The 113,667-nt window shown below is 41.3% G+C and overlaps 4 protein-coding genes across 9 annotated transcripts; 2 read left to right on the forward strand and 2 right to left on the reverse strand.

The window, feature by feature from the left end:
* Nucleotides 1-670: 670 nt before the first annotated feature.
* Nucleotides 671-23,350, reverse strand: LOC134542824 (uncharacterized). Its single transcript, XM_063387372.1, has 8 exons — nucleotides 22,846-23,350; nucleotides 21,369-21,432; nucleotides 20,378-20,512; nucleotides 19,105-19,353; nucleotides 16,991-17,323; nucleotides 16,775-16,882; nucleotides 14,424-14,575; nucleotides 671-12,434 (listed from the first exon to the last, which is right to left on the reverse strand). The coding sequence occupies exons 1-8, from the start codon at nucleotides 22,963-22,965 to the stop codon at nucleotides 11,781-11,783; spliced, it is 1,815 nt and encodes a 604-aa protein (XP_063243442.1). The 5' UTR covers nucleotides 22,966-23,350; the 3' UTR covers nucleotides 671-11,780.
* Nucleotides 23,351-29,417: 6,067 nt separating this feature from the next.
* LOC134543342 (disks large homolog 5) lies at nucleotides 29,418-73,380 on the forward strand. Of its 6 annotated transcripts, none has more exons than XM_063388305.1 (28): nucleotides 29,418-29,521; nucleotides 29,964-30,090; nucleotides 35,138-35,264; nucleotides 36,634-36,844; nucleotides 37,719-37,886; nucleotides 38,436-38,597; nucleotides 42,042-42,284; nucleotides 43,183-43,370; nucleotides 43,998-44,152; nucleotides 45,606-45,822; nucleotides 46,209-46,344; nucleotides 47,404-47,534; nucleotides 50,113-50,263; nucleotides 51,367-51,489; nucleotides 52,435-53,265; nucleotides 54,449-54,760; nucleotides 55,551-55,720; nucleotides 56,073-56,255; nucleotides 56,332-56,500; nucleotides 58,627-58,750; nucleotides 60,713-60,929; nucleotides 61,832-61,996; nucleotides 62,918-63,042; nucleotides 65,181-65,403; nucleotides 66,529-66,767; nucleotides 67,264-67,490; nucleotides 68,180-68,399; nucleotides 70,293-73,380. In XM_063388305.1, exons 2-28 carry the CDS (start codon nucleotides 30,048-30,050, stop codon nucleotides 70,397-70,399), a joined length of 5,367 nt encoding a protein of 1,788 aa, XP_063244375.1. In that variant the 5' UTR covers nucleotides 29,418-29,521; nucleotides 29,964-30,047; the 3' UTR covers nucleotides 70,400-73,380. The 6 variants fall into 6 exon arrangements, with proteins under 6 accessions (XP_063244375.1, XP_063244379.1, XP_063244378.1 ...); XM_063388309.1 differs by having other exon boundaries at nucleotides 56,359-56,500; XM_063388308.1 differs by having other exon boundaries at nucleotides 36,637-36,844.
* On the reverse strand, nucleotides 73,380-80,494 carry LOC134543215 (protein spaetzle 4). Its single transcript, XM_063388117.1, has 5 exons — nucleotides 80,459-80,494; nucleotides 77,868-78,019; nucleotides 77,375-77,791; nucleotides 77,177-77,299; nucleotides 73,380-76,079 (listed from the first exon to the last, which is right to left on the reverse strand). Exons 1-5 carry the CDS (start codon nucleotides 80,492-80,494, stop codon nucleotides 75,839-75,841), a joined length of 969 nt encoding a protein of 322 aa, XP_063244187.1. The 3' UTR covers nucleotides 73,380-75,838.
* Nucleotides 80,495-96,875: 16,381 nt separating this feature from the next.
* LOC134542777 (ATP-dependent DNA helicase PIF1-like) lies at nucleotides 96,876-108,683 on the forward strand. The gene is given in 11 exon segments (XM_063387291.1): nucleotides 96,876-97,013; nucleotides 97,625-98,167; nucleotides 98,899-99,004; nucleotides 99,502-99,587; nucleotides 99,589-99,637; nucleotides 99,719-99,852; nucleotides 100,214-100,455; nucleotides 101,114-101,253; nucleotides 103,108-103,296; nucleotides 104,384-104,529; nucleotides 106,874-108,683. Coding segments are annotated over 10 exon segments (1,848 nt in total). The 5' UTR covers nucleotides 96,876-97,013; nucleotides 97,625-97,636; the 3' UTR covers nucleotides 107,099-108,683.
* The last annotated feature ends 4,984 nt before the right edge of the window (nucleotides 108,684-113,667 follow it).

Here is a 113,667-nt window from a genome sequence, read left to right on the forward strand (position 1 = left end):
GATATTGGTATCGAGTTGAGACCCACAAAACTACACAACGTACGTGAGTGCAAAATGCCAAAGTCAAAATATGAAATACAGTAATTACTACTAAAAGCAGGCATGTAATATGAACAGCTCACTATAAAAGCCAGATCAATCTAAGAAGTATTGAATAAATGGCACTCCTAAATATTCAAGTACATATATATGCCTATTTAATTAGAATGGCAAAATAAAAATGAAGTCCATTGAAACATGTTAAAATATGAAAATTACCCATGTGACAAATTGTACAGTCAACAGCTTTGCAAAATAACAACTCTGGGTCTACTGTCGACAATACTCGAGACATGTCGGCTGTAGGGACCTTCCTCCGAGCAACATTAAAAGACGGAACACTCACATGAAAGATTATCGGAGATGTTGTATCATTGGATACTAAGTTCGAAGTTTGGCAAGAGGTCCCAGAATATTAGTCACATTACATCACAACAAGGATAGTTTCAACACAGTATATTTTGTTTTAATAGTTGTTAGTCACACTTTTAAGACGGCTGCAACAACACAAGCTGAAACATCAAGTACACACTGATTTTCACCAGGGACGTAAGTAACTAGACTAGTTTCCACATGGAGCAAGAACTCATATAAGAACACCCCCCCCCCCCCCACCCATTTTTTTTCCTTCAAACCAATCAAACTAAATCCTATCTCGCAAAAAACCTCATATCGCCAACACACACACACACACATTAATATATAGGTATATTCCCAGATTCCAAATATTTTTTAATCAACTTAGATGGTAAATAAATAGATTTATTTGCAGTCATTTCATTTTTAAAAAATCTCAAGTTGGATAGTACGCGAAAAATACCAGCTCTTAAAGTTTTGACAAATTACATGTATGTATCTTTCAATACAAATAATTCAGTTCATGTGCCCTCCAACATTTGTGTGTTCAAACACTACGCTATTCAAGTATATATCTATAGTAGAAATGTCTACTACTCAAACTGCAGGTATCTGCTACAAATGTTGCATCCCGATATTCTAACTCAACAAAAAAACCATGTGTACATACATCCACTTAACATACCTCTGGTAACTTGAGGGTTAAATCCCTAGCCCATTTTATTACATACATAGTTCATGATGGCTTTGGTGTGTAACTACTGTCTTGTTAATACACAGAATAAAAATAAAAAAAACTATTTTTTTTTAGTTTTAGTTGTGTTTGAAAGCGGGTTTAGGAAAAATTAATTTTTACCAGGGACAAACCACACGGAGGTCATTGCAGCATGAGAATCGAAGACATTTGAAATGCTTAGAGGAAGACGCTTCTCCAGAAGAAATATGTTAGCAGGAAGGGCTTGTATAGCCACTCAGCAGTCTATTACTTGATTTAAATACCACTGTACTGTATATTCATGTTTTTGGTATTCCCGTTACAAATACACTGAGGTTACATAGTCTTGCATGACCTTGGTCCCAAACGTACCGCATCAAAATGGTTATATTTGAAGTGGTACTCATGCTGGTTATTTACAAGCTTACCCTCATTACTAATTTTTTTTTAATAATTCACTTATTTATGCAAAATAACAACAGCTTGATGCAAGAGTAACACGATCATTGACCCTCTGTATTCCCCGCAGCTGCGGAGGTGTGGTTCTGTGACGGCCGTAGTGAAGCGACAGCGCACGGAACAAGATGGACAAGTGTTCACGCCGGCAACAACCAACCTCACAGACTGGAGCAAGCCTTAACGCCTCGCTCGGTCATGCCAACAGACTGGAGAAGAATGAACTGCCAGAGATGACAGATGTGAAGACAACTGGAATAAGGTGGTGGGGAAGAAACAGCAGGAAGACAGAAGATGCTGCGAGCTGGAGAGACCTGTGTTTCCGGTGGACCGGATAAGAACCGTGGGTTACGGCTGGACAATTGGATGCACAAATGAATTCACAAATGATGACAAAGATGACAAAAGGCAAAATAACAACGATGTACAACAATTAAGAGTGGAAAGGATGAGGAAAGAACCATCCACAGTTAAAACTAATTAAAAATTAACAAAAAAATATTTGATCGAATCTGCAGAAGTATAAATAACATAAAATTGGAACAATAATTTTGTATTACTATAAAAATTAAAATGACTTAAAAAGATAGTGCAACATAATTTAACATGTATTAACTATTTTCCCACTTCACATTATAAAATAACAACGGATGTTTTATAGTTTTATAAAGAAATTTTGTTAAGTAATACACCTCAGTAAACAATCATAATTTCTAATCAATTTTTTAAAAAGTTCTCTAACCACATTAGATTTGTTTTTGATTCATTAAAGACTAGCCGCACAGTTAAGGAAAATAAAAATACATACATTCATTTATCACTTACAACTAAAAGTTTTCAACCAGCTTGCCATGATTCGGCAGGTTTCCGTGACGCGGCTCGCGTACAGGTGCTTCCGCGCGGATTCCAGCACTGCGCTGCGCTGCGGGCGCTTATAGTTCACTCAGTTTATCCGTGCAGTCCGTTTACATTTCAGTGGCGTTTCCCGTTTTATAGCTACGTGGCACGACAGCGGGCCCATGTGTACTGGATTCAAAATCGAAACCTGACCTTGATAATGATGCAACAAACAACCAAAATATTACTTCTGCAATATTTTAGTTAATAATTTTCAAAAAGGTTGCAATCAAAATACATGCTAAGGTATAAAATTTCAACATTAAAATATATGAACTAGCTTCATTCCTTTTAAATACTATTTTTAATGATGCTTACAATCTAGATAATTAAATCAAAAATTTTTTTAACATACGTTTTTAAAACTAAAACGTATAAAATAATTTCTCCTACTCCGATAATGATTGTCATGAAAATTTGTGATTGTAAATTTTTAATAGCTATGAAACTGGTACTTAAAGAAAAAAATAAAAAAAAAGTAAAAAAAAGTAAGGGACACTTTAAAAACATGGCTTGCTAAAATAAAATTTTTCTTTCAATTTAATTATTTTCTGCTTTTAGTCCATAAATCGATGACTTTCCACCAAGAAGTTATACAGTATGCGAGTTTCCTTCAGGCTGACGAGAGAACATCAAACTTTGACTCACTGGTTCAGTTTGTACAAAAAATATATATTTCACAGTTAAAGCAAATTAAAGGCCGATTTTCCTTCCAAAGAAATTTATAAATTATTTTTAAAAAGCTGTATGTATTTGCCCTCATGTTTGTTTAATTTTTTTTATTTAAAGGTATATCATTATATCAATAATTAAAAATATTAACTCTAAAAAGTCTGAGAATTTTTATTTTACATTCTAAAAAAATTAAAACAAAGAGAAAATATACCGATTGTATTTTCTCAGGCTGTGAAATTTAGGGTTAAATGTGATAATGAAATTGTATGGAGCATCAAATGTCATAGCTGAAGAATTTACTAAATATTTAGGATAATGTTACATTATGTTTATGAAGTTATTGAAATAACTAAGAGCAGTACATGATGCAGGCACCGCCTGCGAAGTGCAGCATCATGCATCATGCATCCTGCAACAATGTGCCGTTCTGCTCGTAGCCTGATGCGACAATATCGGAGCAAGGACAAACAAAACAAAAAAAAATTGTACTGAAAAGACAAACAGACAACACAGAAACTTAATAATAATGTGGTAAAATAGAAGTACTAATTCTTGATAAAGATAACTTAGTAGTTATTACACTAAATGCATTTAAAATTTTTTAAAACTTTGCTTGATGTAAATGGATTATTAAAAAACATTCATTACACATTGGAAAACAATGTACAAAACAACACACTTTCACATAAAGAGATTGTCTAAAAAAAGTATTTTACTCATGTAAAAAATCAACTTATAGGAGCAGAGGTAGCATACAGCACAACATCAAATAAATTAAGAAATCATACTTATTTAAAAAAAATTCACTAGTACTTTTCTACTTGGCAAATTTTTTTTTAAATAAAGAAAAGATTCTCCATATCACCAACACAAAAAAATTTCTCCCACACTTTGACAATACAAACTTTACATTTTCAAAAATGACTTAACATGATTGAATAGACTTGCAAATATGTATTATTGTGTGAATATTTGTAATTTAAAATACCAAGTTAAATAGTTTATCATCATCATCATTCCATTCAGTTAAAAATATGAAATCGTGCTTAAAAAAATTTAACAGTTGTTTATGAATTGCAGTGACACTGTTGTATATAAACTCATTTGAAAATCAACATTTAAGTTGAAGGGTTAATTTTGTTTGAAAATTGCTGGGCATAACCCAAACCTTTGTCAAGATATAATATGTCTTTAAACCTTGTTATTTAAAATCAGTAAATATTTTGATGAAATATCCTTGTGCACAGCTTTTTTTTTATGTATGCACCAACCAGTACAATACCTTAGTATTAATTAACCAAGCATAATGAGATTAAATTAATATTCAGAAGATCAATTAAATCAGTATTCAGATATTTCACGCATCACACAAAACCACTTGTTAGTTTATCACCATATCTAATTATTGCCAAATTTACAAACCCCACAATACTGCAAATAAACCTCAAGACACTGATCATGCATCGAAGAAACCATCATGAGCAAGTAGTTTCACTGATTGCCTCTAAAATAAAAACTATATACATATACATAATAAAAACATTCAAAGGTCAAGTGGCTAGTTTTGCACTAAACAGGAATTACTATAAACTACCCAAAAATACACGAGATTAGGTTAACAAAGTAAACGTGCCCAATTTTTTTATCTCCTTGTTTACAAATTTAAAAAGTAGAGAGCCAGATAAAGCATGTTACTGACTATACCTTTGCAGTCTGGGAAAATGCACGCATGCATGTATGTATATAAACATAAAAGTTCAAATCTACAAAACTGTTGTCCAGTGCAAAGGCAGCAGTAACATGCAGAGCAAAGAAAATGTCGACTCGTGCAGATACATAACGGTATCTAAGGGCGGGATTCATAGTCGAAGGCTTGTTTGGCGAATAAGTAATACTTTATAAAGTAGTGCTTATTCTTCAAGTAGTACTTATTCCAGCAATGAATTCATAAACCTATACTTGACGAAGTAATACTTGAACAAGCACTACTTATATTGGCCATGCTGTACTTGATGAAGTATCTCAAAAAGTAAAGGATTAATTTTGTGCCAACGTAACGCAAGCAAATATACCGCTGTAAATACATAGTTTACCTGTTTGAAAATAAAAATGACCACGTTTCAAACCATATATGCGATTAAAATAATGAAATTAATACGTAAGATGATATTTATACTTTATTTGATAGTGAACTTGAATAAAATAAATATGAACATGTATTAAAAACAAATTTACAACTACATAAATATGTTTTTAATGTTTGTGTTGTTAAATTATGTTGGCCATCTTGTGTCTGTGAACTATATAGAGGTGTAAAAGTAACGAAAAAAAGTGTACCTGTATGTATTCGTTACTATAACAATTTATACTCGTTATTATCGTATCGTTACGTTACTCGTTACTTCTGATACTGCATATGCTATGATATGTTGCAACAACGAATTGAGTTGTATTGCGTACGCGTACAGTATGACGTCGAGTAAATAATAATAAATAGAATATAAACAATTAACAATATTTGATAATTAACTGTTTTTGTTAACCTAGAAACAATACAATCTCATTAGAGCGGCTTTTTTTATATTATCTCTTTTACACTAAGAACAAAAAAAAAGTGAAAATTCGCGATGATAAAAAACAAAAACATACATATTTCTAATTTGTAAAAAATACTTTCTTACGTTGTTTCTGTTCCAATCTCAAACTTTGTCTACACACACAATACCATTAATAAACAGTAAAAAACTTGGACGACGAATTTCCAAATTATACTTTACTTAATAAACAAACATCGTTCTTTGTAACGTAAATTCATCAAATATGCGCGCGCATGCGTAAAACATACGAAAAATGCGAGTAACGAGATGCAGCCGTGTGTAACGTTTCGTTACTCGTTACTAGATGGCGCACCCGTTACTCAGTACCGAATACATACGGTTTGCTACAGCTCTAGATCTATAAGCGGGTGAAGTTAACCACGTGGTAGCGAAACAACACACTAGCTGCAGAAGAGGTTATGTACGTAACCTGTATTGTTTACAAAACTAAGCTGCAACTATTTGTTTCGTTTCTTTTCCCCAAATTGAATTTGTTTACTCTCTCAATTTTAATTTAATATATGGAAAAATTAACGGGAATTAATACCTTACATAACCTATTCTTACAACAAACAAATCCGTACCAGTATTTGAGTCACCTAGATAGCCGATTTCATGAAGTATTACTTATATCAATGAATAAGCATGGCTTATTTGATTATGAATACTTGCGAAACAAGGCAAACTTATTTCATGACTGTGAATTCGTATTGAGCAGTACTTATTTGATGCAGTGCTTCGTGAAGTATTACTTGAAGTAGTCCTAATAAGCAGTGCTCTTTTTGTTCGCTATGAATTTAATCCCATACTTAAGCATGCATATAAGCAGTACTTTTTTCAAGTATTGCTTATATCACCACTATGAATTCCGCCCTAAGAGTACAGACCTCGACAGGCAGACACACACACATGCACACCTCAACTTTACACACAAATATTTTTAAAAATCAAACAGCAAGAATATTAGAGCATAAACATATTCGGTTTTCATAAAAAAAATCTGAACACAATCAATAAATATCACCTGATTGTAAAATCAGCTCCATACTTACACATTTAAAACATTTCTCAATTGAGACTATAAATAATGTCTAGCGGCTAGTCAAAGGCTGTGTTCAAATATGCAAATTTCTTAAACACAATGGTCAGGTAACCCAGATTATAAATGAAAATACATAGTATTATGTACTTTTTATTTGTATTAAGTTCTTAAACTGCACAAGCTGACCAAATAGTAAATTACTTATTCCACAAGTTTGATTTAGTCACTATATAACACCTGTTATTGGTTTCTTTTGAACTTGCAAATTATGCATAATGATCTAAACAAAAATTGTATTTTAAACCAGTTGATAATGGAAGTTATTAATTTTTTTTTACAATTATTTTGGTGAAATGTACTAATTTACGACTGATGAAATAAATTCTAGTTAGTAACATTGAAGGCATTTAAGAAGGTTGAAGGTGGGGAGGAACGGAGTGGGGGTGTGGAAGTGAGAGAGAGAGACATTGCAAGTAGCAAGTCCCTGGGAACAGGGTCATCGCTAGCACGGTGCCTGGCTGCCTGCTGCGGTACAGGAGCGGAGGTGTGTGATGTGGAAACTCCTCCCAGTTGTGTGGAGTGTACTCACGCCAGCCATGGCGGTACCACGCACATCACGCAAACAGAATAGCAATGCACAATGCCAGAATAAGTGCAACAAAGTCACTTTTAAGCCAATTTCAGAATACTCCACAAACATTTTCTTACGGTTCCCATGAAAAGAATTGTTATTTTTAGAGGGTTACTGTCCGGGGATCAAAGAATCGTAAATTCAGAATCAATTACTTCCGAGCATTCTAATGAGTGTAAAACAAATGAACACCATACAAATCACAAATATTTAAAAGTTATGAACGAACCAATGTGAACACAGCCTCAACTGCGAATACCTAACCAATAACAGTGTCTAGCAATGACCGCTCATTAGCTTATCCCAGCACCAAGCCTGCGGCTGGACTCAAACCCGCTACACAACACTAGCTACATTTGCAACTAGCAAGACTAGATACTATTAAAGTTTCTTTCCTGGTATGTTACATAATTTTTAATGTCTTGATCACACATTTCTGTATTAAGTTAACGTCTAACATAACAATGGAGAGTCATTAACATTATATCATGCATTCTGAAAATAGTCATCATCATAACAGCTTTCATAAAACATTTTGTTGACCTTTAAGAGCACACACTATACATAATTCTGCACGACTTTCCATAAAATTGAGAAATAATTCCAACATGCACATAAATTATCTATCTAAAAACATAATAAAACTATTCATTAACTATGGTATAAAAAAATTTAATAATAAAATAAACAAATATTGTTTTCTTAGATATATCACAAGTTTAAAATCATGTTGCACACCTGTGTTATAGCAATCGGCAGGAAAAAAATTCAATTACAGTAAGAAAATAACCCATGAAATCAATAGCAGACATCAAACACGTGAGATGCAGAGTAACACTGCATTTTCACAAAACAGCAAGAAGCATAGTGATAATGTGTGCTGGCAATTAATTACTAGTCTTCAGATATTGTTTGGATTACTAGAATACAGAGCACAGCTGCACAACAGCAGATACCAAATATGTACTTTCTGAAGGAAAAAAAGTTCTGGATAAAACACTAACATCAGTAAACTTCTAATTAAGTGTTGACGTCGTCCGGGCCTGGGGCCCCCCTTTGAGCCCGATATGCCACCGCCCAAACGCCACCATCTGTTCAAACCTCCCGCTTGTGCTTGTGTTGCTAGCCTGGCAAGAGGGCGCTTAGCTGCAGTGCGCCGCACCCCTAATTGGTATTAATAAATATTGTAATCCTTTTCTTTTCGTCCCCAAAATAGTGTCACGACGGCTATGCATGTGAGTGTCTTTTATTTAACTAATTCATGATGTTTTGTTATTTAATAAGTGCAAGCACGAACAAGGACGCTCCCTAGCGGGCGACGGAGGAACTAGCATGCAACTTCATTTAAACCATTTTCTATCATATAAGTAATTATTACAGACGGTCTGGGTATGGATGTAATGTACTAATTTTTGTAAAAGGATTTATGTATTTTTCAATAGTAACCCGGGGCACGCCTTAGCTAAGTTGTAACGGTAATTGTGTTCGGCGCGAAGGGCGCCATGTTGCCTCCCGCAAGCCATGAGCTCAGCCCAGTCTCTCTCTCCCGCCGGCCGAGGGCGGACGTGTCTGTACCTTGAGGCGGCCACGTGCGTGGTTCGCCTCCTCACCTAATTCGATTCGTGCCTCGGACGTTTTCTAACTGTATCAATGGAGGATCGTGTAAGGACGTGTACCGTGAGTAAATAAAAACCATTTAACTGAGTCTCGTGTTTTGTGTTCGGGGGGCCACGTGGGTCCCTAACCTGGTCAGCGGCGTGTGGGACGCCCTAAGAGCCCACTGCGATAATTAGGAGCGTGCCCGACGCTGAGAGCGGGCTTAGTTAGGGACAGGTGCTGCGTAAAAAAATCAGGAGGGCTAATATCTCGCCGCACACGGGCCACGTAACGCCCTGAGTTAGAGTTATCCAGCCGGGTCTACGTGCCCACTCACGTGGTGGCGCCCATTAATTTCCACCGATATTCCAACCTCAACACCGGTACGCCCTCAGTGTGTTATCAAGCCTTGTCAAAAATGGTGCCTACCCAAACAGAACCAAGAAAAATTCTTCCAGCCTTAACAGAGAAACTTATTTCCATATCTCTACCAAATACTGTAGCAGGGTCGTAGCTTTACAATAATTGCACGTTATTTCTCAGTTTAAATTTCTTGGTTTCAAAGGTTTCAGCACAAAATCGTTTCATTGTTGAGTTCTGTGTACTACATCACGAAGCTACATTAACGAGTTACCGTATTTACCAACAGAGGTGTCACGGAGGGCATCTAACTTTTGTAATCGCTACCTGAAAATTTGATTCTAAGGTTCACAACATACATTTGTTTGTATAGATTCTGTGCACTTCTCAGCTCCGCTAAAGAATACAGCACTGGCATCACCGCCCTTCTGCGATCACTCAACACACTACTATGTGCAACAAGTCCAAGGAGATAACCAAAATGTTTTTACACATGTTTCCCCCTTCCTGACAATTGTACTTTAATAATGTTCGCAGGCTTTCACGGCCATTGTCTGAAGTAGCTTGGCGAATAATTCACCTCAGTAGGTAACTGCTCCCTGGTGACGGCGACTGCAATGTCGACCGAAACGTCAGTGAATTATTCGCCAAGGACGCCGCTACAACCCAGAAGCCAAGCTACTATTGCTCTTCAATTTTCTACCAGTCGCTTTCCCCGAGAGAGGAAAGCTGCTCTAGGGTAGAGGGCAGGTGCACTTGCCACCGCCCACACAGCCTGCTGGCCGGGCGGTGAGGTAAGGGGCAGGAGCTTCACACGCAAGGCTGACACTCCATCGAGTGACCCACACGCAGACTAATACGGTATCCATGTGGGCGGGTACCAGGGGAACCTGGCAAACAGCATGACCGAGTGACCTCGGCAAACGGCAACTGCAAGGTTACCAGTCAACTCTCGTACACAATTAGCTGTGATGCAGGCATCCAGAGAGCAATATAAAACCACAAAAGAGGCTTAGAGCCAATGGGGAAAATTATAGCGTAGAAACATTAGAATTAGAGCTGTTCCGATAAGGATACTGGTGTAGGATATCAGCAGAAATCATCATTGGCCAATACAGTAAAACCCAGTTGTAACGACCCCCCAATGTTTTCAGCGAATAGGACTGTAATAGATGGGGCATAGTATTGAAAATTCTGGACCGAAAAGCCCTCCCCCCTTTCCAAACCGTTACGTCAAAATATGCCATTTTTTCACACCAATTCCGTGTTCAGTTTCCCTGGCACAAAATTTACAAGTTTTAAACTCAATATAAATTTATTTTAATAGCAGATGGCTTCCGAAAAGGAAAGACACAAAAGAAAAGCATTTTGGAACACATACCGTGACCAAAAAAAAACATAACACGATACAACATGTGACACCTGTATCTTTTAACGAGCACAGTCAATTTGACACAGATTTATCAAGGAAAATAAAAGTAATTTTCACTAAAATGTAAATCCGCTAGATGTGGGCTGTTACTACATAGCGTGCTCACGCGAGCGGGCGAGACGAGTAATGTGTGGAAGTACGACGGCGGGAATGCAGTGGAGGCAATTGGCAGCCAGTGTGTTTTTTTTGCTTGGGGAAAATAGGTGAGGTTTTTAATTACACTGTGAAGCAAACTTTTTTTTTGACAATGCATGGGAAAAGATAATTGCTTGAGCTGTCAAAATAAGTATTGCCGGTGGAAGTTAGTCATGGGGCGAATGGGCGGGAATGCAACCTGTCGGTGCGTTGTGTAATATCTTCTCAAGAAACATGCCATAGCATTTCAGGATAATAGTGTGTTTATGTCTTGTACAAAAATTATGTTTTAAATAGGTACTTATAAAACGTGGACAGAAATGATAAATGTTTACAGTAGTATCAGGTATTGGTACTGGAAAAGGCGGTGTCGGAACAGCCCCAATTTGAAAACAGCAGATAAAGAGGGTCTTCTACAAGTACATGACAAACTGAACACCACCACCGACTACTGGACGAGATGACACCACAAGTCCGTCACAGCAAGTGTTCCGTGGTCTGGAACGTGTGGATTTACTCACATGGCAGAGAAAGATATTTCTACTTTGAAAGGTTTAGGACCAGTATTCATTTTATAATTAGCATTAGTACTATGTTATTTATAAGAACACTAGTGTAAGTAGAACAACTTGTTAAGCTAGAATCTTGTTACAAGCTGGTTTAGAGACGGTTAATAAACAATACCCCACCCACCCACCAATTCAAGATTTTTACCTCCAAAAATGACTTGCCCCTCAAATCATTAACTTACTCTAGGCGTAAAACACGTGATGGTCATGCAGAAACATGACATTGTCACAAACAATATAAAAATAGTGCTTGTATGAAGAGCTGTGTGACAGTTGCTATCACAGCTTCATGCTGTCGAAGCGACTGTGGGCCGGCCTCTTGGGGGGCGTGCGACCCTCTTCGACACGGGCCACCTCGCGGACGTTGTCCGGGAAGAAGGGGCTGTGCACGGGGGCCCGGGGCTCCGCCTGCAGCAGGCGGTCCCGGGACGTCTGCGCCTCGTCGCACACCTCGGAGGCCGAGCTCTGGGGGCACAGCGTGCTGTCCGTGTGCTCGCCGGGGGAGCAGCCCACGGTGCTGACCCCCGCCGTCGCCTCGGCGATGGCCGCGGCCAGCCGCCCGCCGTACACTTTGTAGTGGGCGGGGCCTCCCGGGACCTCGGGCCGGGGCAGGGGCAGCACCTTGGCCCGCAGACCGCTGCTGCCGCGACGCAGGTACCGCAGCATGTCGTCCAGCTCGCCCAGCAGGAAGAACCTGCGGAAGGCGACGGCCTCCGGCGGGATGTCGCGCTCGTCGCAGTACGGCAGCACCGCGTTGAAGAACTTCCACGAGGGCACGTCGGGCGACGCAAACTTCTCCTTCAGGAAGTTGAACGCGATGTTCTCCACGTTGCTGTAGATGGTGTCTCGCAGGGTGGTGTGCTGGAGCGGTGACGACACCACCATCACGAAGTCTGCGCGGTTGTAGGCCTTGTTGTACCACGTGAACGACTCCTGAGAACACACCTCAGCTCTAGTACCACACAACAACCTTTTAGAAATTTTAAGTTAAGAAGTTTTACTTATCATAAGGCAAATAATTCTTGACTAACAAATAAGTTTTCTTAGCTTGTAACTCTAAATGGCCCCTTCAAATCTTATCAGATGTTTTTTGTAAACGAAATAACTTAAATGCAACGTTTCAAATATCTGGTCTTTTGTTAGAGGTATTTGTCTAATTTTGAAAATAGGATTACATTTTTTTTTAACCAAAAACAGAGTATTTACGTCACTGTTGCTGTTTTTATGGCGCTATATTTTTAGAACACACAACCATCACTGGGATGCATGGGTAGTCTAGGCTTGTAGTCACCATAGCAAGGTAACTCGCAATTCACAATACTTAGTCCAAGAAATAAATAGTACTATAAGTAACCACATAGTGTCTCTTGGAGTCAAATAAATTCAGGGTATAATACAACAAAACAAATGTGTAATATCGGCGAAACAAAATGATGCAACAGCACTAAACAGAGGGGAGGAAGGGACGAGGGGGAAAATGGAATAGGAGGAGGGGAGGAGTGGAGGGAGAGTGGAAGGAGTGGAGGGAGGAAGGAGTGGAGGGGGAGGAGGGGGAGGAAGGAGTGGAGGGAGGGACAAAGGACTGGAGGAAGGGAGGAGTGGAGGAAGGGTGAAGGGAAGGGGGGGAGGGGAGAAGGGAGGAGTGGAGGAAGGGAGGAAGATGTGGAGGGAGGGAGGAGAGGAGGGAGGGAGGAGGGGAGGGAGGGAGGAGGGGAGGAAGGGTGAAGGGAAGGGGGGGAGGGGAGAAGGGAGGAGTGGAGGAAGGGAGGAAGATGTGGAGGGAGGGAGGAGAGGAGGGAGGGAGGAGGGGAGGGAGGAAGGAGTGGAAGGGGAGGAGGGGGAGGAAGGAGTGGAGGGAGGGACAAAGGAGTGGAGGAAGGGAGGAGTGGAGGAAGGGTGAAGGGAAGGGGGGGAGGGGAGAAGGGAGGAGTGGAGGAAGGGAGGAAGATGTGGAGGGAGGGAGGAGAGGAGGGAGGGAGGAGGGGAGGGAGGGAGGAGGGGAGGAAGGGAGGAGGGGAGGAGGGGAGGAAGGGAGGAGGGGAGGAAGATGTGGTGGGAGGGAGGAGTGGAGGGAGGAAGGAGTGGAAGGGGAGGATAGAGTGGAAGGAGTGGAGGGAGGAAGGAAGGGAGGAAGGGAATGGGGGAGGGGAGAAGGGAGGAGTGGAGGGATGAGTGTAGGGAGGGATGAAGGGAGGGGAGAAGGGAGGAGGGGAGGAAGGGAGGATTGGAGGGAGGAAGGGAGGAAGGAGTGGAGGGAGGAAGGGGAGGAAGGGAGGAGGGGAGGTGAGGAGGAGGGGATGGAGGGAGGAAGGGAGGAGGGGAGGAAGGGAGGAGGGGAGGAAGATGTGGAGGGAGGAGTGGAGGGAGGAAGGGGAGGAAGGAGTGGAAGGGGAGGATAGAGTGGAAGGAGTGAAGGGAGGAAGGGAATGGGGGAGGGGAGAAGGGAGGATTAGAGGGAGGAAGGGAGGAAGGAGTGGAGGGAGGAAGGGGAGGAAGGGAGGAAGGGAGGAGGGGAGGTGAGGAGGAGGGGATGGAGGGAGGAAGGGAGGAGGGGAGGAGGGGAGGAAGGGAGGAGGGGAGGAAGATGTGGAGGGAGGAGTGGAGGGAGGAAGGGGAGGAAGGAGTGGAAGGGGAGGATAGAGTGGAAGGAGTGAAGGGAGGAAGGGAATGGGGGAGGGGAGAAGGGAGGAGTGGAGGGAGGGAGGGAGGAGTGGAGGGAGGAAGGAGTGGAAGGGGAGGATAGAGTGGAAGGAGTGGAGGGAGGAAGGAAGGGAGGAAGGGAATGGGGGAGGGGAGAAGGGAGGAGTGGAGGGAGGGAGGATTGGAGGGAGGAAGGGAGGAAGGAGTGGAGGGAGGAAGGGGAGGAAGGGAGGAAGGGAGGAGGGGAGGAGAGGAGGAGGGGAGAAAGGGAGGAAGACTCGCCTTGGCGTCGTCGTTGGGAATGTCGATGTCATGCAGCAGCGCCTCCACCTCGCAGAAGGTGCGCAGATACACGGCCAGCTCCTTCACCACACGCACGTGAGCCTTGTGCGTGGGCACGTACACCATCAGCACGATGGGCGGCGGCTTCACATCTGCCACACACGCACGCCCACAGCTCCAGTCTCCAGTTTGTAAACACCGAGTCCCAAATACAATTGTGCCCGTTCACTTCAAAGTTTAATTTGTTTCAAACTTCCAATCCATTAATCTACAAGTTTTAATTTCTATTCAGACTTACAGCGGTAACATATACACACAGCCAAAATTGGTGAATTAACTAGTAGGAATTATGGAAGGTTGTTTTTAAGGGTAAATAGAGGAACACCTGAAGTTTTCAGAAACACAATATTTGGAATTTCATAATTTTTTTAAAAGGGAAAGCTGTGACCCTTACAATTTAAATTAGTAAAATTTAATGCAATATAATGTATTATTTTCATTTTGAAGGATATAATTTTGTCCCAAACTAGCAGTAAGAACTACATTACTGTACATATGTATTAACAGATCTCTGTTATCCATGGATTCAGTCATTGATTATGCATGTCCCTATTTATAAATATTGATAGTTAGGGACACCTGAAAATTGTGAATAAAAATGAGGTATTTCGTCATTATAAACAGGTAAAAGCGGTATAAAAATTCGTTAAAAAAACTGAAAAGCGGTGTTAAAAATCGGCAAAAAAAATTACCGGCAAATAATATTATTTTTTAAAATTATTTTTCCATTGAATTTCCTATACAAATATGCATATATACACTTTATTAACTTTAGAATAGCATATTAAAACTAATTACCTTAGCATATAATATATAATGCATTTATATGCAAGCCACTTAATGCATATACCTTGCAATAAATTTTAAAAATATATATCTATAGATATATTTATATTGATAATTTATTTAAAATGTACAACAATGTTGTATGCTTGAAATGGTTGGCCTGAAGTATCAGACTGCAGTTACAGGAATCAAGTCTTTTCGCAGCCACTCCACACTATATACAATACTTGTGCAATACTTGCACATCATAATTTTATTTCCTTCATCAAAAATAATAAAGCCATCACTTTTAAATTCCTTTACACGTTTTTGGCATGTTGAACTAACCAACAATTAATTACTTCTAAGAAAATTTTTTTTTTAATTTCAGGACTTAATGTATTCCATTCATTGTAAATACTGAACATTTTCAGAATGGCGCCATTTTGGAATAGTGGCGATATTGCCTTTAAAAAACATTGTGCTGTATTGGATGGATAACTTACAGTTCAAATAGAAACCACAAGCACAACCTGAAATCTTCCGAAGTTAAACGTTATCTTAGGTTAGGTTGGCGTTATTTAAAATACTTAATGACCGTAAAATAAAAATTTTTTAATCCTATAATTATGGTGCTTTTTTACTTGCGATCGGAAAACTTCGGAACTGTTCGGGTGAGCGGCTTTCTACATTTGGATAAACACATCTATGCATAGAAAGAGTCTGTGACTCTTTGGTCAAATTTGCAGTATCAACAAAGATGATGATGCGTGACTTCGTTAATAAAATATATTACCACGATCGTTTCTACGGATGGTTCTATTTAATTTTTTTCCGACAGCTTTATATATACGACAAGTTATCTGAGGTTAGAAAAAATTTATATTATAAATTGGTAACGTTGCTGCGGGAAAAAAAAATACCGTTTGGATTCCAATCCACATCCCTTACAGCATGAATTAATGAGAATACAAGTTTAATACTCTACTCACGTCAGATTTTTAAGGATTGTTGAAATTTCTTGCCGTGTTTACAGTTATAAAACGTATTGCATATTATTTTCGTAGTAAGGTGGTACAAGTTGGCACTGTCTATGTTGTATTGAACAAAGGAGTTAAAAAAATATTTTTTTTGCGTTTTTCGCGTGTTTTATCGTGAATTGTCAAAAAAGGCGAATTTCGTGGGAAAATCAGATTTAATGAATATTTCGCGTTTTTCGTCATTTTTTCGCGATCGCGAAAATTGCATGGCCCTATTGATAGTACATATCTGTCTAACACATATTTATATTAGTGAAGAGCAAAATTTGTGATTTAAAAATAAACAAACATAATCCCCGCAGATTGAAAGGAATTACTTTATCAAGATAAAGATGACTAAGGTTACATTCTAAAACGACAATAAAATTCAACTGGAATAAATATGTTGAATCTCTAATTTTTATAGGTGTTGAAGTCAGAGATAATCTGTAGACTCCAATCCGCTGCGAATGCACAGGGCACAGCCAGAAGGATCACGGGACACACCTGTAGTCGGCCGATCCAGCCACTTCTTCAGCACGTGCAGGGCACACAGCACCATGGGGATCAGCACGGAGCAGCCCACCACGGCTATCAGGAACAAGCGCGAGTTCCCTGCGGGCAGAAACCGCGCTTACAGCCGTCCCCTGGTCACTCAGTTCGTACTGCTGCGAGAAGCATGCCTTCGCAATACTAACATCTCCTGCCGGAGTGCGGCCGTACCTTTGATCTTGATGGTGGGGGAGAAGGAGAGGCGACAGCCGGCGCGGCCGCACGCCGGGTGGATGGCCCTCACGCCGAAGCGGTAGGCCCCCGGCGCGGAGCCCACGTCGCGCTGCAGCTGCAGGGGCTGGCCGGCCGCCACCTGCCCCAGGGGGAGCACCTCTTCGGGCCCGCCGGAGCTGGCGTTGAAGTGCAGCGCCAGCTCGTAGCCGCTCACGAGGCGGGCGGCTCCCAGCTCGGGGGGCGGCGCCGTCCAGTGCACCACCAGGCGCGGCGCCTCCGTCACGTCCACGTACACGAACAGCGGCCACTCCGCCAGCTTCACGAACTCCGCTGCCAACACCACACTCGCTGCTGCGCTTACACACCTCGCCATTGTCACCATGCAGGAAAACACATACATCTATCATACAATGTTCTGGACAAAACTGTACTTTCAAATGAACGCAGTAAAAAAACACATTTATAATTATAAATTGCGTAAAGACAATAACGTCTCTAAATTAAAAAGTAAAATGTTTGTACCAGCACACTCCCGATTATCCGCGAAATCAAGTGGCAGGGCCCCCTGCGGAAAGCAAAAATCTCGGATAATCTGCAAAAGAGCCGAAAATGGGAAACGAAAAAGGAAACATTAATTTCAACTTGAAAATCTAAAAATTTATGTACAGTAAAAGTTACAATTAACAGCACAAATTTTTAAATAATGCTAAAATTTTAGTATTTTACTGAATAATTAACATACAATACATTTCAGTAATGTAAACATAAAAGTGCTCAACCATACGACTAGAAACAAAGCGCGACAGAGACAAAAATAGCAATGCATGCCAGCCTACTGAGTGAGTTCCGAGAAGGCCTGTGGCGTTTTACTGTATACTGCACACAATACACTCGTCAGTAAAGTTCAAATTTGCTCACTTATAATAAAATACAGATTTACATAAGTGCTGTATTTTTTCATAGCATGCGCTGATAATAGGGAGTTTACTGTACCTAAAAACCTACTACATTTCGTATCGTATCTGAGTGTATAGCACAGTGAATTTTATGTAAAGTATAAACATAGAGGTTTCATCATGTAGGTAGCATAAGTTTGGAAGAAAAGTTACAAAGGGCAGGCCACAAAGACAGCGTGTGTAGGAATGGATACAAATGCTATTTAAATTTCTATATCTACCTACAATTCATCCCAACTCCGCGAGTTATTGACAATGATCATGTCACAAGTGGGCACGGTCCTTATGGAAATTGTGACGGTAATGAAACACAAAGAAAAATGCATTTACTTTCCTTGTTCGAGATGGAAGTGAGATGGCAACAAGATTTACAATCCAAAAATTACATAACTATTATTTTGCACACAACATGAACAAAGGATGCTGAATGGAACTATAATAATAATAAAAAAAAAACATTTAATATTATTGAGGTATCACAGATTCACACAGCACATCAAATAAATCAGCAATGTAGCTGACACTGATCTCCCTGCCAGACTACTACCTTCCACCACCGCTGTCACGGCCAAGCTTCTCATCTACCATCTAAATGTGAAACAAAAATATTTCCATAGCTCTAATTCTTTACTTGTATTAACATAACTAACCTAAATATTTTACAAAATACCCTTGAAACCTGTAAATGCAATATGAACTTTAATTAGATATACATTATTACTTTACTTCAAGTTAGCACTCTGTTCGAGTGTGTTAAGGTCCCCGCCCGCCCACCCGGGCACACACGCGGTGCGCAGAGCTTCAGGAAAAACAACGCGATTCCAAAACTACTCAAGATATGAGAGTAGGGTCTGCTTATGAAAAGCATTCAAGAGTTCGCTTACGGCCGAAAAGTACTTTTGATTCCGGATTAAGTTTTTAAACTGTATTTTTATAAGAGTTAAAAGGGCTAAAACGCATGTTTTCAGAGTAATTTTTAGGCATAAAACAACCATTAGGTACAGAGTTTTCAATGCACTTAAGGGACTTGTATTACACCCTTATCTTCATCTCTCGGCCATATAACGTTACAGTCACTGCTCAAGAAGACGGCGCGCCAGTCCAGGGGAGAGAGCGCCGCTTGCCGACACATGCACAGCCGGGCGGAGGACTCACGCCGCGTCACGTAGCGGGGCACCTCCAGCAGGAACTGGCGGTGCTCGCGAAGGCCCCCCGCGTCGCTCGCCTCGTACTCGAAGCCGTAGTACTGGTCCTCATAGTCCTCCTCCTCCGCCACGGCCCAGGGGCAGTCGTAGTACAGTCGCTGCCCCTCCGGCACCTCCCCCCGCAGGTCGAACTGCCGGCACAGGTTCTTGTGCTGCTGCGAGTCGTTGCGCTTGCTCAGCTTGAACCTCATGCGCAGCGCTGCACGGCACACACACAGGGGCACGTGCCATCCGCTTCACATCGTGCCGACTTACGACTTACGAGTACACAACACTTAAAAACAGTACAGCCTGGCTCTCAATGCTGTCTTAGATCGCACAGATACAATTCCAAGAAAAAAATTTTTTACAACCATATTTTAAATGAAATCTCTCAATATTCGCTACATCTGTACCACATACATACTACGTAACATTAATTAAAGCAACTTATCAAGACGAGAAAATGCTTTCATTAGTTGAAAGTAATTTCAAATGTTGGCATGTGCTTCACCCCAACTGTATCTTTGCATTTTCGAGTTTTTAAAGATTTTTTTCTATACACATATATTTTTTTTTTTTACAAAATAAAATTTTTTACACTTGATGATATCAATTATTTCCTATACACACAGAATAAGAAGATACTGTATATCATTGTAGTATAAGTAGATTTGTCGGTTTTCCAATAATGGTTAGTTCTGATTTAGCAAAAAAATAATAATGTCTTACTGGAAGTAGGCCTACTATTTTTTGGCAGCTATAGCGGGAGAGCTCTACCACAAACTGGGTCACTCTGGACCAAGCAACCCCCTGCACATAAGGGAATACTTATTCTAAAAATAGACAAGGATTTTCTTGTTGACTTAAGTCTCCCGGTTCAAAAATCTGATTCAGTACTACCTTTAAGAACAAAATATATATATTTTTTTATTACATTTTTTTTCTTCTGCAACCAAGTCCAACATTACTCCTCATTTTCACCAAAATTTTCTATTAAAACACCTAGTTTAAAATTAGGATCAGTAAAAAATCAGATGAAAATACTAAGAAATACTATAATCACAAAATTATAATTATAATGACTAAACAAATAGTCATGAAAGTTGTGGAAAAGTAAATGAAATTTTTTTTTAGTCAAGTCATCATCTAGTCAATTGTGAAGACAAAAAAATGAAATAATTGGAGGTGTTGAACGTAGTCCCAGTTGCTCGGACGGGCGGGTCGCGGGGCGCGGCACTCACTGTTCCACTTGATGCGCAGGAAGGACACGTTGAACGCGGCCCAGACGTAGGTGGCGCGAGTGCGCACGTACGTCTCCAGCTGCACCGTGCCCAGCTGCCGGTCCGGGGCGCCAGAGAACACCCACTCCTCGCAGTCTGCACAACACCACGTGGCCGCTTCTTCAACCAGGTCGCCAGTGGCCGGTTTACACATTTACAAGGTACAGGCTGTTAAGTTCTTGCCGCCCTTGCCTCTACAATTTTCATGTCCCAGATTATTTTTACAATCCAACAATTCCGTTGAAATTGCACGTAAAATAATAACTAATTTAAACGCAGAGGCAGATTACTGGTTTGGGGGGGGGGGGGGGGGGGTCGAAGAAGCTGTTTTACTCCAGAAAATGGAAGTTTGCTACACGGATTCACGGAATGTACAATGACAAGGGAGAGGGGAAAGTCATCGGCAAAATTTGTTGCAGACATCTGTAAAACATCAGAAAACAGAAAACAGTCATGCAGAAATCTTTTTGATTTCTATGAGGTAAAAAAATTTGCCGCCCCAAAAATCTGCCGCCCTAGGCTCAAGCCTACTCAGCCTGCTGGTAAATCCGCCACTGTAGGTGGCAGTGTTTCATACAGAGACAATCCACCACTTTCACTCCAACGCTCGCCAAACTCCCACTTGCCTCAACCCTGGCTCAGCTGGGACTCCTGACGGTGCATTTTAACAGAGGCCCTCTTGGCAAAATGAAAATCTCTTTCCTTGCACCCAATTTCTCTTTAATCAATATGAAATACCTTTTTTTTAAATGTTAAAATGATTTCAATATAGTGCAAAAACATTTTATGTAGACCAGACTTCTGGTAAACACTCTTTTTTATCACAACAAATTACAAGAGATTGATATAATCTAAATAAATGTTGTTAGTAATGTGTACCACTGAGCATTAGCTGTTACCACCCGTGCAGTTATTTGCAACACGTCTACATGAGCGACGAGGCAACACTCACCCTCCGTGTGGCTGGGGAAGTACTTCACCAGGCAGTCGGCCTCCGCGGCGCTGGCGCTGACCAGCTGCGGAACCAGTCACAACTGACAACTGACACACACGGCCCCCGGCCAACACACACGCACGCTCAGTTCACTGCATCGGTACAACCACGGCAAACTAGGTTTTCATGTTTTAACAATTTACTAACAGATCATCCAGAAAAAAATTTCAAAAAAATATCTGATAATGTATTTCTTACTTTGACATTTCTAATCTTGCAACATCATTATTTTCCAGTAGAGTGTTCTCAATAGGTAATGATATCCCCCATAGTGAATAAATTAAACAAGAAGTTTGCATGTTTTGAGCAGCTGTGTTGTTGCAAAGGTGACGAATTACACGTTTCTTGTATTTCTTTAAATTGTGGATTGTTTTATTTCATTAATATATTTTTACAAAGTTAGATTTGCATGTGCGTTGCCAATTAGTAATACCGCTGATTTCCCCACAAACCCCCCCCCCCCCCCCCCCCCCCCTTTAACTTAATATTCACAATAATTCTTGAACTAGTGGGGAATTAAGACATTGCTATCATTGCTATATGTTTTTTCTGCTGTTAATTTTTAAACTTAAGACATTCTTTACTGTTTACAAGGCACAAATCCTTAAAACTTGGTAGAAAAACTGTCAACTAAATGAATGTGGATTTAAATATTTTATCAAATATTTTTAATTTGGGTGATTGAATCCAACCAAACATTTACTTCCGTTACAATCACCTAAATGTGTTTGTACGTAAAAATTAAATTTTATATTTATATTTTTTCTAAACCATCTAACATTTAATTTTATTCCTTACTGTACCTAGTTTAAATATTTGTTTACTAATTTAGATGGTGACAATTACTCAAATTTTATCCACTGTTTAATATTACATTATCCTATTCTCTATTATTACGGAATCTTTCTTCTGTCACCCAAATTATTAAAGTAGTTTTAATGTACAACTCAAAGCAAACAAAATTTAGCCGCCTGTTGACTGCACCAAAGATGAAAGTTGGCCATTGCAACCGTAGCGTCACAGCACGTAGCATCATGGCAGGCCAGAGTAGCGACATCGCGTCCAATCAGCTTCCAGAACTGGGAGCAGCAGGTAGCGTAGTGTCCGAGAACCTTCCAATTGGAGCGGGCCTTTAACCAAGCTCATTTCTGGATAGTAGCTTAAAATATACCAATTTTATTGAGATGCTGAATGGTTGGTAATGTGAATTAATCAGTGACCAATAAATACTGCATTACATCATTCTTTAAATTACTATGCTCTAAGTACACCCATAACATTGTGTTTCTAGTATAAGATAATCTAATTTTAAAAAAAAGGAAATCAGTTTTTGTTTCGCACTAGATGTTGTTTAAAACGTTAAACACACTGCACCAAAGACAAAGAATAGCGCAACGAACACATAATACAATTAAATATGGTATGAGAAACAAACCTGAGATCGACAGGATACATCACTGTCTTCGCACAAACCACTGGAGTGATTCCTGCTTAGGCTGTACCGCACCAGATTCAAACACAAAAAGATAGTCAACACCCGTAAAAGGTAATTCATTATATCAATCAACTTAAGAAGGTGAATCGAAAAGTTGTCACGCTGTTACATTGCTCACACTTAGCCTCACATTAAACACCATTTACCATAAAATATGCTATAAAAATAATATGGCAACAACAAAGGCTGGGAACACTGACTTTCCATTTAAACAATCGTTCTACATTGCACCCTAAATACGAGCAACTCTTGAAGGAACCCTCGTTGCAGCAATATATTCCCCGAAAACTGTCAACATTTATTCATCTTCTATCATATGGATCATGCTATATATTAGAGCATATGATCGACGGATCATTGATCACATCAAATAAGCATATTGAAATATATAAACAAACGATCAAAGTATACACAACCATAGTGTACAACACTTCAAACATCCTTTCTTATCCCCAAACCATAAAAGATGGAATCTTTCGGAAACGGCAGAATAAACAACCATAATCACTTTTTAACGTCGCCATTGCCATATTGTTCCACCCAAATAATTTGCTGATATGGTGCTTGATTGTGTTTGATACTCTGTAGTTAAAAACAGTTTCTTTTGCATATATATTTTTTTAATTTAACACAAACGCAAAATTTTTTTAGCAGTTCATCTAATCACTTTAATGTAAATGCGAAAATATAATGTAAACAATTTAAACATTCTAAATATTTATGAATAAGAACATAAAAAATAACTTAGGGAAACAAAAATAAGTTTCTGCAAAATCGAAAGTTTAAAAAAGGACTTAATTGAAATACAAATTAATTATATCATTATTACAGAATATATATATTGACGTCGACCCAAGTGTCTCCCCGGCTCCTTCAGGCTGTTATGCCTCGCCAGCGCCATCTCTTGAGTGTGTTGTGCGATGCAAGTAAGAGTGACGTGCGACGTTTTGTTTCCATACAGGATTTGACATATTATTTAATTGTAAATATATTTTTGTTTTACGTTTTTTGTATATATTTTGCTTATATTTTATTATAATTAATTTTGTATTGAAGGGTTATGTATTTGTATAAGTTTTAATTGTTCACGGGGCGCCAAGGCCGTAGCTTCCGCCTGTGACCAATCAGCGTGTTCCGTGGGCTCGCGGAGAAGGGGGGTGATGCGGGCGCTCAGGCGCGGCAGGGCAGTGGGAGGGCAGTCGTGGACCCGGCAAGAGAGGCGACAGACGTGTTGGTGATGCCACTCCGGGACGGTGAGAAAAACGGGCGCAGTATTAACAGTGGTTCTAGACTTTGCCGTGCGGAGACGTTTTTTTAACTTTGCAGTCACGCTTGTTAATTTGCTATTCAGTCGCGAGTTCACATCGTATTATTTTCACGTATGTGTGTTCTGCTCGCAATTCTGGCGAGTCGCGGTTCATTTTTGCAAACTGGTCATTCGCCGTCATAAATTCTGTGCTTCTCATCTCTTCCTGGCCAGGGTGGTGTACAGTCAGACAGACATCCTATCGCGCGCGGGTCATAAGAATTCTTTTCCTTACTGTGGAAGTGATAGTCGTCACGGGCGGGACGTTCCGTAATTTTCTTAACCAGATTAGTGCGCAGAACCGGGTTTCGACCCACATAGAAATAGTCACAGGCAGAAACGCGGCAGCACCATGTAAAGTGTTCAGCGTCTTGAGTATAAAGGACCATCAAACTTTATTCGAGTTGTTCTCATTTCATCTCTGGAGACTAAGTTCCTCGGCCACGCGGCCCGAACCCCCCTCTACCGAACCCTGAGTAGCCGGCAGAACAGAAGCACTGTCAGGGACTAGTCGACCAGCCCTCGACAATATATATATATATATATATAAATAATTATATATATATATAAGTAAAAAAATTAAAAAAATATTATTTAAATGAAAAGTAAAACTACATTTAGTTAATATTGAAAAAAAATTTCTTAAAATTATTAAATAAATCTCATCAGTTAAATTATTCAGACTAAAATTTTATTTTTTTTTAATTTGGAAATAATTTTTTGTCTAATTTTTCAGGAAGAATAACTACAATAATTGAAAGCAAAAAATTTTAAGTAATCTGTAAAATTATCTTAGGAAATATGGGAATAGGTAAATATTTGTTCTGTCTGTGCCATGTAGAATAATTATGAGATAAAATTTTTAAAGGATTTTCCTTATCGTACATACTTATATCAGCTCTAATATACAATCTTTTAATATCAAATTAACATAGAAGGTTTAAAAAAAATTCCTTAGGTGATTATGTATAGTTTTGTTTTTAAAAGGCTATTAAAATTAGTTTTGAATTTTGACAAGTGTTTTATTTGATGTTTTTCTAATTCCTCCCCAGGCCATTAATACTAAGCTAAGCAGACTAGAAAATGGCAGATTAAACATTACAATTCTTTTAACAGATAGTATAGATCATTTTTTAACAAATTTATCCACATTTTTTCGAAATTTGTTTGTAATATAAGAAACATGTTTGTCCATTCTAGAAAAAGTCGAAAACTTGTCGTCGTCGTCCCTCCGAAGGCCTAAGCCCGGCCTCCACCCGCCAGTATTAAACCCTGCTGACGGAAAGCACCCCTAGCATATTTCACGTGAGTCAAGCGAGCCGTCGACGCTGGTGAGTGCCTTCCCAGATACGTCCATATGCCAACACCACCAAACAGTTATCACACATCATAAATTGCTGTGATTAATCAAGTGATTTTTTTAATGCGCTGAACAATACTTAATAGTGAAAGTGCGTCGTAGGGGTGCAGCTGTTTTCCCCGTAGGAAACCGCAATTAATAAACGTCCGGAACGTCCCTTGCGGCCTTCCGCCCATAATTAACCACAGTGTTAACCAAACTAATTGTCTTCCCTGTTTTTACTTGCAGATAGCCACTGGAGGAGTCAACAAGTGATAGACAGTCTCCAGCTTGACTTTTATTTATCAAATATAATTAATCTAAATTTTATTTTGTCGTCGTCCGTCCGAAGGCCATAAAGTCCGGCCTCCACCCGCCAGTATTAAACCCCGCTAACGGAACGCAACCCTAGCCCAGGTCACGTGAGTCAAGCGAGCCGTCGACGTCAGTGAGTGTTTAAATAGATTGCGCCCATATGCCAATTCCACCAAACAGCTCTTATGCTTCATTAATTACTGGAAGTAATTAAGTGATTTTTAATTATCAAAACAACCCTCAAGAGTGAAATTGCGTCGTAGGGGTGCAGCGGTTTCCCCCGTGGGAAACCGCAATTAATAAACGTTCGGAACATCCCTTGCGGCCTTCCACCAATAATTAACAGCATACATCAACCTAATTAACCTCCCCGTTTTAACCTGCAAATAGCCACTGGAGTAGTCAACAAGTGACAGACAGTCTCCAGCTTGACTTTCTATTTTCAAATATTATTAATCTCAATTTTATTATGTATTATTATTATAGGCCTTCCGCCAACTAATTTAGACAGATGTCATTAAGTTACGAGGGTTCTAGAAATAATAATGTCTAGTTATAATTATAAATTTGGAATAACGGCACATTAGAAAGTTGGGCGCGTCATGATGCTTCCTCCCCCCCCCCCCCCCCTCAAGCAGGCAAAAAGCGGCAGTAGAGTTTTACTCACGGACCGGGGCGGACACGTGATCCCGCTGGGAGACTTCAACTTTTGTGCTCCTGATTTCTTCATACTGGTAAATATTATAATTCATTAAATCCTCTTTTCCCTATCCCCGCGTGCCCCCGTGCCCTTTTCCCGTGCAGGGCTTAACCTGGCCGCGTTAATTTTTGCTCGTCGCGCAACAACGGTTCGCGACGCAGTCACCTTACGGTCTGGGCCGACTCCCACGAACAGAACTTAATATAATTCGTCGAGCAGACGCCTGCCGACTACAAACGTAAAGACTTTTCTCTTAATATTACCTTCGTGGGCCCGCGACTCACACAGGTGAGCCCGGGCACGAAGCTAGTTACAGTTTATCACGGGAGTGGCCGTTAACCCACTCAAACTCTTCGACGACCCCCAAGCCCATGTAGGGATCTTATTTGCAAGTGCTGCAACGTAACACGTAATTAATTATTCAGTGCGAGTGTGTGTAGTGTCAGCGTGTTTGTCAAGTGTAATTGTATAACTTGTGCCCATCCACACTTTGTGAGATGTGGGATTAAAAACCAGCACCTAAATAACGTTTTCTTATTTCATATACGCCCCCTGAACAGTTAGGAAACAGTCCTCTACACTGTTTAGGGCCAGTGCGTATTAAAAGCAGGGACTCCCTTCCACCATCAACAGCCGCCGATCCTAGTGGAACACGCAGGGGCAAAAACCCACGACCATCTCGGTTAATACTCAAATTAACCTGGCGCCCGCCGGAGATTTCATTAAGGGCCACTTAAACCACTAGGACCACCCCGGGTCTCGATCACGAGACCGCGGGTGACGGCAATGTATTATTATTATTATAGGCCTTCTGCCACCTAATTCAGACAGATGTCATTAAGATACGAGTGTCCTATAAATAATAATGACTAATTATGATTATAAAATTGGAATAACGGCACATTAGAAAGTTTGGCGCGTCATGACGCTTCCTCCCCTCCCAAGCCGGGACAAAGCGGCAGTAGAGTTTTACTCACGGGCCGGGGCGGACGTGTGATCCGGCAGGGAAACTTCAACTTTTGTGCTTCTGATTCGTCATTCTGGTAACTATTATAATTCGCCAATAAAATCTTTTTCCTCCTTGCTCTCCCCTCATGCCCCCGTGCCCTTTTCCGGTGCTGGGCTTATCCCGGCCGCTTTAATTTTTGCTGGTTGCGGAACAAAGTTTCACGACGCAGTCACCTTACGGTCCGGGCCGAATCACGCGAACAGAACATCATGTAATTCGTCGAGCATACGCGTGCCGACTGCAATCTTAAATACTTTGCCATTAAATATTATCTTCGTCGTCCCGTGACTCACATAGGTGAGCCCGGGCACGAATCTATCTACAGCTTATCACGGGAGTGGCAGTTAATCCACCCAAACTCTTTGTCGACCCGCAAATCAATGTAGGGACCTTGTTTGCTAGTGCCACAACATAACATCCATGTAATATGTAATAAACTATCAGTGCGAGTGTATGTAGTGCCAAAGTATTTTTTTGTCCAGTGTAATTATGCAACTTGTGGCTCCATCCACACTATGCGAGATGCGAGATTAAAAAACCAGCACCTAAATACCATTTCTTTATTTCGCAAACACCTCCTGAACAACTAGGAAACAGTCCTCTATACTGCTTAGGGCCAGTGCTTATTAGAAGTAGTGACTCCCTCTCACCACCGTCGGTCCTAGTGGAACACGCAGGGGCAAAAACCCACGACCACCTCGGTTAATCCTCATATTAACCTGGCGCCCGCCGGAGATTTCCTTTAGAGCCACCAAAAACCACTAGGACCGTCCCCGAAAGCGGGGGTGACGGCAAACTATTTCAAAGTCTTTCACATACTGTACTCTATGACACATTTTTCGTAGTTAATGTGACATCCCCCCACCATACCTAATTTGTTAATAATAGTTTGCAGCTTGTCCAGCTGCCTCTGTGGGAAATTAAGGTGTAAAGCATAAGGTATTTTGGCATCGGCACCGACTATGTAGCTGAGGACAATGGTGTGTTGGTGGTAGAGCATCCTGAACTATTATAACCAATCAGGATGCCTTAGTTTATGGAATACCATTGGCATCAATTTTAAAACCATAAAATATATACGGTACCTGTTCATCTTTTTCGTGGCAGTCGTTAAAATATTATTAAATCTTTTGGAAGAATACCTCTGATCTTGCGTTTTCTGGAAATGACCTTTTATACTCTCAACATTTTACAGCTACTCAGTGGCTTATGTAGAAGAGATTTCGTTCTCAACTACTTTGCCAACAATTTTAGGTTGAATGTGTATTATGTGAACCTGCAAGCAAAAAATGAAAATGTTTTCTTGTAGTTCAGAGTCCAGTGTAACGGCGCCTTTAGATGTGTAATAAATTGTTGTCTATTAAGTTTTTGCCTTATTTGTCTAGTTCTAACATATTGAGCAATTCATTCTTAACACCCCACTGCCGACCTCCGTAGCGTAGTCGGATGCACACCGGCCTATGGTGCGAGGGGTCCTGGGTTCGAGTCCCGGGTAAGGCATGGGTGTACCATACATATTCTGATATTTGAAAACGAGTTGAAATTGAGATTCTCACTGAAAATAATGACCCTTTGGCTTTTGGCGAAAAGTTGTAGGCCACAAAATAGAAGAAAAAAAAAATTAACACCCCCACCTGCAGTGTTGCTGACGATAGGTCATAATTTCCATTTGTCCTAACTTTTGACATATTTTATAATAATGATCCTTCACTTTTAAGAGACATCAAAATAATATGATTAGCTTTTAGAAATATATTAATTTGTATGCAAGTGAATTTTAATTTGGAATCAATTATAGAAAGATATCTAAATGTCATTTTTTTTAAATCCGTGGCAACACCATTAATGAATGTTTTATTTATTTCAAAACAGATGTTTTTTGATAATAGTTTGTTCGCAATTGAAGAGGATTATACTATTGAAAATGTTTAATTTTTAATAATTCGTGTAAGTTTCTTTTGTTAAGTGATATATAAACAATACACTTTTGTTATTATAGAACGTAGCGTGTTTGGTGTTGTAATAATCACTACAGGAAACACGAATGGTTTTTGCTTGATCGACCAAGTGAATCGTAAGGTACTTTGAAAGTTTCAAAAGTCAGCTGACTAATGATAATACAATGTATAATGTGGCTTGAGTAAGTAAATCTAATGACTTTTAATCCGTATCTTCATAATGCTTTAGATCTGCAAAAATTTGTTAGAATTCTTTTTTAAGATTTAATTAGGATACACATTAAAGAGCTGTTACGTTTTCGTAATTAAGATGCTGCCAACAAATGCGTCTGAAGTGTACGCTAATATCTTTTATTTAGTAATTTTAGTTATATTTTTGGTCAAGCTGTGTCAACAATTTCATTCTGCATTTAATTTTTGTTTTCTTTTAGGGTTAAGACATGAACTGCAGACGATTTTATCACCAGTCATCTGGCAGCTGATCGCAGTCACAGGACTGCTGCAGTTCTGGAAGAATGGCATCAGGTTCTTCATCGCTGGACAGTAATGGCAGCAATGGTAATATTTTTAATTATTTCAGAAATTGTTACAAAACACACACTCTCTTTGCCTGTAGAATTGTAAAACTTCCTATACAAAAAAAATATTTATAGGTCATAACAGTTGTGGATGTTGCAGTAATGTTTCTTGTGGATTACCATGATTCTACACGTTATGTTTGTAAAGGACTGGACACAATCAACAAGAGAATTTCACTGACAGAACACATAGTATTATATATACCGGGTGAGATTCATGTAATTCAATTAGCCTAGCTACAATCTTATATTGCAATAAACATTTACAAGTGAGCATTAGTACTAAGTAGTTATTTCTAGGTTAAATTTTTTCTTAAATCTGTTATTGCATAGCTAAAACCTCTATACATTTTCAGCAAAGCATAATTTCTGAACATATTACGTGTCATTTTGAGAACTTTATGAAATAAGTAAGATATTATATATGTGCAAACTAGAGAATAATGTGTTATTACTTTCTTTTCTTTATTATGTCCGCACTATTGAGTTATGCTGTTCACATCATGGCCCAATTTCTGAAGGGGAAAAAAAAAATTTTGGATGCAATTTTGCAATTCCAGAGTTATTTTGGATTTTGTTCTATTACATCACAAACTATAGCAGCATTAATTTTTTGAAGTTTAAAACAACTGAAATAAACAAAACTGGGGTTGGGTTAATGTCTTTTAGCCTGGCCACTATGCTTGTTTTGAGTTTGTCCATATTGCTGTAACTATCCATGTGTTAATACAACGTTTATTGTGTCTGGTCCAAGTCTAGCTATATAGTCATACATTTTATTTATTTATTTATTTGTAATATGCCTACCAACAGTTTTAAAACAAAGATGTAGTCACAACAAAGACAAAAACACAACATAAATAAAATTACAATGCACAAAAGACACAAACACAACATACACTAATATAGATAATCTATAAGATTAAAGCAGTAACATTTGCCAATACAACATGCAGAGTTGTTGACTACAAAAAAAAAAGAAACTAATGTATGAATAAATAAATATGAGTAAATAAAGTAAAATTTAGAACTAATAACAGTTCAAAGTTATTGGAAAATTAAAGAATAGGGCCTGCTATGTTATTAAAGACTAAGTGTAAAGTAAGATGACTTATACAGATTGAAAGTAAAATTGGATATTAATGTTTAATAGATTGAACATGCAATTTAGTTAAAGTTTTAAATTAATCTATAAATAAGATCGTTCTTGTGTATGGTATATTAAAGATAACAGGTGACTATTAAATTGGGGGACTCAAACCAGTTTACATAGGGACATTTTTGCATTTGATTAATGTGTTATAACATTATGGAACAAAAACAACTTGTTGAATTCTAAGATCAGAAAGAGGGGTAAGTGTTGTTTGTGAAATATTCTTTAAATTAATTAATTACATTTTGATTTGAATAATTTATATTTTATTACAATCTGTTTTATTAATATTATCCCAAATAATAGAGCAATATTCTAATTTGATTCTGATTAAAGCAAAATAAAGAGATGGAATTGAATCAGAATTATTAGCATAAAAAGTAATATATTTGATAAGCTTTTCATAAGTGGGGTATTATGATTGGGAAAACAGGTTCGGAAAGGATTGCCTAGATAATCAAACACAGTTTTATTTACTATTAATATTTACACAATTAAATTAAACACCAAAATTGGCTGTCCACAAATGAATCACTCCTTCGTTCAGCTCACAGTTTACTCTCTCTACTGCTCGTCTCATACCTCGTTCTTCCGTCCCAACACTTACTGGCACAACTCACTGGTCTGCGCTGCGACAGAGTCTCGACCAGTCTCCACACGCGAAGCCAGTCGCTTGTCGCTCACTCGCCCTCTTCACTTCACTCTTGAGGCTGGCGTTGCCGTTGTAACACCCTTCAGCCACCTTCTGAAATGGTCTTTCACCCCTTTGAAGTGTTCATCACCAGGATTGACCTAACGCCCAAACAATGACATCCTATTCATGCCAAATTTAGTCGAATGGTGCATGTGCATCGTAAAAATTGATACATTTTGTCATAATGTGCAGAAAATAGTTTAACTCCAAAAATTTTCCCAAACCTGACATTTTGTTTGACCAGAAGCTTAAAATGAATAAATTTAAACAGCAACCGTCATGTTTTACAAGATCAGTGTATATACCACCAGGATCAAGGTATAAAATTTACTTACGTAATGCAAAAATTTACCAAATTTAGTTCCCTTGGGAGCTGGTCCAAAGTGCTTATTTTTGTGTTGTTAAGTACTTATCACTATAAGTATCCAGACTTAAATGTTTGTGCTCAGTCCATCCCAGTCGTAGGTCTTTATAACAGCTTAATAGCAAACTAGAAATTACTAAAGATGGTAACAGTGTTCCAACCCAACCACAGCAATTTCTGCAAAACACACCTAATCCTTGCTGCCGATGATTTAGCAAGAGTGAAAGATATTCAAAAGTAGGAAAATGTAATGGCAATGGAGTTTCTGTGGAAACAAAAATCTTGTTTACATTAACTAATAATATTTATTCTTATTTGTCTCAGAAATAATATAAACACCACTAAGATTACATTCCACCATAAACCAGCAAATGTACCTATATTTTCCCAAACCAGATTACCTTCAGTGCTTATCTGAGCACAAAAATAAGTAATACCCTGATTATATAACAATATGTATTACCTACATTACAGAACATACTACTTCACCTTAAATAATGTAAAAGCCTAAGTGCCCAAAAAAACATAGCAAAACCATTATTACAAGAAGTTAAAAAAATTAATAACCTAAACCCAGTGTTTCTATTCAGGTTATAACAAAACATCTTGCTCCTTTCTAAAGCCTGAAAATGTTAGTTTGTATCACCCAGAAAAACATCAGTCATCATCCATTTATCACTGCAAACGGACACATAAATTTGCTCACAACTCCCTTGGGATCATTTAGTTTCGTGATAAAGTCGGTAATATGTCCCAACAGACACAAGAAATAATGCCACTCAAGCTAATATGCTGCTTGTGGTAACTTTGCCGTTGGATACTGCCCCCAAAAACATTGGTTAACCACTGCAATTGTTTAAAATTTCAAGACACTTCAACTGACCAGTTTCGCTGCAAGTGTAAGCGCGCCGATAATTCCCACTTGAATGTAGTAGTCACACAGTCAAATAGGCCGGGGCCGTTACTGCGTCGTAGCTACTCCGGGAAAATACACTTCACTAAGTAGCAACCACTGATAACACTTTACCGCATTAAGTTCTCCAACCCTTTACTGTTATTGCATATTCGCGGGCCACGACTACCCAAAAGGACTGGACCAAATGACTTACTAAATGGCACGGCGCGTCAGGATCTCTGGCAGTTGGACGCAGCAGACGCATGCTGTTCCGAGCAGCCAACCTAGTGCTCGTTAGCTTGTTTCATTGCCTCTCGTGCCAGCTGCGACACTCCCTTCGTCGCCGGCCCGTCGCTGAGTGTCCGACCCTTCGCTTCCGCGCTCCCAGCGCCGCTAGCGGCCACCTCACGCAACACCGAACAGGAGAACCAACAGTCCGAGCGCGCATTTCCCTCGTGCGCACATTGCACAACTAAAATCCCTATTCATTTCACACTGGGCTGGCAGATAACTATTGTGTATAAATAAAATAGAAATAAACTATGTATTTAAATTAATAAAGTAACAAGTAACCATAAACAAAATATTAAAATAAAGCTAATTTTATGAATAAAATTAAAGCAAAAAATAAGTAAGTGCAGGAAAATGAGGTACCAAGTATATCAGATGGGAAAACTATATTTTTCACAGATTTTTCAAATTTTTTTGTCTTAGAAAATTATGGGAACAACTCAGTTTTAGTAGATTCTGCTGTTTTTACTTCATCTAGAGTCATATCAATGGGAGGTGTCATAGGCAGGGACCTTGGGTGATCATAGTGCGACCCTGTAGACCACTTGACGCCCTCTAGTACGACCTAAAACCTTTGTGGAGCGAGCTCAAGTGTGCTGCTTACGGGAAATACATTCAGTAGTTGTCTTTGTAAAAACAGCTCATGTCAATGTGTGCACGGCTACAAGTGTTGGGAACAAGTGTGTTCCTGGTAGAAGTGACTGCAGGTGGACATGGGGACCCCGATGGAGGATACTCTGAAGTGCCACCTCACTTGGTTGTAATGTCGTGACAGTATAATCTAACATTATTTTTATTTATTTGAAGTTGTAACATACGCACCAGCAGCTTAAAAGCCACAGGTAGTAAGTAGGCACCATACCAAAAAAAAAACATATGAAGAAAACTATTACAACACACACATACAAAGACATAATGCAGTTTTAACATTGACAGTTACAAATACAAGTTTTAAGATGCACTACTACTACACAGTACAAGGGCCATCAAGATTGGGGGGGGGGGGGGGGGGGGGTGGTGTCTCCGTGGCCCGGGAAATGGAGGTGCCCAGTTACATCCAAGACATTTTAATGGGTGGACCCACCCTAATAGCAGGACAAAAATTACAATTTGATAACTTTAAGATATCACATTTACAGTTATGGCCACGTCTGCAAACTGGAGTCCAGCAGAATGGTTTAATACTTTTATAATATCATCAATAAAATTTTGAATAGTAGAGGTGATGACGTACCTCCTTGCGCAACACCAGAACTAGTTACTCGAATGTCAGCATCTATTTTATTTATTGAAATAAGAAAACCTTGTTTGCTTAGGTAGCTAGAAAACCAATTTAAGTATTTACTTGATAAACCCTGTATTTGAAAGTTTTTTCAAGCGATTTATTATGATCAACTGTGTCAAAATCTTTTGCTGTATCAAAGTAACAGGTGCCTACTGGACCTTGCAGGCTTAACATATTTCATGAGCTTCTATTCTTTTCTACCTGGGAAACGGGTTTCCGTGTTTCACTTTCCCACTTGGCAAACTCTTTCGGTGCAGACACTGGTTGTTAAGTTGCGTTGGATACGGAGCATGCAGTTGCACTTGTGTCAGCGCCTGGTGTGAAGCGGTTGGCGGGCGTGTGCAGGGACCCTGTCTCACGGCTGCGCGGTGTCCAGCAGCGACCGGAGTCTGTCATCCGGGTCGGCGCGCGACTACGACGGCCTGAAGCAGCAGTGCGACAAGGCCATGCACGAAGTGCAGCTACTGCGCAGGTTACCACCGCACCCTCCACTGTGCATTCCCCGCCACCAGTGTCCAACACAACCTGGTTGGAACATACAGTAGAACCCTGGTCATAATGTTTTTCAAGGGGGCATAAGGAAAAAAAAATTATAAACGGGAAATATCAATATAGCACTTGTTGGTGTTTTAACCAGTGGACTCACCAAGATACGTAAACAATTTTAAATTTAAAACCACTGATGGGCACACTCGATGCTCAAATTTGCTTAACCAAGCTAAAAAAATTTCAACTTCATTGGGCTTCTAGATTCTATTTTATTTGTCTGTAAAGAAACAATGCCACATTTCTGTAAAATTCTCTCACGATTTGTGGCAGTGACGATGAAAAAAATTAAACTACCAGAAATAGAAAACAGTTCAGTTTTTTTTATTATTTTAGTTGCGGAATAGTTGGCAGACTAAAATGTATTACTACGTATGTACATCTGAAAAAACACTAGAATGGCAAGGAATGAAAGGATTTTGAATTTTTTTTTTACCTTCAAGACAAGGGTGCCAACAGACACGTAACTGCTAGCATTCTGTGTCTTTGATATATTGAATACACAGCGTTAGCTAGCAGTAACATTTAGAGCTAGTGTTCTGGCACACTTAACATTTTAGTTTTCCATACAATCCTATTTGAACAATCTGCATCTATGGCCCCGGTCTCAGACCAACCAGAGTGTCCCTAGTGTGGCCATCATTTACCAGATAAACATACAGGCCTTGGCTGTTAGAGGATATCTGCCTCGCCTAGGGTGTATCTGTGTTAGTTAGGCTCGCTTGTGCCTCTAGCGCGGTGTCGCCTCTGAGCACTGGTGCACAGTCTTCTCATGCTTACAGCAACTGTGAGGTTTGGTTGGTGACCATGACATATATGGCGGATAAATGAAGATATAGGTGTAATGCAAGTTCTTTTTAAGCATTGGTACCGTGTGTTTCATGTGTTCAAGTTATTCTGAAAAGATGCATTTAGCCATTCTCACTCTTATAAAAACGGAGTTTTAAAAAAACCAAAATACAAAAACAGAAGTACTCTGCATGCCCTCAGCATGTTCTACATATTCTTAAATGCTTTTCGTGAACAGACCTCGCTCAGTTATCTCGAGCAGTTTTCAAATTGCGTGGTTTTACCGATCCCTGCACACATTTTGTGTGCCAAGGCAGGCTATGTAACTTTGAGGCACACGTGTGCACGGTAATAGTTTGGTTGTCTATGAAGGGTTTATTTCGTCCACCAAGTTGGTGTTTCTGTAGTAGCTTGCTTGGTTGGCCGAGGAAACGGGGCGCGTGGCGAGGACCCGGGCGGGGAAGCAGGGGTGCGGGCAGGGGGTGATGGCTGGTCGCCGGTTGCAGCAGGCAGCACAGCGAGTCGGTGCGACGCTGCGACCACACCATGAAGGAGCTGGAGTACTACCGGGGCCAGCACCGCGCCGCCATGAACCAGCTGGAGGCGGCCGCCCAGGAGTCGTCCGCTCTGCGGGCCAAGTACGCCGACCTGGCCGTCGAGAGGCAGCGTCTGGACCGCGAGGTGCACAGCCTGTCCGACTGCCGCTGCCAGGCGCAGGTCAGTGACCGCTCTCACCATCTGTGATCCCACCTCGAAGTCACGCCTGGTGGTTGTGTGTGGTGCTGCTGCTCAACTCCCGCAGGCTAGTTCCCGTGCCTATCCTAACAGATGAGCATTTAGATTTGGAAAGTATTGAGCTCGTTATATTTCAAAGCTTTTTTTTTATTTGTAGCTATTCCGATAAAATAAATTTTTCTAGCATCAGGTTTTGTGGGAAGTAATATTGTACACGCATAAACATGCTTATTATTTCTGTATAAACTATTTTGTGTAAGCTACCTTAAATTTGTGATGGGATAAAAAAAAAATAATTTTTTTGAAAATAAGATTTGAAAATTTTAGTATAACGATAAAATCGATAATCCATTCTAAAATTATAAACGTGAAAGTTTGCTTGTTGGTTTGTCCTTTCATGCAGCAAAAGGAGCAACGGATCAACATGATTTTTTGCATAGAGATAGTTAGTGGGCCGGAGAGTCGAATTGGGGACGTGAAGGGACAGTGCGCTGGACGACAAATTCATGTGAAATTTAAAACCCACCTTTTTCACGTGAATAAACTTTGTATTGATTTAGTGATTTAAAGGATAATAAAATGTAGATTGTCATTCACCTGGTTGCAATCAGAATTGTACTTTTTCAAAGTTTTATCATATATTATGGTTTTATTTTGCAGACTGGCAGCATATATCGCATAGCATTGATGGAAATGATGGCAATGCAAACTGTTCATGGTGCGGGAAATGCCTAGTGGCCATTTTGACGCGTCAGGTGCCGTTGAAACGTGTATCGATGAGTTTTGTAGTTTGAACACGTGTACGCTGTGTTGCAAGAGTGATGGAGGAGACAGAGGAGTCGGGGAACTGTCGCAGGAGGCGGGCGGGAGCGAGGGGTCCGGGCCGGACGCCATGAACCAGCACTACATGAACGCACTGCGCAAGTACGACGCCATCAAGGAGGAGTACGACACGCTGAGGAAGCGCTACGACGACATCATCACCTCCCACACGTCGGCAGTCAACAAGCTGGAGCTGTCCCAGGTGATTCGCTGTCGTCCGTGTCAAACACCTTACTGTAGCCACAATGCCTTTATGAGGCAGAGCTTGTGGACAGGCATTTTTCTCCATGATCACAATGAATTTTTTCTAATAGGTTTGATAATATGTTAAAAATATACATTAAATGTAACTCTGGTGCAATACTATATATTCGGTCACTATTAAGTCCCCATGTTTTAGTTAGTTATAAGTGCATTAAGGAAATAATTGCTAGTAGACATACATTTTTCCTGAAACCTGTAAGCTTTGTATTTCAATTGACTAACCTTTTGCTATTTTTTTTAAGCTAATGAGGTTTATTTTTAGTTGGAAAATAATTTTTTTTGATTGGTCTACAGTTTTTATGTACATCTTGCACCAAAATGTAATTGCAGAAACATGTGATTATGCCGGATTGTGTATGTGCCACACAGTTTAAGAACAGGCAGGTGGTCGGCAGAAGGAAGCTGAGACGGTGAGTTGTCGTGGGGGGCGTGGGGGGGCGACGGTGGACGGAGAGTGACGTGCGGGCGTGTGTGTGTGTGTGTGCAGGAGGAAGTGAGTCGTCTGAAGAAGCAGTGCGAGGAAGTAGCGCAGGAGCGCAACGTGGCTATCCGGGAGCGCAATGGCCTGAAGCAGCAGTGCACGTCTGCCATCCGGCAGTGGGACATTGCCCTGCGCGAGCGCAACGAGTACCGCGAGGCCCTGGTGAAGGTGAGGCCTCCCGGCCCCGCGGTGGCCAACAGAGCTGGTCAACGTCTTTCATTTTAAAGAAGTAGCTTGGCTTCTGGGTTGTAGCCGCGTCCTTGGTAAATATTTCACCGACGTTTCGGTCGACATTGCAGTCGCCGTCATCAGGGAGCAGTTACCTTCAGAAGGTAACTAACTGCTCCCTGATGATGGCTACTGCAATGTCGACCGAAACGTCGGTGAATTATTCGCCAAGGACACGGCTACAACCCAGAAGCCAAGCTACTTCAGACAATGGCCGTGAAAGCCTGCAAACATTATTAACTTTCATTTTGGAGTTTAGAGTGGTTTTAAACTTACAACAAGACACACAGTTACTGTTAGTGACAAGCTGTTTTCTTAGTGTAATTGAAGGATATCATTGATTGTTCACTAAATGTGCAGACACGTTTGTTCCACTGGGTTAATCAGTAAATAAAGTACTAAACTTCAAATACTCTTGATGAGACAAGATGCCATGAATTATGTCAAAAACCTTTTGTTAATAATGAATTTGCGATGTTTATTGATGAAACAAGTCGATACTCTCGCTCCCGTACAAAACTTGCTTCAGTGTCAGGTAGTTGCAGTGTTTCCTATGTCAGTTTCCAAGCACGACAGTTAGACAGATGTTACTGGTGCTCTTATTCCTTAGTGTGGTTCCTGTTTGGCATGAACTGGTGTCTGGTTAGCATGCAACACATTGCTGCTTTACTCAGCTACAAGCAGTAATGTTTAGAACCTTAGAGGGGAAATATTTTAAGACTTATTTTACTATTTTTTTGTACTTATTTATTATAATTTTTTATAAAAAATTTTATGTGGTAAATAATTTTAAGGGCTATGTATTTGAAATGTTTGTTTGCTTGTTTTTGATTTGGTTGCATTAGGTTGGTAATAATCGCCTTGATCAGAGATAATCAGTGAGTAAATTAATTTTTATAATGTACTGATTAGATAGTGAGATAGGCTGCAGTGCAGGAAGACCACGGATATGTGACAGTTAAATGTGAGTATTAAATGCTGATTGGCTGGCAAGTTGTCCTCATTTTGAGAAGTTGAGTTGTTCAACTAGGTTAGTGATTATCAGGAACCCTTTCAGAATCATGGAATTTCAGGAACATTTTCTCATTGGTATGACATAGGTGATGACAGCAGTATTTTTTTCAGGTTAAGTGCACTTTATACTGTGTATATTTTGGCGTGTGCTGTAGTTTATAAAATTTATTTGTGTTTTTTATTGCATACTTTCATTCTGTGCAAACCCTAGCATTAAAATAATGTGGAAAATAGAGTAACAGAACCTGGTATCATGAAATTTGATAGTGTAATTTATCGTATACACAGTTCTTGCTTAATCTCAGTTGATAAGCACGAAGGGAAGTAACACAGCTCAAGTACTCATAGGTTAGTACCAGTAACTCCTTTTTAAAATTTTACATTGATTAGCCAGGATAAACTACTAAGAGTTCAGTTACATTATGTACTTTTGTTGACACTGGCGTCCGGTGAACTGCCCACGATGCGCAGCAGCAAGCACAAAAGCGTAGCACGCATCCATGTTCACGTCTTGTGAGAACTCTGCTCTTAGTTTCTTATTACAAGTACCAAACTTTGGATATTTATGTTACTGTTCATTTAGTAGCTCTGAAGTCACTTGTATCCTTTGTTCTGCTCATTGCAAGTGAACCGTTCAAGAAAAACTGGAATGCACTGCCGTTGTTCATGTCCTCTCTCCAGACGTGCTCGGCCCGCGGCCACTAACACACTCGGTGGAGAGGCTGTGGGCTCTATTCCGTTCGTCTGCACTGCGGGTGATTGTCCCATGAAGTGGTTTTCTGTCACAGTGCAAGGCGAAAGCCGGTGCACCTCCCAGATGTAAACCTTTCTGCATATTTCCTCCTGACAAATTTCCAACTAACACATAAAATTAACGAGTCAACTTATGAGCACTAGGTTGGTTCAGAGTTCAGTGCAGTCGTGGCGGCAAAGCACTGAATGTCCCTCGATGACTGTGATTGCTGAGGCATCGTGTGATGAGGCTCCTTGGTTCGATCCCCGCTTGTGTGCAGTCGGTTTGAAAGTGATTCCGAGCCCAGTAGAAGTTTGGAGTTCGCTTGTATGTGAAATGTGCAGTCTGGATTCCTGGCAAGGTCGACTATACATTTTTTTAAAGTGAGACTGTAGGTTTCCCACAGGTGCTCCTGTTTCTCCCGACCATTCAGTCCTTCGTTGCTTCCTTCCCGTATTGTTTCCTTCCATCGTGTCGAGCATACCAATTACCGAAACCTTAATCCATCCGTCCAGTTCTCTCACTTTTATCACACGAGGCAGTGTGAGGTAGTAGGAACTGTACACTGCATTTGTTACAAAAAATTTAATGGATGAATAGTGTATTTTCAGTAGAGGACTGCCGTGCTCCCTCAACCTCTCTGTTCTTGTTTCTTTCAAGCATCGAGGTGTTCTTTGGTAATTACAGGTGTTTTTTAATATGTATACGTATATATATAAATTTATTTTTTTTAGAAAATGGGACCAGAGAAGTAAATTATTATGCATTTCCCACCTTCGGAAAAACTCTAAATTAACTTCTTGTGAGTTGTTTTGGGGCATTTAGTCAGACAAAAAGTTTTAACTATGAAAACTTTCCTGTATTTAACAAACACATTAAAAGGTCTTCTGTCTGGAATTTTGTGGTTTGGCACATTCTTTGATCCGCACCAGTAGAGCTGATGGCATTCGGGTGTTTTTTTCGGGTGGATTCCGGCTGTAGACAGGTAGCATCACTGCACTGCCAGGGTTTTTTTGTTTTTGCTTAAGAGTTTATCGTTACTGTCGGTTTTCGTTTCTAGCCGGGTTATATGGTTCATGTTTCACGGGTACATTTCTGAAATGGTGTTTTGAAGAAGACCAATGCTCATCTTTGTTTTTTCTTTCTAAGTTTTCACAACTTTTTTTTTTCCGTTTCTCTTTTGTTTTTTGGAAAACTTTATTTTTTTCGTCTTTTCGTTTGGCTGTGTTTTTGTCTCGTTTCAACTGTTGTGCTGAATTTTTTTCTGTTTGGTATTTTTGTGCTGTCATCATTTGTGTTTTTTTTTTCGTTCTGTTAGTCCATTTTTCTTTGTTTTTCTATTTTTGTTGACCATATTCCTGTTGTGGAGTACTGTGTGGCATTAAATCCTGACAACAACAATTTTTTTGCTTATTTTTTGTGTTTTTTGTCATTTGTGTTTTTTTTTTTGTAGTTCTCTTCTGCAGACGTACATGTGCTAAGCAATTCGCGTATGTCCGAAAGCTTACATCGAGTCATGCACTCCCATTGCACAAATCTTTCAAAGATAACCGTTGCACTGTATGCTAACTCGCAAGCGCGTCGGCGCGGGAAGCGGGCAGAGCGAGCGGGAAGAGCGGGAAGTGGGGTCCGCGCAGGTGCAGCAGCAGCACGAGGAGGCGGTGAAGGAGATCAACCAGGCCATGGCGGTGCGCATGAAGGCCAGCAAGGACCTGAAGCGCCTCACGGAGGAGCGCAACGCGGCCATGCAGGAGTACTCCCTCATCATGAGCGAGCGAGACACCGTGCACAAGGAGATGGAGAAGCTGTCCGACGACCTCACCCAGGCCTTCAAGAAGAACAAGGCGCTCGAGTCGGAGAACAAGGACTTCCAGGAGGAGGTGCGTGCCCACACAGTAACACTTCCATAGCTGACTATCAGTTATAACTTTGAATATATATACTGTATGGAAGTCGCCAGCCCAGGTTAAAATTTCTGATACGGTTTTGAGGTAGTTGGTTAATTCACCGCCGCAATCGCCACCATCTCTAGGGCATCGACTTGTGGCGGTCCCTAGCGGACAAGTGTCGAACTCTTCAAACACCCCTTCCCCCTCCCGTTGAACGTCCTCGAGCTGCAGTGAATGATTGGTGGGGGGTGCGGGGAATGACAGCGGGTGACAGTGCTGCGCTCTGACGTTTGAATAACAACTAAGACGATACAGGGCGTTACGGCAGCGCACTGCAGCGGTGAAGTTCCCAAGCTGCTTATCATACGCTTCTGAAAAACGTAGAGTAAATCCTATCCACTCACAACTTCTATACAGTATATATATTCAAAGGTTATAACATGCCCTAACTCCTCTAAATTAATTAACAAAGACATTTCTTTACCTCTCGGTATCACCCCCACGTACGGGTAGCACAATTTATGGCGATTTTTTGTTTAATAACATGTAGTGTAGTTCTTATGCGAGTTTTTCATTTTGGGTGGAAAAAAAAATTAATTAATTAACATTTCACTGTGTGGTTGAATATGCGCTTGAATGACGAGCCTGTGTTAGTTTTTAATACATAATTATGTTAAGAGTTAAGTATGAATCGTTAAATTAAAATATCGTGAAGCTGATTCACGGACCATTCTACTGGAGACGAATATATGTGGTGCGATCCATGCACAAGGGGCAACATTTCCGCAGGTAAATAGGGTAAAATTTGGATTAAAAAATTTAATTCCTTGATAAAAACTGCTTGGCTTCCTCCTGAGTTGCTGAGCGAGGGGTGATGCGTGTGCCGCAGAGGAAGACGCTGTCGTACCAGATAGAGACGCTGAAGCGAGAGATCGCGTCGGCGCTGCACGACCGCGACAAGGCCCTGAAGGAGTGCAACGACCTGCGCGAGCGGTTCGGCGAGTACACCGCCAAGGAGGAGTCGAGCCGCGACGGCTACAAGAGCCGCCTCGAGTACAACCACAGCAGCCGCGAGAGGTCTGCCTCGCTGGACATTGCTAGTGTGCATTGGCTGTCTTGTTCTGTTGGTGACACTTTCTTGGATTCAAATCATTAAGAGTACCTCGAATCTGCCTCTCAAATCCTCTTCTAGGCTTCAAAGGTCAAATTCAATTCAATAAAAGAAATTTTATTTATATACATATATATATATATAATGTATGTGTGTATATATTTAACTAGCGACCCGCCCCGACTTCACACGGGTGCAATGCTGATATAAAGTATACTACAGAACGTCTTTATTTACAACATTCACAGCTTTTTTGTCAATACAAAAATAATATAGATCAGTTAAATGCACAATGTATTTAGGGTCGTTAATTGGATAAGGATTAATGCAGTATTCTTCATGATGTGGTTTAAATTTCTGTAGAAGAAATTTATGCAACTTTGTTTAAATTTTAAAATGAGATACACTCAACTGAAATAAATAATAATTGTGTAGCCTATAACACTGACATATTGAACACGAAAGTTTCAGTTCAGTGACCCAGAGTGCTTTTCTTTTGGGCAATCTGACTTGTAGTTGAAAAGGAAACATTGACGGAGCAATGATGTGAGGTGCAGGTGTTACGGGAGGTGAGGTGTGACCGCGTGCCTCAGGGACAGCCTGCACGAGAGCCAGGCGGAGGCCTCCAAGAGCACGCGCGACATGTACGGCAAGTCCCAGAAGGAGCGCATGGACAACCTGGACCAGGCCAACCAGGAGATCGACCGGCTGCGCAAGCAGATGGACAAGCTTCAGGTGGAGCTGCAAGGTGCGTGTCTCGTCGCTATCTCGCGTTACGGGGGGGTCGTCTGTGAAGTCGGTTTACGTGATAACGTCATAAGAAAACATTGATGAAAATTTGCATACTTTTTAATTTTCAAGTATTATTTACATTTTTTTTGCAAATTTAATTTAAATAATTTGTTTAAATTAAATCACTAACAATTAGTTCAAAAGCCCGCCTTTGACCTGTTTGATACTAAAGATTTTCTCGCACTGTGTTTGGCCGGTTCTTGCACGCTCGGCTCAGGCGGAACGTGACAATTTTTCGTGCGTGCGGCCGGCGTTCCATCGATTTATAAGACGTTATCGCGTCAAAGAAATAACAGTCAAACATTTTCGAACATAGGTTTTGTTCTACTCGCCGTCTCTTTTGCTCCTGATGAGTTGTAAGAGTTAGGAGCAAAAGAACCTTGGTAAAAAAGATTTGGTAACTCTCATATAGGCGAAATACGGACCCACACGGACGCTCAGCTCCTCCATTTACATTACTTAGTGTGACCAGTAGAAGCCAAGTATTTTGCCATGTTGTTAGCCATGTTTGTTTACCTTTCAGATACTGTCATGGGGAAAAACTGGTTTGAAAAGGATTGTCCGGTTAATTAAATAGAGTTTTATTTATTAACTGCTATTTTCACTAATTAAATAACAATACTTAAAATGTCTGTCCACAAATGTATCACTTTAGTCCACAGTTGACTCTCCCCGCTGGAGCTGGACTCGACAGTGGCTCTCCCTACCGCTCGTATCCCACCGCGCACCTCTGTCCCGTCACACTGCCTGGCACTGCTCACTCGTCCGTCGCACACAGCACAGTCCCGATGCACCAGTCCTCACACGTGAAGCCCGTCGCTCGCCCTTCACTTCACTACCTCGGAGGCTCAAGTCGCCAGTCTTATACCCTTCAGCCCCCTCCTGGAATGGTCTCGCGCCCGTTTGAAGTGTCGCGTCATCAGGGCCAACTTGGCACCGGAAGCTCCCAGAAAAATTATGTCCGAGTTGATGCCGCTTCACGCAGCCGGGGCTCTGGGAACATGCAGAACATACCAGGCGGACATCGACATGCCGAGACTAATTGCAAAGGTGCAGCTGGAGGGGGCACGCTGCTCCAGAGAGTTCTCTTATATATAAGAATTTTTAAATTTAATTAATTATTTAAAAATCCATTAAATTTAATCTCATTGGTTGCCATTTGTTATGTTTTCATGCTTTGTGGAAGCTGCAGACGGATAGTGAAACGCAAATATCTTGCGGGCCCGGATCCATTTTTTGGGTTTTTACGTTTCATTGTCTGTGTGGAACAAGGCCAACTGGGTGTATACCAGAGAGTGATGTTCAGTGAATGAGCAGTAACTAAGGGTTGAGACTGTGTCTTTGCTGCCGTCGGGAAACGCGTGCGGGAATGAGTGGTGGCTAGCTGGTGTGTGTGTGCGGGCGTGCAGAGGCGATCCAGGAGGCGGAGGTGTCGAAGCGACGCAGGGACTGGGCCTTCAGCGAGCGCGACAAGATCGTGCTGGAGCGGGAGAGCATCAGGACTCTGTGCGACCGGCTGCGCAAGGAGCGCGACCGTGCCGTCTCCGACCTGGCCGAGGCCCTGCGCGACTCGGACGACATCAAGAAGCAGCGCAACGAGGCGTCCAAGGAGCTCAAGGACCTCAAGTGAGTGCTGCCTCCCATCTCAGTCGTGTTTCTTCATTCCTTATCTGTTTTTACTTTCAAGTTGACACAATGCTACAATGCTAAAACACCTCAGTTTGAGCTGTACATTTGTAATCAAAAGTAGCCTTACAGTGTTTTTTTTTTTTTTTTAAATGTTAAGTAAATGACATAGAAAAATTACATTTCCCTCAAATTATTTGGGATTAACAATCGTCAATAATATTTTACCTGCAAGCACAGGGTTAGGTTAAGTTAGGCTACTCCTTCGTGAACTACTCGTGTCAAACATTTGGGTTTAACTCTTTTTTTAAGGTAATTTTTTTTTTCTTTCAAATTTACGCTCCAGCGTCGGCTCAGATGATGAGTGTGTGGTGACGTGTGTCCAGGGAGAAGATGGAGGCGGAGCAGGAGAAGGAGACGCGCATGCAGCAGTTCCGAGCGGACGGCCACAACCACAGCCACGACTCGGCCATCGACGCAGACCTGCAGGAGTGGGAGACCGAGATCCTTGACATCGACCTGGTGAGCACGCTGTTCCTCCCCTTCCACGCCACATCTTCATTTACATGAACACTGCATTAAAACTCCACTTGCAAAAACATATTTTCAGGGAAGCCGTTTTGACTGTGGACTGATAACACCATCTTCCTGACGGAACGACTTACCGCGGCGGCGCGATAACAAAGACTGACTAGTTGCTGGCACTGCCAGCTAGTGGCGCTACCGCGGCCAGTAGCGCGGGAAGTTCAAACACAGTCTTGATATAAGGAATGTCTCAAAGTCCCAACATATTTACACAAATTTAAAAAACATCACAAGTCCAATCATGCACAAGTCCAAACAGAAGCTATTTTTAATACTTCTTTAATAAAAGTGAATAGATAGTTACATCCATGAAGGTTTAATCGAAATCACCATGAAAACTGAAGAATTTAAAATAGAACTCATTGTTTCCTGCAAAGGATGTGGTTTCAGGTCACCATGAAAATACAATCGTTTACTTCACTTCAAACATTGATAACATGTGCTGTATCAGTAGACTTACATATATAGTATCTATGTGAGGTTTAGAGTATATATGTACATCATTGCATGCCTATGCATTGCCCTTTCGCTTGTGGTTAAATGATTCTATCTTTTACATTTTTATCATAAACAGCGGCTATGCAATCCACTATAATAATTTTTTTTGAGTTTACCTAATTTTTGTTATCATTGAGCCTTGCTTGAATTTTGAAATTGTTTGTGATGAAGATGAAATAGGAATGTATGCGTGAAACTGGACTTTGTGTTTGAGAGGCAGTATGCACAAAATACCACAAGTAACACTTAATTTTCGAGCAAGTAGTATAAACAAACTAAATATATATTTCATAAAGTTATAAAAAAAGTAAAAATGTATAATTAGAATTAATTTATTTTATACAGTATAAAGTTTCACAATATAAAATAATGGTATCTGAAGTAATATATCTAATGACCATTTTATTTTCCTAGCTAATTGTGAAACTCTTGTGTTGGTATGTTTCGGCCCTTGTCGCTGGGGTGAGGGTGGTGAGGGTGGTGGGACGATGCTTGCAGAGCGGCCTGGCGTCGGACGACGACCTGGGCTTCAGCCTGGTGGGGGGCCGCGACGACCCGCAGTGCCCCAACGACAGTGCCATCTACGTCTCCTCCGTCTCCAAGGGCAGCGTGGCCGACGGCAAGCTCAAGTGAGTCCCTGAGTCCCTGAGTCCCGTTCCTCCCGTCTTTCTAGAAACAATAAGGAAGTTTTTTGTTTAGGGGCTGGAAAAATTCGCAGTTTACGGTAAATGCAATTTTTTTTGCGAATTTCCATTGTAGATGCTATTTTTGCTAATTTTCAAATAAATGTTTTTTTTTTTTTGCAAAAATAGATTTAAAAACCATTCAAGTATAAAAAACTTAATAATTTCCACAATACTGACTGCTAGAAGTTTAATAAATTAACATTTCTAAAATTTGGTTTTCCGCAGATTTTTTCTTATCTGGTATTTACTGCACTACGGTAGTGTATGATTTTGGTACGATGAAAAGACCACATTTAATTAAACCATTTCTGTGTAAATACCACAAAAAAAACAATTTTGTACAGCTAATGCCTTTGCGGTACACTTATTTAACTGGATCAGTGAATATATGTATGTGTGAAAACAAACTTGTAGCTCAGACATACGATGGTGCTGCCGTAATGTCAGGTGAGCGTAGTGGTTTGCAAGCACGTATCAGAAAAATACAAACAGACTTTGTTCGTACATTGCTACGCACACAAACTAAACTTAGTTCTAAAGTAGTCAGTGGAAAGCATAAAGGAATGCAAAATATTTTTAATGGCACTTTCAGGCCTCGCTTCATTTTTTTTTCTTATTCCTCCCAGAGATCACATGCACTTGATTAAGAAGTGAAAAAAAACTGTTTCATTCCGTAGCACCTACCAGATGGAATTACGACAGCAGATTGTTTGAGACGGTTTTTGAAAACAAACAAGAAATTCTAAATTTGTTGAAAAATATAATTGAAATCGGGGAAAAATGGGACGCACAAACTTATTCAAGTGCCCGTGGCTTTCACACAACATTCCAAGATCTAGATTTCAACTTCCTGCTTCACATTTTTTCTAAGATTTTTCCATTGTCTGACTCCCTTTTTGAGATATTGCAAAAGAAGAGATTTAATATTGGTTACTGCATTGAAAGGATAGAACAATTTCAGCAATATCTTGAGAAACTATGTGACAGTTTCGATGATTTCTGGTGCAAAATTGAGGATCAATTTGGTAGCTTGACAAAAGATGGTCAACTCAAAAAAGACAATGGATAGATGACATTTCGGATGACAAAAAGACTTGTTACAGACGAATATATTTTGAAATCATAGACACAATTAAAGAAAAAATACGTCAAAGATTTGGTGATATTGGCAGTCTCTTCATCGGCTTACTCAATTTCAAACAGTTTTCTGTTTATTCACGATCATTTCCCGAAAAACTATTCCAGTCCTTAAAATTCTATTATGGACAATTCTTCGATTTTGCCAGACTGAGAAGCGAACTTTCCGTGATGAATTCTTCAACAGAATTTTACAAGAACAGCGTAGCCGAGTTACATAAATATTTGTACTTGAATGATTTGCACGAAACTCTTCCCGAAGCATGGAAACTTATTTGTTTGGTGTTGACGATTCCGACCACTAGTTCATCTGCAGAAAGATCCTTCTCTGCCCTGAAGAGAATAAAAACATATCTCCGTAACTCTCAAGGGCATTCGCGGGTCTCAACATTGTCTTTGTTATCAATTGAAAAAAAGTTATTGCAAGACCTAACAAAAAATAATTCATTTTACGACGATGTGACCTACATTTTTGCGAAGAAGAGCCTTAGAATTCAGCTTATGTATAAGTAGTGATTGAACACTTGGAAACGTTTGGTATTTTTAGAACTAAAAACATTAGTGCTCAGCTTTCCTTTAATGACGCAGAGATTTAAGTTGATGAGTGTCGTCCATCTTGGCGGAGCGAGTCACCACCAGGCTCATCAAATCTGAGGGTGAGTTTACTTCCACTAAGGCAAGGATTTACATCCACTCGTAATAAATTAGTAAATAAACATTATAAACCTTTTACTAAAACAAAATTCTCAATTCCTTATGCATATTAGTTTTCTGAACTGTCTTCTAGTAGTAAGTTCGTAATGTTTTAGTAATTTAAGTTAAAATGGTTTAATGCATTGCTTACACATCCAATCAACCCACGCCTCGCCACTGATTGACACTACACTTGAATTTTAAGTATTCCTACTCAAAAATTTTTTTTAATGTGTCTACACATGACTAATGTCCACAGTGAATGTATGAGTACACACTTTCCGTGGCCATTTTGCTGTATCAGAAGTCTTCAGTATTACGGCTGTGAAATTTTTTCGTGGATATTGGGTATGGATATTTTTTATAATCATTGCTTCATTAAAAATAAAATAGGCTGTTTAGTTCTGGATTTAATGATTTAATGTATTGAGTATAAATAGTTATGTTTATTTTCAAGAAAAGTAGGTAATATGAATTTCTACTACTGTTTTTTCTTTGTTGAAAGGGGGTTTACTATACAAAGGTTTTAAAGTTTTAATGTTCTTGCCACTTAAATGGTGTAAGTGATGCATTCAGAAACACTTGAGCACGAAGACTTGGTTACTGGAAGGAGCAGAGTGGAGGTGTTGGCGAGGAAAGAGACGGCGCGGAGGTGGTAGTGCAGTGTAGGTACTGGTCGGTCGGTCCGCAGGGTGCACGACTGCATCAGCCGCGTCAACAACCTGGACTGCAGCAACGTGAGCAAGCGCATGGTGCTGGAGACGGTGCGGTCCAGCAGCGGGCGGGCCAGCATGGTGGTGCGGCGACGCAGGATGGCCGGGCGCTGCCTCTACACCACCCAGGTCTGTCCTCTGCCCTCTGCTTCTCATACGTACTAGGCCTGTGCGAATACTAGTGTTTTGATGCGAAGGCAATATCAAATCAAATTTGTAAAATATTTGCAAAGTCACATTGAATTGAGAATATTGTTCTCGGCAAAGCTGTGTTGACTTATTTTATAAAATAAACGATTGAAGTAAAAAAAAATCTAACCTTTGTAATGTTTGAACTGATTAAATATTATATTAATATTGAGCATTCATAAAAGCAAACAGTGTGACACCTTTTGATTTTTTCATGTAACCAAATTTATTCAAGCAAACCATATACAATACAAAAAAATAAATATTTTCATGAGCTAATGTTAGGCTTCCAGTGTTTTAAAGCTTTGCAACAAATCCAAAGCTTCACATTAGATGCGAAGCTTCAAGTAAAATGATTAACAAATTTCCTTCAAAGTCAAATCAAATATTTTAAAAATCTTTGATTGATTTGCTTATTGGAAGCTTTGCGTTTTGCGTAGGCCTTTACTTACTTCAGTTATCTCTTCCTACTTTTATTCTTCTTTACCTCTCTTCATGTTTCTACATTTTCTGTTACCTTTCTCACTTCTCTGCCCCCTGTCTCTCCTGCACACTCCTGTCAGTCCCCCGTGTCACTTGTGAATGTGGCCTCGGCATTACCTCCAGTGTCACTCGCTTGTGTTCAGAAACTAAGCAGCGAATACTTTTAAAGACTTGCACCATCGCACGTAATGCAGTTTATCCCTTTTGAAATAAAATTCCTTGAAGGAAAAAAAATAAGTTTTTAATAGGAGTTTACTTTTTCTTAGGTATTGTTTTACTGTACAGTCATTTATAATTGAGATTTATTTTGAATTTAGGGTTAATATTAATTTTGAAAGTGAGAGTTGAAATATATTTAATTAAACATTAACATATTCATCTTTGGTTGTGATATATTTTCTTTATGAAAAAAGCATTTATTTTTATAAAAATCTTGAGTTTGTATACAACTCATTCTTGCAATAACAAATTTTTATCACAAATTATCTTTCTCTGGATTTTCTGGAAAAGCTTGCATGAAGAGTTTGCCCGTACTGTAACAGCGTCCCTGTGTTGTGTAGCTGCACCTGAGCATCAGTGAGCACGGCCTCACGCTGGAGACCGGCATCTACATCTGCAAGATCGCCCCCGGCTCGCTGGCGGCCAAGGAGGGCAACCTGGCCGTCGGAGACCGGGTCATCAGCGTGAGTGTTGCTCGGTCCCAGGCCGTCCCAGCGTGGTCGCACGGCTGCAACACCGTGTACCGTGGCTCGTCTTGCCTGCAACGATACCATCCTGCTGCCAACCTTTGCAGCAACCAACTTTCTTGCAAAAGACCAGGTCAAAGCTCAGAAGGAACTCGTTCGTTTGAACGAGTTCCATTCGTGTGGTTCCTTTTTGTTTGGAACACGTAAGAAATCCATTCCAATTTTAACAGAGGAACGAAGTTCTGAACTTTGTTCCTTTCTTTCACGAACTGGAACGATTTTCAGTTACTTTTGCATCAGTAATTTCTTTGTAATTTTTTACTTTTTCAGTTAAATGTTTTATTATTTAAATAAAATGTTTAAAGTACCTATTTATTTTGTAGCTGTGAAGACTCTTTATGCATATGATCTTGGCTGTGCAATGGCATGGCAATTGTTACTATCTTTTATCTTTTTGCTCTCGACTATTGTTAATGTAAATTATTTTTGAAGTGAAAACTTATATGGGAAGGTTTGGATCGGGAGTAAATTCATGTAAGTCGTCATCGACATGGTCACGTGATGTGTTAACGATAACACTATATTTGTTCCTATTAGTTTAACTTATTGCACTTTTAAATCTTAAATATACAATTACTGTGCGGTAAAAAGTGAGTATAAAATATATTAATATTCTCACATAGCTATATAGTTTGAATAACGTAGAAAACTGAGTCTTTGTAGCAATATAACCTAAAAATTAAGATCATCATTATTTTTTTTTTTAATACCTTAAAATTACTATGCAATGCGTATAATATAGTAATTTAGGAGTTACTTCACTAACGTGATAAAACAAATTTGTTGTGTGATAATATTGTAAAAATTGCGGAAAAGTTTCCCCTTGTCGGCAGTCCTCACGACTGTTTGCATGCAAGTGAAGGGCGGGGTGCCCGGGCGCAGGTGAACAACAGGACCATGGACGGCCTGAAGGACGCGCGCGACGCGATGGCCGTGCTCAACGAGCCGGCGGACGTGCTCACCATCACGACCCTGAAGACCCTGTCGTCGCCGACCGGCTCCACCTCCAGCGGGGACGACGAGCGGGGCTGCTTCAGGCGCGGCCTGCCCCGCATGGTGAACCGCAGCTCGCAGACGGAGGACCAGCGCCCCAGGTACGAGGACTACGCGGCGGAGCGCAAGTACGCGCCCGCCAAGCCGGGGCCGGAGAAGAGCGCCGGCCCAGGCGCCTGGGAGATGATCCGCGAGAAGATAGACTTCGTGCGGCACCGCAAGGAGCGCAACCGGGAGGCGTGCGAGGAGAAGAAGGAGCCCACGACGTTCGAGCAGGAGCGGGACGCCATCGCGGAGCTGGACCTGGTGATAGAGAGCGCGGCGGAGCACCGCAGGGTGGGGGCCAAGCGCAGTCGGCGGCGGGCGGGCAAGGACGGGGGCACGTGGCCCAAGACGCGCAACGGGCCGGTGCTGGAGCACGCCACCGGGACCGTGCTGCACCCCGCGAGGCACAAGGAACGGCTGCCTCTCTCCGTGCTGCTGGGCGACCCCTCCAAGTACCCCGCGGAGGTGAGCCACTGCTGCTCCGAGCGGCAGCCCGTGCGGCTGGTGAGCATCACCCACGACCGCTCGTCGTCCTGCGGCAACGCCGGCCAGCTGTCCTTCTCCTCCGCCCCCTTCCAGGACTCCTGCGACAAGAAGGAGCGGGACCGCCTCAGCGCGCTGCTGCCCTCCGACGCCAGCATCGACTTCTCCGTCAAGTCCGGCGGCGGCAAGGAGGTGAGCGCGCGATGTCCTGCCGGCACCACACTTCCGCTGTGCTTACATTACGTGTAGATAAATGACAAAACCCTTTTGAGAAGTTATAGTTATTATGTTTTCCTGATTAATGTATTTAAAATAATCCTGCCCTTGATCTACACACACCTACAGTTAACTGGATGGTCTTTTAGCACTCAATGTATCCCACATAACCTCAATGGTTGACATTGATTGTTACCAAAAACACTACAACCTCTGAAAGTTCCATGAAATAGTTAATATCAAGTATGTGATGTAACTTTTACTAACAGATAAAATATTTTATAAATTATAGGTAGAATAAATAAATAATATGTTAACTCGGATTCATGGCTTGTAATCATAAATAAAAATATTAAATCTCAAAACCATTGAATTATGCATAAATATGAATATTTTATTCTGATCACTTCAGATATTTCCCATAAGCAGCACCCACGAATAAGCCTTGTACCCCTAATATTATGAACAAAACTATATATAGTATTGTTTAGAATAAGCCCCGCACCGACAAGTACTGAGTGAAATTAATTTAATTCTGAAGACAGTAGAAATAAAAATGTTACATACATAATTTTAGTTGCTAAATGTAGAGCAAAAAAATATGTCATGTATCCATCAAAACACAAAAAAAAAGGTAGAAAGAAAGACATTTAAAAGGTGTACTTAGCAAAAATCATAAGAAAATTTCAAAGATAACATGATGAGACGGTGCACTCGAACAAGCTCGCGACACTAATAATGCATGTTTTACAAGATTTGTAACAATGAATATTAATTTCAAGACAAATTCGTCAAATTACAAAAGAAATTAAATAGTGCAACATTATACTATTTCAAAATATCATAGCAATAATGAAATTATTAAATCATGAAAATTTTTTGGCACAAAAAAAAAGTGCAATAGCTGTACATGCACACTTTTTTAATTTGGAGTCTTCATTTTTTAGGTCCTTTAATAAATGAGTAAGCTTATTACTGGCCTAGTGTTGCTCTGCTTGATTTTTTTGAGCAGGGATAGTAAGTAATACCAGTAATAAGTAAAGTTTTATAGGTGTATTGAGAACACTCTAGTTAAATCCAAATTAGTATCACAGAACATGTTTGAGACTTCTGCTGCAGTGTTATTGAGACCTGAGTGGCTACATGAGGGTGGTTTCAGGTGATGGAGTACTACGTGAAGAAGAAGGGCAGCAAGTACCCGACCAGCGACAGCGAGAACAACATGGACTCGTTGGCGTCCTCGGGCCACTCCCACGGCCGGGCACACTCGCAGCTGTATGTGCCTCCCGTGCGCTCCCTCCCGCACTACCCCTTCACCCCGTTCCCCCTGGCCCACCCGCACCCCCACGCTCATCCCCCGGCCCCGCGCTACCCCTCCCCCACCCTGCTGCCGTCGTCCCCCAGCGGGGAGTCCCTGGACACCAGCGACTCGCGCTTCAACTGCTTCGAGCCGTACAGCCCCTTCTCGCAGGTCAGTCGGTCCCTTCATCCCTTCATCCCTTCATTCCCCTTCATTCCCCTTCATTCCTGTCAGTTTTGTGGAAGTTAATTTCATTTTAACTGATGTGTTGCATATATTTTTTAACGGTTTACCTTTTTTTTACCATTTTCTGTCTGTACTTATTAACACTGCATTTCATCTTATCATGCACATGCATGCAACAGATAACCAGACTCTGCGTGGCACCCCTAACAAGTCCGGGCTGTGAAGAGTGCATAGTGTTGTTTGCTTTTGTGTAAAAATTTTCCTACGGCGACGAGGGTCAAAACAAACGGTTATTAGTTGGGATGTTAGTTTGTGATCAGATTTCCAAAAGAAAGAGGCCATTTTAATACTGAACTTCACTGTCGGATGTGTGAAACCAGGTTAAACAGCAGTAAGTGAAAAAATGATTTTGTATTGCCCTTAATTGTATTGACTTTAATTTCAGGAAATTGGGTTTTCTTTGACTGTGCATGCAAGAAAATTTGTACCTTAACACTACTGTTTTTACCAAAATATTTTATGGTTTATTTACAGTATTTGAAGTTTTAGACCCAGCCAAACTGTCTGGTTGAAAATATAGGCTTGTAAAATACAAAATAACATCAAACTAATATTCTGCTAAACTGTTAAAAGTCCATAACCAGTTGTGAAATGTAAATATTTATTGTATTTCTCATTAAATCTGTGTGATACATATGTATATAGAAGTTTTTTTTGTATCTTAGCAGTATAGGTTGAGTGGCATCTTTCAAAATCATTGTTGTGGTGTTGGCAGAACTCCCACCACAGCCACTCTCCGTCCGCTGACATGCACTACCACAGCAAGCGCCCCATGCTGTCTGCGCACTCCCACCCGGGCTACCGCGGCCACGAGGAGATCTCCATCGGCTACCACGGCTACGAGGGTGGCACGTTCCCCCGCAAGAAGGAGAACCCAAGGATAAGGCACGCCACGCTTGTTTCCTGTGTGCTGTGTGCCTCTCCGGCTTGGCGGCGTGCCGCACTGACCGTTGCCTGTTGGTTTCCGTCGAGGGCAGCTCCGTCAGTGTGGCGGACCGTCTTAATTGGTCGTGAGGCCCAAAAGCGAGATTTGCTTGCAGTTTTGTGATTGGAAATGTGCTTCTATTAGATTGGAGTAGTGACCTTGTAATTTTAAGGTGTAATTTGTAATATATTGGACCCTTTCACTTTTTTACATAAAATACTTCATACCAGAATGTTCACGTGTTAAAAGCCTGTAAGAACACCCAACAGTGAGATGGACTTGTCTAGTGGTGGGTGGGACTGATGGTCGCAGGATCCCGTCGAACCCGAGCGTGACGAGCAAGAGCAGCGCCGGCAAGGTGTCCACGGGCAGCATGGAGCGGGCCTCGGAGCGCGGCAGTCCCATGCCCACCTTCCACGTGGAGGTGCTGAGCACGGGCCACCGCGACGCCAAGCAGCGCAACTCCCTGCCCCCGGACTACTGCTTCGCCCAGAAGTGAGTGTCCCCCCGGCGGTCCCCGGGGAGAGCCACCAGGGGCGGGCGGGCGGGTCCCGGCACACCCGGCGTGTAGGTACGTGCCCTGCGTGCCGTGTTACAGGCCGCTGCCCGGGGAGCTGCGCCGCGTGCACATCGACAAGTCCGTGGAGCCCCTGGGGATACGCATCACGTGCGTGAAGAAGGGCGGCGTGTTCGTGTCGACCGTGGCGGACCACAGCCTGGCCTCGCAGGTCGGCCTGCAGGTGAGGCTTGTCGCCGTGCGCTCGTTCCAACAAGTACCCGGAGTGTTTGGACTTGGAAATATTCTGTGCAATTTAGTGTATAGTGTTTGAAACATTTGAATTTTGAACTTCCCGCGCTGCTTGCTAGCAGCGCCAAGTTTTTCAAGTTGGCTGCCTGCCAAGGCAGGTAGCCCTGCAGCTTCCGGCAACGAAGCAACAGTTGTTGTTGAACCATCATGGCGGTAAGTTGTGCTATCGTGCACGCTTGCTGCCAATCGAGTTGTTTGCGAGTGCATCAGCATTAATTGTATCGTTTTTATCTGGATTTTACAGTCTTGTACGTCTCTAGACAAAACATGGAGGACCGAGCTTTTTTGTAAATTGTGTTTTTTAGAAATTATATTTAAATACGAATTACATAATGATGAAATATTAATAATGTTTTTCGATCTTACCGCCACAATAATAAGCTTTTTTTTTTCTTCAAAGATCGTTTAGGCAATTTTTAAGTGAATGCATGAGTTAAAAAGACACAAATAATAATAAGTAAACAATTGATTTTCTTGGTCTAACCTCAAACCGAACACTCATTTGGCTTACTGTTGCCTATCAACGCCATCCACTGGAGTAGCTTTGGTGTTGTTGTGTCGTTAAAGCAGTTAGTCGCTCCCAATTTGAAAAATAAAATGGTATTATTACTCGCCAATAGATGTCAGGTAGAGTCATTTATGTTTAAGTTGATTATCGATAAAGTTGATTATCGAAAACACGGATAAAACAACATTTTCTAAAAATGAATCCTAGCTAGATCGATTTATCGCCCGCAAAACTCCCTGCATACTAAATTTCATGAAAATCGTTTGAGCTGTTTCAGAGATTCAGTTTATATGTATACAGTACAACCCTGTTATAACATTCTCCAAGGGACCAACTTAAAAAAATGTTATAAGCAGGAAATTATAAAATTACATCTTCACGACAGCTACAGCACTCTTCTGGAGGGGTGGAGCAAGGAGGGGCGGAACAAGGGGGGGGGGGAAGGAGGGGAAGGCCGTCCAGCACGAACAGCGCTAGCTGTCCGCTGCAATGTAAACATCTGATGTTTGTATATGCGTGCTGTATTTTCTAGCTATGGTTTCGCTCTAAATTATGACTTTGAAGGAAGGGATACTGCAAATTGTGGCAGTTATCAAAGCAAATTTGAACGTTAAAGGCGGGAATGTTGAAATTTTAATATTGTTACAGGTGGGAAATTAAAGCATTGTGATAAATGGAGAAATGACGGGACCATGAAATTATGGGGTTATAGGCGGGAAAATGTTACAAACGGGAATGTTATAACCACGTTGTACACACACACACACACACACACACTCTCTCTCTCTCTCTCTTTGTGTGTGTGTGTTTATATATATAAAAATTGATCGTTTAAAGATATAAGATTATGATGTACTGCATCAGACCCATTAATGTATTGAATATGGGCACAAAATAATTCTGTTACAGGTTCACTACTCTTTGTAAACAATAAAAATATTATTTTGAATTTAAAGTATTTGTTTAAAATGAATCATGTTCATTATTCAAGAACGAAAGTTTTGCTGGTAATGCGAACTGATCCCAGAGAATTGGGAGGTGAGGCATAGCCCCTCTCAATCTATAGTGTCCATGGGCAATATTGTATAATAGCCCCCCTACAATTAAGGGGGAAAGGACAACCCCCCACGAAAGGTGAAAATTGCGCTAATATTTTTAGTAGCCGGTACGGATTGTGGATTGTGCTTAGTTGTGGTGTGTATCTTCTATGGCATAGCAAGTATGTATAGTATAAATTTTAAGATTCCCCTGCTCACAATGTACCATGGGCTCATTCCCTGATCATTTATTATTCAGTTTGGTAGTTGACATTTTGTTTTTTAATTCCTGCAGATGTAGACTGCACATGCTATCTGCACAGTGATAAATTGATGAACCAGACATCCAACAGATTGTTTGCCAACACAACTGCCAAGAAGGTACGTTGTGACAAGTGGATCAGTAAAGTAACCTGCGTCGGATGACGTGCTCGCACAGTGTGGCTCCAAGAAGAGACCGCGCCGGTGTGGCGGTGAACTGCAGGGAGCGTGTGTGTGCGTGCGTGCGTGCAGGTGGGAGACCAGCTGCTGGAGGTGTGTGGCATCAACATGCGCAGCGCGACCTACCAGCTGGCCGCTAACGTGCTGCGGCAGTGCGGCAACTCCATCACCATGCTGGTGCAGTACAGCCCCGACAGTGAGTCCCCGGTCGCAGAACATCGTCAGGGTTGCCCGTTAATGTCGGTTCACGGAGGATAATTTCACGTGATGACGTCCTCTACAAACAGTTGACAGAACAGTTCGCGTGTAGGTTTTGCGCTGCCGCTGTCTCTCTCTTCTACTCGGACGCATCGGCCGATGGAGTGCAAGAGAGACAGATGCGTCACAAGCCGATCGTGCCTCTCTATCGCTTGTTCCGCGCTCTCACTTGCACGCCAGGCTCAGGCGGAACGTGACAATGAGTCATGCTTTTTCGTGCGTGCAGCTGGCGTTCGTCGATTTATGAGACGTTGTCACGTCAAAAATTAACTTGCCGTGATTACTACTTCAAAACTTACTTTTTTTTTTCCTCGACATAATCTCCGCCAATGTTTATGCACTCAACATGTCGTTTTAGTAGTGCACCAATACCAGCTCTATATAATTAATTGGGTCGCTGTCTCTGCCACATTAGAACACGTTGCTATTTTAATTCAAGAAGTATTTTTGGACACTCGCCATCGCTGGTTGCACTATATGTTAGTGATGGGTCGGTCCCAGTTCCACCAGTTCTCAGCAAATTAACTGGCCCAGAGAACCCTAAATATGTTGGTACCGATACCACGGAGAGTATAATGGTGAAAATACTAGAGACTCACGGTTAAACGCAGTAGTATATCGCCGGCGACCAACACGCACACTTCTTCTTAACTTCACTTTAAACCCCATGTGACAAGTGAATGATTCACAAAAGTCAGTCTCCACTTCCCTTTCTTCACCCCCTCCCTAGCTGCTAGCCAGCCCAAATGGAAAGATAATGCCAGCAGGAAGTGTCAAAATATAAACAGAGTCTTTGTGTCGAGATCCTGAACCTTTTTTTGTCACTGTTTTCACTAGCAGACAGGGATCTTCATACAGTAGACCTATAGAAAAATAATGTAACAAGCTGTTTATTATAAATTCAATTATTTTTAATTGGAGATTATGCTGTGTATTCGTTCGTATAAAAAATAAATTGGTAATTGTTTTTAGTAATTTATATAATTTTTTAAGTAAAAATTAAGTAGTAAGAAGTATATCATCAATATCAGAAATTCATTGAACTTTTTATAGTTGACTAGGTCCGAAAAATTTTGGTATGAACTAAAATGATAAAATTTATTCTTTTTTATCATAGAGATAATTTTTATTAATTTTTTTACCTGTATTTTAATGTTACATGTTGTAATGGTGTATTGCCATACACGTTATTTATTTTGGTATTATCACAATTCACTACAAAAATATGTCTGGTCATTAAAAAAATGGATTTTTAAATATGTTTCAATAAAATAAATTTTTTTATAATTAAACATAGAATTTATTTAGTTATTAAAATAGTACATTTTCAAAATTTGTATGTTTTTTGGTAATTAATTTTGTGTACATTTTTCAAGGGACCAGACATTTTAACTATTTCTATGTAATTACATATATGGATTACAAGAAGAATATAATTGTAAAGAAATGGGTGGTGGCATCACTAAAGAATGGTGTTTCTCTGAAGTGAAATTTACATTTTGAAAGATGAGTTGTGAAATTTGGCACTCCTTAATTTAATATCTAACTACTCTAGGATCAGTCCCTGGAATTTTTATTTAAGTTTTGGTTTCTCTGTAAGCTAATTATCTTTATGTCAATTCGTTGCTGACTTGAATTTTTAGTCTGTTTTCAAGTAAATTCTGTTAATTTTTCTATCTGTCAGCCCATGGGCGGTTCAGATGCTCCACTAGAGAAACTGTGGAACACAGTTCACATGTGTTGCTGACGACAGTCTGAGAGGTATCAGTCAGCGGTGCGTGCCGCGCTGCGCAGAGTACAGTGTGAGAGGTGCGTGCCACGCTGTGACGCTGTGATGCGTCGCGCAGAGTACAGTGTGAGAGGTGCGTGCCACGCTGTGATGTCGTGCCGCGCTGCGCAGAGTACAACGACAAGGACGCCAGCTCGAGCGGGGACGAGGGAGCGGGCTCGCGGTCGGACTCGCCCACGCCCTGCAACTCCCCGCTGGCCCCCCACAAGCCCGCGCCCCTGCGCACGGACGAGCTGCGCGGCCTGCCCCAGTCCGCGCGCAGCACGCTCACGCGCAGCCAGGTCGCCCAGGCCGTGTCCACGCTCACCCGCCAGAACGCCACCGCCAGGTTCGCCTCTCGCGCCAGTCCAGTCACCACGTACCTGAAGACATTCATACTTCATGCTCAGAGACCCGGAACAATTCTCGGGTTCAATGAACTCCGGGATGGACTCCGATATCCTCTACACACTCGGGTAAATGCCAACTGATCGTTGGCTGTTGACTTGTGAGTCGTCTCGACCGGGTGGCCTGTGATTCGACACTTCTACGAGTGAGGGTCTCTAAATGGCCCTCAGTCCTTCAGATTAACAGTGAACCAATGACAGAAGCAGCACTAAGGTATAAATATTTGAATGTTAGCAAAACACGAAATGAACCCGCAAATTTTCCGAGTTTCTATTCATACTGAATGCTTATTAGATTTAAAACATCTTATAGGACTGTGGAAGAAAAAAACACAGTAACCCTTATTAATAGTGTACTGTGTGATGAGTTTCCTCTGTAAATGTTCTGACCTAAACTGTGCTGAATATCCTCAGCTTCCCGTAAAGTAACCAGGGTTCTTCAGAATTATAATGCGTTTGAAAGTCTGCAACTTTTCTAAGACAGTAATTACATAGTTTGCTTTAATCTCGACCGTGCTGATGTACTTCTTTTTCGATGGAAAAAACCAATAATTTGAGCTTTATTTAAAACACCCAACATAGTCTAAGTTATTTACGCACATATTCAACCGCACAATGCAATGTGCAATTTGTTTCTGAACTTAATATTGACGTAAATTGTGGTGTGACCCATTTGCAGGAAAATACTGTGTATTGTGCTGTGCCAGAAATTTTTGTTATTCTCGAAGTATAGCGCAGTGTTTTATTTTAAATTAAATTGATTTGAAACTCTGATGGTATCTGTTGGTGGTTGGACGTCGCGCAGGGTTGCGCTGGTTGAACCCGCGAGTGTGTGTTCCCGCAGCAGTCCGGACGACCCCGGCAAGTCGCCGCTGCACGAGCCGCGCTACTTGTTCATGGAGACGCGCAAGTGCAGCAGCCTGGGCATCAGCCTGGTGGGGGGCAACGCCGTGGGCATCTTCGTGCACAGCGTGCAGCCGGACTCGGTCGCCTGCGCCTCGGGCCTCAGGTGAGCTCGGCGTCTGCTTCCTCGACGCTTCCTGGCAAGTGTTCATACGTATGACCTTTTTCCTGGCTGCAAATCATTATTGTATTCTTCACTAAAAAAACATATTGAAATAGGTTTCAGTTTTTGAACGCTCTAGAACATAATACAAAATGCTCTTGAAGATAGGGATTTCAAACGTAAGATTATCTTAAGTTGTATGGAATGTATGCAAGGTGATTTTCAATATAGGCCAAATTTTAAATGTAAGTAAGGCCTCAAGTAAATGCAAATCGATTGCAATATAACTATGAATGAAATAAAAGGTAATCATAAGTATAATTCAGATTGCAAATAAAAAATGATTTTAAAATAATTTAAAATGGCTACATATGGCTTGACTTTATGGGAAATAATGTTTATATTTTTAATTTTGAGTCTCGGGAAATTTTTTACTTTTAGGTTTTGAATTACACAGTACAAATATTTTATTTATTGAAGTTAAATAACATTACCTATATTGTTTTTATTCCAAAAAGGACAAATTGTTAGTGTAATTCTGAAAAAAGAATATTATAATAATAATGTCTTCATTTTTGTTTCATTTTACTTTCAATAAAAAAAAATACTCTAATTCACACATCTTGAAAGCTATCTGATACTAGTGATGGGCATTATAAAACAATATTCTAATATCAAGCGTTAGGTTTAAAGTAATACAATAAGATGTAATGTGAATGCACACCCTTTTTCATTATTTATTTCTCTTTCTTCCTCTCTTTTCTGTTCTCTCCTTTGTTCTTTCTCTCTCTCTTTTCTCTCATATTTCTGCTTGCCGTTGTCTTGAGCTAAAAAGGCCATTTAACGTGTTTTTTGGAAGAGAGGGTTGTATACTTGTTACGTTGGGAATGAGTGAGCGTGGCGAGGCGTGTGTGTGTGCGGCAGGACGGGCGACCAGATCCTGGAGTTCAACCACACGGACCTGCGGCGCGCCACGGCCGAGGAGGCGGCCTACGAGCTGGCCAAGCCGGCCGACAAGGTCACCGTGCTCGCCCACTTCAACCTCCAGAGTGAGCCTCCAGTCCCGTCACACAGTGGCGTCCCGTCCGGAGATAGCACTCCTTTTCAAGTTACAAACCTAATGAGAATTAGTTTTACACCTAATAATATTTCAAAATTTCATAACGTTCTCACAAAAATACACCCTTTTTTTATTACAAAAAAAAAATATTAGTTTTTTTTTAGGGTTGTGCGAGAATGAGATTTAGGCGTCAAGAAATTTTCAAGAAAGAAAATATTTTTCTCGCGAGAAATGAGACAAGAATGAGAAATTTTTAAATAATCAAGATTTACTGTAGATATCACTTTCAAAATATATTGTTCTGTACATAAAACTGTTTATCATATAGAATGTCAATTTAGTTGCCTGTGCACAACTGACATGCACCACACGTTATGTAAGCCTACACTAAATTATAAATAAACATTCACTCACTTAGGTAAAAGTCTAGTAGCTAAATTGTTAATTGTGGTTCCCGTTGACTTATCGCCACTTTTTGTGTAATACTGCCACACTGATATGTCCACATCTTCCATTTTACCGTAAAATCTAAGTTTAATTTGACAACAAAGTTTACTTCTGTTAAACTGTTATATTCCCGCAACAATTTTTTTTCCGCTTGGTTACGCCGCAGTTAGAGATAAAGCAATATTAGGAAATTATTCTCATATTCCTAATAACATTTTACAGGCGTCACATTATTTATTCATACCCGCAAAGTAGCTCGCGTAAACAGGAAACTCTGGTACTGTAATGAAAACAAAGAAATTGATACTAGGGAGGCTTTGGCAGGATTCATTACTCGTGACATCTTACGACAGAGTGAAACAAAGTTGGAAAAGGAAATGGGATGAAAAAACTATTTATTCTGCCTTTTCAACGGGTTTGAACACACACATTCACGTATTTTACGTAATAAAAGGGCGTGAATTGTTCTGCGTGTTCATTCCATTCCTTTACATTCCAGTCCATTTAAAAATCACATGACTTGCGCAGTCTTTTATTGGATATGAAATAAGAAACGGAATAGCGAAGCAGACTCAGTCTGGCAGCATGAACACCATTCCCTTTTGTTCGTTAAAAAGTAAATTTTGTATTTTGCCGTAATAATCAACATTTCAGTATGCTATTAAACATTACCGAACAAAATATTAAGACTAAATTAAAGGTAATGCTTTTAATAACTTTACCGTAATAACGTGTATGTAAACAAAACCAATTTTGTAGGTTAGGTTCGAACGTATTTTATTATGTATTACGCTTACGTAATTTAAAAATTAAATACGGCAGTTTTTCTTTTAGGATAAATTGGAATTTCATATGACAGTTTTTATTCACAGTTTCGGTTATTGATAAAGGTTTTGGATGGTTGACTATCGGCTAGTCTAATATCTCTTAATGATAGCATCATGTTTGCTTTGTGTTCCGCCAAATCATTTTTCGTCCAAACAGGCAGACACGTTTGTTATTTTTAAAACATTTAAACTATAATAATGGCAATGTGTGTGTAATGTTAAACATATAAAAATACAACTATCAATATCAAATTTAGTTTCCATACCAAATTGAGTTGTTACCGGTACCAAAAAATTTCTTGTTTTTTTCGAGAAATTATTTTTCTCGTTCGCTGTTCGAGAATGCAATATTTCTAGAAATTTTTCTCGAGGTTCGAGATATCGCACAACACTAGTTTTTTTTTACTGGTATCATTCAGTGCACATTCGGAGAAAATAATTTGTCGCCGGATTTTTCACATTAAATTGAGCGCATTTGTATCAGCTGTTTGGCTATTTTTGTTTGTTGTGTATCTGTAGCCATCTACCTTGTGTTCCCTTATCACATCCAACTATGGAGTTAGTTAAAAAATAAAATAAGGTTATTGTGAGCCATATTTGTTACGGGAAAGTCGAAGCACAAAAACAGACATGTAGACGACATGTAACTTTCACCAAGACTGTGTTTAATGCAACATCACTTCTTCCAAGGTAATACACAAATCAGTACCACCAACTAAACATAAAGACAAGTTCCCATACATGTCGAAATTGACTAATACCAACAATATTTGGCACAGTTTTGCGCCGTGTCTGAGAGGCGGGTGGCTGGCAGTAAGTGTGCAGTGTCGACGGTGGGGTGCGACGTGCGCAGGGTACAACGAGGTGAAGGACAAGCCCGGGGACAGCTTCTTCATGCGAGCGCAGTTCGACCGCGTGGGCGACCTGGGCGACTCCCTGCAGCTGCGCTTCCGCAAGGACGACGTGCTGTACGTGGACAACACCATGTTCAACGGCGTGCCGGGCCACTGGCGCGCCTGGCTGGTGGACGAGGACGGCCGCCACACGCAGTGCGGCATCGTCCCCAGCAAGTACAAGTGAGCGTCCCGACCCGACCTCCGTCATCACGCAAGGTGGAAGGATTCGATTCCAGCGGCGCCCGGCACCAGCTTGTATCTGGGCGGCCGTCTTCATTTTTTACTGTCCTTCGTCGGACACACGAGCGAGGAGAAAGTTTCGTCCTGCATCCAACCAACAAACAAACAGATAAACACTGTGACATGTCATCGCTCCGAAATGAGAAATATACACAAATGGTCCTTTTTTAAAGTCACTGAACATTCCAGGACCAAAAAAATTAAATTTTTCTGCACTCTTTAAAGTTCTCAAATAACATTTGTTGTTTTGAGTGGTATTTTATCATCTTTATTTCTTTATTTCTTGACAGAAAACTCACCATACATACATAAACAAATAAAGAAATTGAATTATCCCTTAAAATCGTTTTAAGAGCTTAGGAAATTAAAATACTGTGCTAAATTGTAGGCTATGCAGATATTCCAATTTTTCAAATACGAATTTGAATGATAAGCTATTCATATTCAATTTGACCTCGAATATTAACACTTCAAAATAAAATATTCTTTTGCTTTTTTGTTTAATCTAGGATATATCTAAGATTATTAGATTCAACAAGTATAGTGTTTTATACGGGCAAACTATCTACACAAAGCACTCGGAATCTAACAACGGGACCAAGAACATTGTGCGACGTTTATGCGAGAATTTGTGTTCTTCAAAAATTTGACGTCCTAAAATAACGGTGAGATTAGATTGTCTCTGGGTGCGACGATTACGCCGTAAAACACGGCAATTTGATTTCTGAAGAAAAGATCGCTCAGAGCTGTGCGTTCTATTTTCTTCAGATTGCGAATCTTATGTTTTTTACCGTATGAATAAGCCAAACAAATTTTTTTGATTAACATACATATTTTACAAATTATCCATAAAATTTAAAATCAAAAATTTGTAACGTTAAAAAAAATTTATATTAGATATTAGCATGAGGTTAGGTTAGACGAAACCAAATTAATGGTTCGTCTAGTCAAGTGTTCACGATATAGAATAATGTTAGCATGGTACAGTTAATGATGTGTCTGTGCTTGGTCGGGCGCTGGCAGTGGCACGTGTACAGGAGCGTGTGTGCACGGCCGTGCCCGCAGGGTGGAGGAGGAGCTGCTGCTGCGACGCAGCCTGGGCGACATCGAGGCCGACGCGCGGCGCGGCACCACGTCGGCGCGACGCAGCTTCTTCCGGCGCAAGAAGCACCAGCGCAGCTCCTCGCATGACTCGAAGGAGCTGGCCAGCTTCTCCAACATCAACCTGGGCTGGTACAGCGACTCGGGCAGCCTCAACGAGGAGGTGGCGCTGTGCTCCTACCAGCGCGTGCAGCGCCTCGACTGTGAGTGCCGCCCTCCTCGCTCCAGCGCTCGCCTGGAGCCCGTGGGTGACGAGACACCACCTCGCTCTGCAGGACGTTGTTTTCACACCAAGATCAATGGGTGCTGGGACTAATCAATGGTGGAATTAATTCAATTTTTTGTACCATCATGCTGATGGCTTTGTGGGCCTAACTACCTTAGACCTGTTAAATGTAAGCATTAGTGTTGGGTCGATTTTGATTCTGGAATAGACCGATTCCACTGATTTCAGAGTCATAGTTTTTGGAATCAAATCTGGGTGATTTTTCCCTTATACCACAATTTTAAAAAAGGAATTAAATTATTTTTTTATTATTATAAGTGGCATCAAACTCGAGTTGTCAATATTTTATGTAACAGTGCACTTTATCACACACGAGAGCAACTTCCTGCCCTTGGGGCTGTAGCTGCCTCGTGCCTGTCCCAGGCCCACGGGTCTGTCCTGCCCTCACACGTGTGCCCGTGTCGTGAGCGCAGACCCGGTGTTCCGGCCGGTGCTGATCGTGGGGCCGCTGGCCGAGTGCGTGATGGAGAAGCTGACGCAGGACTTCCCCGACAAGTTTGTGCGCTGCACGCCCGAGCCCATCCCGCACTCCCAGGCCATGATGGAGAAGGGCATGGCGGAGAACATCGTCGACTACCGCAAGAAGGGCTGCAACTTCGAGTGCACCACCGTCAGCGCAGTCAAGGAGATCTGCGAGAAGGTACGTGCTCATGACAACACGTTCCCTTTGCAGCGTCACTTCAGAGCGTTCCGCCCGCATGATTGTCACAGGTCCGGGAATTTTGGTACTAGTCTTCGACGGAACCCAGATTTTCATACTTCCCTTTTTAGGTAGTATTTCTCCCCCAGCAGTCTGTGATTGAAGTAGTAACAGTTAGTTTTGAACGATTAAACAAATTATAGTGACCAAAATTAAAATGATAAACATTTGTTACTGCGAACATTATTTCTGTTACAATTTACAATTTTTTATTGCAGAAAGTATCTACTAACATGAACAAATTCACTTTGTCCTAATTCTTATTCTCAGTCTTTAACTTTGGGTAAAAAAATCAGTTAAGCAAATAATCATTTTAATTTATGCGAAAATCACAGAATTATTAACTTGAAAAATAACATTTGATCAATAAATAACATGTTTGTTCTTTTCATAACAAACTTAAAAAAAAAATATCATCATTTGAAGAATATTGGCTTGACAAGCACAGGCACGCACACAGCAGTCCGAGCACTGACTGACTACTGAGGAGTGGCTCACACCTGCCCGGCATGATCGCCTCGCCAGAGGAGAGTAGCGAATGAAAGTACCGGGAACTCCCGGTCGTGAACCCTAGTGTACACCAGGGTGTTGGCTCCCAGCTGAGACGTGGGGCGGGGTCGTGTTGGCAGAACTGCCACTGCATCCTGGACATCGGCCTGGCGGCGGTGGAGCGGCTGCACCGGCACCAGATCTACCCCATCGTGCTGCTCATCAAGTTCAAGTCGACGAAGCACATCAAGGAGGTGAAGGACGCCCGCCACCCGGTCGAGAAGGTGTCGGCGAAGGCGGCCAAGGAGATGTACGAGCACGCGCTCAAGCTGGAGTCGGAGTACAAGCACTACATATCAGGTGAGAGGGCCGCGTTCCCCCGTGGCGATGACTGTCCAACACCCGACCTTCCCACAGCCGCCTCCTCCGGATACCCGACCTAGTCTCAGTGGAGTTCAGCCGTGATTGTCGGTGTAGAATGTGCTCGTACTATAATCTTGTACTGTTCTATTGTTTTTTTTTAACGTAACGTAATGTATCGTGGGCAAAGAAAAGTGGAGGGACACTTCCGCAAAATCAAGATTTTTTGGCAAAACTGAAACAAAAATACATCACTGAATTCTTTAAATAAGGTATGCCTACATTGTATTCATCTTCTCATTTATAATTTAACAACAGTAAATTTTTTAAATGTATACAGCAACATTTTTTACAAATAAAGTTGTATTACTGTACATACTGCGTAGCTGGGAAAGGCGTTTTTTTTTCCTCTCCTACGGATATCAGGTGAGAGGCAGGGTGTCCACACCCACAGTTAGTACTGTCCTACTAGATCTAGTACTTTTATAAGTTTTTTAGTGGTCTAGTACATTTACGCTCAGATCTAGTACTTTTTTCTTTAATATAATAATATTATACAGTAACTCCAATATGTTTTATTATTAAGCGTAATTATTGTCAAAAACCATGGAATGTATGTGTGTGTGGTGTGATATTTAAGTTAGAGTATTGCAATGTCATAATAACTTCCTAAATTGTTAAAACCATAACAAAATATAATTTAATACTTTTTTTTTTTCAAATCCAATATTTTTTTCTTGCCTAAATTTGTACGAAATAAGTTCTCGTTGGACGCTGTACCCCACTCAACATAGCTGTGAGCCCGGTTCCTCTGATAAGAGTTTGGTACCTGATGATGACTATGATTGTCTAACATTCATGAAATACATGTGTCTCTCTGCAGCAAGTGACAGCCACTGTTAGAGGAAATAGATTTAGAAATGTTGAGGTCATCTGCGAATAGAACCCCACGAAGAGTGGTTGAGATCATAAGTGATATCATTAATGAAAACATTAAAAAGAAGAAGAGACAGAGTTCCACCTTTAGGAACACCTGAGCAAACAATAAATTAAATTTGAACTAAAATTGTTAATCGAAACATAAAACGTTATATCCTTTTAGTGACTATAAAACCAGATTATTTATTTATCAGCTAACCCAAAGTTAGGTAGTTTAGAAAGTAATATGCTATGGTTAACTATATCAAATGTTTTTCCCAGATCAAAATAACAATAATCCACCTGATCATGTGAAATAACTTTAGCATAAATAGGATTTAGAAAAGTTAGTAAAATAGTAATTGTAGTTTGGTCACTTTGAAAGCCATGCTGACTGTAGAAAATTTAGTTTTGACATTGAATTCAAGAGCTTGTAAGTAATTTTATCAAACAATTTAGCAAATGTGTTTAAGATAGATATAGGCCTAATATTACTAACATTCAATTTACTACCCTTCTTTTGTATCAGAATAACTTTAGACTTTTCCAACAATAAGGGTACATATCAGTATGTATACTGTAATTAAAAGTAAATGTAAGAATAGGAACAAGAAGGTGCGAACAACCTTTAATAATGAAATTAGGAATACCATCTGTACCAGTCAATATATACTAGACCCTCAGTAACATTAACATTAGAGGAATGGAGTAATTAGTTGAGAGATATAGTAAAGAGATGTGTTTATTCAAAAGCATTACATAAACCCTGGAGAATATTTCATGTTGACATCCTTTTTTTTTTTGTTGGTCAGAAGAAAATTATCATAATATGTTAATGTGGTAATACAGTTGACTTTTAAAATGTCAGTAATGTTTCTTGATGCCAGAAAAGGGGCATCGGTAATGTAACCTGGCGTGCGAGGCAGCTGAAGCGCGCGAGAGTGACGGTGCAAGCATGTGTGTGTGTGTCGACAGCCGTGATCCCGGCCGGCATGAACGTGGCGTACACGTTCACGCAGATCAAGGCGGCCGTCGACAAGGAGCAGAACAAGACGCTGTGGGTGCCGTTCAGCGGCATGTGACGCTCGGCCCCGCCTCTGGCCGCCGCCCACGCTCGCTGGCGGTCCATTTAGCTGCGCCCCTCGCCGTGCGCGCACCTTGGCAGCCCCGGGGCCCGGGGTGTCGCGACGAGGTCCCGCGGCTGTGCCTGACAGGTCCGAGTCCCCGTGTCTGGCGGTCCCTCTGCATCACTAGGTGTCGCGCACGGTACTGAACCTACCACAATTCCTCGAGGTACCACGACGATCCAAATCAAAAACAAAACCTGCATTCAAGACAAAAATTTTGCTAGTGTCAAAAGATGAGTTCTCTGCATGAACTTGTATTACGTACTTTATTTACGTGCATAATAGTATAATACCAAACATCATCTGACCATATTTTTACCCCAAGATAAATGGGTGCTGGTACGAAACAATGGTGGAATAAATTCAATTTTTTGTACCATCATTATGATGGCTTTATGGGCCTAACTACCTTAGACCTGTTAAATGTAAGTATTAGTGTTGGGTCAATTTTGATTCTGGAATAGACCGATTCCACTGATTTCAGAGTCATAGTTTTGGATTCAAATCTGGGTGATTTTTCCCTTATACCATTATTTAAAAAAAAAAAAGATTTAATTTTTACGCTAGTGAAGATAGTAATTTTTGTCCATAATGCAAATAGGCTTAAAGTGGCACGTCCTCCAACATCAAACATCACCACTTGCCTGCTTATTCTTTGCTCGTAAATTTCAGTCATGCCGAGGTTTGTGGTGGAGCGTACAACCCTCAAGTGTGTCAAGTTGGTGATCGTGGCATGTTCACGCACGTGTGTGTCCGGAGCTCTCGGAGCCAGTGGAGGTCTTAGTTATGCCCTTTCCTTCTCTCTCCTTACCGGGATGATCTTGTGCAGAGAAGCCTTTTTCAATATTTGTCGCTCGAATCTCGAATACAAGTGTATGCAAATGCAAATTGTCTCAACTGCTTTACTGGAATACATGTGGCAGTTGTTGCATGTTGGTTTTATACTGTCTCTTTGGCTGTAATGAATGAATTAATAGTATTATTTGTGGTGTGAATTAAAGAGAATAAATAATTGCACAGCTTTTGTATGTAAGCATGACACAAACCGTGGAAATAGGTACTGTTGGAAATGGATGCATAAAGAGCACGATTGAAAATATGTTTATTTCTTTGTTGGGTGTTTCAAGGTGAAGTCTTCGAGCACAGTGCTAGAGTGTTCTGGCCTATCTTTGCACGCAGGACGAATTTGTGTCCAGACCACTCGTAGCTGGGCTGGTAATTCCTCCCTTATCTACGTTCACCATGGTTGTAATTAACATTTTCCCTGTTCAAAAGGTTGTGGAAGGTGCTACGTATATATGTGCACATTTTTAACACCACTCAAAACACACATGTAATGTTCAGTATTTTAATTGCGAGTCAGCACTTTCACGTACAGTAGTTTGTGGTTTTGGTGGCACAAGTCAGAATACGTGGTCGTGGGTGATGTTTTAACAAGGGTTCAATACACTGTGTTCATGTAAATGTATTAGGAATGTAAATGTGTGATAGCCATAGAAGTTGAAAACTACTCTCGTACAAAAATTAAACACAATCTAGGAGACACCATATAGCACTAGTAGTACCTTGTAACCTCTTCTCAAGTATTCACAACTAGCACAAGGAATTGTGTCATGTTTAATGTGGAAAAAAAAAGTATTTTTGTTATGATCATATAATGACTTTGCAGACATATGTTAAGATACATGACATACAGATGTCCTAGTTTTAAAGGTCAGCCACTGTTATTTTTGGAGCTGGGTGCATATCTTTGTACGCTAACAAACTGTAGTTGTAGTGTGTAGCAAAAGACTGACTACATGAATGAGTGATAAATACATATATACTGAAAGTTCTCACACAACGCAATTTTTGTGGAATCGTGGTCTACATTTTTGCAACTGTCATTTGTAAGCAATTTTTAATTAACTCTTTTGAGTGTGAAATGTATGTGTTATACGGTGATTTTTTTTCTAAGTATTTTTATTGTGTCGTATCATTGAACGTGAACTGCCTACGGGTGGGAAATGTCGTGGTTATCGCGGGTACCAGTTTGGAAGCAGCTGGGGCAGTGTGCTCCGGTGCTGCAAATCAAATTATTCTCAATGGTCCTTTGGGTGTTAACAATTGCGAAAACTGATACAAGTAATTAGTCCATTCTGTTAACAAAACCTTTTTTATTAAAATCAAAAAAAATTATCACCGGAACATATTTTGATTGATTTTGCAGGAAATTAATTGCATTTTTTTTACTCAGAATTGTGGCATACTATGTATGGTTTTGTTAGCTCAATGAAAAAAAAAAGTTTTACATTCAGTGCTGTAATTTACTTCAAAATATTAATAAGTGTGGGTTTCAGATGTCCTTCCAGTCTTCAGCTGAAGTCTGTTGGGTTTTTCTTTCTCAGTGGTTAGTTCACAGCACAATCACGAGCCTCGCTGCTCTTCCTGTTCCGAGCTGAGCTGGCTTGTAGCGTTGTAACGTCCGACCTGAAGCAACTTCTTGCCACAATGTTCAGTGAGTTTGTTTGTACGTTGTGTAAAATATGCCATTATTTCTTTCTGTTATTTTGTAAACTATAATGTACATAGGCTTTCTTATGGCTTAAGTTAGTCCAGTGAATTTCTCTTGCGTGTGTGTCCTTTTTTATTTTACATTTTAAGCTGAATATCATTGAAGGGTTAGTTACCAAAAAATCTATTTATTTATTAATTGGTATATAACTTTATATTTCAGTGTTTGTTACTTATGAAATTAAATGTTCTTGTGTTAAGTGTATTCTGAAATGCATAAATATTATTGTTTGAAAATAAATTAATAGTTAATGAAACAGTTCTGTCCACAAGTATAATACTTCATGCAATTTGACCTTACAAAACATATAGTATGTAACCAATTGTAGCAATATGCAGTCAGGTATTATTACATATACAAATAAAACTGGTTGTACACTTTATTTTCGTGTATTTATTAAGCAGTTTAATATCCTTTTTTTTTTACAATTTTTTCATACATCAAAATATTCTTTGTTGTAAAAAATTTACATAATATATTCTATGCATGGAACATAAATTAAATATCTTGATTATAAGCATATTGCAATATACACAAAGCAGTATTGCACACTTTAATCTATGTACACTATATTTAAACTTAAACCGTAAATTGTTATGTCACGAGCCTTTTTCTCCGCAGTTGGAAACAAATGTCAGGGCAAGCCACAGATATGTGGAGTGAAGTGTGAACCACTCTCTCTTGAGTTTCATTTTGGAATGTGGTAGCATTATTATTATTTTTTAATTTTCTTAACTTTCTCTTTCCACTTGTTTGTGTACCTTTACTTACTACTTTTTATTTCATCAGTCTCCCTTCCCCCTTCAAATCATTCCTCTTTTATGACTCAACTTTTTTTTTTTTTCATTCATCTTCCCGCAACCTTTGTATCTCTTTCTCCTGCTAATTTTGAAAACGAATGAGTATTGTAGTCCAAAATGCAGACAGAGATTGTTGAGCAACGCTCCCGTGTGTGCGTGGGTCTTAAGTATATGAGATGCTGGCAATGAATAAATGAGTTGTGAATAAACGAGTGTGAAGACACGTTGGTGTTTACTTTTAATTGTGTAATAAAGTTCTTAGAGTGAATTAAATCATCAATAAACTTGTACCTTAGCCAATTATTCAAGGAAAGTGAACCCCAAGTTTTAGTAGTAATCGTGGCTTGCACTACATTTCAATACAGTAAAACCTCCATATAACAAACTTGAAGGGACAGATTTTGGGTGTGTTTGTTATTGTGACGTTTCTTATAACGAGGTGAACACAAAACTAACAAGTGATATGTACTACAAAAATAAATAGTTGTATTGTATAGGTAATAGATTTGAATTTGAGATGTTAATGGCAAAAACTTTGCAGTTTAATCAAATGGAGAAATACATTACTTTGCCTCAAGTCATGACTGTTCAAGCCAGCCTAAATCTTTTAGCTAGGTCGACCTTTTTATTATCCTTGATCAACAGCATTTAGAATTTTCAGTTTCTTGGTAAGAGAATTGTTTTAAGTTTTTTTAATCCATTATTGCACATCATTTGTCTAAGCATTACCTTATTTGTAAGTAAACATAATTAATCCATAAAAACTAACCTTCAACAAGAAAACACATAAGTAACATTTATTTCACCACAATTTATAAACAACTCTTAATCTCCTGCAAATTTTAGTTAAGTAGCACTTCCATAGATTTTATCGGCATTCATTACAACGATTGCACATTTTCTCAAGACACACATACAAAGTTGTGTAAGTGGAATGTATGAGTAATTGCAAGGTGATATTCAGAACATCAATTAATCAAAGTGCATTGTTTTGTTAACTAATATTGGTACAACATGTTCTACTTAACTAGCTTCAAAGTGCATTTCTTTAGGTCAATAGTTCTATGGTCAATCAATTGTAAGATGGCAGCAAAAAAGTTTTGAAGATTTTTAATTTTTCTTTCACTATAGTGGGTGTTTTTCGTGTATCTGTGAAAAAATACTTTGTTATTTAGAAGTTAAAGTACTTAAGGTTACATAGCAGGAACTAACAGCTGCTTCGTTATAATAAGGATTTCGTTATAAAGGAGTTCGTTGTACGAGGTTTTACTGTATAAGTTATAAATATTTACATGCCAACTTGCATAAGTGTGTAAACCATTAAACATACAGTCAAAACCAAGAGTATTCCAGACACGCACAGCAGTGTCGACAGTGCAAGGGACCATCTGCAGTTTGTTGTGCGAGTCAGATTGTCTACAATTGTTTTTTTTTTTTTTTTCCACAGTGATATTCTAGAATTATTATTAATTGCTGAGTGTTACATTTCTTTGTGAATACCACACAATATGTTGGCATTGTAACATATCACTGAAGGCAAGAAAATCACAACACTCGCTAGACAAATGTAAAGAAGCATTTAAAATTCTGGATTACAATATTGTGTAGTGAGGCAGGAAAGGACAGAAATCTACCAATGTAATGAATCTAGGTTTTAGTGTGGTAAATTTTTTGTTTTTATTTTTTTGCTGTAATCTACTTAATTGCAAGTTGATTAAATGTACACAGTATTCTTTAATGAAGAGTGTTTTTTTTAGCATGTATTTTTTAGAGCAGTACAAATAATTGTAAGTGCCATCGCCTCAAGATTAATAGCAGCACTAGAAAAAATATTTAGACAAATTATTATTGATATAAATTTCTGCAGATACTACATGCAGTTCATGAAGTTGTAGCTCTGTTATGTCAGTAACAATAACAATTATTACAGAGCTTTAAAATGTCGAGATGATTTAAGTGCTATCATGAAGTAGACGTTGGGGCAGAGTACAACAGAAACACAGCAGAAGAGTGTAGTATGTGCCGTGCAGGTGCCGGCTATCACCTGTCCTCAGCCGTGCGGAGCAAGCGGTGTGGCTGGCGGGCGCGCGGACTGCGCGAGGTGATGTGGAACTCCACGGGCAGGTCGTAGCACTTGCACACGCAGCAGGACGGGAACTTGAACCAGTCGGAGAAGATGCCGCGGCACTCGTTCTTCGGGTCGTAGGCTAGCAGGCGGTGGAGGCGGTACTGCTGTTCGCAGCGACAGCCCTCACGGCAGTACATCTGCTTGTGCTCGAACCTGCGGCAGTGCCAGCAATTATTCAAACTCCCTTCAGCGACACAACCCTCCCTCAAGCTCCCTTCAGCAACACAACCCTCCCTCAAGCTCCCTTCAGTGACACAACCCTCCCTCAAGCTCCCTTCAGCGACACAACGCTCCCTCAAGCTCCCTTCAGCAACACAACCCTCCCGCAAGCTCCCTTCAGTGACACAACCCTCCCTCAAGCTCCCTTCAGCAACACAACCCTCCCGCAAGCTCCCTTCAGTGACACAACCCTCCCTCAAGCTCCCTTCAGCAACACAACCCTCCCGCAAGCTCCCTTCAGTGACACAACCCTCCCTCAAGCTCCCTTCAGCGACACAACGCTCCCTCAAGCTCCCTTCAGCGACACAACCCTCCCTCAAGCTCCCTTCAGCAACACAACCCTCCCTCAAGCTCCCTTCAGCAACACAACCCTCCCTCAAGCTCCCTTCAGCGACACAACCCTCCCTCAAGCTCCCTTCAGCAACACAACCCTCCCTCAAGTTCCCTTCAGCAACACAACACTCCCTCAAGCTCCCTACAGCAACACAACACTGCCTCAAGCTCCCTTCAGCAACACAACACTCCCTCATTCTTCCTTCAGCAACACAACACTCCCTCATTCTTCCTTCAGCAACACAACACTCCCTCATTCTTCCTTCAGCAACACAATACTCCCTCAAGCTCCTTTTAGCAACACAGCTCACCCTGCTATTGATCTAGTCTCCTTCAGTTTCATAGTTTATCTGGTGCCCGCTTGGAGAATATTTATTACTTTATTAGATAAGTTTCTGTATCAGTTATCTTTTTTTTGTATATGTAGAATAGTTTTTCAGTATTTATGAGGAGAATATCTTGTAATAAAAAATGACTTGATAATTAAAGGGAATTTTGACTTTAGGTATCACAGTTAACAATTTTACACTTCTCTGCACTATATAATCTTTTCTCTGTTTCTCCTGACACGTGTAATAAAAACTGGTTTTAGGGGATTCAAGACAGGCGATGTACCCACACACATAATACATAAAGGCAATATCTAAGTAACGTGTATGGCTGTTGGATGAAACTAAAACAGAAGCAGTTGGACTCACGTGCACTTCTCCCAGTGGACGTACTGCTCGAAGGGGTAGAGGTTGAGCAGCGCCAGCACCTCGCCGCGGGTGTTGTTGGCCCAGAAGGGCGCCACCACCTCCTCCTTCACGGGACACGCGTTCCTGCGGAGAGACAACTCCAGCACACGCCCTCCAGACACGAGGCAGAGACTGCGGCACGCGCTGCAGGCTACTCACACGCCCTTCAGCTTCACGGGCACCCGGACGGGCGCGCGCTCCTCCGCCTGCGCCTGGAACAGCTGCGTGGGGGCGTGCTCCTGGAACAGCGAGGGGCCCGGCCTGCGCGCCTCAGTGGTGGGCGGCTCCGTGGTGTCTGCCTCCGTGGTGGTCTCCTCCGGCGGCGGCGTGGTGGTCTCCGGGGGCGGCGTGGTGGTCTCCGGGGGCGGCGGCGGCGTGGTCGCGCTCCAGTTGCTGGGCCGCGGCACGAAGGACGGGGGCGGCGCCCCGGGACCGGCGTACCGGTGGCGTGCCTCGTGGCGGAGCTCCACCTCGTTGTCCTGCAGCTCGGCGCGCAGCACGGAGATGTGCCTCTGGTCACCGTACATGCGGCGCATGAGGCCCTGGTTCTCGCGCACGAAGCGGCGCACGGCGTGCCTGCAACAACACACACCTCCTCGGGGTCTTGCTCGCGCTGGGGCCGGCGGGACCAGGGGCGAGGGGCGCCGCTCACCAGGGGTAGGCGCTGCCCGGCGCGACGCACCAGGTCTGTGCCCGGAAGTCACACGGCGGCTCCGGCCACGCCTTGGGAGCGCGCAGCTGGCGCGGGCAGGTCGTGTAGGCGTCGTAGGCCTCGTAGCCGCGCGCCGTCGCCGTCAGCAGCAGCTGCAACAAGCGTGGCCGGGCGTCATCCCTCCAGTCCTCCAGCCCTCCAGTCCTTCAGCCCTCCAGTCCTCCAGTCCTCCAGCCCTCCAGTCCTCCAGTCCTCCAGCCCTCCAGCCCTCCAGCCCTCCAGTCCTCCAGCCCTCCAGTCCTCCAGCCCTCCAGCCCTCCAGTCCTCCAGCCCTCCAGCCCTCCAGTCCTCCAGCCCTCCAGTTCTCCAGCCCTTGTCCTTCAGCCCTCCAGTCCTCCAGCCCTCCAGTCCTCCAGTTCTCCAGCCCTCCAGTCCTCCAGCCCTCCAGTTCTCCAGCCCTCCAGCCCTCCAGCCCTCCAGTCCTCCAGCCCTCCAGCACTCCAGCCCTCCAGTCCTCCAGCCCTCCAGCCCTCCAGTCCTCCAGCCCTCCAGCCCTCCAGTCCTCCAGCCCTCCAGTTCTCCAGTCCTCCAGCCCTCCAGTCCTCCAGCCCTCCAGTTCCAGTCCTCCAGTTCTCCAGCCCTCCAGCCCTCCAGCCCTCCAGTCCTCCAGCCCTCCAGCCCTCCAGTCCTCCAGCCCTCCAGCCCTCCAGTACTTGCTCCGGAGCCAGCCTCCTCAAAGGCTCCAGTGCACTACAAGAGCCTCAGTTACCACATGCATACATCTGCTTCTTTTTAATTATTGATTCGCAATTATCAGGAGCATCTATGTACAGCGAAATAACCTGATCGCCTATTAGACTGCACTAAGGTATTCCTGCGCTAACGGGTGTTCCCTTGTGATTGGCGGCCTTCTGCCCTGTTTGGCCGGTCATTCAGGAAGAGCTTGTTTCAGCACTGGATGGCTGTGATTGATGTGCTGACAGTAGACATTAACCTGAAATTAACCCAGCCAACCACGACACACAGACAATGCAACAAAGTTTTGAACACAGCCAGTGGCGGATACAGAAAAATCTCAAGGGGGGGGGGGGGCCGCAGGTCTACCTTTTCCACACACTCCCTTGTTACGTCACCTTGGTTGCTTGGATGCAGCCAGAGATCTTTTTCCAAGCTCTATCCGTTTCATTTACGTCTCGCCCGAATATTTGCTGTTGTTGGTGCATAATTGTGTGCTATATGTAGTTAAAATGGCCAATTGTGCAGTATACAAATGTCAAAATCACTACAGAAAAACTAAAGATTCTAGTCACATGCAAAGCTTAATAAAACTTTATTCAAACTGTTTCCAAGACATGAAGTCGTTAAAGGTAAGTGTATGAATTTGAATGATAGACTTTTCATATTCGATTTGACCTCGAATACTAACTCTTCAAATTAACAAATATTTGTTTGCTTACGATTACTTGACATAGCATACTTTGTGAGTTTGTCATATACCAGGATTCACTGCTGAGATTGTCATTTGTGCAATAAAAATTTCCTTTTTTGATGTTTAATGGGACTTCATAATTGGTGCTGGGCTACCCTGCACCCTGCGCCCCCCCCCCCCCCCCCCCCCCCCCCTATGAATCCGCCACTGAACACAGCTGGTGTGGAAATCTTTTCGCAAAAAGTACATGGCCCTAGCAATTATCTATCAAGAAGTGTTGGTCTGCTCATTAATGACCTCCGAAACTCACGTAGTGTTCTGATGCCAGTTTATAATTCAATAACGCTGATTGGCTGCTGCCTTGTTTCACCTCTGCAAGTCGCATCTGATTGGGCAACATGGTTGTCATTCATTATGTCATTGGCCTGTAGTCATTCTAGGCGTGTCACCTAACGTGTGCGCCAATCACATAAGTCACTCAGTATACCAGCATCTATACTGTCACCAGAGAACAGCGAGGTGTCTACAAATCATGTGCAACCCAATAATTCAAAGAATTGTAAGCTCCTTGTGTCGGTTTTAGGCAAAAAACTAATTAAGTTTCTGGAGTTATAGAGGACGGTAGTATTTAGTAACGAACTCAAAATAGCGCAAAGTTTTCAATGATATTGCTTGAAATACAATTTTAAAAAACACTAAAATTTCGTATAGTTTTGAGTTAAATGATTAATGAAATCATTTTCCCGTCAAAGTTGATCTCGGCCCGTGGTAGCAACTGTGGAGGTAGCTAGCGTACACGCTGACGCTGGATGTGTGAGCTCACTGGGAAGTGATGGAGCGAGAATCGCTGAGGACGTGGGAGAACAGTGGGGGTGCTTCAATCACAGGAAGAGACCCCAGGACTGCAAGTGGGCCGGCAGCAGCGGGTAAGAGTTGTTTACCGTCTCTCCTCGCCAGGTGTTGCCTTCCTAGGCGTGAAAGCCATTCGGCCCAAGTGTGTCGGCCCTAGCTGCGAGCACTTCCACTTTCCTGCGGTCCCGGGAACACGCCCCCCCCCCCCCCCCCCAGGTCTCGCTTCTGTCCCCGCAACCGTCCACATTCACCATCACCCGTACTATTTCCGGTGGAACGTGTCACACGACGTAGCTATTTCCAGACGAACCGTGGACCTTCTGTAGTGCGACAGCTGAGTCTTCATTGGCCCTTTCAGGCAAAACAAGTATTGGACATGTGCGCCATTGCTGGTTACACAGTACGTCATAGAACACTCCTCAGCAGACAAGAAAGAGGAATATACAAACACACAGACTGCACAGTATGTCTGTGCCTGAGGACAGGAACATCGCAACTGTTGTCTTAGGAAGCCTAGTGTGTTGGTCTGTTGTGTAATAATGTATTAACTCCCTCCTTCCACGGAGTTATCTGTGCTGAGTTGTTCAATGTTTTGACATCGCCTGATAGGCTTGTTTCCTGTGTGTTTGTATATTTAACTTTCTTGTCTTTTATTGAGATTTCGTATGACATAATACAGTGTAATGAGTAATGACGAAAGTCAAATACATCTTAATCAATCTTCTTCATTGCAAGAACCATTCAAATAACAAATACAAGTATCTTTCGCCAGACAGAATCGGCAAGGCAAAACTAAAGGTTGTGTTCGTTAATGGTCTTAAAGAGTGTTAGATTAAAGTTGTTTCACAATTCATAACCATATTTGGCTCCTAAAAACGCTAATTTAATTTACGTTAATGCCCATATAATGCAATACCGGTACACACAAACCGGCTTTATTTAAAGTAGTTTTTATAGATATCGCAAGCAAGCAAATAGGAATATACAATCAGTGGCTTCAAAGAATCAACCGTTAGTTCAAAAACACATAGGCCCACAAAAAAATATCATAGATGTCATTCGAACATAAACGTTTACCGAGGTCTTCCGACTCCTTTACACTTGAGGCGCTACACATTACTCAATACTTATATATTCTATTCATTAATTTAAATACATAAGACAAATATGTATATGCAAAACGCGAGCGCGATTTGGAAAACAAAAAGGGTCTCCAAAATGACGGTGTAACCTTTGTTTATTTGCACATTTGTAAAAAGGTTTCCTCAACAGTTGAATGTTATACGAGACAAAATAGTCATATTAAGAAGATATGTATGTTCACAATCCACACTGTTAAGGGGCCCGCCTCGTCGGGGGTGTATGTGTGTTAGTGAGGCGGGATGATAAGCGCGACGCTCGCTGGTGCTTCTAGCGCGGTGTCTCCTCTGGACTGGCGCGCAGTCTTCTCGTCGTCACAGGACAACTGTGAGGTTTCAGCGGTGACCGTAACATTATATGGCGGAGAAATGAAGATAAAGGTGTTATGCAAGCCCCTTAAGTGCTTTCAAGAATCTGTACTGATTTTTTTATGCCTAAAAATTACTCTGAAAACACGCGTTTTAGGCATTTTAACACTTCTAAAAATACAGTTTAAAAACTTAATCCGAAATTAAAAGTACTTTTCGGTTCTCAGCGAACTCTTAAATGCTATTCGTAAATAGGCCCCACTCGGATATCTTGAGTAGTTTTGAAATCGCGTTGTTTTTCCTGAAGCTCTGCACACCGTGTGTGTGCCCAGGTAGGCGGGCCCCTTAAATAGCATTTGTAATTGAGCTCTGACATGAAGGTGGTAGTGAGGGATCGCTAGTGCGTGGGCCCCGTCTAGTGACCCCCGGAGCGCGTCTAGACGGGGGGCCGACCCCGGCTGGAGGTCCCTCAAGGGCAGACCTCGTGTCGACACCGCGGCGACCCCGGCCGTCCCAAGGGTGAGTGACGTCACCCCGACAGCGACCTCCACGTCTGGCCCCGACTGTCGCCCTGTGCTCCGCGCGGCTGATGGAGACCGCGCGACAACACAAGAGACCATTGTTCGGTTCCCTATCATTTCGCTACATTACATGTTTCTACTAGACAGCCTGCGAGTCGGGCCACTGGGAACAGTGTATCCATGCACTGGCTGTCGCTGCACGGGCGACCGAAAATACAGGGTTGTTGCTGCGCGACGGAGAAGAAAGTAATAATTCCAGATTAAAAAGCAGTTCTAGTGGCCGTTTCATAAAATTATTATAATTTATCACAAAACATTTTTGTGATTTTATTGAAGTGTCAATGAAATCAATTTTTATTTTATTTTGTTACCAAAACATATTGTTGGAAGTACGGAAACGAACTATTCCAAGTAAATTAAACAAAAAATAATAATAATAATAAACGTAGACCAAAACGAAACAAAAGTTAAAAATTAATCCACGTTTTGTTCACATACTTATTACATTTCAAAAACCAAACAAAAATTGAAGAGTCAGTTACTGTCACCAGAAAAACCATTACTTGAAGTTTCTATGGCGTACTAAAAGTCTCCCATTTCCTGAGATTTTGGTATAACATCCAATGTTCAACAATTAATAAAACTGTCAAAATTGGTTACAAGGACCCCTAGTGTCCTCTGGTGCCTACACTCGCAGGGTCAGGTGGCCGCCACTTTCCCCTCCACTTTCCCTCGCGATGTCCGGCAGTGCCTCCCGGGCTGACCGACTGCGTCCACCACAAACCAGGGCCAGTTCCACAGTCAACACAATAAAAAAGGATTATTTATTTCTTTCGACTCGCGTTTCACTTGCAAGTGGTCGCTTTCACTCCGGATATACTTTGTTTTTCCTTGTTCAAGTTGGCTGAAATACACTGGTGAGATCCTTTCCAGAGTTTTTATCCTGCGATTTGTTATTGTGTTTTTAGACTTAGCTTATTTTTGTCTAGACTTTCACTTCCAAGCGCACGCGAAAGGAAAGTCGCTTAGAGAGTAGGTATCTGAAGTCGGGCGGTTGCAAGGAAGGACTGTCTGCCCATCCCAACCTCTCACAGTGATTATGCCACTGTGCATAAGCAATTGGTCGTGGCTATTGTTCTGTACGATAGTTGCTATATACAAGGGCGCAAATTTGTAGGATTCGCAAGGTGTCCGCAAGGAGGGGGGGGGGGGTGAGTTTTGTGCTGGGTTTTAACCGATTCAAAGCATCTATGGATAGAGTGCTGGTATGTTGTATACTGCCCATATTTGGCCTGTATGCACGTAATAAGAAGGAAACTATAAAATGTACAGAAAGTTTTCCGTAAGACATAGTTTTGACATCAACCCCGTTTCATAGTCACGCTTTTGCAAGTGCAATCAGGCCCCCCCCCCCCCCCTTAATGAGGGGCTTCTTAGCTCCAGGGGGCCCTGCCCCCCTCCCGGTGGCTATTGTTCTGTGTGATTGTTCAGGGTATGTGTAGATACCTGCCACATTCGCGCAATTGTCTGGCACCGGGATGAAATGTTTTGCACAATTAGTCTATTGCTTTATTGGCTAAGACACTGCGTAAAATAACAAATTGTGTGCTTTACTTTTCATTTTTTTCCATTTCTTTATAACTTTCTCCTAAACTAAGCAACATCACAAAAGAATATTGATTGTCTTGATGTGTCGGTATAGTATGGCATCTGGTGAGAGTAATTTCGTAAAAGTGAAGCAGAAGTCGACGGGACTACACGTACTGCCCAGAGGACGGCTGTGGCGAGGTGATGTGTTCCTGCGTGTAGAAGGCTCGCCGCGCATGATCACGTGTAGAGTGGTAGTGGTAGTCTGGGTTCCTGTAGCTATTGTTGGGCTCTCAGTTGTCAAAACTGGCTATTGACTATAACTTCGTCGCAAAGTCCTGAAGTCAGTAGTGACTGGATGTCCGAATGGTCTCCGCTACTGAATGTCCACTACGGGTGCAGTGACACTGGTGTTCAGTCCCACGAGGCACTGGGTTGTCATGGCGACCAACCTGCAGGACGCAAGGAGGGCCTAACCTCAGGCAAGGCGTCGCGGCGCGTGTTTGTTTTGGTCGCGCACTTTCACCGGCCGCCAAGACACTCTCTCCGGCTAACGGTCCCGAGCCTGCTTCCCCCCCCCCCCCCCTCACCATGCTAACTCCGTGGGCGAGGCCAATATCGCGAGTTACCGGTTACTGCTCGTCTCGGCCTGCTGCGAGTGCAGTGCTGCCAACTGCTGGCATCCCTGGGCCAGGCCACAGGTCACAAGGTTAGGTCGGGGAGCTTTAATGACGTGAAACTTCTGATTGGACGGACCCAGAGGTACAGAAGGCGGAAGCCGGCCGGTGAAGGTAGCGATGAGCGGGCTCCATGCAACAGGGACTAGAGCGAGTAGAGCGAGTAGAGCCAGGCAGGGTGCTGGAGCCAAGGTGCGCGATAAGAGACACAGCAGAGCCCAGCTCCTGTGGGGAGTGTGATTCAGTTGTGGACAGTCAATCCACACTCCTCATTGTTGCACTTTTCGTTACGCTCTGGTAAGACTTCGTCTCAACTTACCTTTCTCTTTGGAAATATGTTTCATTTAAAAATAAAAATTACCTCGTTTAATTGTTGGGTATGCGAAATCGTTAATTACTTTGTAAGTAAAAAAATTCTGCGAAATAATCATTATCGGCAGGAAGAATGAGCTCCGAGTTTAATGGGATTAGACATTCACGTGCAGATTCATTGACGCGCGCTGTGTCTGTGGCAGCGGCCAGCGAGTGCGTGGATGATGGCAAATGACGCGACATTGCGTACATCATAGCGACTGGCGCGCGCCCCTGGGGCAATAACCAGGAAGTGTGCTCGCGAGGCGGCCGCCGGGGGGAGTGGCCTCGCCCACGCCCCGCCCACGCGCGCCACGTCACCACTCCACTTCCCCCACCATGCGCCGTTACTCGCAGCACAGCGCAGCGTCTGGCGCTCTGCAGACCACGTGCGCGGCGTCACGACCTCCCGGGTCCGCGACTCGCACGGCAGACACCGCGAGTTCATTGGCCCGTGGACCAGCCGCCATCTTGGCAGCCGTGCCGGGGCCGGTCCGGCCCTCGCTCGCCCTGTGTCGCCGTCTCGCTAGCCGGCTGCCCAGTCGAGACCCACGAGCATCCACAGGACTGTGGAGTCCATCCTGAAGGTCGCAGTTCCCAGCCGCAACTCGCAGCACAGATTAGTTTCTGTGACCACACTTGCGCCACACTCAAGAGCGAAGAAAGCTCTCCTCCATCGTGTGAAAGCACACTTTTTCTGGGCCAGAGCGAGCGCTGCTACTCTAGTAGGGAATGTCCGCGCTTCACCTCAAAAATCTTACACTTTATGTATATTTTACGACTACATTCTTTACACACGGAGTTTGCTTAGATGACTTGCAAGTTGGTTTTGGTTGTATGCGCAAACAATCTGAGAGTCAATATAGTTGTTATTTGTGGACCAGGTTTTAAGCAGACAGTGTTGTACTGCATTTTATTTATTTATCATGGGTGACGTAGCAGTGTGTAATGTTATAACTGATGTGGATATAATAGTATTATGAAGTGTTATGTGTATTACAGACGCAGAAACGTTGCCCGTACAATAAAGCTGTAAAATATTTGGCAGAGCTCTCGGTACTTACGATAAAATTGTTGAGCAACTGAGTGATGATTTGGAAATGTTGTGGTTTTTGCCCCTTTTGTCCAATTTTACTTTTGCACACAACATGTGAGGTCCTTGGATGGTTAATAACATTAATATAAATGTGCGTGAACCAAAGTTACATTCAATCTGTCTTATTTCTGGTCTTTTCCTTACTTCACTGTATTTATCTTGTCCTCCCTTGTAGTTCTCTTGAAGAAGGTAAAGCGAGGGAGCGCACACCAGACAGGGTCGCCTGTGTCGGCAGCCAAGGGGGCCGGGGTAGGAGCTGTGACGGGCCCTGACCCTAGCGATGGCCCTGGGAAGGGTGCAGTGGAGACGCACCGTTATGTTAAATGTTTCCCACGCACTGCCACGCCAGGTGCGGCGGTGCAGACGGTCGTTTGGCAACACTGGCGAGCCAGCCTAGACCTGCAGAGCTGCGAGGGGCGGAGGACGGGGACAGCCGCTAGAGTTAAGGGGCCTGCCTATTTTGGAAACTGGTCCCAATACGAGGTATCGCATCTGCTCCAGTTTCCTTCCATAAAAATGAAGCGAGATTTTTTTTTTTTTTCCGTGCAACAGGAATGATTGAGGCGGAAGATTGAGTCGACCTGTCCGGGGCTGGTTATAGTTAACTCCGGGTGTGGGAACGAGAGTTCAGCATCCTCCTGCAGTAGTCCCTGGAGACCAGACAAGAGCAGGCCTACACCTGGCGCGCCCTCCCACCACAGCTGGACCGCACCAAGCCCCGAGACGGCCCCTGCGAGGCAGGCAACCAGCACACATCGCTGGCGAACAGGTTGCGCACTTTCAGGCGTCCACGCTGATAGTTTTTTTTTCATTAGAAGTAAGAAAAGTAAAGTTAAGATTGTTTGTCACCATATATCCACACGAGCTGTGAAAGCTCGACTTGCAAGCGCCGAGTGACAAGTGACAAGCATGACAGCCATCCGCGCTATCCAAGCGCACTGGGTGTTGTTACTTCACACTGTACCACTCGCCTCAGCGATGCCACTTGGTGGCATCGAAACGTGTAAACTCACTCACAGATTAATTTTGTCATCGCGTCTGCCAAAACACTCTTTTAATGTATCTTTTCCCTAGACACGAAACCAGCTAAAGTGTTCAAGTTTGAAACTGAATAAAAGAGCATCCGCGTAAATTAATTTCGATAAAAGCTACGTGTAGTGGATGTATTCGAGTGGTGCCGCAGTCACAAGAGACGACCACCAGCCAGCAGACAACCGAGAGCCATGCCTTCCGGAGTGGCTGGACTGGGTCAGTTTGCAGTCTTCTTACAGACCCGCCGGCATTAGGGGCCGACAAGTGATACTGCTTGTGTGTGATAACACGGTTACCATCACAGCCAAGAGCTATCATTGATTGCTCCTCGGCGGAAGGAAGGGCTCCTCCGAGGCAGAAGGATTGCCAACTTTCTCAAATAAAAACAAAACGATCTCCGTTTGTTGCTCCACATTCATCGCCTTATTGAAGTGACACTTCTCCACAGCCGGCTCGTCACAGCCCAACGCGCAGGATTGGGGCGCTCGATGGCGCTACAGCGCTCTACTCGTTCCTTTTGGGGCGACGCTACAGCGCTGCGTTCTCTGTCACGCTGGAAGCGAAAAACAGTTTAATCAATTGCATTCGATTAGAATAGTGGAACGTTGCACAGACGCTTCCAGTAGTGTCATAGCTGGGGCACGACTGGGGTGGCACAGACGGGACACAGCCGCGCGCGCGACTGCGGCGCTCTGCAGTGGCGCAGCCGAGGGGGAGGTGCGAGGAGTCCGCATCTCTTCCTTCCGGAATTAAAAAAAAAAAAGGAAGGCAAACGAAATTTACAGCAACTTACAGACAGCCGTCTATATTATTGTGAAAGGGTTATTGTAATCCTTAGTGGGATTCAACAATGTATCTTCTCCTCTTCGTAGCCGGACATGCCTCATACACATAAGCGGCAGGAACTGTTTTCTAAGCAGCCTATATTTAACGATGGTTTACACACGTGATACTGTGGTTGAGTATTATAACAATTAAATAAAAGCCACGGTATGAAATATTCAATTTTCTTTTCTCAAGCATAATAATTTCTTAAATTTCTATGAGTAAGCGTTCCGGTAGATTTTAGAACGACAATCTATTTTATTTTAAAATAAAGGAAACTGGAATAATGGTTATCCTCCACGACATCTTGGCTACGGCCTCGCGCCGTGTCGGTGACCAGAGCGACTGGCAGACCTAGATACGTCCCAGCGCTCCTTTCACGTGACCGACATCTGCCGTCCCTCTGCGCACGTCCCTCTGCGCACGTCCCTCTGCGCACGTCGCTCTGCGCATGTCGCTCTGCGCAGGACGCGTGCCCACGCCTCTCCGGCTGGGGACGGACGCCATCTTGGTTTCAGCAGCGTACTGGTCGTGACCATTTTCCATCGCATGGCTTCGTTAAAGCATACTGCAATATTAATTTCATAATTTATTTATGATTTATTATTTATCGTGTGAAGCCAATGACGTTAACTATTTCATTCATTCTTATAACTAACTACCACTCTAGTATACTCTAGTTATAAATGTTACCTACCAGTCACTATTTTGTCGTCTTTTTAAATCTCTGAACGAATGACAATTGAACGTACGCAAATTTTAAATATTTACAGATGAAAAATGGTTAAGGCGTAAGAACTGTTAAACCAGTATGGCATTACCCCCCCATGACAGGAGGCCCGGTGGCACGGCGGACTGCAAGCGACGCGTGGGTGGACAGAGTGGCTCTGAGTGCGGAATGCGAGCAACAAGGCAGCACTGGGTCTTCGGCGCGTGAGCTCGTCGTGCGGCAGCTGTGGACTGCAGGATCATGGACCAACAGCTGTGGACTGCAGGATCATGGACCAACAGCTGTGGACTGCAGGATCATGGACCTACAGCTGTGGACTGCAGGATCATGGACCAACAGCTGTGGACTGCAGGATCATGGACCAACAGCTGTGGACTGCAGGATCATGGACCAACAGCTGTGGACTGCAGGATCATGGACCAACAGCTGTGGACTGCAGGATCATGGACCAACAGCTGTGGACTGCAGGATCATGGACCAACAGCTGTGGACTGTAGGATCATGTACCAACACCTGTGGACTGCAGGATCATGGACTACCAGGTGTGGACTGCAGGATCATGGACCAACAGCTGTGAACTTCAGGATGATGGACCAACAGTTGTGGACTGCAGGATCGTGGACTAACAGCTGTGTCCCGCAGGATCATGGACTATAAGGCTACAGAGATATTATTTAGGAAGGATTACTGTAATCCTTAGTGGGCTAAAATACAGTGTGACATGCCTCACACACAGTAGCGGCAGGAAGGGTTCCAAAGGTAGTCTGTATTAAATACAGGTTCGCACATGTGATACTGTAGCCTATGTGTGTCTCTCATACAAACTTGAATGTGGATTTCACGTATTTGATAACATTAATATGTATGTATGTATGTGTGTGCGTATTTATGGCTTATTTGACGAAATCAAACATTTAACTTAAGAAAAAAGTATTAAAAACAATTAAATAAAAAACTAAGTATGACATGTTCGGTTATTAATTCTCAAGCGAAATCGTTACTTAAATTTCTATGTGTAAAAAGATTGATGTTCGAAAAGACTACTATTCCCTGAGATTTTAGTGTCACGATCAATTTTCTTTTAACATTCAATTATAATGAAAACTTACTCATGTACTTCTCCCCCCCCCCCCCCCCCCCCCACAAACACCTGGATACGGCCTGAGTGCGGATGTTTGTGGACATCAGAATGAGCATCTCTTCTACTGGAAAACAATCACAGCGGGTTGGTAATTTTTTTTCGCGTAAGAAATCAGAACGCTCATGAGATTGTAATGAAGTTTTCTTCCTCGTGATTGGCGGCCGTCTGCCCTGTCTGGCCGGGCCAATCAGGACGCAGTCTGTAGACAAGTAACTGAAAGTAACTCGAACACAATAAACACATGAGACGATACTGTGTCTCAACATGTCCTCCCCACCCCTAGTAGGTCTCGCGAGAAATACGCGTCCTGACAATCACACGCAGGCTCTGTTGTGGTGTCAGCACTGCAACGTACACTCTTCTCTGTTCGGTTGGCAAGTTGGGCGATTTACGATTCATTCAAGTATTTTGCATATATCGCGGGATCTTCAAATATCTGGGATGTTGGATGCGATCTGCCAATCAAAATCTTGCCAAGCGGAAACGGAAATGACAACGCTTCCGTCACAACGAATCTTCAAAGTGGCAAGAAACAAACGGGTGATTTAAGAGCTTATAAAAGTGAAATAACTAAAAATAATGTAAATATGAATGTTCAGTGCTCAAGTGATATATATAAATATAAAGAAAATTATATTTCTATAACTTATAAAAAACCACAGAACATTTATTTCATTATGTAACTATTACTGATTTAAATTAGATTTATAAATTTAAAAAAAAATTAAAAAATGCATAAATAGCATAACAAGTTTAAAAATTCCATCTAGCTATGTGACAATTTTTTTTAATTTTAAAATTTAGATTAAAATTGAAAAGTCTGTGATAGCTCAGACCAAAAATACACTTGGATAATGTGAGGTGATATGATTTAAAACATACTTGAGGTTGTTTGTCCAGATATATTTGATGGAGAAAATCGTAAGCTACTTTCCCTACAATACTACCCCTCCAACTCTGTTGTCAAGTATACTGGAGACAAGTATTTGACAGTGTAGTCCTGACGTCATCCACTCTTCATTGGTGGTCCCTCATTCACCTAATTTCTGCTTCACTTCACAAGCCAGAACGAACATTTTCAAATTTCTGCTTACTTTTCCAGGACAAGTACCACGGAAGCCAACCCGAGTCCAAGCGAGATCGTTGCTGCAAATAAAATAAAAAAAATTGTGAAATAATTTGATCGATTGGGTTCGTGTCTTGAATAACGTAGAGTTAAATTTACATTAATTTACATACCGCAGTTTTTTGTTAATGAAACTCACGGTTAAGTGTGACATGGTTGGTTGGAACACAAGCGTTTAAGTTCTAGCTTTGTGATATTTGAATAGATTTATTAATACATGAAACCGATAATGTTATAATATATTTAAAACTATGTATTTTTAACTTGTAAATTTAATAAAATATTTCAGCCTTAATAAAAAAATTTAACTTAAGTTGTTCTGCAATACTACATATAGTAAATACGTACTACAACGTTTGCTTTTAGTTCGGAGAAACATTTCTCAAAAATAATTTACGTAATAATGACCCATAATTCTTCAGATACGGCTAAAGAAAACATGTTTGTAGCCAAATAATAAACTGTCATGCTTTGGATGAGTTATAATGCAACACATTATTTGTCTAAAATTCACATCATGGGAAAATATCAAACACCAGCAATCACTATTTATTTATTTAAAAATTTATTTTGACAATGCTGTAGTAAAATTATTTGTATGCAATTGTAATTTTTTTTTTTTGTAAAAACAGCATTTATTACTTCACTCATTACATACATGCTACGTACATGCTAAGAGCTGAAATTTTTATGTTATTCCAAAGCATACGTAAAGTCTGTCCAGTCTGGCTTTGTGAGCATGTTCGTAATTAACCTTTATTATAAAACACTGTCCGTAAGCTGGGTATGAAAGAATATGTCCTCTCTTGTTTATAAACTATTGGTTTCCCGACTTATAAAAAGCAATGTTTGAAATTGATGGCTTCTAAAAATTCATTTTTATTTTTCGTTCATGTACATTAAAATAACGATTCCTGCGATATCGACCTCCATGGAATCACGTAGCTTTTTTAACTCCCGTAAAGCGGAATTACTTTGGAGTGGAATCACAATGGCGCGTCGCCTCCGTCTGTCACACGTCACATTTCATCCGTCAAAGCCACGCTTCAAGCCAAGCGACTCACATGACTTCATCCGCCCCAAGTAAGTGCTACCAACAATCAGTGGTTTTCTCTCAGAAAATTATTTCGATGTTGTTTACTATTTACGTCGTGTTTTTGTACGTATTGCATTAGTATATCCTCGGAAAAATTTAGAATAGTGGTTGAATTGTTTGTAAATAAGTTTTAAGAACTGCAATGTTATTATACAAAACATATGAACGACCAGTACAAACACCACAAGCCTGTATTCTAGCGATAATTGACTATCGCAGCTAAAACCATAGATATAATCCATCCGTCCGTCGAAAGTATGGGTTTGCCAAACTTTTGACGGGCTGACGGAAGAAATTTGTCTAGCCCTCCGATTGGCTACAGGTCACATGATGACGGACTAGAGGAAGCGACGGGCTTATTGTATTCCGGCCGCACCCTATCGATTATCGAAACAAGAGCGAAGTAGACTGCGCGCCAAACGCGAATTTGAATCGAACGCACTGAGTTTTGCTCTGTCACTTGCCACAGTCGTGGCACAAGAAACCCTATGAGTTTGTCACCAATAGAAATCCAAAAAAAACTTTTTTTAATGTATATATATTTCTATATTATTTCGATGAATATCATGCACTAATAAACCAAATACGCTCAACAACAGGAAATGTCATTGCTGGGTAGACTGGCTGATTCATAAAAAGACTTACCACAACCGTCCATGGTGCCACTTTCATCCCACAGGGAACACTCGTCACACCGACACCGGCAACCAATAAAAACACCACCTTCGGAAATTAAAAAAAGAACTACGAGACGCGCGCCCGCGGACGAGAGTAGCATTCGCCATGCGCCGCGCAATCAGCATCGTCTGAGCCCGGCGCTACCCCTTCCCGCCTCCTGGTGCTCCGCCCCTCCAGGCGGGGAACTGGGTCAGTTGACCTGCGCGCTGTCCCGTTAGCCGGGGAGGGGATGTGTGTCAGGCGACATGGCCGCCGCGCCGGCTCCTGCGCATGCGCCAACTTTCTCTGCCGACCGGAGCGTCTCGCCGCGTCGGGCATTTTCGTGTTTTCCTTTCGCGGTCCCGGTCGTTTTTATGTCGACTGTGCGAAGAAAAACTCCCAGAAGAAAACTAACTTCCTTCGTCAAACACCGCCGAAGAAGTAAAGTCATTTCTTCACGCGGGCGGTCTTGAGGAACAAGAAAAGCCAGGCTCTAGTTCATGGAACAAAGATTTGTCTTCAAGACACTGAAGCGTACTAACACCTACTGGAAATACAAAAGTACTATGGACTGTAGGAGATACTATTATTATACACCAAGTGGTGTCAAGCTTCAGTTTCTTAGTAATGGAAATAAGTTTGTAAAAGTAAAAATTACCAAAGTTGAAAATTTTAAATGGAACACGCGCATGGAATAAATTTCACAGACAAAAATAAAACTATATTTATTCTTGTTTAGATACACTGAAGCGAACATTTGTTTGCGTTCGACTCAGCGCGGAAGCAATTCAGACGATGTCAGAAGACAGTATCGAGATGACTTGTACTCGCGTGACAGTGCCTCAACCCGGTATATGCCCCTCTGGCGCACGTGCACTCCACTAGGCGCGTGCAGGGGTTCGTGCTGTGCGTGGCACTTGTCAGCAGTGCTGTCACCATGACGGGGCCGCAGTGGCAAGTCAGTCTCCTTTCTCAGTCCTCCACCTGATAGAACTCTGGTCATGCAGTAGATGTCATGGTTAGACATCGCATCACTTGGCGTCAAGACAACTCCACTGTCTCAAGTCTAGACTTATGTTGTGTTATTGCTTTATCTCGTCATCATTTTGGTTTTATTGAAGTACTGAAAATGTTTTACTACATTATCCCTACAGATTACATTTTGTAGTTAATGTTTGCACCAGATAAATTACATACCATTATAGCATTAGGTATCTGCTATAAAATGTCAGGCAATCATTCACACTATTTTTTTTTCCTGATTACGTTATGTTTACTCAATGGAGCAGAAGTTCGTTTTCTGTGCTTTCACAGCTGGATAATGTGTACAGCAGTTATTCTGGAACTGTCAATAATCGGACATCCAGCGAGTGTGCGAAGCTGCTAAAGTTTGCGAACACAAGAGGAAACTCTGGGCGCAACCATGCGGGATTCGTATGCTCGTATATGGAGTACATGTCTTAAATAATGATTAAGCATATTATACATATGCTTAGCATATTTATTTGAGTTTTATGTATATGCATATTTTTAACATATTTTATTGACAGGTTTACCACATATCTACTTCATTTTTTCCATAATATCGCCAATCAGTTCTAAGCACTTTTCGTAACGCTGAACCGTTTATTTAACCCTCTGCATATAAGTACGCTGTCTGGGAATTATACCAGTTGACAGCGGCAGTCCTGAGTTTCTCGTCGTCAGCTGGACGACTGACCGCACCTGTCGCCCTCAAAGACAGTCCAGCAAACAGCAGCCAGTCTCTTGGACCGCCTGGAAGCGCGGCTACCAGCAGTGCAGACAAGTGAAGCGGGAGGCCCGCACACAGGGGCACCCCAGACCCCAATACGCCTGTGAGCAGGCTTCCCGCTTCACTTGTCTGCACTGCGGGGAGCCGCGCTTCCAGGCGGTTTAATTCCCAGGCGGCGAACTTCAATGCTGCGGTGTTATAGAAACTGTATAGATGTACAAAATGAATCTTTATGATAGTGAAACTAACCTGGACTAAATTTTGTAAACTAAAAACATATCAAATTTACCACAAGCTTACAAATACCAAAGAAACCTGGCATTACATTGGTTATAATACATATTCCCCTTCAAGACAACACAAAAGAGGGTTAATAAGTAGCACAGCGGCGGAATACGTTTTCAGCGGTGACATATGTATTTCTATATACCATTTGTACTCTATCTGCTGTGTGAATATTTATTTATTTATTTTTTCTTATGAAGGACACACGTGTGAAACCATTCATTCGGGACCTTTTTCTTACCTATTTTTCCAAACTTTAAAAAGCATTATAAAATTTAGAGACAGGATCTGTCATCCTTTTCCTATCATCTCAAAAAACATGATCTGTTATGAGATTTGTAAATTTTCCTAAACAAAAGGCCCTACAATCATGTCATAAAGACAGTCTGTATGAATATCACTCGTAGAATCCAAGATGATTGACATCATCATAATAATAATATGGCTAAATCCAAAATGATGGAATTATCTAGAAAACAAAAACAGACGTCACTCCATAATACAAGATGGCGGCCTTTGTCAATGTGTCTATGTAAAAGGTCCTCTCGAGTGTCATACTGGTAAATAGGGAATTAGAGAACATTTATTAGTTATTTTAAAGGCATAAACACAATGAGGAGGTAGGAATGTTTTGTTTTTTATGCGTAATTTTCATTTGAAAACAGATATTTTCGAATGTTCAGATTTTTAAAGATTTTTTGTGGATTTTTTTTGAACAGATAATTTGTGGATTTTATTTAATTTATGCGAATTTAGAATTAATTTTAGCTAATTTTGAAGGTTACGGTCAATCATTAAGGTAATATAACATGGAGGCGATAACCCCAATCCTCACCCTAGACGAGAGTGACGCCTTAGCGAGGACCTGAAGTATGTCTCGGGGGAGAGGGTGCGGGGGCGAAACACACCACCACGAGGGCATAGCTGCCCACGTGCCCCCTTGTCCAGACGATCCCGGCGCGAGACACCGCCCCATCGGCCTGCGAGTGGTTCATCTGTGAGGTTTTCATTGAAATTTATGTTATTCACTATCAATTTATATACCGAGTGTTTCGTGTATTTAGAGGATTGTTTGAATAATTAAAAAGTTCACACTACAAAAATTTATTTTTGTTAATTTTTTTTTTTTTAGGCTGATCTAGAACATTTGAGAACTTATACTTTAGACGCCCGCCTGTAAAGAGCTGTTTACACCGTAGGTTTGTTTTACTTGCAGTCTCTTTTGCTCCCTAGGAATTGTAAGAGTTAGAATCAAATGAGCATATGCCATAAAAGACTTGGTAACTTATATATGCGAAGAGAACGACTTGAGGTTTTTTTTTCTTTTTTACATGGTACAAAAGCAGACAACTTGAAAAAAAAAATATTGTGACTGAGATTTATCTGAAGGAGAAACTCCTTAGGCAATACCTAATATCGTGCCATAAATAATAATGAACGTTTAATCAAATAATGATGTATGTGTTTGAACCTAAGATCATCAATACGCATATACGTCACATAACCTGTTGTAAATAAATACATGTTATTAAAAAAAATTACTTTAGTAAAATTTTCATAACAGATTAATATGCGATTAATAATGTCATTTGTAACATGATACATAAGCTATTCAGTGTCATAAAAATCATAATATATGGAACATTAAGAATAGCATAGAAGTAGATGATCGCGCCAAAACAATCAGCTGACGAATTGCTCTCGCTAGCAGGGGCGAAGCCAGGGGGGGGGGGGGGTAATGGGGTTCAACCCCCCCCCCCCCCTCTAGCAATTTCATATTAAATTTAATAAAAATTTTACCATTACAATATTTAAATTTAAGTACCGAAAATTGCTAAAATAGCACTACTTTACACCTTAAAATCCAAATTTTGCCGGGGGAGGATCCCCGGACCACCCGCTTTAAAACGGAGGGGGGGGGGGGGCATGCTTCTTAGCACCCCCCATACACAAATCCTGGCTACGCCACTGCTCGCAAGTCGCAACTGTTTGGAGTAATGAGAGCATTACCTAAGTGACCTAGAGTGCATCTTGCCTCCTTGAATAGAACAGCCATTCACCAACTGTTGCCGTCAAGTAAAACGCGCATAGGTGTCCTGAGAGTAAAATGATCATAAAGAGTCTTCGAGTAAAACAAACCTTCTAAAAAGAGCGGACGAAAACAATTTTTAAGTTGACGTTTATTGTCTTATTTTTCTTTTTTAAATTTGCCAATTCGATTTTAAAACCAATAGGGATTTTTTTGTGTACCATATCTATAATTGATTTTAGATTCAACCAATATAAACATTTAGTAGGAATTTTTGTTTGTTTAATTTTTGTTTTAATCAACGACATTTTAAAATAAACCTATTCATATTATCACGTTGGCACTATTGTTTTCTTTTAAATGTAATCTTCGATATCGCGTACCGCCTGTCACCACCGGCATAAAAATTGTAAACAACGTACAAAGACGACAGAAACAACGATTTTATTTCGCGTTTGATAATAAAGTTGAGTGGCGCAGTTTTTTTCCTAAACTTCAATTTATTTAAAAAGTAATGCAAGTGTTTATATTTATTTTGTGTGATTATTGACGTTTTTGATATCTCATTCAAACTGTTAGACTGTGTGTGGGAACTACAGAAAAAAAAAAGGTAATTCTGAAGAATAGACTGGGGAAAAAAAATTGTAATTACAAAGTTCTTTAAATTCAGGATATGTTTTAGCTAATATTCCTACAGCGCGGCTTTTCCGTGAATTAGTAATAAAATTCCTAAAATACTTCTTCCGAACAAAGAAACGTTCCTGTATTTACCCTGCAAACAGCGTTTTTATTTTCCTACTGTACCGTAATCGTTTGGGTTTGGTTAGCTACATTAAAAATATTGTATGAAAATGACGGTTAGATGAGAGGAGCTAGGGGCAGCTGGGGACTAGGGTGCACAGAGGGCGAAGAGGTCACGGGTGGTGGACGCTCCAGAGGGAATGGAGGTGAACAGAAAGAGGGAGGCATGCCTTCCTTGTGAGTACTGGTAGGGAGCTATAAATGTCTCTTACATCCCGCTTTCTCTTTTGCAGAAATCTTCCATATTACTGTCATCTTGTTGTTTACAAACATGTCCACTGTCTTCATTATCATCATATCAAAGGTTTTATTTTGTTTCAGGGTCAGCTTAGAATGGATCAAAACCAAGAATCTCAATCAAATTTAGTTTGTGCAGTCAACCTTGAATGGCAAAATTCGCAGCAGTCAATTCTGCGTAGAGCGAACTACAAATCTGCTACACTTTGTCTAGTTCGAAATGAATTCAAAGAGTTGTTCATTGAGGTTAGGGACGAGAAATCAAATCCAAAGTATCACTTGAAAGATATTACCGTGCACAATAAATTTATGTCGGAAGGAAAGGCGTCCATAAACTTCCAACATCAAAACATGGTTCTGCTTATTTCAAATGCACCACCAGCGCATCTGTTGATGTTCCTTCGGTCGTTGTACGTGAAGTTAGCAGGCGACAAGTCTGACTCAAAGGTTGGGATGCGAGAGAGACTGCTGTCGAAGAAATCCCAGGTGTTGCAAGAAATTAGCCCTGTTACATTACAGGAAATAAAAAATGCTAAAGCCAAATCTGGAATCAGCACTACTCCAGACATCACACCACCCAGTGGCAGTAAGAGACCTCGTATCGCCGACAAAAATGTTAAGAAAAAGGTAAGACCATAATTTATTAACGATAAGTAACATCTGAAGAATAAGTTTGCATATCCTGGCCTATTTCATTTTCCAGGTTAGCTGACCATTATGTAGTGTTACTGAATCTCAGGTAATCCATACTGACTTAACATAGATGGGTATATCATAAAGAATCATTGCTAACCTATGTTATATTGATAAAACACTTGTTATCTATGTTAAAAATATATTCTGTTGGGTGAATTATGGGGTGTCATTGAAACCCAATGTTAATGTTCAAATTATAGCACAGCTTAAACTGTTGACTAGCAGGTTCTTAAATGAACAGTGCATTGCTATGACAGTGTGTTACATTTAGGGAATGTAAATCAGTATTGAAAGTAAAATAATAAAATGGTTGCTGTGGGTGATGCTAAACATTATTTTATGTTCAGTTTTATTTTTTTAATTTGCCCCACTTAGTTTTCCAAAACATGAACAGAGCGAGTGCAGAAGGCACGGCCAACAACTACTGCAGCATTTTAAAATTTACTCAATGAACTAAACAAGCCTTGCAGGAAAGTAGAGTGGTACAAATATGTGTTAGAAAAAAGAGTTTGTCTGTGTTTAAAAGTACAATTTCGAAGCATAATTTGTCAGCTCTCATCAGAATAGTTTTTTTTGTTTTGTTTATAAAAGCCCTTGAAGTCCACAGGTACCTTATTATCGATGTGAAGCCACGGTGGAAGGTGTGTCGTGCTGTGTTGCAGGCGGGCAAGAAGCTGTGCATGACCTCGGTCGCTCCGGTGGCGCTGGACCCAGAGCAGAGTGAGGTACTGGAGGCCGCTCGTCGGGGGCAGAGCTTCTTCTTCACTGGTGAGTCCCCGTCTCGCAGCCTTCCCAGGACACCATGTTGGTGCTGAGCAGTCCCACGTGCCGGGATAGGGGTTCACAGTCTCACTTTCAAGCAAAAACTGCACTGTGCAAATCAAAGAGAAGAGAATGACTATGGAAGAAAATTTTTTTTTAAAAGTTTTAAATTTTTAAACCCTTTAAAAACACTCAGAAACACGTATCTACAATTACTTTTTTGTTCTTATTATTTTGTGGACATGTCTTTGTTCCATTGTAACGTTACAGATTTTATCTGAAAGTGATATGAAAAGAGGCTAAATCACATCTAACACCTGTCCCAGGGCGTGACTGTGTTCGCAGATAAGCTCACACACAGGAAATAAAAACGCCTTGGGAACTCGCCACGTCCACCATATTTTTGAGTAGTTCTGACTGGTATTGAACGCGGGTCACGTTGCCGCCGTGTGACCGTGGGCTGCAGATGGTACTTGATAGCGCCGTGCGGTGCGTGCCCACAGGGAGCGCCGGGACGGGCAAGTCCTACCTGCTGAGGCGCATCATCGCCGTGCTGCCCCCCGAGGTGACGGTGGCGACGGCCAGCACTGGGGGTGGCGGCGTGTCACATCGGCGGCGTCACGCTGCACTCCTTCGCAGGTGTGTGTCGCTGTGTTGCTGGTGCTCAGAGCTGGTCGGGGTGCAGCAGGGTGGGGGCACTCAGTCCCAGCCGTTGTGCAGGTATCGGCTCGGGGGAGGCTGCCGTGGAGCAGTGCGTGCAGATGGCGTCTCGCGTGCAGGTCCAGCAGTCCTGGAGGCGGTGTCGCCACCTCATCATCGACGAGGTCTCCATGGTCGACGGAGACTTCTTCGAGGTGAGCTAGAAACACTGCGCGCATTTGCATGACTCTCTGTGCTGGATGAGTGATTGTGCCACGTTATGGAGTGACAATACTGTTTTATCGGGAATACAAAAGAAATTAATATACAGTGGCATGATATTTAAAACAAGATTAAAGATGCTGCTCTGTGGCATATACTGTATTTTCTTAGTTCTGTTATTGTGCAAGTGTAAAAGTGACTGTTGTGATAAAGACTGAGCAAACCAAGAACGTGGGCGGTCGAGGTGAACGAATGCCTGAGTTCCCCCCTTAAAAAATCGGAACACGAGCATTTGACTGATGCCGGACTTCAGCATACTGGAACGGAGAGCGCAGAGACGCGATGCTGTTGCAGAAGCTGGAGCAGGTGGCGCGGGCGGTGCGCGGATGCGACCGGCCGTTCGGGGGCCTGCAGCTGATCCTGTGCGGGGACTTCCTGCAGCTCGCCCCCGTGGGGCGTCCCGGGAAGAAGGTGCGCTTCTGCTTCCAGACGCCGGCGTGGGACCGCTGCGTGTCGGCCTGCTTCGAGCTGACGCGCGTGCACCGCCAGTCGGACCAGGCCTTCATCGACGTGCTGCAGAGCGTCCGTGTGGGCAGGTGATGCCTCCGTTCTTCGCCTCACGTCTGTAACTGTCGGCAAACTGCTAGGCTGCAGCATCTGTGGCGGGGGAAAAAAACATGCTACTATAGTGAAACAAACTATACAAATTTTTGGAATATAAAAAAAAATTACATGTACTGTAAATTACCTGAAACCACTTTAAATATGGTGATCGTAATTTATTCCTAATTCTGGGCCAGCCTTCCCTTTGTCTGCAGTCTCCGATGTTTGTGTCATAGTTACAAGTTTCTCTAGTTATGCTCTAAATATATATATATATATATATATATATATATATATATATATATATATATATATATATATATATATATATATATATATATATATATATATATTAGTATTTATAGTTCTTAATTCAAGATTGACTGATGAGACAAGGGAAAAAAAATTTTTTTGCACAGGAAAAAAAGGAAGAGTCAGAAATATTTTCCAGAGTAAATGTGGGAACCTTGTTTTACTAGAGGAGAGATACTCTCAATTTTGATTTAAGCTTCTTTACAAAGTTTTAATTATATTTATTTAGCAGCCATGTGGTTGATATTGTTAAAACCAACCGTTGCTAGATAGCCGTGAAACACAACTGTCTGCGGTGTGCAGGTTGGAGGAAAAGTAGAACGTACCTGGTTGTTCCAGGGTGACTGCGGAGATCTCGAAGAAGCTGACGGACACGTCCGGCCACAACATAGAGACGGAGGGCATCTTGGCCACGCGCCTCTGCAGCCACACCAAGGATGCCAACCTCATAAACGAGAACAATCTCTCCAAGCTGCCTGGTACTGTCACTATGCGTCAGCCCCGCCGGTGTGCGGGATACACGCCGGTGTGCAGTGGACACGGACGTACCAGCCACCACAGCTAGCAAATTCAATACTAAATCATCTATATTTGTTAATGATAATGAAATAAGGGTTCCGTGCCCAAGTACTCAAATTCTAACAATTACCTTTTAATCAGTTCTGCATCAACTAATCACATTACCTACTGAACTGCGTTGTGCGAACTTAACAGTTACTAGGTATATAGTAATCCTAAAATACTCCTCTTCATATTAATGTGGTTTCATTAGTGTTTTATTATTATTTTCCTGTACCAAACAGTCCAGTCAACTACTAAAATTTTTCGAGCTTTAAAATTAGGCTCGAGTTGAGTACTTAAAACTTGAATCGAAATTTCGAGTACTTGTGCACTCATAAAATTAACAAAATAATTTTTATCTGCATCTAGGTTTAACACTATTTTTTTTGTTGCTTTATTTAGGATTATATTACGTATTTTGGTAATCCTGCAGAAGAGTGGTTGTGGCAAAAAAAGGGAATAATAATCAAATTGAAAGAGTGGTAGGTAAAGTCAGTCACAATAATTATGTATTTCATGGTATTAATGGTATTAAATTACATTATTAATTTAGCTTACCTAGCCTAACAAACTTTACACTTAAGTTTTTATTTGCCTTACTTCCTAAAATTTGTAATGTTTTCACTATTTAAATAACCAAAATAACATTTTTAACAAAACTATTTGGATATGTTTAAAACCTTTGCTTGAACTATAATATGACCAAAACTGGGAAAAAACAACTGGGAGAAAGTGATAACTCCAATATTATTTTTCTATTTTCTACTGTTATTTCCTGGTTAACAATTGATCCCACTTAAAAATAACAATACTTAGAAATTTTAAAAGTCATATAAGAAACTTATTTTTTAAAAAATTCATTAATTAGATGCAAATAACACAATAACCTCTTTCCAAAACAAATACTAAGCAATTTAGCATTTAGGATGAATAATCAAAGTTATGAACATTCAGTACAAAATTTATAACTTTAGGTTTTGCTATGTTTGTGCAGAGCAGTAGTACTATTGATTGATGCTGTAGCAGAAAAAAAAAAGTACATCGTAGCTGTTGAAGTATTTTCTGATCGAAAATTGTTGTGCTTTGCTAACAAATCTATGAAATACTGCTGTTCTCATATTCAAAAATGGCATAATTTTCGAGTGTTTTAAAATGTAAACAGAGGGTGATACATTTTCTGGTTATTGTAATTATATATAATACACAATAGTTTAAGAAGGCTGTGTAAATTGCAGAAAAGTGTATATCGTAGGAATGTAAATACAAAGTTTCACTGTAAAAAATTACAGAATTAATTGTTAAGTGTGTTGCACATGTAATGTATCAAGACACTTTTGTTGAGATCAATGAACACGACTTACGAGCCGAGTCAAGTCGAAGCTACTCGCTTGAAACGACTTCTCTAGTTTGCAGGACAAAAATTTGCAAAAGGGGGGGGGGGGGGGGGGTGTTTTGTCTTTAAAGTCTGTTTACGGACGATAATTTTACGTGATAACGTCACAAGAAAACATTGATGAGAAAAATTGGATGCTATTTTTAATTTTCAAATATTATTTACAGATTTTGTAAATTTTAATTTAAATAATTTTTTTTAATATAATCACGAACAATTAGTTAAAAAGCCCGCCTTGACCTGTTTGATATTGTAGAAGATCTTCCCGCACGGTGGCTGGCCGGTTCTCGCCGGGGGTCGTGGATGTATAAGCAGTGATCGCGTCAGAAGAGCCTGTGAAGTGTTTGCGACAGTGCGCGTGGGTGTGTGGCGTGCGCAGGCCCGGGGCGCTGCTTCGCGGCCCAGGACTCGGACCCCCAGGCGGCGCGGCAGCTGGACCAGCAGACGCCCGTGCCCGGCACGCTGGAGCTGCGGGCGGGCGCGCAGGTCATGCTCGTCAAGAACATCAGCGTGGCCGAGGGGCTGGTGAACGGCGCGCGCGGCGTCGTCACCGGCTTCGGCGACGGAGGTGAGCTGTCGCTGCTTCCCGCCGATCCCCGGATCTCGGTGCCGGGATGTTCGTGTGTCGGCAAACTAGTATATTATAATTGGGATCTATTTGGCAGTTCTAAATCAAGGATACCCTCTTTTACCGCACAATCGTCGCACCCATATTTTAGGCCGTCAAAATTGGGATAAAAAAACTTATCGCGTAAACATCGCGTGATGTTTTTGGTCCCGCTAGATGTTGCCGAGCGTTTCGTGTAGGTATTTTTTTTTTCCTATAAAATCTAATATTTATTCAGACATTACCATTTATTTACTTATTTAATTAACAGAAATACGAAGTTGTCTAACGTGTAAATTTTCTTATAAAGACGTTTTTAAACGTTATTTCCTTTATCTGATAGACTGCGTCGCAGCGGTTTACTGTTTATAAACATGTAGCCAGTGCTAGTTGGCATCATTCGTGTTTGGTCATGTTGCTGTCCGTATAGAGCGCGCGCACATAGTCTAATATCGATATCTCGCCGATTGGATGCAACGTGCGCTCTCTGTCGAGTGCAGAGTTAACTACATTTGACAGCCCGCACTCTTATGTGGCAAGCGTGTACTACGACAGTTACGCGTTAGTTACGTCACAGATTCAAGTGGCTGGCGTTCGTGGGACAGATTCTGTTTTTCTATTTAAAGTAGAAGAAAGGTTTTTGTTGCATGAATGATTAATTTAAATTGTTTGGCGTGCTATTTTGAACTTCACTTTTTAAATGAACGTATGTTCCATGAATGGGTTTTGTTTTCATGAATAACTTTACCTAAAAAACAATTTTTTTTTCCGCATAATCGTCGCACCCCTACTTTTGAAACTTGATTTTAGAATAAAATGTGCGACGATTATGCGAGAAAACACGGTACTAATTAAAAATATATCATATTAGCTCACAGACCATGTTTCTACACTTTTCATAAGACAAAAGCATTTGCTGCAAAAATTTACCACTTTCACGTGGACCACACAATATATGTGTAAAATGCAGGTAAGTGCTGTAAATGCGTTGTTAATGGAGGAAGTTAAGATCACGTTGAGACACGCGACTGGTGTGTGTGTGCGGCAGGCTTCCCGCTGGTGCGTTTCCGGTCGCGACAGGAGGTGTGCGTGCGGCCTGACAAGTGGACCGTGCGCACGGCCGGGGCGGGCGTGCTGGTGAGGCGGCAGCTGCCCCTCAAGCTGGCCTGGGCGTTCTCCATACACAAGTCGCAGGTGAGCGCGTCCGTGCTGGGGTTTTCTTAATAGTGCACAGGCCAGGCATTTACCACCGTGCGAGAAAATCTTCTATAATATCAAACAGGTCAAGGCGGGCTTTTTAACTAATTGTTCGTGATTATATTTAAACAAATTATTTAAATTTTATTTTGCAAAAACTGTAAATAATATTTGAAAATTAAAAAGTATGTAATTTTTTCCATCAATGTTATCTTGTGACGTTATTACCTTAAATGTCTGTAAACCGACTTTACTGACAACCCCCTCCTTTTTTTATTCTTTAAAACTACTCGCAAAAACATAGGTGGGCCTTGGAATGGCACCTAGAAAAACTAGAGTAGACTTACAAACATAAAAAAAAACACACTCAACTCTTGTAATTATCTTGTTTTATCGCATAGTCGTCACCCACATGATCGTCGTACCGTTATTTTATGGTGTCAACTTTTGTAAAAAAAAAAAAAAAACTGACATAAAAATTGCATGATTTATTGGTTCCGCTGTTAGATTCCAAGCGCTTGGTGTATGTAGTGAACATGACGTTGCCAAAGGTCACAGGACGTAGCATCAGTGTTCAAGTTGCTGTCAGGCAGCGTGCTGGGTGGCTGGGCGGGCAGGAGCAGGGGGGAGGTGGTGTGACAGGTAGCGAGATGGCTGGTGGCTAGTGATGACTACACACGCACCCCGGGCCGTGTGCCTGTCCCTTCCCTCGTGGTCGACAGGCGCTGGCTAAGGGCCTTGGCGGGTGACAGACAGTGTAGGAGGTAGTTCCCCACTAAACACAGAAGGTGTAAAGACTGTTGCAGTTGTATATTGCAGTTAACAGCACACCTGCCCTACTCTGGGTTGCCTCTGAGGTTGCCCGATAGCAGACAAGCAGTGCTGACTCGCAGCTGGGTCCGGGTGCCGACAGTGTATGTTCTGTAACGATGTAACAATCTCTGTCGTTCTTGAGAGACCATTTGATATCGCACAATACTTAAGTGGTTTATGTAGAAATGTATTTAGTTAGTGTCCTATGTTTATTTACACTGATTGTTTGCTGAAATGTTTCATCTCTGTTGTGCTTGAGGTTTGTACATCGGCGTGACTTGTTCGCCCTTGAAGGTCCTGGTTACGCTTCCTGAAGTGAACACTGCTGGTCGCGTTGCGAGAAGGCCTGCTCTGGCCTTTGTAGCCACGTCGCATGTTAATGTGTAATACTACGGTATTATCAGACTAACTGAAACTGTTTGTTATTGTTTTACGTTCGAGGTTAATACCGCTTCCCAATACTTTCGGCAGTGTTTTGTTTTGTTTCACGCATGGCGGCGCGCGCAGCTCGTGCTGCGTCGTCATGACAACTGCTAAAATAAATAATCGCGCGGCGTTTGGAACAGCTTTAACGAGCCTATGCTTGATTGATATTGACATTTCATTGGCTTCATTAAAAAGGACGCTAACGTGTCGCGGCCGTGATTGGCCCTTTTCAATTAACAATCTAATTTCGGCAAGAGAGAAGAAAAAAGAGTGGAAAATGACGCCATTTAGTGCGTGTGGTAGTGTATTCCCTCTGGGAATATTTTATTCGTGGCGATGCTAATTTCGGCGTTATTGGTCTGGAAATTACGTCAAAATACTGGGCAATATTAATTGACGCCCTGTAATTGAATGCAGAAGAATCGCATTCAATTCACGTGAGTGACGAAGTATTTTACGAACGACCTTAATCATCCAGAGTTAAGGTATGGTCTGCATCATCGCTATATAATAAAATTGACGTAAATTTTACCGTCAACGTATGCGAACTGTAATTGTATAAACTTTGGATTATCATAAAATTAGTTGAACATTGACTTTCGGCGATTAACGGCAAATTTACTCACATTAGCACAAACTATATGTACACAAGTCCAGAAGTCTTTAGGTTAGGCGTTTCATGCTCGAGCAAGCCGGAGCAAAACCCCAAAACTTTTACTCAGTGAACAATTTCAGGAACTTTATTTATTTTGTATTATTTTATTCAAGAGTCAGGTTATCTACGACATCCCATAGACTTTATTTAATATTTGTTTGTTTGGTTATTATTTCCATGACTCGAGGTTTCTCATTTTGGTTAAAACAATAAAAATAAGTCTTGATAATGTTATTTTGTTGTTACTTCTTGATTACCTCTGGCGCCCTATTATTAATTCCTGGAATAACGTTCTGAGTAATTTAAAAATGGAAAATCTTAGTTTCATCAAGTACACGTTTGTGTACAAATGGTAGAATGTACTCAACAATGCTTGTTTGTAAGTGTGATTTGTTTCCGGCGGGTTAGGTGTGTATGTTACCGGCCAGTCGCGTGCCGTGCCGACAGGGGCTGACGCTGGACTGCGTGGAGATGTCGCTGGCGCGGGTGTTCGAGGCCGGCCAGGCGTACGTGGCGCTGTCGCGCGCCCGCAGCCTGCACACGCTGCGTGTCGTGGACTTCGACCCCGCGCAGGTGTGGGCCAACCCGGACGTGCTGGCCTTCTACCGCCGGCTGCGACGCTCCGTGCAGGCCGCGCGGCTGGTGCCCCTGGGCGCCGCGCACGGGCGGTAGCGCGCTGCTCCTCCGCGCCTCGTGCACGCACTAGCTGTGTTAGCAGGAATACCTTACCTTTCAACGCAGGCCTGCCACCAAACCCTGTTTGCAGTATTTAAATATCCTGTTGTATTCGAAATCTAAATTCATATTAGGTCCTGCCTTAATTTAACTGTGCACAGTAAAATTATAGGATGTTGAAAGTAGAGATAAATTAATGAAATAAATTTTCTCCTGTCCTGGCTGAAGTAATAACACTTTTTTTTATATATCTGAATTAGTGTTCAAAATATTGGAAGATTTTTTTTTTTTTTTTTTTTTGAAGGTTGTTGATTTCCATCATCTGGAAATGAAGTGGAAAGTGAAAGGTTGGTTAGGTTAGGTAAACTACAGTATTAATACATAAATTGTAATTTTAATAAAAGTGACCATTAGTTAATGTAGCTTACCTAACTTATCAAACCTTTTATTTAATAACTGTTTGACTTATTTCCTGGAAGCTGCGAATCTACAACGTTAACAGGTAAAAATCACTTGTAATATTTCAATGTGCAGCTAACAACTTGGTAATGTTTCTACAAGCCAATACATATTCTTAATTTCTTACTTAGTTCCATTAAGCTGCAACTTTCAAATTTTACCACAAGAATGTACTTCATAAAAAAATTTATTTCATTAAATAAATCTCAAATTGCTCCTAACAAACTATTAGGTTTCTTTAAATGCATTTGCTTTAAGTGTAAACATAAATTACAAGATAAAAATTTTATTTCGAATCATAGCCACCTCAGTATTTTCCTTGTTCAGTATATATAAATACAAAAAAAATTATTTTCGAGTTCAAAAGAGCATTCAGCATTGGCGAGTCATATTGTTCATGCAGAAAGTTTTCCTGTAACAGGTTTTTTGTGTCAGTCATTTTGTGTCTGGTTTTAAGACAAAAAAAATATCAAAGATCAACTTTGCTAAGTTAAACTGCAAAATGCCTTGTAATTGACACTTGTTTCAAATTTCAAATACTGCGCTGTCATTCTGACCATTCAGAGGATGCTTCTCATACCTGGAGATTTTACAATTTTATATTGATCAATTTAGTGTAAAATATATAACAAAAATTTATTTTTTACATCAATTTTGACCAGTTCCTGTTTGTATATTACAACAAGACAGTTTCTCTGTCAAATGTAACACTAGATAAATTCATAGATATTCAGTCCAAAGAGATGGTATGCATGGAGTACACAAGCCTGTGTATGCATTAAATAATTTGCAAATTTGTAGAGAAGTGCAAATTAACTAGCAAATAATAGTTTCAACAAAAGCTGCACACACAGAATGTTGAAATGGAGACCAATCACTGTATTGTTATGTTGTGGGGCTGTTCATCTGTGTTTACTAGTTTTGTTTTATTTCTCCTGTGGAGCATTTATTTTTTGCATTTTTTTAACTTTGTGTTGTAACTTTTTATTGTCTGTGACAAGAATAAGTATGACTTTGTATTGTGATATCATATATTTTTACACTTAAGTTTTTCTGGCGTGATTATGTAAATGAGAATTGTAAGCTAATAAATTGAATTGGCTGAGCTGGTGATCTGTGAAAACTTTGAAGTGTTAATGCTTACATGCTTGGCTATAGTTTGTCAGATTTTGATTCTGGACAACAAAGCTACTTTACAACTACTATGATTGTGGATGTAAGGTTGCGTTGGAGTCCGTCATCAGCATCACCATATTAATTTTATCAAATCTTGGTCCAATGTAAACTTTTATATGTTCAATTTTAGTGCAAGGGATGAAAACTATTGTTTGAAAGTCGAGAAATATCATAATTCCCTTAGTAGGCATACCTAATATGAAATTCACTGTAAGCTATTCAATACTGGATGCATTGAGTTCAAAATCTTCAAAACCTTTTCACTGCATGGAATATGAAAAAATGTTTTATAAATCATTTTGGGATATTGGACGACATATGTCGTGTACATTAAGAGCTTAAATTGTTCCAGATGTTAATAGAAGTTTCCAGAAAGATTTCGGAAGATATAGGTACTTCAAAATCTACCTATGCCTGTAGACTGCCAAAAGGTGTAGACCATGTCACAGTACAGTGGTGCTGTACTTGCACTTTTTAAAATGACTTATTAAGAAATTAACAGTTGAGAGCAGCATCTACATGTTTTCAAAAATCCTTAATAAAATTTATACATCTCAAAGATTTACACGTAATTATCAAAACGTTGCTCCACCTTAAGGATATCTCTGAAAACAAACCAAACAGATATACTAAACAAAGTTTATGGGGGAGGCGAATTGAAGTAACGATCTTCAACTTAAATATTCAAGATTTATTCCAAAGGAACAAACTAAAAATTTATAAAAAGGGAACGAGATTAACCATAGCAGAGAATGCTCTGCAATAAGCTCAATACTAAAGAAATTTAAGATACTTAAATCAAAATTGGCTAGCGTTATTTCTATTCATGATTACTCAAGCATAAATGCTATGTAAAAAAAAGACAAAGATTAAATTGTGATCAATATACGTAATATGTTAACTGATTAATGTTTGGCTATGTAAAAAATAATACAAGAAATGTAATAGTTTATAAAACATTTACAGCTTTGCATATTATCAAGGTAGCTATCTGCAGTGACATCACATGTCACCGCGCTGATGGTCAGATAGTCTCCGTGATGTGCCGAACAGGGGCCATTCAGTCTGTGGGCGTTGTCACGTAGGTACGCGGTTGTTTGCAGGAAACGCAGAAATTGCCAAAGCATGTGGAATACTTGGCACCTTGCCAAGTATTTGAGCTTGCCTCTCCAGGCATGCCCATCCTGCGAGTGAATGAAGAGACATGTATGTTAATACATACAGTACAGCAGTGCTCAGAAATAAGCACGGCTATTCGCATTGCCACGTGATGTGTCAGGATCGTGTATGGGTACATAGGAAGTTGTTATGTTCCCCCTTAATATTTCCTTAGCATGGTTCTTATCCTGAACAGTTTGAGCATATATTTCATGCTTGCTGAATTTACCAATATGATTTTCAGTTGGTTTGATATAGAGTTTCTGCATTATCATTTGAAATTCTCTGTTGTCATATTTAAGAAAGTTAATCAATTAATTTTATTTCTTCATCCATGAAAATACTAAGTCCAATTTCTCCTTCCACGTGACTTGTCTTTCAAACTTTGTGATGTTGTAGTCTCGTTCTCAACCATTCAGTAATTGTTTTCACCTATTCTCATATACAGCGAAACCCCTTATTTACGTTACCGTTATTTACGTTTTCCCGTTATTTGCACTATATTCTTCAGGTCCCGTTTGGTTCCCATATAGTCCAATACAATACTTTCCCGCGAATTACGTCTGAAAAATCGAATCAATCCCGCTATTTACGTCACGTAACAACCATAAACAACCAGAAAATACCGTGGAGCTAGTAGGCAATGAACATTTTAAATAGCAAAATATACATATTTTATAACATGAAAAGTTGCTTTTATTTCTAAACATGTAATAATTTAAGCCTAGGCGTGTAAAAGTACGAGTAATTATAGCAGGAGACAATCTAAAATGCACGAGGGGAAAACGTAAACTCATGAATGTACAAACATGGCTGCTTGTAAGTTCTGATACTGTATTTATGTCACAACTTAGCCGAAATACTGGTACGAGACATAAACTTCACAAGATAAAATGAGCGGTGTCTTGGTAACTGTTTTATACGTCTTTTATAATTTGGGAAGTATTGTACAGTTGACGCCATATTTTTTAAACTAACCATTTATTTCTTGGGTTCGTAAATAATTAATTATTGGTATCAAGACATCATGATAAACGTAAACTTGAACATGTCACGGCAGCGAGAAAACTGGTGCGTATACCAATAAACTGGTATTAGAACTGGACAAAATTGGTACACGGGAGGTGGAGCTTATATTTTTTTCCGCTAAGCTCGCATCTATTGGTTGGCGGCTGATGGCGTCATGAGTCTGGGCGGAGCATAGAGTGCGCATGCACCGCCGCGTCGTTACAGCAGCTGACCGAGTACAATGACCTTTCTCCGCGTTTGGCGCGCTATTGACGGTAAATATTCATCAATTTGCGGCCTTTTCTTAAAAAATTTTTTACTGTGAGCAATGTGTATGTAGCCCGTATTTGTTATAAACCCTGCCGGTTGCAACTGTATTTATAATTTGGAGAGGCAAATAATCTCCTTGAACAGCCAAAAAAGCAAGCAGAAGAAAATTTCAAATTTATTTTTTAGGAAGTAATCAGAAAAACATTTTGGCTTTCATTCTTTTTTTATTTTTGTCAAATGTGGTAAATTAATAATTGATTAAATACTAAAGTAAAATTTGTTGTTAGTGTGTTTGTACCTGCATTGTAGTATGTGCTATTAAACAAAAGGAAAAAAATTCTAAATAAGGTAAACTGTACTCCTTTTTATACTTTTCCCTTTATTTACACTTTCCCGCTTTTTACACTTTTTTACTTTGTCCCCATGAAAAGTGCAAATAAGGGGTTTTGCTGTAGGTGTTGTTTAAATGTTAATTTATTGAATTTTACTACATTGACACATCCAGAACGATGCTGAGAACAGCCTGTGATCGGTCCGACAGTGGCCAAAGAGGTTACATTACTGTTGCATGCTCCTTGGCTGTGGTATGGATCCCGGGCACCTGCTTCGTCCATCTCCGACATGTTACGCTGGTGTGGTGCTTTGAAGCAGTGGCAGTAGAGATACTGAGGCAGCAGATGTGAACAGTACATGACATCACGGTTATGTTAAACATGGTGATGCAACTTACTTGGATATAAAAATAGCCAAAAGTACAATGTATTTTTTTTTCAAGCAGCTGAAATATGTTGATCCAGTATTTTCAGATCATCTAATTGTTGTGTGTTTTCCATAAATTGATCTGATACAATTTGGAAAGCCCCAGTCCTGAAGATATCCCAAAAAAATCCTGTATCTAAGTTTTGTTTGTTGGCTCAGGCATGAATTGGGGTTGCCTTCTCCATGTGTGGCAGGCCTCTCATGGCATTGCTACAGTAGACAATCCAACACACTGACCGTGTCTACAGTTTCCATAAACCTGCAAACTGAGAGATGTTTGTAGTGCACAAATTGTAACTGATCTTTGTTTAAAAATGGTGAATTTGGTGTGGGATGAAATAAAATGAATGTGATGCAACAGCCATAAGATAGGCAAAAAAAAAAATATTGTTATAAAGTTCAATGTTTTGAAATGTAATTGGTTGACATTTCGACATTAGTTACGCATCAGGGGTAAAACTGACACCTCAAGAAATATGAATTTGAATTAAACTTTTAATTTAATTGGTTACATAACAAATACTTGCCAAAAGCTGTTCACATTAATCTCAGAATGAATATAGACAACTCTTACAAACTGATCAGTGAAAAGTGGTTGCTTCGTAACCTAGTCCCTGAGGATTCGAGTCGGAGTAACAGTAGCCGTGGAAATGTCCATGAGATGACATTGTCATGAAGGAGCATTGATTGATCAAAGAATACAATCGTGGTAATCAGAATCAGCAGTCTGTATGTGCTCTAGAGCGGAATTATTGGTTCCAAACAATTGTCATGGAATAAGTGGAGCCGTTTATGCGACGTCACTCCCGTGGAACGACAGGCACCAAACCCAGGACTGTCCAAAGGTCAGTGTGGACATCAATGTCCAAGTCTATTCTATGCATGGTCAAAGCTTTTCTACCCAGTCTCGCTGTTCTACCGGCCCACCCTTATGTCCTGTCACACCCCGACGTGGCTGAGTGGAGGGTTTTCCCTCGGCCCACCTTGGCTAGTGATGGCATCAGTGCTACCATAGCTGGCCAATCCTCAATTAGGCCTGGTGTATGAACTAGAAAATCAACATACAAGAAAATTATGGTCGTTTGAACAGCAAGATGCCATCAATCCTATAACTTGAAATTGTGAAACATTAGAAAACATATTTTATCCCCTGGCTTGTTATGAAACTTCATATTTATTATGAAAGTATATAAATTTTGAATTAGAAGTGTTAATTTTCCTTCCCTGTGCGAAAGTTTGAAAACCTGATGAAAAGGTATAATAAAAATCAAGGGTGCGCCAGGGGTGGTGCCCCCCCCCCCCCTCAGAGCCCTATAGATTCAAAAAAATGTAGCCAAATGCAAAAAAAATACATACTTTGCCCACAACTCTCCCCCCCACCCCCCCCTGGTCCTCGGCTGGCGACGCCCTTGATAGAAATCAGTGTGTCCTATGCACATAACATCTGCAACTTTCAAAGTTTTCGGAACACATCACTTCAAGAATGGAAGGTGAAAACTCTAAAAGTTAAAAGTTATCTGATGCTTGCATAGCATTTCCACGTATTGCGTGGTTTATAAACGATATTTGGCGTTTTTTGCGTAGGTTAAAAACCCGGCCTGTAAGGCCTTCAAGCACACGATGCATGCTACCCTTCCTGCACGGTTGAAACCCAGCATGATAAGGCAGATAGGCTCTGCCAGAGACGCACTAGGAGTCTGGCAGACCCAGTACACTTGGGTTAAGGCAAGGGTAAA

Source organism: Bacillus rossius (assembly GCF_032445375.1).
Source record: "Bacillus rossius redtenbacheri isolate Brsri chromosome 9 unlocalized genomic scaffold, Brsri_v3 Brsri_v3_scf9_2, whole genome shotgun sequence".
NCBI lineage: Eukaryota > Metazoa > Arthropoda > Insecta > Phasmatodea > Bacillidae > Bacillus > Bacillus rossius.

Coding starts and splice junctions, on each gene's coding strand:
- LOC134543342 (XM_063388305.1), top strand. CDS start 30,048: ATGGCATCAGGTTCTTCATCGCTGGACAGTAATGGCAGCAATG. Junction 43,371..43,997: donor AACCACAGCAGCCGCGAGAG/GTCTGCCTCGCT, acceptor CGCGTGCCTCAG/GGACAGCCTGCACGAGAGCC. Junction 67,491..68,179: donor TCAAGGAGATCTGCGAGAAG/GTACGTGCTCAT, acceptor TCGTGTTGGCAG/AACTGCCACTGCATCCTGGA.
- LOC134542824 (XM_063387372.1), bottom strand. CDS start 22,965: ATGAATTACCTTTTACGGGTGTTGACTATCTTTTTGTGTTTGAATCTG. Junction 21,433..22,845: donor ATGTATCCTGTCGATCTCAG/GTTTGTTTCTCA, acceptor CTGGTTCCGCAG/CTGGTCAGCGCCAGCGCCGC. Junction 14,576..16,774: donor GCTGGATCGGCCGACTACAG/GTGTGTCCCGTG, acceptor CGTGTGTGGCAG/ATGTGAAGCCGCCGCCCATC.
- LOC134543215 (XM_063388117.1), bottom strand. CDS start 80,494: ATGAAGACTCAGCTGTCGCACTACAGAAGGTCCACG. Junction 78,020..80,458: donor CGCACTACAGAAGGTCCACG/GTTCGTCTGGAA, acceptor CGCTTGTTGCAG/CTGCTGCTGACGGCGACGGC. Junction 76,080..77,176: donor GTCCACTGGGAGAAGTGCAC/GTGAGTCCAACT, acceptor GCACTGCCGCAG/GTTCGAGCACAAGCAGATGT.